We start from the raw sequence: 144179 nt of genomic DNA, 5'->3' as shown, positions 1-144179 counted from the left end.
CATGCATATGTTGTACGTTCCACATTTCTCTTACAAATACAGCACAATCAAACATGCATGCTGTCAAATTAGAAAAAGAGGGAAGGGGTGAGTATGGCTGCTTATCTGTGATGGTGTGTATTCGTTGAAGGAGCTTTGAGATGTGTCTACATGCGTGCGAGCTGTTGTTAAATTGCAGTGATGTAGTTGAGCCTTCTGCTTATGCACAGGATGCAAATGACAGCTGCAACCAAATTTGCAACATGCAACTTGCAAGATGAGATCATTCATCTTAAGATGTTTAACTAATCAAAAGAAGCACCATACTTTTAACCCATGCATGAGCGTGCAAGACTGTATGACTCAAAAATTTATATGCAGTTTGTCAGTGACAATATTTTGTGAAACAGGGAACTGGCACTATTTGTGATCTGCGTGTAAGCGGTGCTCGCAAATCGCTTTTGTAAAAATGGACCCAGGTACACAATAGCTGATTAATTACTGGCTGCACACTGCAATGGTGTCATTATAGGGGAGGAAGTGAAAGTTGTGCAGTTGCCGAAGACAGTGGTGTGAAATATTTCACTGTCTTACTGCATGATAAGGCAAACCCGAAAGCGCTCAGAGCAAAAGGTGTTTGCGAGCACACAGCAGGGACACTGAGAGAGGGCAAATGAGTAAAACTCACTATGCACTTAGATGGGTAATAACAAACATGTAAATTCATTCACTGAAAAAACGGATTATTGTGTGCTAAAATTAAATGTTTCTTTGTCTGATAATAATTTCTCTGCAAAATATAATTCATCTGCCAGCAAATTATCTTCAAAAAATGTTTCATCACATGCTCAGGAATGAGGCACAAATATAACTCCATAGATTTTCATATTCTGATACCAAATATGTATGTTGCCAGATTTGGAGGGGAAGTGTATTGGGTTGGGGAAGCCTAACACCCTTTTTAAAATGAACATACTTGAGTATATCCCAGCAGCACATTGAGTACTTCTTTTCATTTCAATTCAGATCTAATCCAGTCGACCTAAATGCCAAAGCATGGCAGAGTGGGTGAACACCACCCTTGACAGCTTACCTCAACCAGTTCACTCAAATAACTTTTTTATTTTCATCCCCAGTACTTTATCCAACACACACTGACTGCTGCAGTCATCAAACACATCTTCAAAGGACCCAAACTGTGTTTTTTCACAGTTGTGCCCATTTACTTCATATCACATATACCTTAAATAACTGTTTACTGTGCCCCAAAATATTATTGCATAATTTAAATAAAGCACAATTTAAAGTCTTCAGTAGTCTCTTTCGTTGTATCTGCTAGGTAGAGGAAAGCAAAACTCTCCCTCATTGAGAAACTTTGCACTAAAGTAATAGCGGCTATCATGTGACCTCTGTCATCTGTTTTAAACAAAACAACAAAAAGACTAAAAGAGCAACATTATGCAACTATTTCCCTTTAAAATAACAGCTTAAAAATCATTTTGATGGTAACCTGACTTGTAATAAGGAGAATGGCACCTCCTTGCCACTCCATGCCCCAAACACCTGTTCTTGCATTATGTAACCTGGATTGAGCAGGTACAATCACCCGGAAGGAATAGTAGTTACCTGGGTGAAACTCCAGTTCTATGAGTATGTGCACACGGGTCTTCAGCTAATAAGCAATGGCTGACTCGTCTGATGAGCCCCTCTGTGACTTACAATCACTTGTTATCTCAGCAATATGTAACTATATCGTTATCAACAGAACTAGGATACATACTAGCAGCCACTGGACTGTATTTTCTGTGTGTGTGAAGATGATGTGGATCACAATGTAAGTCAGTCAGTATAATGCTAACTGTTAGCAAGTACATAGTTACAGTACATCCCCCACTGGACCGAAAGCCCATAGTTCAATGGCCCGTTATCCAGAAAACAAAAGTCCACTTCTCCGAAATCCCATTGCTCCAAAAATACACACTCTGGAGGTGGAGTTCAGTGACTGTCGGCCTTACTACTTTCCAGACTTGGTTAACATATTGCTCAATTTAACAGACTTTGTATGACTCCTAAAGAAAGACCTTTCATTTCGGTTGATATTTATCTTTAACAGCTCTTCTGTGAACTGAGTTAAATAAGATGTGTAATGTTTGACATTCTGAAACACAGTCAGTCCATGTCCACACAGTTTTTATAACATGATTTCATTAAATCAGAGTTCTGCTTTGTGAAACATGACGTCAAATTTATCAGAACTGAGTGAATTGTGAACATCTGTAAACATCTACTCCTTCTAAAAGATAATTTATGATATCTTATGGCTCATAAACAGAAACTAACTCATTCAGTGAACATTTAACATGATTCAGTATTAATTTTAGGTCCATGTAAAGTGAATAAACATGATGTTTTCCAGATAATGCTCATCTGCCTTAACGACGCAGTTTACACATTTTTATAACTGCTGATTTATTAAATCAGGTTTCCACAGAGTGAAACATGATGCCAAATTTAGCAGAAGACCTCAGTAATATATAGAAAGTCTGTTTTGTCAGGTGATAAAGATTATAAGTGTCTGTTAACCAATAATGACACACTGCCATTATTTATGGTTAGGTGTTCCGATTAGGCACCTCTGTCGTCTTTTGCCCTTAATATCTTAGTGTATATGATGTGCTTGTTAAAACATAATTATGTTTCATGGTGTGACATAAAACATAATAAGGTCTGGTTAAGTTTAGGCACAAAAACCACTTGGTTAGGGTTTGGGAAAGATCATGTTTTGGGTTAAAATGATCACTTTCACATCAAGGGAAAATGTGTATTTTTTGGAGCAACAGGCCTTTGGAGCAGTGGGCTTTTGTTTTTGGGATAACGGCCATCGGACTATGGGCTTTCAGTCCAATGGGAAGTTTTTCAAGCTATTGAGGTTTCAGAATAATGGACAGTCGGACCATTGGCATGGCACCCACTGAAATAAGATCAGCCAGAAGCACAGCGAGGGATGTTGCAACAGTAACCCCATGTCTAGGCCGCAAGCGTAGTGTGAATAGCAGCAGCAACAGTGAGTGCTCCGTCTTTGTGTCTACACAGTTAGCATGTTTAGCAGAGCAGCAGCAACAGTGAGTGCTCCGTCTGTGTGTCTACACAGTTAGCATGTTTAGCAGAGCAGCAGCAACAGTGAGTGCTCCGTCTGTGTGTCTACACAGTTAGCATGTTTAGCAGAGCAGCAGCAATAGTGAGTGCTCTGCCTGTGTGTCTATACAGTTAACATGTTTAGCAGAGCAGCAGCAACAGTGAGTGCTCTTTCTGTGTGTCTGCACAGTTGGCATGTTTGGCAGAGCAGCAGCAGCAGTCAGTACTCCGTCTGTGTGTTCTACACAATTCGCCTCCTGTGTAGACACACAGATGGAGCACTGACCGTTGCTGCTGCTCTGCTAAACGTGCTGCTCACACACACTTGCGGTCTAGACACAGCATTAGTGTTGAAGTCTGTTCCCCTTCAAAGTGATCCCTCATGTTAGAACAATGCAGTACCCTGACTGCTCAGATATCAACAGAATTAAATGCACCAGTGTCTTGTAATTAGCACTTGTGGCAGCAGATGCCACTGTTGCCGCTGCTCAGCAGAAGTTACATAGTCTTGCTTTAAGACAGAGACTTCTCCCATCCACAGAGAGGAATTGTTTATAGATTACTATAGGCATCATTTAAGACCTGTAGAGTGATGATTCATAATATAACCTTGTACATGTAGGGATCATTTCTGTGTGACACAGTATCACACAGCCATTGTAGTACAGAACTAAAACTGAAAAAAACCCCATCACTTTAGAGTTTGGGGGCTGTATGTGTGTGTGTGTGTGTGTGTGTGTGTGTGTGTGTGTGTGCGCGCACATGTATTGTGATCAAGTCAGACGGTCTGATCCTAGTGGAAAAAACAGCTCACATGGTGTCTCCATGGAAACAGGCAAGAGGTGATGGAAGTGTGTGTGTGTGTGTGTGTATGTATGTAATATGTGAGCAAAAAAGAGACAGAGAGAATCCCCTATTCTATTCTATTCTATTCTATTCTATTCTATTCTATTCTATTCTATTCTTAAAAGCTCAAGTAAATAAGTACACAATAAGCACATCATAGGGAACATCTGCAATGTGTGTGCCATTATCATGATTAACATACATAGCTGTGTCAGTCCTGTGATGGACTGGAAGCATCTCCATGGTGTTTCTCTCTGCCTTCTGCACAATTCATGCTGGAAGAAGCCTCAATCCCTGTAACCGTGGAAAGAATTAAGCAGGTACCAAAGTGCATGAACAGTTTGATTGGTATCAGTGACCTCTTGCACTTGCACTCTTTGGTCCTTGGCATTTTAAACAAGCCCGAAGGGACTACATTGAACTCAGGTTGGAGACAGCAGCAAGACTACTGCCAGCACCTTTCACTTTATGTAATAAACCAAAACTAACTGTGACCTTGTGGGATCCAACACGTGTGTTTAGTCAAGTGGCGAAGGAGGTTTTCGAGGGCAGCTTCTTACACATAGAGGTCAAGGAGGCTGTTTGCTGGACATTGATGTGCCTTGTATTCAGTGTGTGTGTTTTTTTACACATGGATGCATGTGCACAAATATGCGCTCTATGTGTCAGTGCATCAATACTGACACACTCAGAAGTCACGGGTGCTTAATGATTGATGACACTGAATGTCAATTACATGCTTTTCAAGCTGGACATGATAAACACTGTAGCCTCTGGATGTACCTTAAAGGAAATAGCTAGAGATTTTCTATACTTTTCTTGTTGTCAACAAATCACACGTGGAGAATCAAATTAACAATGAATCGATCCTACTTACAAGTATTGTGTGTGTATCCAAAGCCTGATATATCTTGTTCCTCTGTGCCATAGACTGCTGTTGTTTATGAGCTATATCATTGCACTGGGTGACATGTTCTTTCACCCCAAAGATTACGATCATGTTAATTTGTTTAGAAACAGCTCCACAAGTCTACACCACTGCGCATGTGCCAGAACGCTGTCCTGTTTACAGAGCTTTGCTAACATGCTGTGCCTCTTGATTTTGTATTGATGTTCTTTGAGAAATTAACAATGTAGTACAAAGTCAAGAAGTTGTCATATGTAGCACAACATGCTAGCAAAGCACTGTAAAATGTACCATGCATGCGTAGCGGCGTCTGTTTTACATGGAACTACGCTCTGGAGACTGAAAAGGTGAACGCTGTTATTAGTCTTTGGAGCTGTTTCTACACAAACTAATATGACCGTAATCCTCGGGGCAAAGGAACATGTCACCTAGTACAATGTTGTGGCTCACTGATGTGTTTCTAATAGTTTTTGGACAACAGCAGAGGTCTACAGCACAGAGGAATAAGATATATCAAGCATTGGATATATGCGCAATACATCGATTCATTGTTGGTTTGGCTCTGCACATTGTTGACAATAAGAAAAATATAGAAAATCTTATCCTTTAGGAGAAAATCATACTAAAATTGGTAGAAATGCTAACAAATATTCATGTGAGAACATTTGGTTTAGTATAATGTGTCTATGGCTGTCCTGTGACTGTACAGTAGGTGCAGGACTGCCATCAGAATGGCTCAAGCTGCACTCTGTCTGACCCTGCCCTCCAAACGCCAACAGCATCTAAAGAAAAACATGGACTATGCATGAGACCCAAAGCAATCAATTCTCAAATTAAGATCCCATCAACTTGCCATCCAATCCAGTGGAGTGTCCCCCCAATGAATGAATAAATCAGTCACCCACTCAATCAATTCACCACCTCTTGATTGCTTCCTGTAAGTCTCCCGAAGCCTGAATCAATAGATCCTTACGTCAAACAGAGCAATCTTTTAACTCCCTGATGAACATACTGGAAAAAACAAAAACAGAATTCATGTGTCATTGCTGCCCTGCATGTCCTGTTTACTTCTTTTGATTTATCATAATGTCTTCCATGCCTGAAAACATCATGTCTTCCATAAGGAAAGTTTATACTCAAAGTCTGATAATACATTACCACAGTACTCAAATATACTGGACAGATCAATTCCTATTTCCATTTGTAGAAAAGAACACTGAATTAGATACAGTTCTACTTCTGTGACTTTATCTCTGGGATTTGTACATTCAAAAGTATTATGCATCCGAGACCAGAATGTACTATTAAATAAAATTTAGCCAGTTTTGAGAAAATCAATATGCTAGCTTTCTTTTCATTCTCCTTGTTACTGCTATAACTCCCTATTCTTGTATTCTTGAGTGTAGACAGTCATGCATCTTTGAATGGAGTTACCAGCAGCTTCTTTTTACTTCAGTGAGAAGCGTGCACAGGCTCACCCTTTCAGATCCTTACTCTGGCACTCTGACCAACCAGTAATAACAAGAACATGATCCTCACCAGCTTCCCACCAATGAAAACTGACATTTGTATTCATTGGAGCACCCAGCCAAGCCAGAAGTTCCGGTGCTGGGAATTGACCTGACCAGGGTGTCTGCAGTGGTCAACTGGCTTTAACTGTTGATTTTGTCAGGCGTATGTGATTGAAATTGTTTTCCCGGAAATACTGGCCAAACTTACAAAGAAAAAGAGAGACCATTTCAGTTAGTCACTGTATCTGTAGAGGTAAAGCGCACATCAACCCTCCTCTTTCTCACTTCAGTCAAATTATTTACATCTTACCCTCCCTCACACACACACACTCTCTCACACACCTTCACATTTCTAATGGTTACCGGTAATGGACAAGTACATCATAAATAGTCTTGCCAGTAATGTGGAAAATGAGTGTGTATTGTTTTTGTGAACATACTGTATACTTGCATTGGTGGGTATGTGTGTGCACGAATATTTACTACACTATGTGCTCACAAACAGCGTTTTTATTGCCAAGGTTTCCAGGAAACAGTTCTTTAAAGTGGCTTGATATTTTTCTAATAAAAATGTATCAAGAGACAATGTGTAATGTGAGAGGCGTTGCTCATACTGATGAACCTACAGAGAATTATCACCCTAATCCGCAGCTCCACTTGGCTTTATGGACCTTTATAGCTAGTATCGGCTCATTGTTTAGCCCTCTGGCTGCAACTTTATTGTTTTGGTTCACTCTCATTGCTCTCATAGTGTTGTTTTTGGCTGCAGAAGGCAGCTGTTTCCAGTGAAAAAGCTCTAAAAACGCACTGTACGCTACCTGCTCATCACCTAATGGCTAACAGACACAGTTAGCGACTAGCTAGTCGAGTATTTATCAGCTAAAGTAGATACTTCCTGCAAGAGTTGGTGGAGACCAAAAAACAGAGCTAAAAGAGAGTGAATCTTGGACTTACATTTGCCAGGTGGCCAGAAACATGGCTCCCTAATGAATGATAATGTTGACATGACATCATATGCTAACAAGTAGTAAGTGCATTTACTCAATTGCTGTACTTAACCACAATTTTGAGGTACTTGTACTTTACTCAAGTGTCTCCATTTTATGCTACTTCATACTTCCACTCGACTACATTTCAGAGGGAAATATTGTTCTTTCTGCCCCACTACATTTATTTCACAGCTATAGTTACAAGTTACTTTTCAGATGAAGATTTGACACAATAGATAATATAACAAGCTTTTAAAATACAACACATTGTTAAAGATGAAACCAGTGGTTTCCAACCTTTTTGATTTTTGACGTCTTACAAAAAGCAGTGTGTAGTCAGGGTCACATTTCAGATGTCTATGAGTTGTTAACAGCTCCACCATTTGTATATCAGAACTTTGTTTTTTCTTCTTTCCTCTTTAATCCCATTAATCATCTCACCACCCCTAAGATTTATCTGGTGACCCTTTGGAGGGACCCGACCCCTAGGTTGGGAACCACTAGACTATACTAACTAACTGTATATAAAGTAGTTGAAACTAGCTCCACCTCCAGCAGCTACAACAGTAACAATCTGCTCTAACACTGATACTTCAGTATTAATAATCTAATGAGGTCATATATAATAATATATCAATCAGAGGGACGAAATGAGTACCTTTACTTTAATACTTTAAGTACATTTTGCTGCTAATACTTATGTACTTTTACTTAAGTAGGATTTTTCATGTAGGACTTTTACTTGTAATGGAGTATTTTTACATTGCAGTATTGGTACTTTTAAAGGATCTGAATACTTCTTTCACCACTAGAAAGTTTGCCATATCAACATTAAGATGATGATACGTCAACGTTATGTTCACAACTTGTTCACTTATTTGCTGCTCACCAAAATTAAATAGTAGCCTACAGCATCTGCCTTAATCTATTCTCAATATGACCCTCTCTCTCTCCCTTTACCCTTTTGCTTTCAATCATTTTCCATTGTATGTACTTACACACACACACACCAAACACACACACACACACACTTTACTCTTGATTGATCAGATCCTTATCTGTCTCTTTGACCTCTGGCTAAAACAAAGGGGCCATTGTCATATTCTTTTTTTCTTGAACATATTCACTGGAAAGGCAAGAGCACAGAATTGTTAATGAATACGCTCTGTCAAGTGATTGCCTTTGATCTTTCAAAAAATGTGTGAAATTTGTGTTTTAACACGTGAAATGTGCCTGCATGTTTTTTTTTTTACATTTGAAGTGTCAGAAAACCTACAAAAGTGCAATGCATTCCTCGAAAAGAGAAAAAAGGAGATGTGGTTTTGTAGATATGACTGACTTCTGTATCTCGTAACTTTGACTCAGCATCTCATGACTGTATCTCACATTTAGTAGAAAAGAAAAAACTATCTCATAGTTATGAGAGCTCATCATTATGAGATCTTTATTTTGGGTGAAGAAATGTGCCTCTGTAAAAAAACGCATGTCCAAAAACTACATATGCCTATAATGTATGTGAATTCATGAACTGACATGTGGTATTACATGTGGGATTGTTGTTTTAACATGCAGTGCCTTACATTTCACACATATAAAAACCTGATATCCTTATATCAGGTGTGATCCTGATCTGAATATTTTACATTTGAACTGGTTTTCCATGTGTGATAAACATGTGTATTAAATGTGAGAAATTCACAATGCATAGACCTTTTTTACAGACATTTTGACATGTCACAGTAGGAAAAGCATTGGTGTAAGTAGTAAAATTAATGACAGCTGAATTCCATTTAGCTGCTTTGGTTTCAGATGTCTAGTTTTGCTGGCTCACTGACATGGCTTACTGGGACACTTGAATAGGACAGAGCATCGTTAAAGGACGGGTTTACAATGTTTTAAGTCTGTCTTAAAGCAATAGTCAGGTGTCCTGATGAACAGGGAAAGAGGTTTTTCTTCCCATAATTATTCTTCCTGTTCATACTGACCATTAGAAGATCCTTTCACAATGTACTTACAATATAAGCAATGGGGGCCAAAATCCACAGTCCTCCTCCTGTGCAAAAATGCATTTAAAAGTTTATCTGAAGCTAATATGAAGCTTCAGATAAACTTTTAAAATTAGTCCAAATTAGTCAAATCAAGTAGATATCTTTTAACGTTACAGTCTTTTTAGTGCCAAAGTCCCTCTTTTTGATACTATAGTTCCACTGCAGCCCAACAGGAAAACACTGTACGAGGGAATATGATGCTAAAAAAACTGTAAATGTGGCAGATATCCACTTGATATCACAGACTTGATATGACTCAGACTGCTAAAGCCTCATATAGGCTTCAGATAGTCTAGTCTTCTCACTCTGAACGGTCTTAGTGCATGCTTTATTTTAGTCATCGATCCCTATCTTTCATTTTAAAGCACGGTGTCAGTGAATGAAAATGGTTTCTTTGTGGAGGATCACTAAAGAGCCACCCGGAGAAAAAAAAAGAGGATATAACGGTGAATCAGAAAAGTGAATAGATCAGTGACCTCGACTCCAACCTGGCAACATGAATTAGGGCCCTGTGCTGAACAACCTCACTTCTTCACATCTTTCATAACCTTCACCTGTTGTTGCGTTACCTTGAGAATGTATGACTTGCAGGTATCTGGGTCATAAGCCTTGGTACTGACACACAGTTATTTATTGAGAGCTAATCAGGTGTGTTCATTGCACAAATGGCAAACAGGAGAGAAAACAACTGTAAAGCATAAAAAAAACAGCACTTTGTGTAGGCTATTGCTGATATAGACATATAAAAAACAATGTCAATTATTTAACTCACAAAAACAAACAAACATAGGCCACACACACAACGCAATTATTTTTTTTTTTTAAATAAATGATTTCGACTCCCCCTAAATTAGGAATTTGACAGGACTATCCCTTTAAAAAAAACTCCTTTACCATAAGGGAACAGTCCATTTCACCAAAAAGGGGAATTCTTCCACTGCTTCGTGAGATTTCAATATTTTAACACTAGAAAAACATTTTGAATAAAAACAAACATGTTACTTTTCATCTTCTTCTAAACCTCGATGGCATATCACACTGAAAAAACAACAATTTAATGGTTGAATGTTTTCACGAAAAACGGCGTTCACCCCTTTGGGGCTTTTCTATTTATAGCATCAGCTGTTGCAATACAAAGATTAGCTACTCAACGTATTGTTTCGCAGATGTGGAGAGCACACTCCCGTCTGTGGCGAAAGGGCGGCGGTGGCTTGAAGGAGAGAAGGAGAGAGATGAGGAGGAATATGTCGGTGTGAGGGCATTTTTCTTTGTGTTCACAGACAGCGGAGCTCATATCGGTAAGTAGCTTTCCCGCTGAGAAAGAAGAGGGTCGTGAATGCGGACGACTGTGTCCGCGGACAGTGCAGGCAACACCGACCGTTAACGTAGCTAGCGTTAAAATCCTTAACTACTTGGTGTGCAAACAACTTACTGTAGCCGAGCTAACTGTCACCTTTTTGACTAAATGACACCGTGATAAACAGTCAAGGGAGATTAGCTCCTTTAAATTGAGAATATGAGCGACTGAATCCCGTTTGCGGAAATTCCGTTTTGCTGCAAACTTCAAGAGAAAGATGAAGCAACCGAAATCCGTTATTCAGGGGCGGCTACTGTCGGTTTTCCATACGGCCGCTTATACACACACACACACACACACACACACACACACACACACACACACACACACACACATACACAGACACACGGAGACATACACATAGACACACACATACGGGCCTTGCCTGTGTGTCAAAAATTCTCCCATGGGGACGAAACAAAAACATTACTTGTCTTTCCTCGTCTGTCAAAAATGATCACTTCTACTACACACACACACACACATATACATATATACAATATATACACACACACACACACATATATATATCTATACATATATTATATAGCATGTATGTATGTATATATATTAGCACGGAGTACAGACACATCCACTGTGGTGTCCAAGTCTGAAGCAGAAATGGTGTGCAGATTGAACCGCTGGACAGAGAGAGAACAGAGAGATTCTTCATGTATCAAATCATAGGATGAGATCATTCAGAAGCACCAGTCAGTCTGCAGTAAGACAGATACACACACACACACACACACACCCAGACACACACACACACACACACACACACACACACACACACACACACACACACACACACACACGCTAATCACTATTAATAGCAAAGTGAAATCACCAGATAATTTAGCTGTCCAGGAACCGACCACCCTTATCCTTCCATCATAACCTCATGGAAATGTCAAACCCTGATGATGATGATGATGATGATGATGATGATGATGATGATGATGATGATGATGATAGTGGTGGTGGTGAAGTTGCTTGTGAGAGTAGTAATGAGCTGACTTTTGCATGTTGTTTCACATTTTCCCTAAAACTTATTGTGACCTTAGATTAAGGGAAATTACCCTTTGGGTGATAAGTTGATGCTGGGTTTAAAATGAGCCCTGGTATTACTCATTATTTAAGTACATGCGAGATTCAAATTGGAACATGCTCGCATGGAGTATCACCTAGGTCACATTTCCCATATTTGAAAGTACAACAGAAGGTTGACCTGAAGTTCGGTTTGCAGGTTCAGTCTAGGGCAGCAACTAACAACTATTTCATTATCGATTAAACTGTGGATTATTTTCTTGATTAGTTCACTGTTTCCCAAAGCCCAAGATGCAACCTAAAATGTTTTGTTTTATCCCGACTAACAGTCCACAACCCAAAAATATTCAGTTTACAATCAAAGAGCACTTAAGAAAGCAGAAAATATTTACATTTAAGAAGCTGGAATGAGAGAATTTTGGCTTTTTTTTTTTTCTTAAAAATTACTCAAAATGATTAATGAATGAACGAAAAATAGTTGCTAATAAATGTTCTGTCTATTGACCAATCGATTAATCGACTAATTGTTGCAGCTCTAGTTCAGTCATTTGACAGCCAGGACGAATCCAGGCAGGGAAATACATGTAATCATAGGAATGTTAATCAGGGCATGAATCTGACTGGATAAATAAAATTAATGTATTATCCTAAACCCAATATTATTCTCCTTTATAAGCAGAGACTAGAGCAGCCAAACCACAGCTGAAATAGTGTTTCACCGCTCTACAGCAGCGTATTCCTTGTCCTATGCTAAATTTCCCTTATTGATGTTTCTTGTAGTCTATGTTTCAAACTAAATGGATGATACTTCCTTTTAATAACAATAAATCAGAATAGAAGTTCTCCAGGTTTTTTTTTTTTTGCAAGGAAATTCAGATGAATAGTTGCTTTGTTGCTTTGGGTTTGAGGCCATACTTTCTGTCGCCAGACTGAGGACTTTCACTGAATTCTTTGCCCATTTAGTTTAGACCTCAGTATCATTCCAACTGATGTATGTAATCTGATGTACAGTATGTATGAAAAAAAACCCCAAAAAACCAGTAGTGTTGTTGCAGCTGTAACTTGACCAGTGGTGCTGGGATTCACTAACATCCAAAGTCACTGCAATAACCGCAATGTAAAGTTCATGAAGGTACAGTAGGAGGAAATGCCAATCTGACGAAAACAAAACTCCACCTTTTTTTTTCAGTAGAGCAAAGAACATGAGCAGCCATACTGAAATGTTGACATTGCGGCAATGTAGTTGATGAATAATGATGGTTGCACCGGATACAGCTGATCTTACTTAAGTTGGACACTTTCTGTAAAAAAATAATAGGACTTTGTGTAACAACCCCAAACAAATTTGATTGTTTTGATCCTTTAACTTTGACTAAAGTGATTGATGAGCAGGTTAATTTTGTACATCCCCAATCAAGATGTGTCAATATCATCTTTTTATATCTGGGCTAAGCATCATTATCCTTATGTTTTTAAGGGTATTTTCCAATATAGATCAACATCATGGCAAATACAAAATGATCAAATTGGTTTTCAAAGCAGTGAACTACAGTATGTTCCTTTAGTGATGCATAACATGAGACTAAACTCTTTTTACATTTCTTAGTTTTTAATCACGGCTTGCTCAGAGTTATTCATTTGGACGACAGAATTTTCTAGATTTCCTGGAAGCCGATAAACAGCAACACGTATTTATCACCCAGCCCTGACGACAGATTTATGGCAGGCTGCTCGACACTTTCCTTTCATGTTTTGCACTTGGAGAGTTTTGTTATGTCATGGACACTGTCATATTTTGTTTTGCGGTGTGATTGGGTAGTCTTACTAATGTCACCATGGTGATTGTAGTTTTCGCTCAACTTCCTGAGTGATATTTTGGTCTGTAACTTTAGAAAACGTCCTTGTTTAATTAATCCAGAGCGGGATGATGTAATGTAACTAAACAAGCTGGCTGGAGTCTGGTTACCATGGAGACAACTGAAACCTTACGCTGAAACATACATTTCATAAGACGTCGCGTGACTCTTTCATTTCTGTCAAGCGACCTATTATAAATCAGACTTAAGTGATAGCAGTGAAGTATCTTTATTGTCTGGCTGTACTATTGAGACAGTTTGCTCACTATTAGATTTAAATTACTGCTCTAATTTTTTCACTTTTGGCTGTTGACTGCTGTCTGCAATGACTAATGTACATTTTACTGAGAAATACCATAGATTACTGGGAAATGACGTGGTTTCCTTTGTTCCAAGATATCTGCATCATACCTCAAATAAATTATAGTACCTTATTTTATGTCCTTTGAATGATAGGTATCTAAAACCATACCATATAATTGGCTCAATGCACTTCTTTCTTTCTCCCAAAAGCAACTGCAAATGAGTTGTTCATACAGTATACTTAATCATTCACTGTCATTGATGCCTGGGAGGGGTTCGGTCATGACATCCTGTGCCTGGGTTCAAATTCCCAAACAGCCAGAAAAAAAATGTAAAATTTTCAGAATGAATGAATGGGAAGGTCAGAGTAGAAAATGCCCCCAGCAAGTCACAGTACATCAGTGAGACATTTGGCTTGTGTATGTGAACTTTTTTGTGAATAGCAGCCTTATCCGCAGAGAAATTCTCCAAATGGTGTAGTATAATGAAAAAGACATCAATGCAATTTATGGCTAAATGCTGCGAGACCGGAGACTGTGCTAAGTTAGTCACTGGCGATGATTCACAATCATGTGATCAGCTGCGCAGCCAAGTATTAGGCTATTTGCACTTTGTCCTCCCTGCCAGATGTCACACTGGGTGTCGAAGATCTTGGTATGAAGTCTGTCATCATTTTCTACCATGATTTTCTATTTATGTGTATCTGATTCAAATTGATTGTCAAAATGGTTTAAAGGATGCCAAGTTTAAAGACATCTGAACACACTGTATCTTTAGCATAACCTACTGCTGCTCAAATAATCTGTTTTGAAACACTGTCTCAGGATAATAATCTTATATATTATACTGTCTATAATAGAAGACATTGCAGTGTTTCCTCTAGGTTGACTGCTTTGGTGTGGGGGATGCTGAGCAAAACTCAAGAGGCTCAGGAGTCACATTTCTCCGTTCTGTTTAGGAGTGACTGAGATTGAAACTAAAATGAGAATGAGAGTCCACTTTAAGTGAGCCTTGTCAGTTTAGACTAACCCATTGTTGCTAACTTCAGAGCTAACTCCCTTCACTTTTCCAGCAGTTGGGGAAACAATAGACGAGACTTTTCTTTTCTTTAGAAGCTGCAGCATTTATTAACTGACACTCTGTATCCTGTACTGTTCATTCACTGCCAGATTGACAACTTACTGCTAACCTTTTTCCTCTGCTCCGCTCACATTCACTGTCACTTTTCTGCCGCTTGTCAAGCACACACTGGCTACGCTCACACATTATGCACTGTCCTATTCCTTACTACTCCTATAACAGTACCTTTCACATAGATATCCTTTGAACAATGAGGAGAGGGAGGATTCTGGGATTTGATGCACTAGTCAATGACGGGGAGTTCTCGTGGTCGCACAGTGTGTGTGAGTGAAAATCATTAGTAGCCCGTTGATATTGATGATCGTGTGAAATTTTAGAAGTGGCACTCATGAATTCATGAATATAAAGGAAACACTGCGGTGGCTCAGTCGGTCAGATTGCATCTTACTGCGCTCTGAATTTGTACTTGTGTGAAGAAGATGCTCGAGATGTTCATCTTAATCCAGAAATTATTTTGTACATAAAAACAAGTGAATGTGATACCATGATGGCAAACATGGTGAGCTGATTAACACTATAATCATATATTGATATGCATTAATTATTGTAGAATATTGCCAATATTCATGACTGTTTATGGCACTCTGCTTCTCTTGGGATGGCACTTGGCTGTTTCTTCCAAAATTCAACATTTTGGAGTAATATTTTCTGGTTTACAAATGAAATGATGCATCTCTTAAATGAGTTTCATAAGCTGAAAATAAACAACCTTCAAACAAAAGATAAGATCAGCTCTCAGTCAAAGAGAGAAAAAAGTTGAAGGTGGAGTTTGAAGTAGGTTTGAAAACATTTTGAACTCGGTGAACCGTGTCTTAACACCTGCTTTGAGTGATCGATGAGTGTTGATATCAACGCTACAGTACAGACCGGGGTGTGCACCGCTGTGTTCCTTCTTATTCTGTGAGTTATGTTGCTGCTTTGTTCCCATGTGAAGAGGGAAGTCCCTTTTATCCTTTCCCAAGGCAGCAACTAACCACTTCTTAAGAGGCCAGAGTGACTTAATGGAGTCCCGTTGAAGACAAAGTATTAAGCCCAAATCACACCAGCTGCCCCTGTTGTTATTTTAATATGTAAAACCACACACCTGTTGAGTCGTGTCATTGTAAGGGGGGGGTGTGCTGCAGATTGACAGAATATGTCACTGGTTTGACACTCTTCTTTGGTTTTGTAGCTGTCACACGATGATAAGAAACTTAGTATGTTTCCTGGTTAACCATAACGGTAGAGATAGGCTCTTAAGGTGACAAATCAAGTGAATCAACACACAAATTATTGCAGAGCAGCACTCCAAATGAATTTAAGATGCTTTATATAGCACTTCACATGTTGTCCAGTGAGTTCTACAAGCCGTAAAGTTACTGTGTATGTCTGCTGTGCTGATGGCAGTGTGTGTGTTGTAAATTTGTGGATTTGAAATGATAGTTTCTCTGATTTTAATGATTGCAAAATGAAAAGGAATTCAAAAATGAGGATATGTTTCTGTCTTCATTAGCATTTTCAGAAAAGCTTGCTGTCTGCATACACAGGCCAAAACAACAGGACAAAGGTTAAGTCTTTTCTTCCTGTTTTTGTTTGGCTTAAAACAAAAAAATGTGCTTTACAACCAGTAATCTAAGGAGTAGAGAACAGCTTGAACATTTTGACAGACATGGAAAGATACACCACTCGGTGTCAGCTGATTTATTCTCAGTTTGTTGCATCCCGCTTATATCTTATGATTCGTCGATCAACAGAATATTAATCACCGACTACGATTCATTTTTTCCAGCAAAAGTGCCACATTTCTCTGATTCCAGCGTGTCATTGTGGTCATTTGCTGTTTTTCTTTGTTATATAATAATAATAACTTGAATATCTTAAGGTTTTGGACGGTTAATTAGACAAAACACACTGAAGACATAGCCATGAGAAATTGTGAATAACATTTTTGTTTTTATCTTCTATTTATTTTATAAACTAAACGATTAATCAGGAAAATAATTGCAGATTAATTGATGAAGAAATTAACTGTTATAATTTCATCCCCTATATTCAATACGGGTGTTCTGTTTCATTCACATACTATAAAATAATGATTTGATGCATCTTAAAAATAACTATTAACCAGAGTTTATAGTAATTTGTGTGTTGCTGCATGTAGGCCCTTAATCCAATCACAGTTTTATGCTTGAATTTGTGTGCCATAAATAAACATAAATATGTAAATAACAGCACTTCTGTGAGTAACTGTATGTTGACATACAAAATGAGTGATTCCAGAGAGAGTTGTAGTCATCAGAAAGTTATTAATGTTGCTACTACATAACATCACTCAATTATTCCAGTGATTTGTTTTGAAAAGCTTCAATTTTTTCTGTCCACAACACATGATATTTTCCAATTTTTATCCCCTTTTGGAGAGTGTTGTTTTTGGAAAGCACCACTTTTAGCAATGGAAAATGTCAGCTTACAAATTTATTGCCATTATTGTGGACATTGACAAGTGTTGTTGTTACAGTAACTATGTTTTTTTTGCAGCATTCATTGGTCCTCTGTTTAAAACATCATGGTTTGTAAAGCCCTGTAGCCACACTGGCCAGATTGGGCCAATTTTGGTTGGACACAGTAAAATTTCCTCTACCAAGCTTGTCTGTGGATTATTTTTGTCTCACAGAACAGTTGTGTTTCAGAGGTTTGTGCACCGCACCGAATAGACTGTCAGTGGGAAATACTGACACACCCTACAAGGTTGTGACCTGACTGCTTCAGCTAGGCCACCCCTACGCATGACTGGTGTGAAAACCACAACTGGTTTTCCTGATATCAGATAGAAATGTCAAATCGTTCCAACTCGACTCGGTGGAGTGGGCAGATTCAAAGGTCTGGATGCAGACAGACAACTGGTGGCAGGAGCTGTATTGTGATTTCATGGTGCTTCTTAAGCTGTAGTGCTTTTGTTTTTTCTGTCCAGCACTGAAACTGTCCACAGTAGTAATTCAATGAAACGGTATAGTGTTATATACTCCTACTACTCCTATTTTGTGACTTTGTGACAGCCCGCCAACTAACCGACTGTCGGGAGCTTTTTCATATCAGGATTTTGGCTTAGAAATTCTTTGTCCAATGTGGCTGACTGACTGGTTCAGACTGACTGATTGGCTGTCCGGCTGGCTTTGGAAAGGAAGGAAACATCTTCCTTCCCTCCATTGTGTTGGGCAGGATAGGATGGACTGTAGCCAGCTGACAGCTGTTTCCTGGTGGATGAAGGAGGAATGGGTGCGTGGGTGGGTGGGTGGTGGGGGAGTTGTGCTAGTAGTGAGTGACTGTTTTTTTTAGTTTTTTTTTTTATTATCTGCTTTTGACTGGTTCTACAGTTTAATGAAAACTATAAATATGATGGTTTCACAGTAAGATGGGATAGATTAGTTTAATTTCAAATAAAAATTTAATTTGTATTAAGTGTTGATGCTTTGTCTTAAATGATTGTTTTAACCTATTCACTACAAATCAAATATACTCCCACATTTTTAGATTTCCTACCTTGCAGTCTCCTTCCTGCAGGGTTACTACCATAGACTGTAAAAAAAAATATGGACGTAGCCACCGTGACGTCACTCATTCATTTCTGAAGAGTGGTTTTGAAGCTCATGGTTGGCAGCTCCAGCCGTCGTTATCTTGGCAGTGGCTGACTCTGCCTAACTCCCGGCTAATCCAAAATGGACAAAGAGGTGAAGCTGAGGCAGACCGAACGAAGCCTAGTTGCTGAAACAAGCCACCTAGCGGCTAGTGACCTGTTACTCAAAGCGGCCACGTCCTTAATTATTCATAACTTTACGGCTTATTAAAATTGAAATGAGGTATAAAAAAATTCACCATCCTGTACAGTTGTCATGAAAGGGGAAATTAGCTACAGAGACCAAAACCATTTTTGGTACCAGGCTGTCAACATGTTTATTTCTGCTGTAAAGTTCAGCATTTTAACATGGGGGTCTACGAGGATTGACACGCTTTTAGACCCAGCCTCTAGTGGCCATTTGAGGAACTGCAGTTTTTGGCACCTACACATTGGCTTCATTTTTCAGCCTGGAGGTTGCCGCTTGGTTACTATATTTATCTGTGTGTTAACCCCACCAACTGTTGATCTTGGGATAGCATGAACCCTACAGCAGGATCTATTTCATCACCATCTCCTCCGTAACATTTTCTTAAAATGTAGTCTATCAGGAACAACACATCTGTAAGCTCAAGCCTGCAAAGGTGAAGGTTTATTTTAAGGTTAACTGGATCATAATTAGGCTAACTAAAGGTGGGATATGCTTTCTCATTTATTGGACGATTATGGTTATAATTTGGGTGCTACGACTGATTTGAACAAGTTGGACTGAGTCTGTCAACAGTCAAGTGATAAAATAACACAGTAGGTCGTGTTTACTGATTCTAATCATCTGCCTACTGATCAAGTCTTAAGTTGCTGCTCGTCACTCTCAGATTATGTTGAACATTTTATGTAGAAATAATGATAAAATAATCGGCCATAAACAGGCAGTAAAAGAGAGGTGTCTATGAACCCACTTGACACCATTTTTAAAACATTTCTTTCAACTTTGTCCTCATGTGCCCTTGCTTCCACCGTCTCACTCTTCTGTTTCCGATTTCTCTCACCCTCCTCTCCTGCTCTCGTATCTTGCTCCCCCCCCCCCTCATGTCTGGTTCTCTCTGTAGCTCTCTCCGTCTTTGTAGCCAGCTGTGGTGTGAGCTTTTTGCCATAACAGCACGAGATTGCATGATGCATATTAAAGCTCCTATGTCATTGCCCTTAGTGATTTGAACCATACAGTATTACTGTATTAATGTAAGTTTATATATGAGTATGTTGAGTACTGTACAAGCTGTTTCCCAGAGTATAGAATACATCTTTATTATTTGTAAATGTTTAAACAGGTTCTTTTTACACTGAGCCTCTACTTCACTTGTATAGAAAACATACTCATATGTTAAACTGTTCGTATTGTTGCAAGATAGATGTTATTTTCTAATGTTGTCTTATTTTAGATGTTGTTTTCTAAAAGCCATAATTACAAGCTGCAGTTATCCATCTGTGTCTCAGCCATCGTGTATCTCTGCTGGCTCTGTGGTTACAGTGGGAAAGGGAAAGTAGACAAACATCAGTCATTAGCCTGATTACTGCTACAAGGCTAAATGCACGCTCATTAAGCCTTGCTTAAGACAGTTTCCCATACAGTTGTGATTCCCCTTGCTGTGAGTGACTGACTGGAGCCAGCGGTGCAGGCAAAGCACATCTCATTTGACCAGGTTTACTGTCGCTGCTGCTTCTTTTACCATTCTGCCTTTATATTTAAAATGAGCTAACTCACAAAAATGTGAAAATGCTGATAATATCTCAGTAGACCAACTTTAAATCACCAAAGCAGTAAGGTGCTGACCTTGGTGACAAATTCCGCTGCACTTCCTGTAGCCGCTCCATAATAAAAGCCTTTTGTGGTTTGCCATTGGGAAGCTCGTGTTATGAAGCAGCAGCTGGAGGAAATATTCGGTTTTGCATTAACAATATCTTAAGACGGCACATACAGCTCCGATTCAACCACATCAATTGATGAGAGTGCATCAGTGAGGCCGATATGTGTTTGACAGTAAGAACAAGTAGTGAAACCAGAGAGACCAGAAGCAGAACATAGCACCTTTTTTAAAAACAACTCTTTCTTCAGAGACGCCTCCATAACCACAACCAGCCTGTTTTAATGCGATGATACAGATTGGTCGGGGATAGAGACCATCATGGTTTGACCTTTGCAGAACCATGATATCGTCAGTTTGGTTATCCTCCGCTTTGAGGCCCAAGTGAAAAGGCATATGATCACAGCTTGAAACGCTACATTCAGGCCAAAGCTCGCTGTACTGGAGCTGATGGAAAAAGGACAGCAGCAACAGCCCCATTTAAACCAGGAAAGAGGAAAGCGTCAACTCATTTCAGTTTTTTGTTCATGCTATAAGTGCATTTGTTGAATTTTGCCAAAATGTGAAGAAAGCCACGTACCCCTTTAGCACAGTGGCACAGGCTTTGTGTTGCTGATTGCCCAGTCACAGGACTGTGCAGGGATCTGTGGTTTCATTTTTGCCCATTTTGCATAACTTCTCAAGTCAATACGATAGTCCCTAGAGAGGCAGTTCCTGTAATGGTAGCTAGATATTCGCTCTAAAAAAAAAAAACTGTATTTAAGAGACTGGAAAACACCAGCTTCCCTCTAAAAATAGAAATTGTTTCACTGTTTTAACTTTTTTCACTTGAACATTTTCACTCTTAATTTCACAACTGTTGCTTCACTGAGAAAATATTACTCAGTTTAGTTCTCCTGCTTTTGCCCGAATTAGCATTTTCAGATAAAACCCAAATAGCAAATTAATCAAATGCATCCACACAAAAAAGATAAGTGGGTGAAATACGACTGGATTTATGATCTCATCAATTTTAAGTCCATTATGCCATATTACTGTATATAATAATGTACAGTTGTTATTTATGTTGTGGTCTGTCTTTGCTAGGTGTATCTAAAGTTTAAAAGTCTGTGCTGTAGGTGGGCTTGTAGTGTGCTGAACTTGGCCTCTTTCTTTATTTTTGTACTACATATATTTTTGCCATCTTTCTGCTTTCATCTACGAGTTGTAGCTGTGGTCTCCATGGTGATGAAAAAGCAGCCGCAACAAAAAACCTTAACACCTCACTCCCTTGTTCTCTCTCCCTCCCCCCCTTTTTTATTATCAATCCCCTTCCCCCCCCCCCTCCTCTCTTTCTCTCTGTCTGTCTCAGTCCTCCATTACAACCAGGTGTGTCTCATCCACCACCTACAAGCCTACTTCCCACCTTAACCACCACTGCCGAGGTAGCCATGGCGACCAGTGCTGTGCCAAGTGACAACCTGCCAACATACAAGCTGGTGGTGGTGGGGGATGGTGGCGTTGGGAAAAGTGCCCTCACCATCCAATTTTTCCAAAAGATCTTTGTGCCAGACTACGATCCCACGATAGAGGACTCGTATCTTAAACACACGGAGATCGATGGACAGTGGGCAATACTGGATGGTGAGTAAAAAAAAAGTTTGTGCATGTGAAATTAGCCAAGCAGCTGCTGAGAATGATCCTATCTCCCCATGCTGATCTTCTTAAAAGGGTTTATTTTTTTTACTTTTTACTCCTGGTTTCAATTATACATGTCCATCACTGACCAAAGACTGCACATTTGAAATCTTTTAAATCTTTTTAAAGTTTTAATAGCAGTTCTGTGAAAGAATTAAAGACATTTAGAAAAAGGCATCACAAATATTGTAATATGTGGGAGAAATGTTCTCATTCCATGGGTTCATCCCTTCCCTCCATTAAGTTTTCCAAATTATATTGGAAACATAAAGCTCTGGAAGGAATTAAGAAACCACACCAAAAAAAATATCTGTTTTACAGTTGACAATATGTGATTATGATTTTGAGCCAAATGAACTCTGTCATGGCTCTAAATCTTCCTAGTTTGGACAGAATAGTTACATAAAGGGAGTGTGGCCTGAAGGTGGCACTCAGGGAAAAGATCATTGGGTCACAAGGTCACCAAAATCTAAAAAAAAAAAAAAAAAAAAAGTTACTGTGTGCATAAGTGGAGGTAATCATACAACTTCCCACGACTTGGTGCAGGAAACAAGAATATCCTCATTGCAGACCATTTTGCTTTCAGAAAATTGGAACAGGTCACCATAACAATATTGAAATCTTATTGTGCAATGACTACTGCAAACTGGGTCATTGTATACTTGTTAGATCTAAGAGTTTGAAATTAGAAAGAAGCTAGGTTATAAGAAAAGTAAGAATAGTAGGAATACTATACAAACTTACAATAATTGCTCCAGAAAGCCAATGTCAAGTATATTATCTGTGTGTGTGTTTTGAATGAAAAGGTCAGTAAAATCCTGTGTATGATCATTTGTGTCCCTTCATCAAACCAGTGCTGGACACAGCCGGACAGGAGGAGTTCAGTGCGATGAGGGAGCAGTATATGAGGACAGGAGATGGCTTCCTCATCGTCTTCTCGGTGACAGACAAGGCCAGCTTTGAACACGTTGACCGATTCCATCAACTCATACTACGGGTCAAAGACAGGTAGGATACAACAGCTGAGCTCTGAACACATGCATAAAAACTCACAAAGGAATATTGAGATATGATATGGATATGGTTAGGAGTCAATTACCGTGAGTTTAGTGTATATAGGAATGTCTCAAAGGATGTTATATTACGATTTCATAGAAATTACTTATTTACACTGTGGCTGAATATCAAATAACAGAAATCCTGGTCAATCTTCACTAGTTTCCTTAGAGAGAAGAAACTTCCAACAATCAAGCACAGAGAAACAGTTTGCATAGGTGTGTGTGTGTGTGTGTGTGTGTGTGTGTGTGTGTGTGTGTGTGTGTGTGTGTGTGTGTGTGTGTGTGTGTGTGTGACATCACGCACCATAAACATTTTTCTGATGTGAGTAAGTGAGAAAGTGAGAAATCAATCGTACCTGAGCTAATGTGGTTCAGTGACCAGCAGTAGAGCATTGTGTGTTAGAGATTATGATGAGTAAACAGTCCGTGTACCCTCCATCCAAAGCTGTATTCAACTTGTTTGATAACAGCATAAACAAATATATTATGCGTTATTTTTGTTTTTCTGTTTTTTCGTGTGAATTTAAAAAAATAGAAATCCATATGCTTTTCCTGTTTGAGTTTAAATACCTGCAGCAATCCCCCACACAGAGAGACGTGTGCATTTACGTGTAACTTCATTGACTATTTAAATCTCCCAACATGCCGACAGGATCACTCAGGATCTAATGGTAGTTAGCGTTCTGTGTTCTTAAATCCTGAGCTGTCTAAAAAAAATTATTTCAAAAGCTAAAAGTTTAATTCTGTTTCCCCTGGAGAGTTTCCTTTGTCATTTTTTTAAGTTTATAACTACAGTTTTTAGTTTTGCTGCTTTTAAAGTTTTTATTCATGCTGCAGCATCCACGCCTCCAGTTGGCTGGCAACCTATAGGCCCATTTGTGGAGTTGCAATAACTTTTTGTGTGTGTGTGTGTGTGTCGTGTGTGAGCCGGTCTGGCAAAAATAGTCCCTGCACGTAAAGCTATGGGAGTGGGGGGGGAAGAACCGGGTGTGCCCGGCAGAGCTGCTTACTGTGGACATTTCACTCCTCCTCTACTGGTCCCTGTAAGCTATATTGCTTTTAAATCATGTCAAGCAGTGCAAGCTTTCCAGGTGATTTCTTTATTGTGTGTTGTATTGATGTATGAGTGTTTTCTTTAACGATTTACTTTATAGATTAGAGCAACTGCTTTCAGTAATTGTAAATGTTTCCATGGGTGCAGTAATGTCAATGCAGTAAATATTGTGGGATATTTAAGCAGCAAAACTAAAAACTGTAGTTATAAATTTGTCAGGACAGAAGAAACTCTCCAGGGGAAACACGATTAAACTCTTAGTGTCTGAAATAAATTTTTTAGACGGCTCTGATGGAGCTCGGGATTTATCAGGAATTTCACTGTATGAACCTGGACTGTGTGTGTGTGACCTTTTGGATGTGTAGAAGAACACACAGAGCATTAATTAACATTAGATCCTGACTGATCCTGTCGGTGTGTTGGGAGATTTAAATAATGCTGCTATGCTTTGTGCGTAAATGCGCACAATGTCTCTGTGCACGGGGGATCGCTGCAGGTATTTAATAAACTCAAAAACTTTTTGGGAGGTGTTTAATAGTCAGCATCCCTAACTGGAATCATGTAGAGATGCAGTAGGGACAGATAATAGAGATATAACAATGAAGCGAAAAACAAGTTGTTTTTCGGTTTTGGTTTAGTTTCCAATCGCCTGTTTGAAGATGGAAACGGAAAAGCATGTGAATTTCCATTTTTTGTTTTTAATTCACACGAAAAATGGAAAAACAAAATAATGCATCATATTTTTGTTTATCCTGTTATCAAACAAGTTGTATAATGGAAAAGTAACGCACACCAAGGGTTGTAGTGAGGCGCTGATCACTGGAAGTAGACTTGAGAGTAGGAAAAAGTGTCACACACTCTGGCTCCATATGCATTTCTGTTTTATTAAGATGACGTTTCGGCCTTCAGGCCTTCAAGATCAACAGTCATAGTAGAACACAGGCGCTGGTATGTTATATGAGCCGCACCCTAGTAACACATCTGATGGTGATTAAATAATCATGTTCCATTATAAGGTGAGAAAAAACAGTTAAGAGGCCTTCAGTGAATCCAAAACCTTTTAAATCAAACAAGTTGAACACAGCTTTGGACGGAGGCTACACGGACCATAAACATGTTCTAAATGGACCATCTGCTGAGCTTCCCCTTTCTGTTTAAGGACCATACAGTTGTTTTCTTACTTTCATTCCTTTGGTTATACTTTCTATTGGTTATAAAAACATTGTGCTCATCAGGGTAACAACTGAGATTTAGGAACACAGCAACATCACTATAGTGAGTTCATTTTCAGCATCAGCAGTCAGATAATCAGACTGATTGTAGCTTAATAACCAGTCAGTCAAATTTACCTTTTAACCAAATTATTTGGTTTTGAAAACAAAATGGAAAGCACCTAAAATGCCCAAAACAATCAACCATTGCATTGAAAACTGTGTGTGTGCATAACCGTGTTAAATATAGTAAGTCCCGGAAACCAAAGTTACCAAAAGAGGAAGTTGCTGTTTCACATGTAAAAGACATTTACAATATGTTAAAACTGTGGATTTGCTTACAGCCTGACTGATATTCTGGCTGCTAATGTTTTCAGCCCTTTATTAAGTTTGTGAGTAAAATGTTATAATGGGAACATTAATGACAAAACATCAAATCTTGCATGATATTATTACCTTTTTTTAAAGTCCAAATCAGCTCAGTCACATCATCTGATAAAGTCTGATTCCACAATGTGCATACCTTTTTAAGAAAATACACTAAAATTCAGAATATTACAGGTATTCAGAAAATGCCGCCTTGTTACTGTGGAGCTTTTGTCAGCCTCAGTCTGGTTGAGATTTGCAGGCTCAGCAGAAATCATTGGTGCGTAACATTGTCATATCTTACAGGGCAACAGTGCTTTGGGATCTCTTCTCCGCTTCACTTTCATGACACTGCAGAGGCCCAGCGTTTCATAGTCGCTTCCAAAATTCAAATCTGTCATGTTGCGAGTGTCCGTTGTGAGGGAAGAAAAGAGTCTGTCCGTGACAGTGACTGACAGTAGCTAATAAAACCGAGCTTGAGATGGAACAAAAATAGAAACTGGAACTGAGTGACTCGCTATCTGTCCATATTTAGTGGTATAACTGTAGCTCACTTTTCTACAAGAGTTAAGTGTTGCAGAAATATGACACTTCACAGACAGTTTGTGTAGCATGTGATGCTCCTACTAGGAGTTCATATAGCGTTTGTTGGCAGTATTGATGACATAATACATCCTGACCTGAGCTAAGCCTGTCAGGTCATAGCAATAGTCACTAATCACTATTCAGTTATACAGAAATACTTGATATTGTATATGTGTGTGTGTGTGTCCTTTTCCTCTCAGGGAGGCCTTCCCCATGGTGCTGGTGGCAAACAAAGTGGACTTGGTCCATCTGAGAAAGGTCACCTCTGACCAGGGCCAAGAGATGGCTGCAAAACATAATGTAAGTAGTGACCCTCTCCTTAAACACCTAAACTTATTGTTGGCTAACATGATTTCTTAACATGTCAATCTGAGAAATCATGTCAGCACAGCCAGATTTCTGCTGGAGAAACCTGATTTCTTGGCCATGTACATCTTAAACCAGGTTTCTGATAGGTTTGTGAGGTGTCCGTGTGCACTACCTCCATGTGTCCTATCTGAAATAATTAAATCCAAAACTGAGAAGCTGAAACTGAGATCTAGTTTAATTTGATTTCCACAACTGAACAGTAGACTGTCTGTAAATTCAGATACACAGTATTCACTCATAGGATGCACCTAATGTGACAATACCTGACTATTGAAACAGGCAAACATGACATTACAGAATACACCAATCATACTGATCTGAGAGAGCTCTTCTTTACACAAGGCGACACCAGAAATCACACATGGTTTAAGAAGTGAGGATTAATATTTTTGGAGAGATTACTGCTTAGTGAGTGAATGAAAAAACCTGTGATACCACTCTTTATTACCTAGGAGTATTAATTGTGGGCCATTACAGTTTTATGAAAATATCTGTCTGGTTATTCTGTAGGATATACAGTATATTTTGTTTTGATTATCGTTGCGTGTTTTCTTACAAAACGTACACATCGATTGTATTCAATGCTGTGTAATTTGGCAATAACGTAACCTCAGCTTCCTGGATGAAGAGAGGGCTGACTTTGCTCTCTGTCTGTGGTGTCGAATGAGTTCTGTCCAGAGGGATTCGGGGAAAATGACAGCTCACTGTGCCACACACATACTGTAACCTCTAATTCCAGGGATGTGACTTCATGGGACTGTTATGTCATGCTTTTTTTTTTCTTTTTCTATTTTGGATTCAAGGGGCCTTTTTAAATTTGGAAGTTTTTGAAGTGTTCATAAGCAGTCCGGCAAATAAGTGCGCTTAAGGATGTTTACACACTTACTAGCGTCAGATACGGCTGATTCATCACTGTCATTTCCCTGACTGGTAGACATATGTAACCCCTATTGTATTCATTGTATTAGGTCTCCCTGTTCTGTATTTTCCTATGATGAGTACAGTATTTTTATGTAGTTATTCAACTAAATTGATAATTCTATGCCAGTAATACAACTCATGTGCTTAAACTTGGAATATTTCTGCTTGTTTCTTCAGATAACTTATATTGAAACCAGTGCCAAGGATCCTCCGATGAATGTGGACAAAGCCTTTCATGAACTGGTCCGTGTTATAAGGTAACTTCAGGTTCAGTTTTGTTGTTTCACTTATTCTCAGTAGATAAAGACCTTTGAGATCTTTGCACGAAATGTAGCGTACGTAAGAAAGCTTCACCCATAGTAACCCCCACACTCCACCCCTTCCCCTTTTAAAAAAAAAAAACATACCAGTGTGTATTCCTCTTCTTTAGAAGTTTATGGTACAGAGTGTTACGCTGCTATGTGAGGCCAGTGAAAGTGTTTGTAGGGAGTGGAAAAGGAAAGAAAAATTCCAGAGCTATTTCCTGTCTTAACACATGTAATTTCAGAAGAATTTGGTTTGTGTCCATGTTTTGTATGTGGTCATATCCTGTTTTAGGGCCTTCTTTTATTGCTACGACCAAGTCAACAAGTAGTCATGTCTCTGTATTTTAGGATTTTTACCCAAATATCTAAATCCAGTGCAAACTCTCATCTCTCCATTCCTATGAGTCCAAAACTGAAGAGAGCAGACTGATGAATCAGCATTGCCCTCTTGTGGTCAGATTATAGAAAGCCAGTCAAATGGGGGGTTGGATGATGTTCTGGCAACAACTGTCTGTCCTCCTTATGCTTCTGTGATTGGCTGACTTGAACACTCACCTATGAAACACTTAAAGTAAAATCTCTAAGAGGTGACAAATAATATTTACTGGTTCTAAACTTAGTATGACTCACTTGTATAGTTGCCATTGTGATTTATAATAGGTGCTGCTGGAATAAGTGGTGCATGAATCACAGACTCTGTAAAAATAAGTATTGTGGAAAGAGGAAAAGTAGAGGTGGAAAAAAATGTTCACAAAACAAAGGGCGACTGGCACATGTTCACCCTTTTGAAGGAGGAGGACTGAACACAGACTTCTGCTTCATTCAAACAGCATCACGTTGACTCAGCCCAACGTTTTGTCTTCTGCCGTCATCAGGCGCCAAACTAATAATAGGTCGAAAACCACTTTATATACATTTTCAAACATCACACAAGGCATCCAATAGGAGAATTACATCATTCAGTAATCATGCCATCATCATCTGTGTCACCTGTCACATGTTCACCAAAACTGACTGAATGGGCATGTAATGGGATAGTTGCTTAAAGGAAATGGTTATAGACATGTAGGGGAAAAGATCAATACCACCGTCATGTCTGTATGCTACATTTGAAGCTACTGTCAGAAGCCTGTTAGCTTAGCTTAGCTTAGCTTAGCTTGCCTTGCCTTCACAGTGATAACAAGACACACTTTTTACACTTTGGTTTTGTACGGATTAAACAAACTAGACATAACATGTTATTGAGCTTTAGAGGTGCTGGTAGGTGGATCTTGTTACTGTTGGACAGACCCAGTCTTTATGCTAAGCTAAGCTATACTAACTATCTCCTGGCTGTAGCGTCATATTTACTGCCCAGACATAAGAGTGGTATCAGTCTCCTCATCTAACTCTTGCCAAAAAAGCAAATAAGCATGTCTGCCAGAAACTATTCCTTTAACAGTAGCTTTGACTTAAGAAATAACCACCGAGGTGAATAAACTTCCCTTAATCTCATTGTAAATTAAACATTATGAGTCAGTATGAAAGAAGCTAGTAAGTGAACCTTGAGTTAAGATTATTTTCTCAAGCTTTTTTTTCTTTTTCTACACCTGCAGACAACAGGTCCCAGAGCGAAACCAGAAGAAGAAAAAGAAGATGAAATGGAGAGCAGAACGTTCCACAGGTTCTCACAGGTTCCACTGCGCCATATTGTGACCTCCCTCATCCATCTTTTATCATTCTGAACATACACACACCCAACACGCACACCCACACACCTTCTGGATGTCAGGGAACTCCCCAGCAGTCGATAACTACTGGAGCACAAAAGGGAGAGGGGGGGATCGATGAATGAATGGCTGGACGGATCCAAGGAGGGAGAAGTGAATCTGAAATGTTCAACTGAAGTCCCCTCTGCCCTTCACAACGCCTTGGAACGAGTGTTATGTCCTCTTTCCTCAATTTATGGTCCCCCTTTTGAAGGTTTTTGATCTCTCCCATCCGTATTCAACCCAGAAGTACAGTAACTCTGAACAGTTTCTCAATCAAGTGTATTTTTGAATTCATTTATCAAACGTGGCACAAGATAACAGACTCTGAGGAACCATGAAAACGAGCCAATATCATCTTGATATTGTAAGTTTTGTCTTCATAAGAAAGGGAAGGAAAAGGGAGGAGTCGGCTCAAAACGGCGCCCCGTGTTTTATGGACTAACTCCAAAAAAAACCTGCTGGTCATCACCTTTCTATCCTCACACTTCCCCTCCTACAACTTCTGGAAAAAAAAAAGCACCTGTGTTATTTCTAGATTGGTCGTTGTTAGTTCCGTGTTCTCTCTCTCTGCAGAGTGGACATCATAAGGGCACAGTGGATAAATATGAGAGTGGTGACAGTGATTTTTTTTTTTTTTTTTTTTTTTTTTGGGAAACATATGAAAATAGATGTTGTGCGGTGTTGTCGATGAGTGAGCTGTGAGTTCTTGCGTGTACCTCGTGGTCATGTGACGCTCTGGTTTTTGGAATGTGAGTTCTGACAGGATGGAAGGACGTGTTGTAGCAAGCGAAAAGAAATGTGACATGATGCTGAGAAAATGTGTCATATCGGTTGACAAGTGAACGCTACGGTCATATCAGCTCGTTGAGTAACGTTTAAAAAAAAAAAAATTGTAATTGTGAAGGAGGAGGAGGAGGAAGATGGGTCGGTGTATGTGGTTACACTTGTAAACGTAACAGGGTTCATACCAACACTGACGTGTCAACGGCCATGTTTACAGACACTCTTATAAATTTATTATTTTCTCATCAAAAAGACAGACAGTATATCAAAGCCACTTTTCATGAAGTGTCTGAAATTAATTATGGTTAATTTAGGTTGCCTCTACAGTCACTGTCTACAGCATGACGAGTACAAACCTTGATCAGAGCTGTATGAACAGTAATCCTGATATTTTTTTATTTTATTCTCAGCAGAATCTTCAAAAACAAGTTACTTTCCATGTTTTGGTTTTTTTTGTATCTAAAAAGAAATATAGAACATTAAAGTATATTTGTGATATAAAAACCAGATTATAGGTGGCAATGTAAACAAATGTCATGCTGTTTAACAAAAGGATCTGTAGGAAACAGTAGATAAGGGATAACGAGAGCTACACGTTTCAGATCTGAAACAGGCTGGAGACGCTGTTTTGCACTGGCCACTAACCAAAATAATGTGATGTCACTTTAATACAAGTCTTGGGGCTTTTCAAACTGCACAGCTGAATTCAGGACTATGTTCGAAGATGAATCACGCTCAGTAAAGGACAATACTCCTTTTAGATTGGGGATATATATATATATATACTGTAGCCCTGGGAATACGTCAGAGATTGAAAGCCTTCCTGGATGAGGCAGTGTGATGCTCCCAGGGCTCAAAAAGCCATGTTAACCTAGCTACAGATGAAGTTTTAGTTGTTGGGGAAACCACACACTCAAAGCAACAAGACATTCAGTATATTCATGTTTGTAGTCGTGAGGTTGATAGGAATGTACAATTTAATAACCTATGAAATGGCTTGTACTGTTAACGCACTAAAGTTTTGGTGGACAACTTTTTTTGTCTGGACGAATACTGTCTCTTGAAGGAATACATTTTTGCACTTTTAATACGATTTCTGACTTTCCTATTGGCATGTCGTTTACTTTTCGGATCTGTAAGAGAAATGAAAGGCACGGTCAAAACGATTTGAATGTAAAAAAAAATCAAATAACTAAAAACAAGCAAAAGGGAGATTAGTGTTGTAGCCCTGTGTGCCTGTGTATGCCTGTTGCCTTGGTGATGATTGTAACGAGATTAAATAAGTTGGGATTTAATCAGTCGAAAGGAATTGACAGAAAATAATTCTATATCGCTCAGTTTTGAAATGAGATGGTTGAGTGTGGAAAAAAAACTTCATTTATTGAATGGCACACAAATTCACCTCAGCATGAAAGTGGAAAATCAACCTCAACAAATGAAGGAATACAGTATTAATCTACATCTACTGTTAAAGGGACTTCACAAAGAGTTTCCAGAGAAGGACTTAAAAACATTGAAGTACTGATCATTGAGCAATGAAGCAACAGACTCTGGATCGTGGGAGAGGAAAAAAAAAACAAAAAAAGGAAAAAAAAAAAACAAAAACTGAATGTGTTTGAAGAAAATGTTGCATCATGTATGTTTGATACCATTTTGTATTATTGATATGAATTATTGATATGATTCTTGCAAAGTGTTTTTTAAACAACGGAATAATTTATTACTGTCTATGTTACCTCAGCGTGTCCCAGACCTGGACAAAAAAAATCCCCCCTCCCTATTTTTTTTTTTTTTTTTTTCTTCTGGACTCTTGATGGTTCAAAGGCCTTTTTGCCTTTGAGCCCCCTTATGAAGAGACTTGTAATGTGTCGTGGACCAAGATGAAGAAACAGAATATGATCCTGAGCTTAAACAGTATAAGGACCTCTACTTTACTGGAGCTCATGTGGATCGCCTCTCTAGTGAAAATATAACCATACAAGGGTAAAAAAAAAAAAAGAGAGAGAGAGTTTGTTGTCCAACTTGTAATTTTAAATATGTTTCATTGTTCAATGTGAAATTCCGTCAAGGAATAGTTTGACATTTTGGGAAATACGCTTATTCGCTGTCTTACCTAGAGTTGGATGTCTGTTCGGTTAAGCTGGAGCCAGCAGCCGGTTAGCGTAGCTTAGCGTAAAGACTTGAAACAGAGGGAAACAGCTAGCCTGGCTGGTAGGAGGTAACACAAACCACCTACCAACAACTTTTAAAGCTCACTAATTAACACATTATATCCTGTTTGCCATGTAACCGTTTCCTCCTGTTTCCAGTCTTTATGCTAAGCTAAGCTAACTTAACCGTCTCCTGGCTACCTATTTACTGCACAGACATGAGAGTGGCATCAATGTTCCCATCTAACTCTGCGCAAGAAAGTGCAGAAGCGTATTTCCCAAAATGTACAACTATTCCTGTAAGCAGACCAAACTCATGTACCAGCCAGGTGTCTTCTAGTTGACTATTTGACAGTTTGACAAATTGGATTGTTAGATTTCTTGGATTAATCATCATGGCTGGTACAAAAAAAAAACAAAACAAAAAACCTGCTGATTTGTTGCGTCGTCTTCACATTTCAGGCAGACCAAATACAAATGCTGAAAGTGAATAAATTATACCGATTATCTGACCCTGGATCATATGTGAGCTAAATTGAGCACTTTTGTTTTCAATTATTTGAAAGGTAGCTTTCTTTGTCAAATAGACTCCAAGTATTGTTGAAGTTATGCAAATGATTTGAGTTGTGTATGTCCTGAAACATTGTTAGTATGTAAAGGGCCATGTAAACTTTTAAGTTTGTATTACAAAAAAAAAAACAAAAAAACAAACAAAAAAAATTTGGAGTTGTCACAGCAGTTGTGTAATGTGTGTTTTTTGGACAGGTCTATTGTGTTCTAACTGGCTGTGTCAGACTGAGGAGCTAGACGAGGCACAAACTGTGTGGCCTTTTTATCTAGCCTCAGGGGTCGATTATATTTCAATAAAGAAATAAAAAGTATTGTGACTTTAGACATATAATATTTGAGTCGTTTATTTTTGGTCAAGGGTGGGTGGACGTACATGGTACTAAAATGCATGCCAGCTCTTTGTCAGCTGAGCCCCACACTACGGTAACTCACCGCTGAATGGCCCGTGTTCAACAGACACGGTGAACATGGCTACACGTGTTTTGAGAGTCGTCCTGCTTGTTCAGCAGAAGTTTCCCTCATTAATCTCCAGAGCTGTCAAGGCCCATTGGGCTCAAAGATACGAGACTGCTGAAAGCTCCATTTTTGCCTCATTGATTTCAACCCCTCAGGGAACCGAGGCAGGCTGGCACACAGAACAGGTACTGCATCTCTTCTATTGATTTACATTCATGTTCCTTCTCGGAATAAAATTGGTAAGCAGAGGTGCTCAATATGAGACGAAGGAACCAGAGAGCTGCAAGATGTTGTCCAGGGTTATAAGGAAGGTGGATATAATTTCTATCTTAATCATGGACTTGCATGTAATCAGCTGAGAAGATTTGGAGCCAATATCAAAACAGCTTAAAAGATGAGACAGTGATTTTATTTAGCCTTCCATTAATCAGGAGAGTTACACACATTAGTATAATCAGCACTAATGTAGGGTATGCAAGAAAAAAAACTATACATTTTCCATCAGAAAATGCCTGAACCTCAAAGTTTCTGTACTATGTCTGAGTGCTATTTGCAGTTCTTACCATTGGGAGGCAGCACTGCCCTGATTACTCGTCCTCACTTGTTACTTTGGTTGTAGAAGCCAAACACAAATGTTTGCTTTTAGAGCAGCAAACCCATAAGAGATGTGTCAGAGATTACTGAACTAAAAACCTGCTGAAGATAATACATTTTCTGAAAAACAATGTCTTGAACACTCAATTTGCATATTAAATGAAAAAAAAAAAGTAAAACAAGGTCAGTAGATTTTCTGCTAGAGCTTTTTTTTTTTTAATTTTTTTTTATACATGGTTCATTTAAATGGAAATGGGGTGTCCATGGAGACAATTGATGACTGCTATTTCTTAAGTGTCACTGACTGGGTACGGCCACTTTGCTGCCACTACTGGTTACATCACCGTTTAGTCATGTTAAACCAGTGGGGAAAAGCTAATGTTTTCTGCACCTTCTGACTTTTGCCTTTCAATTGCATGGCTGCTCACTGTAATTACTTACAGATGCATTTAACTCATCTCGCATGCAGTGCACACCTCATGTTTTCTATTCTGTTTCTCCCATCAACACGCAGACACCTCCTCTTCTCTTTGTATATAACAACCTAGCACAGCTTCCTTACCAATCATGTATATTTCATGTCTTGTACAGTATATTTCCTGCAGTGAAATCTCATTTATCAGGAAGCTGGGCTCTGATCTGTATACCAGTTGGCTGGACTGATTACACTCATGCACAACATCTTTCAAACTGTCTGAATTCATTTGAGCAGCACTAATCAACAGCAGAACCTTTACACTGAGTGCAATTGTTGTTATTTTGGCTGCAACCAGTCTGGCATTAATTTTAATGGCATTTCAAAGGAGCTGTATTTTTTTTAGAAAGATGCAGCTCCTGTGTGATTACATAGCGTCCCTGTGAGATTGCATGAATTAAGCATGTATCGATGCTAAAATGTGCTGAGGGAAAGCAAGGCTGTTTTGAGGCTCAAATAAAAAAAAGAAAGACAAGCGCTATAAAGTGTAACTTCTACCTGAGTGAACTTAGGCTGATTTTATGTGCAGATTGATGCCTTAAAAGGTTTAAGTCTGATTCAACAATTATTCATTCAAAGCTTTTGTGTGTGAGTGTGTGCTAAAGCTCTTATGTGTGTCAAAATGCACAATATGATCGTAGCTGCTTTGGCATCAAGAAAATTAGAAATTTTTCACGACCAGCTGTTTCACTGTTTTAAATTGTCACATTTAATAATAGCTTCATCACATTGTAATTGCAAATGACAGATGTAACAGTTTTGTACTTAAAAAGAGGTGGTCAGGTTGTTGTGGTTTTTCAGGAGAGAAGTGGAAGACAGGTGAGAAAGCGACAGAGGGAAAGAGGAAGAGAGAGGTAATAAGGCGGAAAGACAAAGATCAAATCAAAGAGGAGAAACAAAGATGCAGGAAGATGCAGTGAAGCCAGACAGTAATTGTGCTAATTGTAATGTAGGCAGATGATTAAAAGAAAACAAGGGAATGAATGAAGGGATGAAAAGGGATTTAAAAAGGTCAGAATGAGAGAAAGACGTGCAGACAGGAGGGATCGTAGGAATGTGGAGTGAGATGGAGAAAGGCTGGCAGGATGGACAGAGGTGTGAAGGTATGACTGTCAAAAAATCCTTTGGAGAAATGGGTTTTGTAATTTTCTCCTGGCAAAGCTGGTAGAGCGCAGCAGAGAGGACAGACAGATGTCAACAAAAAGTGGAAAAGAAAGGAAATCAGCAACAAAGAAACGCAAGAGAGAGGGCAAAAAGATGGAAGTCAAGACCTCGTGTCGGTCTATTAGTCACTGAACAATTCAAATCTGAAATCACATTTGGGATTCTTAATCAAAGAGAAAGCGTGAAAGCATGAAATACAAATGTAATGAGGAAGAGAGAAGAATCGTGAAACTCAGGAAAAAGCCAGAGGAGAAAGATAGAAAATGAATTTGCTGCAGCAAGACACATTCTTTCTGGTCATTATCTGGAATTTGTCATTTTTTACAAATTCATAAACAAAATTTTGAGGGGTACTCCACTGATTTTACACATGCTGGTTAGGGTTTAATAAAAAAATGCTATCAAGTTGCATGGCAGGAAGTGTAATTCAGAGCTTAACCAAAGAGTAACTGTAGCTCGCTACGCACATACTGAAAACACAGAAGTTTGATTTATGTGGATTGAAAAGAGAATATTTATCTTTTCTCTGACAAAACAACCTTCATTTGTATGTAACATTTTGTAATTTGAAGGTTGTGCAAACTGCAGTTTCACAGGATTACATTTTTTCTGTCAGATTTGGTGGCATTTTGCTTTTCATATCCTCACTGTACATCACAGTCTGTTCATCTGGTTTAGAGCTCTCCTCCATCCGAGAGAGAGGTCTCCCCGGGGTGCAGGAAAGTATTCTCACAAATCTTCCATCACCTTGTCCGACCTCTGCTGCTCTCTTAACTGTAACTACCGCAACAGTTACGTAACACAACTACTCTGACTAAAATCCTGAAAAGCCTGTCACTGTCTATAATAATTAAGATCTTTAACGAGGTTCACATTGTTATCACTGCAGAAGAGCCTTTATATGTGGTCCTCGCTGCAGGATGGAAAAACAACAACGATCTTTCAGAGCACCACATGAATTACTGATTACATGTGTGCAATATATGATTATAATCCTTTAATCCTACCTCCAAATGACATTACTGTTTGAGTCAGAATTCTTTCAAGAGTTTGGTTTGAACAATTGAGACAGTGGAGCTGAATGAGACAGACTTTGCCCGACTCATTTTCAGGTATGGTGACCCGGCCTGAACCCGTCTGAGCCCAACAGAAGACTGAGCTGAGGCATTCAAACGAAATGCTAGACTGTGGAGAAAACACCACCTTCGTCACACAGTTTGAATCACCCATTAATACATTTAAATATTTTGCTTCTGCTCTACTAAACGCGCAGAAAAAGAATTTGGCTGACGTCTCCCAACTCCGTAATTTTAATCTGTTTTTGCATGTAATGTGGGGATGTTTACAATCCTAATAAAATATAATAATGTTGTGGAAAGCAGGCCATCAAACTGAATCACAGAAGAATAAAACTCTATGAGGCTTTGGTTACATTTGTTAGTAGGATGAATGCAGTGCTGGTTTTACTATTTTCATGATAGTGACAATGACAATATAGACAATAGTGTCTCAGAGAAATAAATAGTTACTACTGGATATATTGCAGCAGGAGGGAAGGATATTGGCATTTCAGCGGAAACCTAACACTCTCTGTCACTTTATTAGTGTTGTGTATAGATAGTGTCAACATCATGGTGGACCTATAAGTGACTGGGATCAATGGGTTAATTTAAGATGTGCTGAGGACCTGAGGAAGCATTTGAAGCAGCAATATATTTAACGCTGTTGCAGCAGTAACACATATCGATCTATTTTGAGACGTTTTGTTGTGAATGTTTACATTTACCTCAGAGTGTTTGTATTTTGTCCCTGGTATGCAGTGGTGGAAGAAGTATTCAGATCCTTTACTTAAGTAAAAATACCAATACAGCAATGTAAAAATACTCCATTTCAAGTAAAAGTCTTGCATGAAAAATCCTACTTAAGTAAAAGTACAATATTAGCAGTAAAATATTCTTAAACTATTAGTAAAAGGTACTAATTTCATCCCTCTGACTGATATATTATTATATATGACATTATTAGATTATTAATACTGAAGTATCAGTGTGTGTAAGCAGCTTGTTACTGTTGTAGCTGCTGCAGGTGGAGCTAGTTTCAACTACTTAGCTAGTTTGGTATAGTGGTTCCCAAACTAGGGGTCAGGCCCCTCCAAAGGGTCACCAGATAAATCTAAGGGATTGTGAGATGATTAATGGGAGAGGAAAGAAGAAAAAACAAAGTTCTGAAACACAAATCCGACTACACACCGCTTTTTATAAGACGTCAAAAGTCAAAAAGGTTGGAAACCACTGGTTTCATCTTTAACAATGTGTTGTATTTTAAAAGCTTGTTATATCATCCGTTGTGTCAAATCTTCATCTGAAAAGTAACTAAAGCTGTCAAATAAATGCAGTGGAGTAGAAAGTACAATATTTCCCTCTGAAATGTAGGGAAGTGGAAGTATACAGTAGCATAAAATGGAAATACTCAAGTAAAGTACCTCAAAATTTTACTTAATTCATCCTTTTTTTCAGAGTTTATGCAATGGTCAGTATCGCTGTGTACTGTGTTCTGAGTTTTTCCCTTTTCTTTTTACCTGCAGTCAGACAAACAGATGGATTCCTATGTTTGAAGGTATGTGGAAGTGTGAGTATGTGGAACTGAGCTTTAACTCAAGAAATTGATACCTATGAGATCAAAGTATACTTGAATGGCAAAGTATGGAATGTTGAATGACACTTATGACACATATCTCAAAATATATTCATGTTGATCCATATTGACATATTTTAAAATCAGGTGGATGACGTAGCTAAAAATTATTGCAGGATATATATATATATATATATATATATAAATATATAACGATAGTATGATGTACGATGGTGTAAGTGATGTTAATGGTCATGGTTACCATGATGGTGTTAATGATGATGAATAACTCCAACTTGTTGATTGTGCATTGTGTAGTCTGATATACAGTATATCCTTTTAAAGTGCATTTCCTCATACATGATCCTCTTTCTGTTTCACTTTAACTTTCTGTTTGTTAAATTTTATGTGACACTAGTGCACAATCCAGTATCGACAGTACAACATACAAAAGACAAGGTCACATTTATGCGACCTCTTCGGTTGTTTTAATCCCTTCAAGTAGTAATGTCTTAAAATATACTAATTCCTATTAAATGATTTGAAGGACGTTTAAATCTTTCTAGAGATGTATGTGTACGCTAACTTAGTGTTTTATCTTATGCGCATACTGTACATGGTAAATAACACTTATTTATGTATTTTCAAAGTGGGAGAGATGTGTTATTTAGTGTTTTGCTTTTTCTTATGACTTGAAAAATAAAAATGAATATTCAAACACCAAAACAAATAATCTGTTAGTCAGTGGTTACAAATCAAACTAACCACCATTAGAATTTAATTTATTTTTCGTGGTGCAAATCCAATTTATTCATTAAATATTACTGAAATGCATTAATGTGTGCTTGAGATAACATTCTGGCAGACAGTGGAGACACAGAGAAAGAAAGTGGTGTGTGAGTGTGAGTGCGGTTATTTATTACATAATAATTAGCTACAAAACTCAGTGGAGAAGGTTAGGAAGCAAGAGAAGAAAAACTGCCATGTCATATAATTTACAGTAGTCAGCAGTTGTATTCACAAGTAGTCATTTTTATTTAATCTCTAATTATTGACCTCATTTTCTTTAATTAAATTAGAGAACATTAGAGCTGTTCAAGGAGTTTAAATGATTGACGTATTTCAAAGCACAACCTTCATTTTTACATCACAATAGGGAGCCAGTAGCGGCACGATGCCCTTCAAACCTATTTCTATGCAATATAATGTGTTTCTCAAACAGGCTGATGAATTCTATCTAGATGATAGGAGGTCTGTCACACTTGTGGTTCTGCATGACGTCACAAAATTTATTTTTGGTGCCACAAGAAGTCACTTCTGCTCAGAGACGCAGACAGGTGTGTGTGTGATGAGAAATCTGGCTCCCGCACGCGTATGAGCACGAAGGTCCAAGATCTTAAATTCAGGTCCAAAGACAAGTCAAGCAAAAAACTACAAATTGAAATGGGTGAAAGTGATTCTTGGCTCGTTTGGACTCCCTGTTTAGAAGCTTTTGAGGGTGATTCATCTTCATTTTATTTCAGAAACAGAAAATCATGATCCATGCCAGAAAAATAACAAGCCTGAAGGCTAATGAAAGGGACCTTCTAATTGAAGACGCTTTACACGTTTTTTGTTTGGTCTATGATGGCCAATGGCAATTTCCTTTTTAATTTTTAAAATACTTAAGTGTATAAAGGTATCCTGATCAGTCCCTCCAGGATCTCAACATACTGGCTTATAAAAGTGGTTTGAATTTGATTATTTTTATGTGGAAACAAGAAATTGGTCAAAATAAAAACTTTTTCAGGGATTTATGGAAAATTAGCAGATTTTCTTGCTAATATTGTCTGACCTCAAATTTCTGAGACTACCAGAATGTATTTAGCATTTCTGGAAACGCTAACCTATAAAACAAATCAACAGTAACAGTATGGTGTGCATTTTAGGAAGTTTATACATGATTCTGGGGTCCAATTTTATGACACTGTACAGATCTGTGGCCTGGAGTCTTTTGATCAAAGGAATGACATTGTAGAGGATGTAGAGGTCTAAGGATGTCCTAAAATAGACACTATAGCAGACTGGAAAGACCGACACTTCTTTGTCAATGTCAAGTGATGTTAGAGATACTGAAAACCACCGGTTTCCACGGCAACCGGGCTAATATCTGACTCCTGATGAAAACCACATGTAAGAGCTCGATCTTTTCACATAAGAGAAAACTCAAAAACATATACTCCTCCCTAACTGCACAGTATGTATATCTGAATGTAAAAGTGCAGTAAACAGCCACTGACTGATAACGACAGCTTGAAAAGTTTGAGTGAAATGTGTATATTAGAGTGCAAGAACCCCATATCAATAAAAGAGAAAGAGACAGAGAGAAGGCGTCTAGGAGGACATAATTGACTGTTAGCTTCCATTAATTGCAGTTTTTAACCTGTCAAGCTTTCCAAGCTTTCTCGCATGGCACATGTGCAGTTTACAATAATAGCAGGGGCAGACTAGCCAATTATAACAACAACAACAACAATAATAAAGAAGATAATTCCAGGGAAAGTTATCGTTGAAGTTGCTGTGAGAGTTATGTGCTCTTCACTGTATTGAAAGGTGGACTGTTAAGAGATGACAGGAAAAAGAGGAGGAGGAAGGATGACATGCAAAGGTCTCCGACCACAATTGAACCTGGGACATTGATTATAGGCCACCATGACGCCCAGACCTCATGTTTTCTTATGTGCCATGATGTCTTTTTGTTTGGAAACGTACAGTAGATGTACTAAAGATGAATGTCATACCTAAATCTGATTATGTGATCCAATACCTTCTTACAAATACTCCAGATAATGAACATTTCATGCCAGTAATGTCAAGTTAATAATTAAACAGACATAATTTTTAAAGAGACCAACCCTGAGGAGGTGCATGACGAATAAGCCTCTCCATTCTCTTACATGTCACCTAAATTCTCATAAAGTCATGTCATTTTATATTTTAGTGTTTCTTTATTAAAATCCATGAATTAACTATGACTTAACTTCAATTTTCCTTTAGTGAAAGGTAATTTTAAAAGGAATGTTAAGTGTCTATATAGTGGTGCCATGAAGTCCTTCGATAGGTTACTTCAATACGTCTGCAACTATCTTAAATAATTAAAACTTGAGTAACTGCAGTCAATAATATGATTTGTTACCACACTCCCCCTGGTGTAAAAGATCTAGTTTCAGACCTCCAGACTATTTGAGGTGTGGGTTCAAAAGCTAACCGCACAAAAACCAAAACACGTCACCTTCGTCTTCATTGAAATTGACTCTCAAATTTCCTCCCACACAGCATTACACTGATGTAACTTCCACTCGTTATACTGAAATAACTTTCCCATAAGAAACTCACTCCCATGTTAATAAAATTGTTTGGTTTCAGTTGTGTTGAGGAGGTTCTCACTGATGTGTGTGTGGTTTTAAGAAGGCATGAAAGGGTTAAATTAGGAGCTCTATCCAGTACAGCCCCAGTTTGACTTCTTTTTCTTCACCACATCTAATTGAGCGACTTCAAAGAGGCCCAATGAAATCCCGTCTCTCGCTCTTCTCCCAAACTTGAAATGGTTCTGCTAACACCTAGATCTGAAGATATCTTGGTGCAGGTCTGCATTAAAAAAAATAAGCTGTTTATTAGGGATATTGTCTGAGCTAGATGTGTTCATTCTCTCGTTTCTGTGAGCAAAAGAATATCATTTATCATCATTCAATCATAGTAAGGGTGACTGCTTAGTCTTAAATGAAAAGGGTATTTGTGTGTGTGTGTCTGTGTGTGTGTGTTTGTAAGTACTGAAAGCTATGATTGCTTACCACACAGATTATCTGAAAAGTGAAAAAGTGTTTGACTGACTGTCAGTCAAGTTATTTGTTATTTAACAGTGCACAGACAGTAAAGCAGACACCCAGAATGGATCTCCAGTAAAGTGCAGAAGGATGGTAGGATTAATCTTTCAGGGGGCACTGGGGGCACAAATTACCTGTTGACCTTCTGCTGCTCCACTGGGGCTTTATGTAAGTACCTCGTCACCTCCATATACCCATCAAATACAGTGGACACAGCAGACACTGAAGGCAAGGCAGCTTCATTATATTTTGCTTAGATCTCCAGAAACCAACCAGTTAGTTTGTGGTAATCTGAATTTCTTTGGGAATGTGCACCATGTAAGCAAAGTATCAACTGAAACAAGTCGGCTCCTCACGAGTGGTTAATAATGCAGCACCTGATGTAAAGACCTAATCATATCAGCTCATATTCAGCTTTGTGCACATTCCCAATTAGCAACAAATCAAGTACCCACTAACCAATTGACACACAGTGAACCTATGACTTTAATGGCCCCCGGAGGCCCCAACCGCAGCGGTTGTCCTGTTTGCCTAGTTGGTAATCAAGCCTTGAAAAACATAAGTCAAGGGAAATTTATTGACATGCATGCTGTAATTGTCCTGCTGCTTCACAGCTATAAATAATCCAACTGACGTCACACATCCTGGCATGCCACCTGCTAAACACCAACCACTGACTAATACTGTAAACAGCAGTGTAGAAGAGTGGTTGTTAGATGTGCTATCTGGTAATAATCATAATCATCCACCAGATTAGACGCAAAGTGAATTTTCCTCTACTGACATTGTGAGACAGTGAAGTCAGATGCAGCAGCTCAGGGCTTCACTGTTTTCAGTGAAATGCTAATAGTTGCTCTAAATGTGTTTGTGGTTTACAGTAGAGACCAGCCAGTAAGCTCAAACTTAGCCTGGTTATAATATTTACTAAGTAAAGATTTATGTATCACTAAATTAAAACTGGTCACATCACACAAACTAGTACTTATGTGGAGATGAGTTGTTACTGAATGTGTACTATGGAATATTATTGATATATCTGACCTAACATTTTATTTTTCTCAGAAAAAAACACACTAAACCTCAAATTATAGAACTTTATGTACCAATAACATTAAACTTAATGACCAAATGATGACTGTTAGTTCAGCATAATCAGATATTTCTCCATTTAAGCAGATATAAATAAAACAAAGTCAGACCAACATTCACAAAGATTGGCAGTTAAGTTTATTTGATCTTTTGGCCTCTAAAACAGTTATTTTTGGAAGTTATGTTACAGCTTGTGATGATACAGTGACTTCCTGTTTACGTAGTTGGTTGCTTCTTCTTGGACAGCGCTACAGATGTTTCTTCTTTTACTAGAGGACACGTTTCTTAAGTTTTAATGGTGCCACCCAATTTAGTCAATCTACTAATTTGAGGATAACTACTAGTTGCAAAGAATTGTGTGACTTAGTGATTGCGCTGTTTTGGCAGCAACATACTATTAAACTTCATCAATCCTTGTGAGAATTTATCGGCTTATTTTTGTTTTTAAGTTTGTGTCCATTCACAACGCACTCAAAGATCTGCCAACTAATTAAAATTTTGGGTGTGTGCCAGGTGACAGGAGGAGGACACACATGCAGACATCAAAGCTAAATAGTAAAATGAAAGCAAACTTAATAAGTGAAAAAACAGGTGTGACAGCCCTCTCTTGTTGTCTCCCTCTCTTGCTTTCTTTCTCTCTTTCTTTATTTGCCCTTTATTTCTCTCCAGTTACTCTTGTTGTTTTTCTTCCAGGAGTGGGAGGGTAAGAGGTCTGTCAGTTGATCGGCTGCACCTGAGGAGGGAGTGGCCCAAAGGATATAAAAAAAAAACTCTTTCTTTTTCTGCTGAACACCGGTACCCCATCCACACGGCTTGCACATTAGATTAAGTTGTTTTGAACTTGTTTCTTTACTTTTGCACTCAACATTTCATGCATCCATACACCACTGATACAACAAGTCCCATATTTAAGTATGAGTTATGTTTAGTTAAATATATATCCTTTTTGCACCATTATTCAGTATGGACTCTCTCCTTTGTTACAAGCCGGAGCCAGATTTGTAACACAGGTTTACAGGGAGGCAATGAAAAAGCAGTCCAAACAGGCAAACGCATCCAGAGGGCAAGACAGGCAGCCAGGTCAAAAAACAAAGGATAAGGTGGGTAGAACACAATGGTATCAAGACAATCATGGCAGGGAACGGATGGCAGAGGACTGGTATACAAGCTTCTGAGGCTGATGAGGTAATAAGCAGCAGGTGAGGATAACTGGGGAGTGGCAACAGGTGAGGAGGTGGGTGAGGGAACCAGGCAAGAAAAACCAGGGGGCATCTGTCGGACAGGTAGAGAGCAGCAAAACCAAGGGAAGAGAAGAGTGTAGGGTAGAGGCAGAACTTATTTTTGCTGTTTTTTTCCATTGTAGATCGTGTTGTCCACCAATCGGATGATCAGCGGTGTGTGTGTGTGTGTGTGTGTGTGTGTGTGTGTGTGTGTGTGTGTGTGTGTGTGTGTGTGTGTGTGTGTGTGTGTGTGTGTGTGTGTGTGTGTGTGTGTGTGTGTGTGTGTGTGTGTGTGTGTGTGTGTGTGTGTGTGTGTGTGTGGATGATCAGAAACTCCTCCTGATGAGCAGGGACCTTACATGACAGGCTCTTCCATCAGCTTAAGAATGTATGTGTGTATGGGTGTATGTGATATGTAGTGTAAGAGCACTTTGAGTGTTCAGAAGACTGGAAAGGTGCTATATTAATACAGTCCATTTACTGTTTGCCTCTTGCTGTAAACATGGTTCGAGCTATTATGTAGCTGGGTGAGTGCATCCTGTATACTATCACTAGAGTACATACAGGAAGAGCTGCACTCTTACTCTCTTTTACTCTTATTCTCTTTGTGACCTGGGTTAATATGATATGGGGATCATCCACTTTTAATGTACACCGTCCATGTAATTGAACTGAGCGCTGACCATAAGTGCTGGTGAGGTTAAACATATATTGGAGTTAGATGCTGACTAACACAGTAACGTGTTCAGCGTACATCAGACTGGAAGTGGTTGTTGTCATGGAAACACTGAAGTACACTCGCCTGTATTCATTTACATAATTTTAACAGCGTCATTGTATTTAGTGAAATGTTCAGTGAGCTTGTCTGAGTATAAATCCATTCAGCTCGCTTATTAAATCCCACACTGAAAAGACAGTCAAGTGTTTTTCATGTTAAGATGGTTTTCAGGAGACTAGACTCTGGAGCTAAGGGAGCTAATCTTAGCTACATACTTTTGTGTAATTAAATCTAATGATAATGCATCACATTTTATAAGCTGATATGTTTTGCATGTAAAATCAGAAACGGCAAAGTGACTCGAATATATAAATGCCAAATAAATGTTTTTAAAACTATCATATATTCCTTTCAAATATAATAAATTATAAGTATTAAGTTGCATAAAAAGATCTTTCAATATTTTCAAAATTAGACACTGCGTTAAATCTTTTTCTAAACTTTCCCTCCTCGCCTTTGAGTCAACTGTGGGTGAGTTTCTGGGAGTTGCCTGGGAGCGTGAACTGGTGCTGGATCTGGAGGATAACTGGTGGGACGTTGCTCTTAACAACAATTCACACAAGCTCAACTTGCGCTTGTCTCACACTCATATCAGTGAGTGTCATACAGTTCAAGGTGCTGTTTAGGATTCATTTTTACAAAGCTCGATTCGAGTTCATCCTAATATCACCGACAGCTGTGACAAATGTAATTCTTCATCCTGCAACTCAACCCATATGTTCTATTCTTGTCCATTATTATTTTACTTCAATACTATATCAAAAATACTTTTGATAACTATAAATATCTCTCCCCATATTGCCATATTCTGGCTTCCAGAAGACTACAACCAATAGAAAGATATTGTTTTCAATTCCTTTCTGGCCAGACGCCATCTTCTCCTTCACTGGAAGTCTACTAAGCTCCAGTGCTCAGTGATATCATGTCCTTTCTAAAGCTGGAGATTAAATATTCAATGAGAGGTAACTGATTTTTTTGGTTTGTTTGTCTTAATTAATAAATTCACTTATTTATTACTTTTTTATACTCATCTCCCTTTCTGGAACATTTTCTTTTGTATTTTGTTTTTGTGGGCTTGAACTTTGAATAGTATAAAAACATCTTTAAAAGAGCAGAAAGTTTGGCTTGTTTCTCTTTTGATCCATTGAGATGAATAGTACTTTGATTATACTATTATTATTATTATGCTTCTGTTTTAACTGTGATCAACTCACACTGTTTTCTCTTCTCATGCGCCATATTTCTTGATTAATATATTAAACAGCAAAGTATTCAAGAAATATTCAAAGTGCCTCTCAAAGTAACTCAAGTCATTCATTGTTTGAATGTTATAAGAAAGCGGCTGATTCAATTAAAAAGGCTTCAACAACTGTAAGAATGACAGACAAGCCATTACAAAGAAAAAAACAACACTTTTAAAAGGCCATCTTGATGCTGTTTGCGTTCCATGACATTCTGCAAAAGGTTATTATCGCTGTGTGAAATGTAAAAGCATATAACATCCAACAAAGACTGCAAATTACATTCAAACGCATAATTGTGAATGTCATGTGGTGTTTCAACAAGGCCAGTGTATTTTGAGTACCTCTTGAATACAATGAAACATCTATTTTTTTCTTACTTCCTCCCTCATCCATACAGATGTTCCTCATTTTTAATAATCAGTGAAAGGTGACGTCCCTTTACTCCATTTCAACTGGTGAATGATTTATTGAGACACATGGGGGATGATTGGCAGGTAAAATGTTGTTTTTCATAATATTGCCATGTATTCCATAATGGAAAGTGCATTTGCGTTAACGGTGTTGTTGTCAGCCACAGCCGGTCCTAACGTGAATGCGACTAGTGCACATTCATAAGTTAAAGAGTGATACTCGAGTTAATCAGTCTGTAAATTGAAAAAGTTTGAAAACAAAACAGATGATAAATGATTTGTGTCAAAAGGAGATGTTGTCAGAAAATTATTCCTACAACATGTTTCACGTTTTCTCATTATAGAACAATCTGTCATTATCTCCCCAGTGATTCTACCTTTCAAATCAAAGTCATTACACTAGGTTTAATAGTCTGAACTGGTAATATAATGGCTTCACTTGTGCCTTCATACTGGGGACAATATTATGTAGTTGAAAGTCAGTGAGGAGGGTGGAAGGTATTCATTTTTTAAATGAAACTACAAAGAGTGGATACAATCTGGTAATAATTATTCAAGTATCCAACGGTGTTGAGTCCAATTTGATTCTCTCTGTGTGTCTGCCAGTTTAACACCCAGACCAGGAAGCAAGGATACATCTTTTGGTTTCTTTCTTTCTTTTGTTTTCTTTTGTTTTCTTTTCTTTTTTTTTTTTTTTTTACATTTTAGGCCACAAAAACCACTTGGTTGGCAGTATGTTAGGGAAAACTGTAGTCAGGCTTGTGTAAAAACATTAATAGTGATCACTAGTATGACATGGGGCATGAACTCTTTTTAAAAGCTGAAGCTCGTCTTTGTGCTCTATGAAATCTCCTACTACTTCCTGAATTGGCGCTGAATTTTTGCATCTTAGAGTTTGATCATTTGTAGAGTTTAATCATTTGTAGGAGGCTGATCTAGATGAGCCAACCCCAAAGCAAACTGCTTCACCCAGCTAGAATCTGCAAGGCTGAAGGGGAATTAAAGCTTGTTTGTCTTTGCTGTGTATTCATATTTAGGCAGCCTTCATTTCAACACAATGATATGAAAAATGTATACAGTGATGAAAGACAAGGATAATTGTTTAATAATCTCAAACTTCAATAATACTGGAATTCATCTTAAAATTGTGTCTTTGAAAAGATGTGGGAAAACCTTTTCCCCTGAACTTTTGTAACTTCTTTTTACACTGTTACATTGCCACTTGTCCTTGTGCCAATAAACCACATCATCTTGCTTTGCTTTTCTCAATGTTCCTTTCAGAGCTGAGTTTATGATGCAGCTCCCTGTTCTATGTCCTCGGAAAAACTGGCTTTTACATAAATTCATGCCTTCTATCTTTTTAGCAATCGATAGTGTTGTTGACAAATCCCCAGTGATGGAAGACAGATTCAGATCTTTTACTCACATAAGAGTAGCAATACCACAGTGTAGAAGTACTCTGTTACAAGTAATAATAATAATAATAATAATAATAATAATAATGATAACTTGATTTGTATTGCACCTTTCATACAAAAAAATGCAGCTCAAAGTGCTTTACAACAAAAGAAATTACATGTACCAAGTAAAAGTCTTGCATTAAAATTTTTACTTAAGTAAAAGTACATACGTATTAGCACCAAATTATACTTAAAGTACCAAAAGTAAAAGTATTCATTATGCGGAACTGTCCATTTCAGAATTGTTATATGTATTAATGTGTAGACATCACTAATGTCACAGCTGGTAAAAGTAGGGTTCATTTTAATAATTGTAAATACTGCTGTGGAGCTTAATGTATAAAAATACAATTATTAATCTGAATTTGAAAAGCAACTTATAACAAAAGCTGTCAGATAAATGTAGTGGAGTAAAAAGTTCAACATTGGCTTTCAAATGTAAAGGAATCAGAGTATGTTGTAAAGTAGCATAAAATTTAAATACTCAACTAAAGTACAAGTACCTCAAACCAGTACTTAAGTAGATGTATTTATTTACATTTCACCACTGCAAATCCCAAAAATTCACCAGTATATTTACTGTTATAACCACTTTAAACTTCACACTACACACTGCATGTGTAGTTTTACAATATGGGTGCAAACATTAACAATGTTTTGTTAGACTTTGAGTTCAAGGTATACTGATGAGTGAACTGTTCAGTTCGGAGGTTTTGGCAAAATTACTTTGATATCGTTCTTCAAGCCATTTAACGCATTTTGTGAGATGGAATGGTTAATTTGCCATTTTGTGAGCTTCAACCTCATTCTGGATAAATGTATTAGTGTTTTGAAGCATTTTTTCAGTGTGACACGGTGCCAAGGGATAAAAGGAAATCTACAAACAAATCTGAAACCTGTATTATAGTGGTGAGTGCATCAAAAGGTATTAAATGGACTGGTCATGGCATGTTTGAGTATTTTTTTTTCACACTTGTCTTTCATGTCCTTTTTTTATATCCATGTGTGTGATTACTGGCTTGTCACAGCCTGCTAGATGGCAAAGCATTGTAACAATAACAGTAAAATTGCAAACAAAGTGGTTGAAGTGTTGGAATAAAACCAGTGAGGCTTTCAGTAAGGTTTACAGAGTTCATACAACTGTGACAGAGAAAAATAAAAGCATTCTCTATCTTGGCAGATTGACGAGTGTTTAATTTATATCATCACAACACAAACTCGTGACATGCTGGGAAGTGGGCTGGCAGGACTTACTGCACTCTGCCTCAATCAGCCCCTCTATCATCTCAGGCACTCAGGAGGGAAACAGCAGAGCCTGGGCTGTCTTTGAGGTGTGATTACCAATTTACCAGCAAAACATGTGCTTACTTGCTTTTCTACAGTAGCTAGTGTACACCTTTGTTGGTTTTTAATTTGCAATACAAAGCAGTAATTGAATCATTTGTTCATTTTATCTTTGACATTTAATTGCACAGCGAGGACAATTAATTCTTATTTGCAGTATTCTGTAGTGTGTCCAAAATGTGTCCAAACTTTTGACTGGTACTGTACTTACCATATACTTCAATATATTGTATCACTAGACAGATGCTGTATAAACAGTTTTAAAAATATAACTTGCCACAAAAAACATTGTCTCTTGGCACCACATTCACCAGATGAAAGTCAAGTTGAGACGAAGCGGTAGCGACTCCTGGTGAAAAACAGGTAATATAATGACATACACTCACATTACAGGCAATAAAAGACCTTAATCTATGGTTTTATTGATATAAACTATAGCTGTACAGTTAAATGTCAATTAGCTATCAAACTGAGCTTCCTAGATATGAATGAATACCATTTTGTGATTCATTGATGAAGAAAATCAATATCTTTTATATGTTTTATTTAAAAAAAAAAGAAAGAAGAAGCGTGAATGGTATTGATTTCCCTCTATGTGTTTTGGGGATTTTACATATGCCAATAAATTCTTCTGACTAGAAATAAAACCTTTTAATTTGAGAAGAGCTATATGTGTCTTTCCTGTTCTGCTCTACTGAGCAAATTGTGAAGCACTGTACAATTACAATGACCTCTACAGGAATTGGAGCTGGGAAAGGACACGAAGCAAAAGGAGGAATCAGTGGGAGAGCACAACAAAAGATATCACTGGAAAATTCAAGAGGGCTGAAAGCCCCTGTGCAGAACAAAACGCTGCACCTTTTTTGAAGCCATTAGTTAACCATGTGAGCTCTATAAATTAGCCGGCATTCAAAACCACAGTGAGTTTCTCCCTGTTTATTACTGACTCACATGTCTGTCATTGTCCACAATTTGCAAAGTCAAACATCAGTATGGTGGAAGTCATATCTCCAGTATGACAGTGGGGTTCTAAAATTAGCATAAATGAAGTGACATCCTCTGAGACAAATGTGCTTCTGAGATGAATAACAATGAAAATACACTTGATTGAAGCAGCAGAGGGAGGTGGGGAGAGTGAGGGGACCTTAAATATATACCATCAAAGCCTGTATACAGTATAACATCACATTCAACACAATGAGAGTGATGCCACTAATGCAAGACACAACATTTAAATTGCTAGAACCTTTTGTATTGTCAGTGTTATGATACTGCAAGCAAGCAGCTAGAAGCAATACTAATTTGAGTCTGAACTAAATAAGGTTTAGAGAGAATTTAACATTTGACAACAGGTGGTTACATATGAGAACTTGTACTGATTTCACAGCTTCTTCAGGTTTCATCGGGGTGGATGGATCGAACTCACCGGCCATCGCTCCAGCAATGTGAAGAGGCCTTTGTGGGATGCTAAAGAGTACTCATGAAAATGCAATTGGATGACCTTTTCCATTAACTGAGCCAGGGAAAAATGAATGCTTGAATCTAAAATTATACAGAAATTATGCCTTTTGATTTCTGAAAAAATGCCTTTACTTACAAAAAGTTTATGACAAGGAAACATATCAGTTCTCCCTCTTGTCTCTTTTTTTCTGTATCTTCCTTTCCATTGTTACACTGCTAACATAAGGTTGTAAAATGGTTTATTTCACACATATTACACGCTGGGACACAAATGTCAATATGACAGCTGCATGCCATCAACAGTCACCATCTGAACATGACTCTCTACACAGTATGTGATGTCCTGGTGTATGCGCTAAATGCATTAGCTCATTAATGAGTCACCAGGCAGACTCTGCTCACATATGCATTGTGCTACAGGTTTTTCATTTTCTATCCAACATAATTAGAGATTTGTGCTCAAAGTGGCTTATAAACAGTTTAGACCTGTTAAAGAGGAAATGTACAGGGATAGTTTTTCACCCCAAATTACTGTTGGCAAGGCATGATAATAATTTGAGCTAATAAGTGACATACCATCCAGTCTCATGCCTTCTTGAAGCAAAACCTGTTTAGAGTACAACAAAATACCATGAAATAAAGTGGCAGGCTTGCCTTTGAATTGGGTTGCTGCCTTATCCTTATCATGCCTTGTCAGCACCGCTGACTCCTGCAGCGCTATGACCACTTCAAATACTGAAAAAGTAAAGAAAATGTTTAAAAAGTGGTTTTCAACCCACTATGGCACCTGATGAAGGCGTAAACTGAAATGGTGGGCTTTGATTCAGCACAATGCTGTGTGAATAAAGAAGTTGATGACATGAGCAATTCTGTGTGTAGTCCTCCTCCTTCAAGCAGTTAAGAGTTCCAAGGCTACCAACGCAAGCATAAATTCAATGGGGTTGAGGTGCTCCTTCATTACACACTTAAAATACTGAACCAAAAGGACATCCTGTAAAAAATATCACAATGACTCATATACTTCTCATGACTCATCATTTATGAGTTGGGCTGCCATGAAAATGTAAATGGATTGGGAGGTTGTGAATAGCTGGGTGAAAACATGTCAGTTTATTGATTGTAATAATTCTAATAATTATGTTAGTGCGGCTCCGTCTATTATTTTAAAATGCCATTAAACTAGTCCAAAGTACAAAGAATTTAGTTGAAGTGTATTTCATTAAAACTCTGTAGTTCATGTTCTTCTTTTCTGACATTTATTGAAGCGGTCTCAGAAATTTACAATAAAACACAGTTCCAGATTAACACATTGGAAGTACATTATACATGCAAAATGTGGTCAAAGATGGTCAAAATTTGTGCTCCTATAGGCTCAATGGCTTCACCTAAACTGACCACACAAGTTCTTGTTAACCACTCAGAAGAAGGAGCTGAATAAGCTCATTATTTGGTATTCCAAAATATTTCATTTAATTTCATTTCAACCTTTATTTAAGATTCTCTGAAAACCATTGTGGTTACAATAATGCCAACATTACACATGGAAAAACCAAAAAAAAAAAAAAAAAAACCCAAAACAAATGAACAACAAAGAAATATACATGGTCAACACAATCAGTTAAAACAGTAACAGACAGACAGTGAATGGTTATTAATTATATTCCTGAGGTGTCCAAGAAGGATGAGAGTATTCAGTTTTAGGTCACATTGCAAGAGTTTCTATGAGTTTGCTGCACTAACACTAAAAGCAGTCTTTCCAAGTTCAGTCCTGCCATGAGATATCTGAAGAGCCAGACAGTCACTGGAGCGGGTTAGAAGTGGACCAGAGTTTCAGTGCAACAGAGATGTGATGTATGATGGTAATTTTCCAGTCAGGGCCTTATAGATGTACAGATACCAGTGATTATTGCGTCTCTCAGTCAGAGAGGGCCAGCCGACCTTATCATAGAGGGTACAGTGGTTAGTATTGGAGCCATCACCGGTAATAAATCTCAGGGCTGAGTGGTAAACTGAGTTTAAAGGCCTGAGTGTGGAGGCAGCAGCATTTCTGTAACTTACATCCCCATAATCTAAGAATGATAAGAGAGTTGATTCAACAATCCTCTTCCTACAGATCGGCAGGAAGTCTGATTTGTCAACAAGGTTCTTGATATAGTGATTGAATGTGAATTTTTCGTTGAGCCAGATGCCAAGGTATTTTTATTCTGTAACCATTTCGATGTTTGAACCATTGATAGTAGAGATATGACATATGACTGCTGTAGTTTGAGTTTTTGGATCTTATTAAGTATCAGTCTGAGATTAATGAAGGGAAGTTGCCGTTTCTTGATGGCTAATTGAAAAGAATCAGCAATACAGTATAAAATAGTATCGTCTGCATATAGACTGGTTTGGCAGCCATGTAGAAAAGATACAATTTCATTAATATGAATGGTGAACAGGACAGGGCCCAGAATGGATCCCTGTGGCACGCCCTTAGTAACAGGCAAGAATCCAGACGGTGCTCCACCCATCCTCACACACTGACGTCTATCACACAAGTAATTCTGTAACCATCTGCGGGCATCCCTATCGAAGCCAGTGGTGAGCAATCTATCTATAAGTAGAGAATGGTCGACTGTGTCAAATGCTTTCGCTAAGTCTATGAATATAGCAGCACAATGTTTCTTGTTATCTAAACCAGTGATGAGATCATTTAATACAAGTGTGACAGCTCAGGTGGTGCTATGATTAGCTCTAAAATCAGACTGATGTGAATTTAGGATGGAGTATTCTGAGAGGAATGATTTCAGCTGGCTATTCACTAATGTTTCTAGGATTTCTGAGAGACAGGACAGTTTTGAAGTTGGACGATAATTATTAGGATCATTGCTATTTCTGCCTTTGTGCATAGGGACCATGAGGGCTGATTTCCAAACACTGAGGATTATACCTGATGAGACAGAAAGGTTGAAAATATGTGTGATGTGTTCCTTAGTAATAGGTGCAGACAGTCTTGTCTGCACCTATTATTAAGAAATGGGTCCAAATTAGCCTCACCGACTGACTTCTTGATGTTGAAGGCTTGCAGTGCTTCCAGAACATGATCAATGAGGGAAGGTTGAATAGAGAACTGAAACTCTGAGTTGGTCGTATGCACACAGTCTGTAATTGTGAAAGGAATCTTTGTAAGTCCGTCCCCAGATAAGTGGGGAGTAGCAGCAAAGTGATTATTAAAAGCTGAACAGACATCATTCGGTCCAGCCACAAAACAACTGTCAAACTTGAGATTTCGGGGAAGAGGAGTGGCGGCTTTGTTTTTTTTGACTGCTTTTCAGAATTTTGCCGGGTCTGAGTATGAGTTAATAATTAAGTCCAGATAGTTTGCTGACTTGGCAGCTCTAAACGCAGCTGTACATTTGTTTCAAAGATGCCTGAATGATGTCCAGTGGATTTGATCCCCTGTATGTCTGGTTAGTGACCAGGCTTAAAAAGAGCAGATAAGTCAGGGGATAACCAAGGGTTAGCCTGGTTTTTATTCTAAATTATTTAAATGGTGCATGTTTATTGGCGATGGAAAGGAAGGATTTTCTGGAGTTTTCTGGGTCAAGAGCCAGTTTGACATCAGGGATAAAAGAGGTGCAGTGAATATCACTGTGAAATATGTAATTTAAAAAGGATTATTCATTAAAAGCTTTAAAATTTATTTTAGAAACTACTTGTGATTGTGCTCTTTTCAGTTTTGTATTTCTAACACAAGCTGTCAAACAGTGATTGCTGATAACCAGGTCAAATACATCAGAGGCAATAATTTTGTAAGCAGTAATCTCTATTGGGGAGGATTAAATCTAATAGAGTTATGATCTTTTGGATTTGGCCTTGTAGGATCAGTGATTAATGTGTTAAATTAAGGTTACACATCTTTCTGATGGTCGGATGCAGTACTCAGCCAGTTCAGGTTAAGGTCACCCAGCATTAACAGCTCTGAGTTACAGAATTGAGAAATTAGATGGGCCAGTTTGTCAATGGCAGAATGATGTGCAGATAGGGGTCCATGCTCAACGCATTTTAGAATGGTGGCTGCATGTAGAACTGTGACTCAGAACCGGGATTTTACATAGATTGCCACCCCTCCTCCTCTTCCAGATCTGTCCATCCTGTACAAGTTAAAAGCATTCAGATACATCAGAGTCATTGATAGTCTTCTTTAGCCAAGATTCAGATAATATTAAAATATCAGGGTCTGCCTGCAGAACCAGTATACTCAGATGGTCTAGTGGCTGGAGTAAACTTCCAATATTTAGATGAAGGAGTCCTAACCCATCCCTGGATTTAAATGAATGGGGGGTATTAAGGCAGTTTGAGGTGGATACAGACTCAAGGGGCATAGAGACAGTGGAACAGAGGGGGATTGATGATAATTCTGATGGTAATACAGAGTGTTTAATATACAGTTTTGGAGTAATCCTGACAGGAATGTTAGAGGCTGTGGGTTTAAGTGTGTGCTTTAAAAGCCAGTGGGTAGAGCTATTGAGCTGAGATGCACAAGCAGAACTGGCCACCTAAAGAGTTGTTTTGATGGCGTCATTTACTGCTGGCAGCAGACACACGTGTGGTGAATACAGTACATGATGTTGTCTGTTAGCACATGGGACCCTCAGTCCGACCTGCAGTCCGTCTTTAGCAAAAATGGACCCAGTTGTAATCACCAAAATAAATAATAGAAAATGCACATATTTCTATTTTTTATACATGTGTTTGTCAAAAAATGTACAGTCATTTGGACAAATATCATAAGTTAAGTCTACCATTGTCTTTGTTTTAAATTATTGTATCACAGATATTTTCTTTCCTTAACACATAAGCTTGTGTGAATACATCTGTAATTGTAACTTTAGAAGTGGCAATTCTGGATAAAATGCATGCTTGGAAGTCTAAAATCAAGCTGCCAGAAAATGCATTTCGTGCGGAAAATATGTGTGAATGATAACAGCTGAAGTAAATTGCAAAGCATTGCTGAAAATCCGACAGACTTGTTCAGCGTCCCAATCTGTACAATTTTGCTAAATTTGGTTACCATGAAATGTTACATTTAAGAGATATGGCAGTTAATAAGCAGTATGGTGGACCTTCTATTATTGACCACAAGGTGGGGCTTATTGGTGCCATACTTGAACTTGTGTACCAAGTTTCATTTCATTTAAGACAACAGAATTGTAGAAATATCATGTTATAATATTACAGTAACACACCTTATGAGTAGAATTGTATCAAATGTTACCCACTTGTGTAGTGTGGCTGTATGTAGGCCTACAACATTCCCAAATTTGGCTGCAATCTAATTTAGCATTAAACAATTATGGCCCAATAAGTACACCTTCAAAATTTTGGTAACGAATTACAACAAAACGGTAAGTGATACCCAAAAACGAACTCATAAGTTTTATTCTTGTGGTATGTACCAAGTCTGGTGAAGATGAGATGAAAAATGTGCCAACAGAAGCAAAAAATGCGCAAATGGGCGTGGTCAATATCAGTCAATCAGCATTTTCCAAGGACCACACTGTGCAAATTTTGTTTTGCTACGCCTCAGGGTGCGTGAGTTATTAGCCAAAACCTAAAACATGTAATAACTGACCACATGGTGGCGCTAATGGTACGATGTTTAAATATGTCAAGCATTTCCACATTGGGCACCTGTTCATGAAGTATGAATACTTCAGCACTTTTAGTTATTAAAATGTCAAAATTCAAACATTCCTCCAGACTTTCCATTATAAATTTTAATATTTAAAAATAAATAAATAAATAAAATCACTGGAACATGTCAGGAAAAAAAGAAATGTCATAGGTTTTATATTTAGTGTGAATACTTTTCAGCGTACACACTAAATATTAATCTTTAATATTAGTCTTTAACCATTTATTGCCATATAAATGTCCCCTTAATGGCGATATCATAAGTTAAAATTCATAAACATATATTGGATATTACTGTTACAGGTGAGACAAAGCTGAACTTGAAGGTGTGTACTCGACACTCATCTCACCTTTACCGTGACAAAGAGAGATACTAATAACATGTTGAATTTTATGTTTATGTTAGAGTGTCTGAGCGTCATAAACAACAATAGCGCGTGCCATGAATTAATGAGCGAGCGAGGGGTGGCGATGGCATCTTAATCACAAATCACATGTGGTTACAAGGTAAGCAGAGACAGCGTTTACGCACCAGCTCCGTGGTAGCGAGCGCGCACTGACTGAGGGGATTTCAGTATGACACTTGAACACGAAGCTCTCCCAGAACACCTCCCACACCCCCTCCCATACCCTCCCTCCCTGCGCCCAGGTCGAGCTCTGCTTGTCGTTTTCATTGCGCGCCACATCACAGAAAGGAAATCTCCAGTGCCAATGTGCGTCCTGGACTCTTCTTGCGCAGCGGCAGATGACACTATACTCATTTCTGGGAACATTTCTGAGTCTACAACAAGAGGATCTGAACAGGGAAACCCCGGTGGGATTTGTAATCTGATGAAGTCCGGTGCCGCGTCCGTCACATTGCGCTGGGCACCTCAGTTTTGGATCATAACTTGCGATGAAACTTTCCATTTATGTGAACCAACGATGCGCCGACAACAGAGAGGATGTTTATCTCAAGCATGAGGACGTTGCTTTAATCTGAATGAAGTGTTATTTTTACACTGTTTGGAGATGCAGGCAGACAGACGAACTATGAACTTGTTCATGTGGATATTAAACTTTTTCCTGTGCAGGACTTACGTTGACGCACAGGTAAGGAAACATTATTTATCCACTTGTTTATTTTAAGCAGTTGTGACACCAGCACTTGCTGTTTTTTTGGTACTGGAGTTACAGTGTATGTTTACAACAATATTCCCATCTTCAGCTTCTTTAAAAAAGCCTGATATAAGAAGAAATTTCCCTTTGTCTAATATATTTTGAAAGAATATTCAGTGGAAAAGCTGAAATTTGCATATGAACATAAAACTCACTTTAACTCAGAGTATACAGAAAAAACAGTCGAGCTGTAAAGAACGACTATGTGTGGAATAATTCTCCATATTCTATATATCTTTCCTGTATATTACAGTGTTGCTGAGGTATTTGCCCTCTAGGATATGGTACAGCTGGGGGATGTATGAGTCATTTTGTGGTATAGTCTTCTCTGATAGCAGTAACAGCAGAATCGTTGACGCTCGTATAGTGTCCACAGCTCTGTAACACCTGGGGCCAGATGCATGAAACTCAGTCATGATGACAACTGTGTTCACTCACACAGCCAGAAATATCCATACACAGTCTTTTAGTCAGATTCACAGAGCTGTGTGTACGCATGGTTGTGTTTTATAAATCTGTCATTGTGGAACTGGGAGCACGTGCACGAGCCTCATTTCCACTCCCACAATTATCCATAAATGGATGAAGACCCACCCTTAACCAGCTGCTTTCATATCAACACGCTGTCTTCTCCACCAATCTGTACACCTGTCAATGAAACAAACAACAAATTAGACGTGCAGTTTCACAGATTGTGTTGCACCGACGAGGTTCTCCAACAGCAGAACAGCTGTCATTACGCGCGACCATTACGCGTGGCCATGCGGCGCTTTATAGCGTCCATATCATTAATTCATCACATGGACCTGTAAACCATCGACATCAGTGATATCTCAGAAATATAATTAATGATCAGCTTGTAGCGCTCATATCTAAACCGACTTTACAAGGTGTGACACAACTAAGGATAAAAAAAATAATATTAACAGCAAAATACAATGTTGACTCCAATGTAAATTAAAAACATGTTGAAATGAATCTAATAAAAATGATTAATCAACATTACGTTTGTAAATGCGTCTTTGGCATTTTACAGATCTCTGTGTAAACGCAAAAAATCACACAATCAGAGTAGCTGGTTGTCAACCTAAACAAATAATGTTTTACTAAAAGATTCCGTGTCTCACCTTATATTTCATCTCCACCTCCTCACATCAACCTCAGTATACTGGTCTGAAGCTTGCGTGAGTTGCGCACATTCTCACCGCACATTCTGTGTTTATAAATACCGGTTTATGTGTGGGAAATGGCGTATGCATGGGTTGTGGGTGTTTATACATCTGGCCCCTGACCTGTTGATATACGGCCCACATTTCAGTGTACTTTTTTCCACAGCTGACGTTTTATCCATCATCACAGAATCGATGCGACCCAGAGTGTTTCTCTACGTTTACTGCCCGACTTTTCAGGAGCGTTTTTTCCCTGATTTGACGATCGTCTCTGAATTTGTCTCACCCTCTGCCCTTACTGCATGCTTTACAGACCACAGGTCTCCTCAGCATCAGGTGGTACAGCCTACATGGTTTCCATTCATGCGTGTTACTGCCTTGGCATCTTCCCCGGAGTTTTGTGCTTTCCGACCTTCGGCCTGCTGTGCTCCCCTGTCTCTCTCAACACAACCGCTCAAAGCAGAGACGCCCACCTAGAGACCGGTTCAACTCGAAATTTCTTACCGTTAAAGGGGAACTTTTCCTTGTGCTTGCACATAGGGGAATGTTGGGTCTCTGTGAGTTAAAAAGCACGGTCTAGACCTGCTCTATGTTAAAAGTGCCCTGAGATAACTTCTGTTGTAATTTGGCCCTATTTAAAATAAAACTGACTTGATTTTACATTGTTTCCAATCAAAAATGAGTAAAACCGGGCAGCTCCTATGAGTTATGGGAATATATTATGGTACATTTTTTTAAAAATTTCAAATGATTTACCATGAATGTTGACAGTAATGAGGGACAAAAAAGTGCCTTGGCTGAGTAAAACCTGAGAAATGACTCACCAGACTTGCAGGGTTATTAGTCACTGACTCGTGATCGAGAACGGTTCAATACGGATTGCAACCTGTTAAGTTGTTGTTTCTGTATTATTTTTTTGAATTGGGTGCTAGGAAGGTCCTCCTGCATTATCAGCACTACGGACAGCGCCTTAAGCCACAGTACCACTAAAAATACATGAATGAATGAAAAAAAGAGGACTGGGAGTTTGAGGGTTCTGCGCAGTATCTTAGCTGTTCCTAGGACTGCGTTCTTCTGGGCAGAGACCTCAGATGTTGTACCTGGAATCTGCTGGAGCCACTCTCCCAGTTTGTGGGTCACAGCCCCCAGTGCTCCTATTACCACTGGCACCACTGTTGCCTTTACTCCCCACATCTTTTCTAGCTCCTCTTTCAGCCCTTGGTATTTTTCGATCTTCTCGTGTTCTTTCTTCATCATGTTGCTGTCGCTTGGGATTGCTACGTCTATCACCACTGCCTTCTTCTGTTGTTTGTCAATCAACACGATTTCCGGTTGGTTAGCCATCACCAGCTTGTAAGTCTGGATCTGGAAGTCCCACAGGATCTTGGCTTGGTCATTCTCAACCACCTTAGGAGGTGTCTTCCATTGTGACCTTGGGACCTCCAACCCATACTCAGTGCAGATGTTCCTGTACACTAGGCCAGCCACTTGTTTATGGCGTTCCATGTACGCTGTTCCTGCCTGCATCTTACATCCTGCTATTATGTGCTGAACTGTCTCAGGAGCATCTGTGCACAGCCTGCACCTGGGGTCCTGTCTGGTGTGGTAGATCCCTGCCTCTGTTGATCTTGTACTGAGTGCTTGTTCTTGTGCTGCAATGATCAGTGCTTCTGTGCTGTTCTTCAGTCCAGCCTTTTCCAGCTACTGGTAGGATTTCTTGATATCAGCCACTTCTTCTATCTGTCGGTGGTACATGCCGTGTAGGGGCTTGTCCCTTCATAATGGTACCTCTTCCTCCTCTGCATCATCGGAGGAGGGGGTACCATCATGGATATCAGCATATATATATATATATATATATATATTGCTGCCATTAAAATGCAAGCAAACATATCAGAAATGATGTAAATAATAATGTAGTTACTCCCTCTGGTGAAGGAGGATGAGTTAACTACCATGTCAGTTCACTTCATTCATTCAGCCTGACATCTTGATGACTTCTTGTGGGCTTATTTTGTTTTGTTTGTTCCCTAAATAGTCAGTAGCTATAGTGACAAATCTGCAGACATCATTTTCTGCAGATACAAAAGCTAACACAGCTGGCATAAACTGGAATTATGGTTCTTTGAAGATACATTTAAATGAAAATAAAAAAAAGTATTTCAGCGCACACCAGGATACTAGAATAGACACTATTTTAACAGGGGATTACATTAAAAAAACAAAGTAAGTGAACTATGTGTGACAGAGCAAATCTGATGAAGCAACATGCGAAACATGTAGTTCGCTCCTTTTGTTTAATGTAATCCCCTAATAAAATAGTGTCTATACTAGTATCCTGGTGTGCGCTGAAATACTTTTTTTGATTTTCTGTAATTTGCCCTGCATCAGCTGGCACCCAAGAGAGAGGTATTACTGTGCACAGGGTATCTTCATTTCTTTGAATATATTTAAGTGTCTCTGCGAATCTACGCAAGTTGTTTGCTGGATTCAGTTGCTTTCGGGAGGTTGTTTCAAAATGGAGATGAAAACAAACATTAACATGTTACGTGAAAGTATGAAAGAGTGACTGAGTGACCCCTGTGCACATTCGCCTACATGCAGCCCGGAGAACCATAATTACAGCTACAGAGTATTGGTTGCTAGAGGCAGTTACTGTAACTTAATGTTTTTCATGGAAATTGAAAAACATGCCATTTGAAAGTTTCAATATCTGTATTATTGTTCAGAACGGATCAAATTATGATAGTGAAATAAGTCATTTTGCGGGGGTTGTGACACTCAAAAAAATGTAACCACTGATTTACAGATGTCTCTTTCACAGTGTAAGTCTATGGGAAAAAGTCTTTTTGGGCCAGTGTGCATCACGTGACATAATTACATGGTTTGGCCGCTATGTCAAATTCGCTTCAAAGCCTGGCGCTCTTCCTGTTTCCAGTTCTCTTTATACATCCATTTTCCACACTCTTAATCCCACCTGCTAGGCTAAATTCAATGGGCACAACACCAGACCTTTTTGAATTGCTGAACAAATCGAAAGAGTCAAAGTAACTTGACAGATTGTGCAGTTTTAGGATTCTCTCCAGCGCAGGGAGCTTCTGTCTTCAATTTACAAAGTCAGAGTCTTGTGCTGAGACAGGATCATCAGGGTTTTATTAATGAAGTATGTAAGAAACTAATATCTCAAAAGTGAGCGTATATCATGCAAATAATTTCCAAAGTGGCTTTGTAGTGTTGGCGCTAGCATTACCAGTCATTGCTACTAGCTGAATACTGGCTGTGAAATGGGACAGTGTGTAGTGTAAGAATATTGCTACTTTTAAAATATAACCTTGTCTGAGCACCACTTCCTTAAGGGTGATCTTTAATGTCTGGAGGAAATATTAAACCCTGAATTAAATGCTCAATTTGGTCAATTAATCAGTCTTATACCCGTAAGTTCTTTTCATAGCAGTGACCTCTATCTTTAGATATCTCTATCTAAAGAAAAAGAATAATAAGGCACATAAATGATAACAAAATTAATTGTTTAGAAATGGTGGCTCGAAGTGTGTGACTCAAGGCTAATGTATTACAATGGGGAATGCTAAGGAAAAGCTAACTCAACTTCTCTAAAGAAATTGAGTTAGCATGGCTTTGTGATCAAGGGTTGATCACAAAGCCATGTTATGCCTTACTGGTGATGAGTTTTGTTGCTACAGAGATGTCATCTCGGCAGGTACGGCATTGTTTTGGCATAATCTGGAGTTATTCTGTAGTTGTACAGCTTGGGCGGTGCGGCCATATTGAGTTTTTGCAGTCCAGCAATGTTGAACCACCAGTGAAGAGGAGTCAAGCTGTGTTTCAGGCTGCGCTGTGAAAGTCTTTCTGTCGGCTTAACTCCCAGTTTGGCTGTACTGCTCTCAGCAGGTAGGGTGAGATCCAGTTTAAGTGTTGCTGTCTTCTTCAAAGCGACGTTGGGGATTCAGGCTTTGGCTGGCTTCTTGTAATGATAGTTGAGTGCTGAATAAACTTTCCTGACTACACTCAAATCTTTATTCAGTAGTGGTGTAAACTTCAAAAAATGAAATACTGTGGAAGCATAAGACTTAATGTTACAAATAAAATAAAAACAAACTGAACTTGATTCAATGAAAGATAAAAATACACATATACTTCGTCAAAAAACAAAGAAAAGAGAAGTCTTAACTGAGGAATTATGTCTTAGCTCAAACATTCAATATGACTTTTATGTCATGATACAAGAAAACAAATAATGTGTGAAATTCTTCACACATTATATTCTTACATTCCTGTAACTTCAGAAAACTTAATTCATTCAAAACAACTATACAATACAACTTAATTCATTCAATCTAATTTAACTATTAAAATATGATAATAATCTATAAGGTTAATAGAGGAAAAGTTAAAGACTTTGGTGATTTTAAAATACCATTGCATAGTTACAATATAAACAAGAACTCTTTAACATTTAAAATTCAATATGAAGTTCTAACCTGTCAACAGGGGGTAGTATTGTCACATGTAGTAAAAAATATAATAAAATCAAAAACATAATATCTCCCTAATAGATTGTAGCATAGTTATCAAAATTAAACAGTTCTTCATTAATTTTTATAACAAACAACATGATATGATTTACATAATAATTAGTTCACAAAAATTCAGATTTGGCTCAGATTTGCAGAGAAACTCAATGAATGTCTTTCAGGAATTAGAGTTTATGACTCTGGTTTATGTAGATAAGGAGCAGGGTTTTCTGTCCATGGGTGTTATTGGTCCTTTCTCCTGGTTTGAATGACCCCAAAGTTAATTTATGCTTTTAGCTCAGGTCATAATTTAGTTATTGGGCAGAAATGGTCTCTCAGGGGGTCTGTATAATTTCCATTTTGTCACAGTGTTTAACTTTGGTCAGTGTCATGTTGTCACACCCCCCTTGGCAAAGAGGTCAGTGTGGGGGTCCAGGGGCGAGGCAACTCTCCATGTCTCTGTGGAATTCACTCACCTCTTCAATATGAGATTAAAGAAGGGTTGTTTGATCCATGAAATCAAAGAAAAAAGGCTGCAATGTGTCCTACAGTAGCTCATGTGAAATAATGTCCTAGATGTTTGTCTCATCTGATTTAGAATCATTTTCTGATGTTAATCCTTTTAAACTAACTGCTAATAAACAATTCCTTGTTGACCGTGTAGACTACATGCACAAATGTTTGATTTAGCTTTTCTTATATGATGCAATGGCACAGGAGATGAGGTGACTTGGGAGGGTATGCTTCTAAAATTAGACATCCTCTCAGCTCATATCTGAAAGGACAGACATGGGTAAGATCAGCACCTTCACCACTTGAAATAATATCTGTGGTTTGTTTTGCTGCAGGAATCTTAATATTTACACATGAAAGATTGTAGAATTCTCAGTGAAAAAGGAGGATAAATAAATATTCTCTGTTGCTTTTGAAAAGAAGCTTTAACCCAAGTTGGGACTCTATATGCTTGCTCTAAAACAAATGCAAAATATTAATGCATATTTTCTATGAAAATATAAGGTATTGAAATATAACTGACAATACATTTTTAAATTGTACAAATTGAGCAAGGAGATATGCCATTTCCATGTCTTTGTTTGGATGGGAAAAAGAGGCACAACTTGGGAGAGAGGTTAAAACTATTTTTATTGTGAAGCAGATGGATATTATTTTTATCCAGATGGTTAGAAAAGTCTTTAAAGACTCCAGAAATAGACTCAGGACTTCTTGATCTCCTTGTCACTGAAGATAGTTCTTTATGACTCTGGTTGTATGTTTGGGGTCATTGTCATGCTGCAGAATAAATGTATACTGTATATACGTTGATATCGGACAGTGGGGTTTGTGCAATGTGTGGTAAGGTATAAGCATAAAGTGTGGTTAGGTATAAGTATGATTTATGGTATGGTATAGACGTAATGTGTTGTTAGATATAACCATAAGTTAGGAATAGGCTACAATAACAGTCAGGGAAAGATTGTTAGGTGAAGATTGTGAGTAACAGTAAAAGCTTTGCAGATATGTTTACTATGAATATTATTCAACTTTGCCGATTGGTTCATTGGAAATGTTTCCTCATTATGTTGATAAAAACACTTGCATTTCATTTCAAAGGATATTTCACTGGAAATCTTTTGACAGAGTCAATTTAATTTTAATATGTTCAGGCATAAATCCAATATTAGTCCAACGTTCATTGCCACAACAGTTCTGGTCCTCATGAAACTGGGAGATGCCATTGAAATTAATTTACCATAATTAACACATGAGAACCTTGGAAATGGCAGACTCTTCAGAAAACATCTTGCATTGTGTCTGCTGCACACCCACTCTTAAAAGCATCTCAACAATGGTAATACAATCCATCATAGACATTCATTATGCCTAATTGGCCTGTTTTGGTTCTATAAACGACTTGGTATTATAAATAAAATGTTCTCTTCAACAAGCCGTCAGGTTATGAGACAGAATGAATCCATATTAATGTATTTATTCAAATTTTCAGTGTGAGTAATATATTCTAAATACCCGGAATAATTGCCACTGCTACAGACAAGTAGAGGTGGTGAAAACTTAGAGCCAATGCCTACTAACAAATCTGGGGGTGGCACAGGCTCTCTCCTCTCACTTGTGGTAACAAGGGAGACTTGTGATGTTTGGTATTACAGTTTGAACTTTTGGCTTCAGGCACTGACAAAATGTTCTGTATTCTGGCATTTAAGTAAATCCTACCTCAGAATGGGTCTGAATAAAAACAAAACAAAAACCAATCTCTAACTTTCTTTGCATTTGTTAATAAGAAAAAGCAGTGTGGGTTTGTTGGTCTGCTATATAATTAACTACTACTTCTAATAATACATTTCTGTAGCACCTCTTATGCAAAGATTATTTATTTATTTATTTTTTGGGACCACATACAGTGTTAAACATAAATGTTACCATTTGATGTACTGCACCAGCTAATTTTCATCTGCAGTCCCTTTGGCAAGTCACAATTAAAACGTATAACAGTACAATAATATCACAGTACAAAGCAAAAAACACACGGGACACCTACCCATAGTTTTAGAGAAAAACACAACTTTTGTCTTAACATTTAAACTCAGACATGATTGATCAAGCCAATGTGTGATCCTTTCCAACACAATTATTACCTTAGCAGCTGCTAACTCATCTGTTTTTGCAAGTGTGCATACAACAGTGTCATCTGCATACATTTGCAGTTCACATCATGACACTGTTGAGGAGAATCATTTATATATAGGCTAAATAATAGGGGACCTAACACTGACCCTAGTGGAACACCCATTGTGCCTTTCTTCTAACCCACAGCCATTCACTGGGGCTGGCTTCAATATCTGCTATGTTTTTTACTGTCTGCTTTAGGCCCTGCTCTATTATACCAATTCAGCTAACAGCTAACAAAATTTATCTGCCAACAAAACCCCTACAGCCAACCTCCACTGGTTGGACATTAGGTTTCCAACCACACTCCTCTGCATCTGCTGCCAACTCTTTATACCTTTTTTCCTCCTATTTTCTGTAATTTCTATTCTGCAATTTCTACTGCATCCTCCCATGGTACTGCCAGCTCCAGAAGAACTATAGGCTGTTTTCCCTAAACCTCTCATTTTCCAGTCGCTCCCTGCCTCTAGCTGCCCTGCATCATACCTGTTCAAAATTACTTAATGTCTGACCTGTTCACCCTCACAAACAAACGAAATTCTTTTGTCCATTTTAAGTTTGATGAATTTAATTCTAAGTGCTTGCTCTCAATGGCTACTGCTTCAGCACTCAAGAACTTATTGATGTCACTTACTGATTATGTCGTCAGGTATATTGCTGACTGTACTGAAGTGGAGCTATACCTGAACACAAATTACATGTCAGGTCTTTGCCTATCCATTTACTAATATTTGGGGGGAGATGGAAGTCCATTATAAGTTGCTCCTAGCATGAATCTAATCAAACTTGCCTTCATGCCCCACACCTCCCTCAAGCTATGTTTTTTCTTTTCTACATTTTTACCAACTCACCTGCTGGCTCTGCTTTGCAGACAGTTTATCCACATTTTGCAGCCTCCTCTTGCCTCTGAATCTCCTCTACAACCAGTTTCCTCCTGCCTACAGCTGTTGCTGTCTTGCTGTACCTGCCCTACAACATCCCTATGTGTAAGTGCTGCCTGAAACTGTAAAACTGCCTCCCTTGGTTCCACTACCTCCCTGCTGAGATTGTTGGTGCTTCCCTAGACTCTGAAATCACGATCTCCGGTCTTGCCTTTGCACATTTAAATACTCCTCTGTTAAACTGGTCATAGGCAGCTCCAAAATCCCATTTCCATACAGGGTGACATGGCAATTTTGCAATTCCACTCTGACTAAGAGGAAAGAGACAAAGATCTCTTACAATATTGTAACACTTTACTAAAGCTCAGACCATCATGTGTGAAAACGGGCTCAGTGTCTGTGTTAGACAGAGAGCGAAGAGGCAGAGTGAATCATGCATGAAAGCTACAAATCATTTCATCATTCTCAGAAGTAATTAAAAACTAAAGCTAGTCCATTGTCTGTAACTTATCATGTTTCTCTTTCATGGGGAACTTCTTGCAGCTGCTGAGAGGCCTTGGATACATTTTGCATCCACTGAGAGCAGCATACTGGACACCTTCTCACATTTTCTTGCCTACTCCTTTAGCCTTGGATTTTCTGAATCAGTCATTCTTTGTTCACACTCTCAGTGGCTAAGGCATCTTTCCCAGCAGAAGCTCTCTCAGTTAAAGAGTATATGCCTAAGACTCAGAATAATCAAACATAGTGAAAATTAAACGTGATTACATAGTAAAAATTAACTGTATAAGCAGATGTGCAATTAAAAATATTCAAACTTGATTATATGTGTTGTATGTGCAATTACCCTCACAATCCCCCCTTTTGATTATTCTTAATCAACCATAAAATTGAACACTCAAAGGATAGGGGAACCCCACTCTGTCAGGGATCGGACCAAATAAAGTCACTTCAGCCGTGTACCAAAATCATCTTCATCATGGTATGAAGGGATCCAGTCTGGGATGGGGTGGAGGTCAAGAATGTATGCACGTCTGTCAATTTGTGTATCATTAATAATGGCTTTAGCGCATTGTTTGCAGATCAGACAGATACATAAAAACAGACAGAAAAATAGCAATGGGAGCAGGAGTATGATCATGATCAGTGGTTTAGGGTCTTGTCAGAGATGAAAACAGGGGAGAGCAGTTATACTGACATTGGCACTCTTTTTTTGTTTCAAGAATCAATACAACTGGGACAGGAATTGCAAGGACTAAGATCATAAGACAACATTTTGTTCCCCTGAGACCACAGCCTGTCATCCTGAAAGGATGCCAGAGTCTGTTGTCAGGCATTGTCCTCACAGTATTACGAGTCAGTGTTAAACCAAAATGTTCTTATCTGTTGCCCCTTCTATTTTAGCTGTGACTCTTATTTGTACAACCTAAAGGTTGTATCAATCTGTTTTTTAAATTTAGCAGTATCTAGTAACTCTGTTAATTCTGTGCAGGGATGTGTGGACCAAATAGTAAACCCCACTTTAAACTCAGTTATTGTAATAACACCTTTGAGTGAGTGTTCTTCAAAACAAGCAGGTGCTTGGGAGTTGTTGATGTTGCTCACTTTACCTAGACCACTGTATATCCAAGTGTGTACAATCACTTGGTGAGTCATATATTTCATTTGTATATGTCACATTCAAGTCTCTTATGAAAAAAATAGTCCTCTCAAATCGTTTAAAAACACAGTGTTTGAATGCTGTATTATCACTGTATTTCTGGACCACCAGACTCTTTCTCAGAGCCTGGGGCATTTATTATTGCTCAATTGTGGAGCACTGAGGTGCTCATTACTTCTTTTTTCTTTCTTCTCCCTTGTTTGTGGCAACTGTTGACTCTCTGTCTCAACACTTTTCCACACTGTATGAAAATATCACATATTCTGTTGTATAAAAAGGTCACATTATGTGTCTTGCTGGTTGCAGCACTTCATTGAAGCTACACCACACTGATAATGCTGTTTATATCAAACAATTTCCAGGTTACTCAGCTTAGATACCTCTTCAAGGAAAAATCTACTAACCGATGCTCCTACAATATTAGATTTTAATTTGTGATGTTCGCTGAACATGTGAATGTTCATAGTATAATGAAATATTCAAAGTCAAGATGCCATTGTTTTATGGATTCAGCATTACATCAAATAGAAAATCAGATTTCTTGTGCATCATTTTATATACTTTTCCCTGTAATTAATATATTCAGGACATATTTGGGAACTTGTGCAGTAATGATGAACCCATTGATGGTAGAGTCGGAGAGGTTACTCAGAAAGTGCCTTCAGCCACATAAAAACAGTCATTGCTACAGTATCCTGCAAGATCATTTTCAGAGTAGAATCCTTACAGTTTTCCTCTCTGCTTACATCCCCTGTAGCCTTCAAAGCCTTTGTAAAGAGAATTGCACTGAATGCAACAGGAGATTAGATACAGAGTTCTGTAGGTCCTTCTATACTCCCCTGAAATGCATTACAGTTCACCACATCTGATGTCAAAAGAACAGAAGGGGTCATGTGTAAAACGTAGGTTCAGATCTTACAGAATAGGCTTAAGATTTACCCTGTAAGTGCATTATGAAGGGATCTTCTAATTGTCAGTATGAACAGGGGGGACGATTATGGCAAGAAGAAGCTATTTCAATGTTAATTTGAGCACCTGACTATTGTTTTAAGACAGACTTAAAAAGTTGTGAACCTGTCCTTTTTAAGTATTTGTACTGTATATGCTTATATAAACTCACATCTTCAAGTACCAAAAGAGTCTTTTGACTCTCTCCAGCGCATCTTCGTAGCCTTTCTGCCTCAGCTCACTCAGGCTCTCATAGTACTCCTCAGCGTTGTTGCTTTAAGAGGAAAAAAAGGGAGAGGATCTTCCAGCCGCAGGTGTTCAGTAGGGATGTGCAGAGAGCCTAGTATTTGTATTTTTATCTGTATTTGTTGAGGCAGCAAAATTATTTATATTTGTATTTGTCTTTGAATAAAAGTGGAAATATTTTTTGTTTTTATTGCACTTTTCATTTTAGGAGTGTTAAAAGTGTTAAAATAAGCATTTATGAATAAACTATCTTACGAAGGAGATCCTCACCCTGGTTCTTGAACTCGAGTCTTCCAGATCATAGACTACTGCGTGGACTACTGAGCTAAATTGAATGCATCACCAATGTGTGAACAGACCTCTACTTATTTATACACCCATAACACAGAGTCAGCACAGCATGTAACGTGTAGGGAGGAACTACAAAGGCGATTCTTGCTTTGCACTTTTCATGTATTACCTATTTCTTACAACCTAACTTTGTGGAAAGGAGAATGGGAACGATTTAAATGGTTATCTTGGGGAAATATTCTCACCACTGTCTCTACATGATCTGCCATCTTACCGACAACATCTTTTGACATCTTTTTTTGTGTGGTTCTGTGTGACCTGGACAACTACAACTAATGCCCCTTGCTACAAATTACACTTCTCTCTTGCAGACAAACCCCCATCAGCTGATGGGGTGCCGTCCATCTAGGCTTCCTCCAGTTCTTCATTTTCACGTCCTTTATCAGCACCCAGTCTCCTTGTTTCAGATTATGCAGCTGGCCCTCTGTCAGCTACAGGATTGCTGCTTTCACCTGTGCATGAATGGAGCTGAACATTTTGGCTAAGTGCACACAGTAATTAAGCATTACATCTCCTAGGAGGTTTGATCAAATGATTTGCTTTTCTCAGGGGAGGGCCATTGCTGTGTTCATAGGTCTGCCAGTTAGAATTCAAATGGTGACAGACCAAAAATGTTTTGGCCCTTCCCTTCATGGCCATTAACACTAATGGCAGTGCTTTTATCTATATGAGTCCTGTCTCATCATTTCATCAAATTCAAATATCAGTCATCCTCATAAAAGCATTTTTGATCTTTTGACCTCCTTAATGAAGTAAATGGTCTCTTCAGCATAGATAACATTACCCCTTTTGACACATGAGCCACACCACATGTCAATTTAGCACAGAAGGAAAACATATTTAGGTAGGCATAGATTGCCATTAGGACCTATCCAGATGCCATCTTGGTTTTCTGCCAATTTCCATTGTTCTGCCCTGTAGATCTGTGAAATTTTCAGGTGTCGTTTCTATATCTGCAAAGACAATGTAGTTAGAGTTGCTGCGCGTTTGGCTGGTGCATCCTCTCGAACATTATCTAGTACAACAGGATCAATAATAAAAATGCAAACTCTGGTTAAAGCATATAGTGCAGCTGCTTGTGCAGTGTGTGTCTGGAAGCTATGGTGGAGTGCAGAGTAGCAGTATTTAGTGCTGTGTAACATTTGACCTTAAGCAAAGCAAAAAAAAAAATGTTACTGTATCTCAGCCAACATGCTGGAGACAAATAAGCTGTTTTGTTTTGCTCAAGCAGCGTAACTGTCTGATATCCCACAATATCACATGAAGCAATTATCGCTTTTCCTACTGCAGCTACTGCTCTCAAACAGAGAAGCAGACCTGATGATACACTGTCTAATTTTGAGGAAAAATATGCTACCTGTTACTATTTTCTGGCATGTTCTTGTAGCAATACAGGTGTCATAAAATCTCCTGTCTCTATGTAAATTAACTGTTTGGGTCTAATAGGCCCAGTGTAAGTGTGGCAGGTGGAGTCTGTTTTAGTAGAGTGAATACTGTGTCAGCGTCTTCTGTCCATGTCGCATTGTCAGTTGGTTTCAGTCAAGTGTAGCCTCCAGGGATACATAATCATAGATCCACTATCTACAGTAGCCTGTTATCCCTAAAAATTGAAATGTATTGTCTTTTGGTACATGGTTTAGGAATTTTGAGGATGGCTTTCACTTGTTTTGAGCTCAGTGTTTTACCACTTTTTTTTAAAAAAAATCTCTTGACCAAGGAAATTTACATTTTCCTGGACAACTGCGATTGAGACAGACTGGCCTTGTGGCCCTACTCTGCTAGTTGTTGCAATAAGGCTACTGTGTTGACTTTACAGGCCTTTTTTGTTGGAAAACAGATCATCAAATCGTCAATATACTGTACACATGCACTTCCTGCTTGTAAGTGCAATTCTCAAGGTTTACAAGTAATGCCTCAGAATAAAAATAGGGGGACTTGAACCCCTATCGACAACCAGGATCAAGTCCAAGTTTTACCCTTAAATGTGAAAGCAAACTGAAACTGAGAGCCTGGGTATACTAGGACACTGGATTGTCTAGCCTTCTCCTTTCTTTTTTTTTTTTTAAATAGGCTTTTAAATAGGCTCTGTGTCTGCTCCTTCACTAACTGTGGCTGTGTAGTGTAAATCCTACATGAACATGTGCTGTGTCTCAAGCAGTTTTTGAGGTCACTGACTTGGGCCCTGAGGGTAACAGGTCCCATCGGTACATGTACAGTGGTGACTTTAACTCCTTCCTCAGTACACTGTATGAATGTACGGTATCTACAACTGACATTTGGAGGATTTGGGGACCGCTGTGCCCTCTGCCTCTCCCTCTGTTCGGTCCTCGCAGAGATTGAAGCTGTGCCAGCTGAAGCTTGTCATTCTGTTAAGTTTTGCTCTGCTGTTCTTTTTTCTCTGGTATTCTCATGAAGCATGATCTTGTGTGAGTGATGGACATCGCCTGTCCCAGCCTACGCAATTTTGGTGTACCTGGTAGTTAATTTTCTCATCCCTGCCTTCCAGGAAACAGTTATTTAGTTGTTGTTCATGTGGGGAGTCATCCAGTGCATTATTCCCCCTAGACCCCATTAACTCCCCCAGTCCTCCCTGTTTAGCTCAAAAATATTAAGTATGATTGCTGTGTTCAGACCTGCCCATACAAATCACACCAGGGGGAAGAATGAACCAGAGTCCAATTTTACAGGAAAATGCCTCCTGTTTTGGATGAGCCCACCGATCTCCTGTTGCTGCTGAAACTTTACTTCTGCTAAAACTACCTTTTTCTTACTCTCACAAACTCCAAACCTTGGTACACCATATTAATATATGAACTCTCCCATCTTCTCTAACATCTTCTCAACTGTCCAGTTCAGCCTCTCCAGTGCACATATCTGATCCCATAAGTCCTTCTCACTAGCCCCAGATAAATTCACTTTGGGGGTTTCGGCCCATCACTCCTCTATCCTTCCTCCTTCCTCTCACCACTCTCCTGGAGCTGCTGTTCGGTGCTATCTTCTGCCTTCTCCTCAGTTGCAGGGATACTGATATCCTGCAAACTTCGGGATGTAGCCTGTCACTGGACTTTACCTGACAGATTTGATTGACTTCTTAGGAAGCACTGATCAATGCACTACTGTAAGGCTGTATTCAGACCAAATCAGGTGGTGCGGTGAAAACGCCAGTCTTCCTATTCATTTGAAGGTGGGTAGTGCGTTTCAGCTGCAGGCGTTTTGGCTGCAGCGGCGCCGCACCAGACTGTGGCTGGAAAGTTGAGCCAGAGTCAACTTTTGGAGAAATGCAACCCGACATCACAGCAGCTGAAGGCTGCGGTGGCTAATCACAGCTGGAGATCAGACTGATCAGAGCTCTAAATCCCTGCCAGGAGGGAGTAAAAGATGTTACTAGGATAACATTAAAAATTAAGGTGGACTTTGCTGTCTGCTTCCCGACTCATTATAAAAAAGACAAGAGAAAAAGAGAGAGAGAGCTAGGAGCACCAGCGGTGGGAGAGAGAGAGCAGCTGTGGTCGAGCAAGCTGGAGAGTGAATGCAGAGAGGGAGCGCTTTTAGTGAGAAAGTCTGCGAATCAGATCAATTAAACGTTATTTTCTTATTTTCTGTTTCACAGAGGTTACTTTCAAGAGCACAAATAAATACGCCCACACCCCTCCGTTCAACCCTGCGGCGGTGGGCCACACCGTCTGATTTGGTCTGAAAATGGCCTAAGGCACCTTCTTCCTGCCACAAGGGCATATCTGCAGTTGTCTTTCCTCTACCTTTGATATCGTGGCGTCCACTGAAGTGCTCTCCCTGCTCATTGTCAGTTCCACTCCAGGCCTGGTTTCCTGCCTGTGAGTCATCTTGCACCGCTGCTCTTGCCGACACTCAGGGTACACTCTAAATAAAGTGCCAAGGTATTCCACAATTGAAGGGCTTAATAACAAAAAGAAGCTTCACAAAGTAGTCTCGTGTGAAAATGAAAGTGATTGAAAGATGAGAAAGGCAGCAGTGGATCTTACTGTTGCTTGGACTTATAATGAAACATATTCTTCTATATATGGAGGTCAATTACAACGTAGATAACAGAAAAGATTAGAAAGGAATGATTACTGTCAGTGATGATGAGAAGCAAGGCATAGAAAACCAGAAAAAAACCCTGGTAAAATATGGATTTAACAGGCAGTCCTAATCAGGTTAATATCCTGAAAAAGTGAATTGCCATGTTGTTGTAGATGTGATTGGTCTTGATTGGTTATCTTACAGAGTCTTCTCACATCAGAAGTGGATTTCACTAATTTTACAAATCAAAGGGAGTATTACTCACAGTTGTTTAATGTCTTTTATGGCTCTGAAAGCATTTGTTCAAGTCTGAGAAAATAAGTCTAATGATGTCATCAAGCTGTCTTGGTTTGTGCTGTGAGACGATGGGTGCTTTTCATTATGCTATGTCTATGCTTCCTTGTGTCTTCTTTCCTCCCTCCTCCAACCGTGACCCGTAAATCGATCTCCTTCCACCCTCATGGAGGGTTTAAGGGATCTTCTAGTCCCTTAAATGCACCTAGAGGAGACGAGGAGCAAGGAACTACAGGTGTTTACTAATTGGTCAACTGATCTGATGGGACAGTAAACAGTCGGGCTATTGTTGTATTACAGCGGATCGGGGGAACTACCTGTGGAACAGGAATGACGGCTCCAAGAGCAGCTGATCATCTTTATTCATAAAATAAAAATTACAGAATTATGACTCAATCACAAAAAACACTCTTTGTTCTTCATAAGCCGAGAGGCTTCTCCTTTCTTTTCTGTTTCAGTACGTCTCAGCTCCTTCAGGAAAATATGATGCTGCACAGCTGCGTGTCTCCCATAAAATCATCCTGAGCCCGAAAGGGATGTCAGACTTTCCCAAACTAAATAAGCAGCATTTTATTTAGACATATTCTGCAGGCTACAGCTGTTTATAGCTGCTTTCAGTAATTAACAGATTTAAATTGTGTATTTGTATCTTTCTCTGTGACAGACAGACAATGATGTAGATCTATAATCAATTGATAATAATTGGCGCAGTTATCAGGTGTTTTCCTTCCAGCTATCACTATGTAGAAATGATTAAGTAACAGTTTCAAGTGTTAATTAATTGTACATGAATTTTAAGTTTAAACTTTTATTTAATAATTTATACATATTGATTGGTGATTTCTACATATTTGGCAGTTGAGGTGCTGTGCATCATGAGTAGTTGCTGTGAATTAAATTCCTTCACCCTTGCGTCTCTTCCTCACATCTCTCTCTCACATCCTGGCTGGGAAGAGCTAAGACGTGAGGAAGAGATGTGAGTGAGAGAAGTGAGGAGACACGTTAGCCATTCCTCGCTGTTCGATCTTGGCTTGACTTTGAAATCATTCTAGTCCGCCACCATGAAGGCCGAGGATCGAAGTGCAAGGAGAGATCCCCCCGAGGAGTCATGAGCGAGGATATATGAGGCCGACAGGAAGTCTTTTACTGGCAAACACATCTTTATTGGAATTCTGTTAGTGATTGGATGCTGCAGCTGATCAGACTGACATCACAGCTGTTTTATACCGCAGTGGAGAGACAAATAACAGATACAATGCAAGTGCAATACTCGAAAAAAATGATGTGTTTTTTCATTCACTGTCTAATTAAAAATGGTTGATCTGTGTTAATTATGATGAATAAAAAAAACAAAAACAATTTTCTTCATTGATTAGAAGGATTTTTCTTTTCGTGATCTGTCGTCTCCCCCATTAACCTTTATCATGGATACAATTATAGACAGGGAGAGGATGAGAGTCTGTCAGCAAGAAACACATTTTAATTGTTCATCATCATTTTCATTCAGTCACTTGTGAGACTGAAAATCCTAACTATAGTTTGATTTGAGATGTGTTTATATAATTTCTACTTTCCCTAAAACTCATAAATACTTTCTACAGTTTAAAAGACATACTAATCATAACGTGGGTTATTATATAATTAATTTACAATCAGAATATCAACAAATTAATAAATAAAATGTTCAGCAGCAGTTTGTTCAGCATCTGAGCAGGACTGATCTGAACATAGTATTTATGCAGAATGCAGGTTTTTATTAATATTTACCAGTTTAAGAGAACATACAGAGGGAAAACACTGCCTTTATTATTATTTAGACAGTGCATATACATGCAGATACTCAGCAGAAGTCACTACAGGCCTGTTAAAGCCAACTGACAGCTGAACTACCTGTGCCACCGTTATCAGAAACTAAGATGCAGGGAATTGGCAATGCCTAAAGCCATGCTAGCAGCATGGCTTTAGGCATTGCCAGGTCTCTTGTTTGGTCCATCTCTTTGGTCCAGACTCCAATATTAAAAACTATCAAAAACCTTCAATGGATGAACCTTAATGACTTTGGTGATTCCCTGACTTTTCCTTTAGAGCCACCAGCTGGTCCAAATCAGACTTTTTCCAATAATTTGGTTTATGACCAAATGGCCTACTGGTAAAACTCAGCTGTACTTTGTGTTTAGTGCTAATTAGGAAACGTTACTATGCTTACATGCTAAACTAAGATGGGGATCATGGTAAAAATGATACCTGCACTGTCATTGTGAGCATATTAGCATTTAGCTGCTATGGCTAAATAAAGCCTCACAGAGCCACTAGCGTGACTGTATACTCTTGTTTAAGTATAATTTAAGAAAGTCTTCTTTAAGTATAATTCAAAACACTTGCTGCAACATTCTTGCCTGTGATGACAAAGTGGGTAGTTGGGATGTAAAGATACACAAAATTCTTGGTTCAGCAGGCTTATATACCTCGGTTTTGGGGTCACCGTTTGGTATGTTACTTCACTCCAGCCATTCAGAACAACTATAAACACAACTCGTCATAAGAACCAACTCTGAGCGATCATAAGTCGAACTTCACAGGGAAACCATAATGCTCCCATACAGTGGTTCTCAATGTCATGGGAGGATCTTCATGCTCGGGTCTCTAATTTGTGTTTGTCATTCCGACGGCAGCGACAATGCATGAGCTTGGCTAACCAGGCTAACTTGGCTAAGCTGGCTAGCATACATCCATGAGCATGCTACAGCTAAGTGGTGCACTGCCAAAACGTTCCGGGTGGAACTTGTGCTCTAAAATTATAGTTCTGCACGTCAGAGTAAATAAATTATAAAACTATTTTGACAGTTATTGTTTGGGTCATGAAGCTTACCGAACCTAGGAGGTTGTTTACCGAATGAATACACGTACCGTTACACCCCTAGTAGATACTATTAAAGAATGTTTCAAATGTTCAAACATGTTTTTGATTTAGAATAGCTCTAACTTCAGGCATGTTCCTGAGATGCAAAACAAGATGTTTCATTAAAGATGAGTTTTTAAAATTAATGATTAATTAATGATGAAACCATTGAAATGTTTATCTTCGATGTGATACAACATCTGCAACAGTTGCACAAGTAGCAAAGAATCATAAAGTCAGTGAACTACCTAAGTATCTATGCTACTGGTCATACCAAACCAAGTAAGACTCACAAAATGCCTGAGAGCAGCTGTTGAATAGAGCAAGGGTTCATTTTGTTATTTATGAATTCAGCACTTGATTTTGAAGGGGAAAACTGTTTCATTTTTTCTTTCAAATGGTACATAGTCTTGCTTTAAGGGCTAACATCAGGGCTATGACAGGACTTCTTAAGAATAGGTTTTTACTTCGCAGTAGCAATTGTAAGTTTTGGGGAAGATGCCTGAATTTAGAGTAGAGTTTATTATGTTCATTGTTGCCTTTGTGAGATACTGGAAGCTGGGTTTCTATGGTTCAGTCAGAATGTGGACAAGAACACGACTGACATCATCTCCCAAATGGGGGCTGCTGATTGCATCTTGTGTCCTCATATTAAAACAAACTTAGATGGAGGATCATGGACATGGAAATCCCAGGAAGTCGTATAATCAAAGCTAGCTTTACTGACTCTGTCTATTTAATAAATACATTTAAAAAACGACAGGACAGTTCTTCACACTTTTTCAACTTAAATTGAGGCTTAGTTGTTTAGACTGAAAAACGAATGGATTTAGAAGACTGTCAATAGTGATAGTGAAAAAACTTTCCATAAAGAAGCCCCTCTGTTCTTCTCTCCACTTTAAACTACGGTTTGACAGATGGGGTTGGCACAGACACAGATGGTCTTTTGAATTTCACAACAAATCACACCTTATATCCTTTGACTCTAACTGACTGCACAGTGACTCTCATTTGAATTCACACAGTGAGCAATCAACCAAAAAAAAAAAAAAATGAATAGCAAAAAATGTTTTGAAGACAAAAATGGCATCCCCATAGAAAACGTTTCCAAACCAGGAAACCAAATTTGGGCAAAACAGTATTGCCTAAATGATGCTTGATTGATGAAACTTCATCAATCACACACATAAATTGTTTGTGAAGTATAAAAATCTTTGATTAGCAAAGGCATTAAAGTGATTCCTTTCATGCATAGGGAAGAATTAATCAACTTTTTTTAGAAGAAGTGAAAACTGTTGAGACGACTAATTAGAAATATCTCAGAAATATCTCAAAAAATTGTTGATCAATATATGGAATGATAGAAAAGTTAAAATCCACAAAGTGACTTTGGCTTGATGGTAGAGGGGAAAGTAATGTTGGTACAATAAGGGCTTATGGAGCAGTTTTGGCAACAGACCTTTTTTAAAGGGGGCTTTAGCATCCAACAATTTACCTATTTACCAATAATTTATTTATTTTTCTGATTTGTTATTCAACAAGTTTAAATTCTATAGCCACACAAGCAGCTTTGTGAGACAGAAAACAAAATCGTTGCATACAGAAGGTTAGGACATTGGCAGTAAAGCTTTTGTGCAGTGCTTTGAATTTTACAAGTAGAATTTAAAGTAAGTGGATAGGTAGCCAAATAGGATTAGCTGAGCAACAAATAAATGAAGGCATGAACATAAAGAATTGTCTCTGTAAGTGTTTAATTCAGTACAGAGTTTTAAATCCTAAACTACAAAACCACAAATATTAAATGAGTGCAGACATGAGAAATGTGTAATAAAAGATTGTTTCTCAATGCTTTGTGTCATTGTTTTTGTTGTGACTTTCTAGTACTTGATAGCCATAAATGTTGGCCTGGCCTATAGCAGATGGTATATGGAAAAGTGCCCCCACTGTTTCTGAAAAGCTAATCTTAGGCAAATAGGTGATTTAGACATGTGGATTCAGGGTCATAGATCTGATCTTGTTTGTTATGCTCCACAGATGGGGTTTGATGGTCCTCTCTCTGCACAGGAGCAGATGTACATCCTTTATGAAATCAAACTGCAGTGCTACCAGAACCTCTCCAACATCGACCCAGGGACCTCAGGTACAAAATGAAGTGATACAGTGTTACATTATGCAAAAGGCTAAAAATGCTGCTATGGCTGTTTACTATGATGTAGGATACATTATGTGACCTTTAATATAAAGACTGAATGGAAAGACCATTGTTTTTTATAATGGCATTTTACAATGTTTTCTGTACACAAGTACAGCCATTTTGTGGGTAGAGCAGAGAGGAGATGAGTCAGCAGAGTTGCATATTTTGGTTAGTTGTTCATAAGCTAATTTCTAAATAGGCTAACATTTTCTGAATTTGATCTTTTTATATTTTATAGTTTTTTTATTAGCTTTTTTTTGGCAAAAGGTGAAGGAATGAGTGCTTGAAAAAAACAATGTAGGGCATGAAATATGTTCTTAAGATATTAAAGTGTGTGCTAGTATACTGTATAGCAGAATCATTTGCAAAGAACAAAACAGTGACTAATGATGCGTAATGCATGGCTTAATTTACTTTCATGTAAAAGATAATCAGAAAGAAGAACGTTTTAAAATGTCATCAATTTACAAACATGTTTTTTTATGCCTGGGTGATTTAAAACCAACCAAATCAACCCAAAACTGTCTCACAGCTGATGAAGGGACAAGTCCAGTGAGCATGCATCATAAGTTTATAGAGGTAATTTCAGAAAGACATTTAGACATCTCGGTTAATGACTCTGTGTCTATTTCTGTTGGTTTTAGTGACCACAATATAATAGCTATAGCAAGAAAAGCTAAACTACTGAAGGTTGAGCCAAGGACTGTGCTGCAATGATCTTATGAAGCCTTTTGTGAAGAAAAATTTATTGTACAGACACAGATATTGCACTACACTTGTTCTTGGAGATCTTACAGACTATTGCTGACAAGCATGCACCAACAAAAAGATTCACTGTGACAAATACTTTGGCCCTGTGGCTCAGTGAGGAATTTAAAACTTGAATGGCTCAATGGGGTGAAATGAAATGCACTGCAATATTCAATGGAAAAAATATCATGAACACAGAAACAAGGTCACAAAAATGAATAGACTCAAAAAAGATCTCATTACCAGAACAAAATTCATGAAATAAAGCATGATGGGAAGAAATTATGGAATACTTTTATTAGGTAGGTTTAAAGCAAATAACCCTTCCTTCATAGAGTCAAGTGGCAAATTCATTTCAAAGCACCTTGAAATTGCTAATAATTTTAACAACTTCTGAATAATTCAAATGGTGAACTATTTGTAGAATTAATTCATGAATTCATTGTGGAAAAACAAATATGGTAGGTTTAACTTCAAACCAGTACAACTAGAGGAGGTAAAAAAAAAACAAAAAAAAACACTTCTAATCTCAGTAAAAAATGATAAACAATCTGGACTGGATAACCTCGATGGTTAATTAATAAGAATTATTTATTGGAATTTTTAACTTGCGCCTGAAGGAAAGTGTTTTCCCTCAAACATGGTAAATTGCTAAAATAATTCCAATATCTAAGAACAGCAGGATTAATATTCCTCCTACTCTTAGTAAACTTACGGAAAGACTAGTCTTCTCTCAAAACTATTAAACTATTTCTCAGTCAATGGCTGAGTTTCAGCATACCTATAAAGATGGCCACTCAACCTGTACTGCCTTAACATAGATGACTGATGACTGGCAAATAGATGATAAAAAAAAAAAAATGTTGGTGCTGTCTTACTTGACTTCAGAGGTGCTTTTGATGTAATTGACCATGAACTATTACTGATTACTGGTTTCAGTGCAAATGCTGTCAGCTGGGTGAAAAGTCAGTAGTTTGTGTACTTTGATGGGAGTTTTTCAGCTACAAGAAAGCTTGAGTGTGGGAATTCCCAAGGTAGCTGCCTTGGTCCTCTCCTCTTCTCAATTTTTACCATCTATGATGATGTAAGCTGATGATTCTACATTGTATAAGTCCGCTAACAGTCTAAATGAACTAGATGATGTTCTGCAAAGTGAACTTAAATGTGTGTCAAATTGGGTAGAAAAAAATGAGCTTTTGCTAAATGTATCTAAAACAAAGTCTATTGTCTTTTGTTCGAATCATACATTGAGGAGTTAGTTGCTTCTCTGCCTCTAAATGAAGGGTCTAGCTTTGGAGCAGTTGAATGAAGCGAAGCTTTCAGATGTCACCCTGGATGAACAACTTATCTGGTCTTGTCATATTGATAGGATTGTAGCCAAAACGGGTATTGCAGTGTCTGTCATCAGGAGGTGTGCCTATTTCCTGACTGATCACTCAATCAGACAGATTATACAATCGCTGGTTCTGTCTCCAACTTGTGCAGAACAAAGCTGCACGTCTAGCTCTTCACTGTTCATCCAGGACGAGTGTAGAGGGCATGCATTATGCTCTCTGCTGGCTAAAAGTTGAGTTTTTTTTCCCCATTACATTTGTACTATGGCCAAGCCTAAAAGTTTACACTCAAAGATTTCATATATCAATGACAGAAACACTACCAGACAGATAACACAAGGTTATGTAGTAGTCCCTGCACCTAGAACTTGTGCAATGCAGAAATTGTACAAGGTTTTTCTTTTACAGAGCTACCACTCGATGGAATGTGCTATCATTTTCCCTAAAAAACTAGCAAGGTGTCTTTTAAGAAAACAACTAAAAAAATTGATTCTTTCTAGATAAGTGAAGAAATAGTTTTTGTCAGTTTGAGAATGACCTGTCAACTGTAGTCTGGTGTATGACTGTATGTCTCTTGGTCTTATTGTTGCCTCCCAGTTCTGTTCTATGTGTTTCATTTTGCGACTAAATGCTTTCCCTCCTGGTGGAAACAGAGTTTTGTTTCATTCTATTTTATTTTATTTTGTTTTCTCTGTTTATTGTTAGACTTCTTATCATTGTCATTGTTGGAGATATGTTTGTCTTTTGTATATGGCTGGGAAATGTGTCATTTGAATATACCGATTAAGAGGGCTCTGTGAGGGACCAATCTGGGGGGTGCTGGGTGGGTGTGAGGACTTTGGGTTTTGGGTATTGTTGTTAAGTGTTTATACATGTTGTATGTTGAAGAATAGTTGCTACCCTGGTGGCAACTAATGGGGATCTAATTGAACAAATAACAAATTATGATCAAACCAGAGTGAAGTTAAAGTTAATTTACTGCCACAAAGAATAATTTGCAGTGCAATGTGAATTAATATGCTCAAACTAAAATATTACAATATTGGTCCTCAAAAAACAAAAGACTGACAAGATCACTGTGTGTTTGTGTGTGTTGGTTTCATCTCCTACTTGCTGCAGACGAGGTGTGCCCTCCAGACTGGGACGGTCTTATTTGTTGGCCCCATGGCTCCCCTGGGCTGGTTACCAAGGTTCCCTGCCCCTCTTACATCTATGACTTCAATCACAAAGGTTAATATTTTTTTTCTCACTATTTTGTTTTGGGAGTTTTGTTTGGAAGTTTTAAATTATTTGACATTTATGGAGAGGCTTATATTCCAGCCAAACTGAAAGGAACTTATCTTAATTGAATGTCATCCATGTTTATGATTTGACTGTTGCACAGATTACACTACTGTTATTACATCTGCACTTGCTTGGCAGTTTTAGACCTCAACATTGTTCACACTGGAGTTGGATACACGTTACTTACAAACATGAACGTGAACCATCTACACAAAAACTTGGCCTGTAATGTGAATGTAGCTTTAGGCAGGCTTGTGGGCAAGTGCCCATGAGATCCACCCATACTCCAGAACAGAACAAAACAACAGTCTAACGTTAGACATGTTCGCCTCTTGTGAGTAGTTTTCCATCTGTATGAAATGTTTAAGTCATGACCAAAACCGTAATTGAAATAAAAATATGTTGTAAATGTCCGAAATTATGTAAAAATATGTGTTTACAGGATATGCTTACAGGAAGTGTGATGGCAATGGTTCCTGGGTGTTTGTGGAGCTCTGGAACAAGACATGGACCAACTATTCAGAGTGTCTGCGTTTCCTTCAGCCCACTGATGAGGAAGGGAGAGTAAGTACGGCTGTGAAATATGTAAGCAGCAGCTGATTTGATTAACTAATCCAATTTTTACTCATACAAATGCATGGAGGCATGTGTTAAACATGTAGATTGTTAGCATACTGTATGCCGCCATAAGAGCTAAAAATCCCACAGGATCTCTCGGGGAAGCTAATGTGGGGGCTGACTGTGAATATTCTTTGATGTCCTTTGAGAAATGAAATCAGATGAATATGCTGGGTTGCTGTACGTGCTTTATGTTATGTAAGGACACAATGTGCAAATTTGGCTGTTTGTTGACATTCACATCCTACCACAACAAATGAAAAGCTCCCAGGAGCTCCCAACGTTACCCCTTAATATGTAGAATGTCAACTTTTCACCCGTTACCACATGAGTATTTAGCAGTTCATCTGGAGTGGTTTTCATTCTCAGGCTGTTTCATCCGTTTCATCATCTGAATAATTTTGACAGGTCTCAGGAGGAAAAAACTATATTATTTCATCAGAAAAAAAAGCACTGAAGTGTTTTTTTCTTAACTCCTACGTCTGCAATCGAAATACCAAAAGATTTATCTTCTGTCCTCATGGACGAAAAGAAGCTTCCCCAGGTTGGGAAGCTAAATTGATAAAGATGTAATAGTAACTACTCTTGGAAATTAAATCTGCACTTGTTAGGATAGGGGCACCACCCTTATTGAACAGAATAAATAAAGAAACAAATTAATCAGTCTTATACCCAAGATTTGGAATTCTTTCCAATACATCGTGTTCTTGGGAAGCAGAAGACAGAGGTCAAACAGACAAAATCTTGCTGATAACTTATTCATAGCTAAATGTATAAAGACGACATGATGAAGAAAGTAATGAAGCAAATGGATAAAAGATATTTAAACGGTGAGATAAATTGGTCACCGAGTCGAGGTACGTGATTTAAGTAGGCAATCAGCTTCTCTTAGGGGATTAATTTCTTATTCGACATCAGCTCTTAATCACAAGAGGGCCTTGATTGGCCTGCTTGTTGCATTGTTGCAGAAATGAGTCCGTTTCAGCTAGTTCTGGACTGGAGTTATGAAAACGAACATGCAACTCGACATGGACTTGTCTGCTGTAACATGTCACTTAATTGAGAGTTGATTGCCTGACTTTACTTCTCTTGAGACTCTTAAAAGTATGGAGGAGGGCTGAAGTGGATCCCCATCTTGGTTTGCATTCTTTAAATTTTGACGAGGAGTAAACTATGTGACTCCTGTGAGACACATGCATAAAATGACACATAAGCCTCCATCAAATAACTTTCTTGTGTTTGGTGTGATTTTCAACATTGTTTAATTGTAATTGGCACGCTCGGCATTGATAAAGTGGAATGATTGGCTTGTCAACACAGCTTTGTTGTGTAGGCATAGTTGATAAATGCCGCTGCTCACAAAAAAATGTATTAATGTTTTTTTTTTTCCTTTTAATTTGATTCAAATGTTTTCTTAACATCACTCCAGGAAATCATATTTTTTATTTTCACAGAACAGATGACAAGTACTTCCTCAACCAAAATCCAAAACTTAATGGGTTGAATACAAAATGATGTAACAGTTATGCTTCTGGTAGTGTTGCAGTGCAGACGTGTTTTTCTCTCCTTTAATTTCCTAAATATTCTTCCAAGGGAGCTATTACTGGTTACACTGGTTCTAATGAAAGCATCTATAGTGGAAACACGGAACGGAGCAAAAGTTTACGTTCAGGACATGGGAAAGTTTCAGAGCTCCGTCACAGACTTAGCTGCTAGCCTAGCCTACCACAGCATACAAGCTCCACCCACCATCAAAAGACAACATAAAAGCTATGTCTCCAAACCCAACAAAGTTGGTAAACTGCATGGACTGTGAGCAAATGAGTGAGAGGATAACGCAGCTTGAAAAGAAGATGAGAGTGAGCAATTCATTAACTCTGTAGCAGCTAATATACGAGGTACAGAGCTACCAAATGCTAACAGACAGACACAAACATAGAGCATCCCAACACAGACTTAGCTGACACGGTCCCCTGGATTTGTTCTTACACCACTGGATTAGCTGCTGAGGCTCCCAGGACTTGGTCTAATGCCATATACAGCTCCGGACTAGCTGCTGAGGCTCCCACACCAGCCTTCCCTAATGACGCTGGCACTCACAGGAGATAGCCCGAAAACATTAACTCCAGTCCGGACTTGGTCTGATGTTGTCTGCCGCAGAGGTAAATCCAGCAGAAAATCAAATAGGAGAGCGCCAATACTCACTCCACCACCTGAACTCTCATAACACTGAATGAAAAGTGTGAGAATTCTAACTGTGTTGAACCCAGGGAAGCTATTCACATCATTCACATGAAGGCTAATCAAAGCCCAAAAAACAGCCCCAAAACCACTGAGCACAGAGAAGCTAATCCGAGGGCCAGAAAAAACACTGCTAATTCCCCACCTAAGTCAGGTACTATTTTTGTGGAGACTCTATAACCAAGCATGTAAAAATGGCAAAGACTGAGAATCTAACCATGGATGAAACATCTGTCAAGAAGCTAACAGGGCTATTGCCAGTTATCCTCACTACATGTCCAAGTAATATGAAAGTTATTATCCACACTGGGTCTTTCAACATTCTGTGAAAGAAAACTGACTCTGAAATCCTGAAAAAAAGACTTTTCACTGCAACTAGAAAAACTGAGTGACTATAAATCACAAGATGTACTCATTTCTGGACCAATTCCAACTTTTAAAAAGGAATCGAATACACGGCTGACATTGACATGCTTTACCCATGGGATAAAGTTTACTGACAACTTCAGTATTTTTTGGAACTGTAAAGCATACTCACCAATCAAGGAGTTAGTTAAAACTCTTCAAATTGATTAACTATTAAACAGCATGAACCACAGATGATGAGATAGACCCCTGCCACTCCCTTTAATATACCAGTGATATTAAATAGCTGGTGGCTGGGTCAAACACATTGTAGCAATCACAGACCATCTGGTACCTGTTTCAGTAATCTTAAATTTGTCAATGTCCAGCCACAGCCAGTCTCCTATCACAGAGTCTCTATGGCTGAAATTAGCTCTTTTCAATGTCAGATCATTGGCTAACAAATCCTTTAATTATTTGATAACTTAAAAGAGCTTGCATTGTATGTTTTTAATTGAGACCTGGCTAAACAGCACTACTGGTGTAGCAACACTGATAGAGGCTTGTCCTCCAAACTATACCTTTTATCAATCAGTCAGACAAAGGAGGAGGGATTATAGCCATTTTCTCTACACAGTTTGTGTGTGATGACATAGACTTGGGTGAGTTTACATCCTTTGAATATTTTGCTCTATCAGTGCCCATCATTACATTATATCAGCCACCAAAATATTCATCATTATTTCTACAGGAAATTTAAGAGCTGATCTCACATGACCGGTTAATCCTGAACGGAGACCTGACTGTACATATTAATAAAAAGAATGGCTCCAAAGCTATGGAGCTTATGAATTTATTGGACAGCTTTGAACCCACCCAACATGTAAATGAAGCCACTCATCAGCATAGTAACACTCTAGACTTGGTAATATCAAAAAGGGTTAAACATTGATAATGTTTCAGTATTTGAATCACCTATTTTTGACCATCATTGTGTGTTTTTTGATGCCAACCTAACCGAACAAAGAATAAAAGGGAATTTTTGGTTTAAAAGAGATTCCTAGATGACAAGGCTGAAACAATGTTTTTTTTTCTTTGTGCCTAGTTTATAAAATTTTAAATGGTTTGGCCCCTCCTCCACTATGTGACTTAGATCCTCCAGAATATTCTCTATACAAAATTGTACCATACCATTTCGTTGCACTGCATTTGGGCAGTCAGCTTTCTCTGTGAAAGCCACAAAAATCTAAAAAAATCTACGAAAGACCAATCAGCTGTGTGACCACTGAGTCTAGTTTATATTATTAATTTTTAATTGACATTGTGGGTGTATGTGATGTGCTGTCGTGTGTAGCTTTGTATTTTGTATGGTGTGTTCTGTTTGGGTTTTTTTTGTTTGTTTTGCTTTGTTTTGTTTGTCAGGTTGGGGAAGCAGGAGTGGACCCAAACGCGGAGGCCGGAACGCAGATTTGATGAAAATCTCCTTTAATTGTGGATGGTCAAGAACAGGCAAACAGAGCTGAACAGAACAAAACAAAACAAATGATCCAACAAAAACTCAAAACCAGACCTTAAATAAAGACTAAACTAATCAGGGAATGGGGAACAAAGGGCAGGCTGGGAGTGATTGGCTGAGGAAACACAGGAAGCAGAGCACGGCTGACGAGACTGATACAGGGCAGGTGTGGGGAAGATACAGAGCAGAGCAGGGCTAACGAGGGTGATGCAGGGCAGGTGAGGAAGAGCACATGAACTCACAAGGGAAACACATCAACAAAACCAAAACCCAAAAAACACAAAACTCCAAATACAACCCACACCAACCCGTCCAAGAACCACCATGAACCCAAACCCAAGTACACAACATGCCAGGCCAATCAACAAAAGGCAGTCCAAACCCACCACCCAAATACAACAAGAAAACCCACATGACCAGAAGGACTAAACGGAAGTGCAAACCAGGAAACCCCAAAGAACACAAAAACACAAAAAGACCAAAAAACACACAAAGTCCAGGCAGGGTGTGACATTGTTTTTTTTTTTTTGCTTTGTACTGTTTGTTGTTGTGCTATTGTATGTTTTGATTGTGGGGGACTACGGATGCAAATTAGCTTTGAGCTAACTCCAGTGCAGTGCATCTTTAATGTTTAAAACTGCACACTGTCCCAATCAATAAATCAAATCAAATATTAAAAAAAATATATATTATGAGATCATTTTAGTCATACAGCTGTGACTGCCCTTAAAATGACATGGTTGAAAATTTCAACAATGCATTATCATCTGCTTTAGATACTTTTGCTCCACTAATGGTTAAAAAGCAGACAGAATCTCCCTATGGTTACACAATAATAGTGTTAATGATATCAAGAGAATCTGTCAGGCAGCTGAAAGACAATGGAGGAAAACTAGGCTCACAGTTCACTGTAATATATACAAAGAAGCCACCAATACATCTGGCAAAAAAAGATTATTACAGAGAATACTGTATTATTATTATTATTATTATTATTATTATTATTATTATTATTATTATTATTATTATTATTATTATTATTACACTTTAGGAAAGGCAAGGCAAGTCTATTTGTATAGTACCTTTCAACAACAAGCCAATTCAAAGTGTGTTACTGAAGAATAAAAGGCATTAAGAGAAGAAATGCAATATAAAAAGACCACTTATTGTATAAATAGGATTTTAAAGGAGTAATATAAAATAGAATATAAAATGAGGTAAAGTAATATAAATAATAACAGATACGTGGTGCACTGTGGACTTTAAGTAAAGTGTTACCACCTTTTTCTATTCAACCCATTCATTGTTTGATATCATCTGAGAGAGTCTTATCATCTGCTCTGTGAAAATATAAAATAAAAGGGTTGCTCTCAGAAAATAGAGCTGAATGCATCTTTTGTTTGTGCTATCAACTGATTCTTCTGGCTCCTCTGAGCCTGACCAAGCGTCGCTGAGATAAAGATGAAGTTATCTCAGGTTTAAGCTTAAGTTATTGTAGATTTCAAACAAATAGGTTCTTTTTTAAAACTCTCGATGCTCTCTCCAGTTTACAAGCGTTTGTAAAGCCCTTCATCTGTCAGAGATTAAGGATTTAAAGCTGCTATATTCTGACTTTATAACTTTAACCTTTTTCTGTTTTAATTAACTTCAGAGAAAACACACACTGACATGGTTACAGATCTGAGAGCAGGTTACTGATCCATTCTTTGATTTGTCAATGGCGGCATTTGCTTCAGTAAGCTTCAACTGTAATATTCTTGGCACCTTCATCCTGTCAAAAACACAAATACAAAATAATTAGATCCATAAAACATGAATGGTGAACATTGTCTTGCTCTCATAGAAGCATCCTGTTCAACCAGGCAGCTGTGATTCATGGCTGTGTATCTGACTGAACGGCTCTTAAACTGTATTGATATTACTTCTCTTTGTGTTCACAGCAAGACTTCTTTGAGCGGCTCTATGTCATGTATACCATCGGCTATGCTGTTTCCTTCAGCTCTCTGCTAGTGGCCATCTTCATCATCGGATACTTCAGGTAAGAGGAGAGGAGTTTCTAATACGTAAGTGACAGACTGCAGAGTAAACACAACATCATCATATAATATCAGAGATGCACACATCAGTGGAATAACTATAGGAAGGGGTCCTCTGCTGTGTCTTGCATCTTCAAATCCTGCCTTGTATCTTTAAAAAAAGGTTATCTAGTGGGTTTTGAAAAGTCTTGAGACACCTGGGAAATGTAATTTTCACTGTAACACCAAGGACAACTTTACAAAACTAAGTATATGTAAAAATGACATCATACAAATGATTTGATTGTTGAGTGAGGTGCTGTCCTCCACTACTGCATGCAAAATTAAAGATTTACTCACAGTGCTGCAGCTGGTCAATACATATTTTCAAAAACAATTCAATAACAATAAAATACTAAGAGCTTAGATAACAAAAAAACATTTTCTCTTGCCAGTTGTTAAGTTTTCAACTAGAAATGTGGCAGTAGCATTAAAAACTGATTTGATTGCTCATGCTTTGTGAGCTCTGGCAAAATTTCATACTTATGTTTTGTTCCAGTTTTTCTCTGATTTCTTTTTCTTTCGTTCTTTCTGTTTCTTCTTTGTTCTGCATCTCTTCGTCTGTGCAGACGTTCAATTAACGTTTGCCTTTTTATTAATTGTTACCAAGATCTTTCCCTAACCCTAACCAATTATTTAGTTGCCTAAACTTAAATAATACTAAATAATACTGTAAACATTGTTTTTGTCACTGAATGTACTGTAGTTCAAGGTTTTGCAAATCTGTCCAATTTTGATATTCTTGTCTGGAAATGCACAGGGGTATTTAAACTGTTTTAAACTGTTTATACTGTTTCTGTTGCAGAGAAGCTGAACACCTCAACTTACTTACTGAAGTGTGATTGAATGCATGTTAGATATGGGACCAGCTTAATGGCACATGTGGTAAATTAATCCAGCACAACAATAATAAATGAAGGGGGCAATCAATGAATAAATAATCATGTCTTGCACTGAGATTACCTTGTTAGCAAAGCAATATAGCACTGTAATCCTGACTTTTGTTAGCAGAGGAGGCTTGGAACTTGTTTGGTTACTATTTCCTGTCACTGCTGATGGACAGGCATCTGGCATCCAGCAGAACAAAATATTCCTCTCATTTCACGCTCAGTACTACAATACAGGATGTTTCCAACTTAATGCTAATCATATTGAAAATGGAAACAGTGTTCAATTCGAGCATTTCCAGTTAATTAAGTCATAAGCAGGGAGTCTCGGGTGCACAGCAAGTCAGATGAACATGCAAAATTGTGCAATTTGTCTGCAGGGAAGCATACAATACATTATATACGGATGATAAAGTTTCAACTAATAACTGAATATTGAATTAATATTCATGTAGGTTTAAATTGCACCTTTCTTCTAAGGAAATTCCTATTTCCTACAATTAGTACCAAGTCATATAGCTCATTTTAGGAATTATGGGAATTATTATGAAATCACAAACCCATGAAATAAAGTATTACCGAATAGCCAGTTAGCTATCCATGCACAAGAGAACACTGCTTTCATTTTCAGAGTAGTCAGTGAGGATAGAAACTGGAGGCAGAACAACAAAACTTTTATGTATATTACTGGATTCAAATGTATTACTGGTAGATCAGTTTATATCCATTTTGTGAAAGAAGAGTATAGATGATATGCATTTTTAAATTAAAGTAGTTTACCTCCCTCAATTTTCACCTATTAACTTAAGAGATGCAAGTAAACAGGAAACCATCTCTCTTCATGCACCACACACAGCCTCCTTATTGAGAAGGTTGATCATTTTCAAAAACACTTCACCGTACCTTTAATCAAGAAATTGCACTGGCGAGGCTGTACAGGTTTATTTTGGAATTTTACAGTGGGTGTAATCATCCCATCAGCAATTCAAAAACCTTTTTTGGAAATCCCACCTCACTTGAAACAGTAGGTAATAGAGGAGCACACTTAGCTGAAGTGGCCCTGCCTTGAAGCTCAGAGCCTGAGATGAATAGACGGCAGGCAGGGAGAGAAGGACTGAGAGGAAGACAGCCAAATCAGAACAATTATGGTTTACAGCGAAAACTGTTGGCTGGTACGAAGAACTGGTGAGAGTTCAACAACTCAATGTCCATCTATGAAAAGGCTAATGACTAATATTTGACATCACAAGAAAGATATTTCTCAGATATGTATAACTTTGCAGGATTGACCATTTTCTACTAGACTAAGTGTACTATTAGGTTTTGACTTTTGAATGCTTTCCATGTCGGGTAAAACCATCATAGTAATGGCTGTGTCACTGCTAATCGCTACTCAGTGTAAAAAGAAATTGCCTGCTGTCTTGCTCCATCATTTTCACAACAAGACTGGGGTGCAGAATTTGATTAGGAGAGACTGAAGAAGAAACTTGAGTCAGCAAAATGAGTGTCTAACTTTCCAGGCAGGAAACTCTCCTTGGTGAGCAGAGCTGCATGTTTAAATAGGAAAACAGAGCAGAAAGTAAAATTTCAAAGATCCATCAAGATGACTTTTGAGAAAAACAGGTCTTATCTTCACTATGTGTTTGACTTCATAAAGCAGCTTCTAAATCTTTGATGAAAGCTCTTCCTCAGCCTCCCTCAGCCTCCCTCTGCTCTCTCCGCCTCACTGAAAACAATGTGCAACAACTAATGTGGAGCCAGATTTATCAAGCTACAATACATTAACCTTTTCAAACAGTCAACAGTTAAATGGCTGCATTTACTGACAAATCCAGGTCGTAAGTGAAAGTAGACAAGCCACCATTACTGCGGTGCTGTCTCATGTGTAAACCCATATGTAACACTGTAGTGTACAGTATGTAAAAAGTTCTCATTTTATGGACATTTTTATCAAAAAAAATGTACTGGAGATCCTGTAAAAGTGGTTATATGTGGAAATTATAGCTATCATATGCCATGAAATGAAGGTTAAAATAAAGGTTATAATCTAAAAATCTTTTCACCGACATTTAGTTCATTTTAACTCTTTTCTGGGCAGTTGTGGATTTTTAATTTTGAAAAAGACATAAAATAAAAACCACAAGCCTCTGTTTTATGAAATATATTTTTTATATTTTTATAATATAATTGTTTGCAGTTTTTATGAAATTGTGCTTTTCTCATGATTACAATCCAAGAAATCATAGAGTTTAATGATTTAAATCATAATCTAGCAAGTTTCTGCTACTACACATGGCACATTCATATATTCATAAACACTTAAAGCTCAATCGCCAGTTTTTGATTACACTTTGGGGATTTGAAGGAAACAACTGTCCTGTGAGCTGAGAAATCTGCTTGGTTGATAAACTGGGAACATGTCAGATATAGCCTGGAGCCAGAATAAGAGCAAAGCCTTAAACTAAATCCTGTAATGAGCAGGTAGCCAGTGGAGTTGTTTTGAGAATTGGGCTGATATGATTAAATATTTGGTGCATTTTGAATGAGCTGAAAGCCTTTGAATGGTAGGGAGACCAGTGAAAAGGGCATTACAATAATCTATTCTACTGGTGACAAAAGCATGGATGTGTGAAGTGTTTCCATGTCTGACTGAGATAAAAAGTGATTGTTCCATGGCCAGATGAGAGTTTTGAAGGCAATGCATCAATTGAAAAAATAGTTTGAACCACCGACAGCTTCATGAGGGGAGAGAGGGAGAAAGGCTTAATTAGGGTATTGCCGTGTCTAATACTTACACAGAAAAATAAAAAAAAATGAACTCATTTGGTGGTGGTGGTGTACTGGAGCTCATTATATTTAAAGGTGTTTCTAATATTTTCCATTAATATACATGAGGGGGGCAAAATAATAGGAAAAATTTACGGCAGAGCTGATGTATTGGATTGCATTAGATTACACAGGTTTACATAATGGAGTGGCCGGTGAGTGTATATTGTTATGTATATAGGGGAGACCGGGGATGGTTGTAACATGGGTTAGTTGTAACACTGTAGCACCCTGTGGCAGACACAGCCCATTTTAGGAAGAAAAAACTTATTTTGGGGTAAGAAAGTTGTTTTTTTTTTACTTCATTTATTTTTGTGATAGCATTGCCTGCTTTGTAGATAAACTCATCAAACTTAAATCATGTTAATTATGTGTCTGTGTAGATATCTTTCATGCAAGTTGTTAGTGCTAATGTTTTAGTTGTTAACTGTAAGTTAAGCTAGTTCATGGTTACAAGAGTCTGGGTTAGTTGTAAAAACATGTGAAAAAATGTTGCAACCTACCCCAAGCAAAACATTTCATTATATTTAAATGTTTATCTTGAATTGCCTAAGTCCTGAGAGAGAAAGACTGACAGGGGGGTGCCTATCAACATTTAGAAGAGAGCATCAAATGATGTAAAAGAGCAGGGGAAGCTCAGATTGGGTTTGGTGTATGACCTGTAGTCTGTGGGCCCGTGAAGCCTGCACTCCAGGAGTGCCATACATTTGTCACCACTGTGACTCCGATGGTGACTAACATACTTGACACACACAGACACACTCACACAGAAACGCACTAATGTTCAACTGATGAAGCGGGTGCACATTTGTTTTCAGTTTTATTATTATGTTCAAATGTTAGTGTGACACACACACATACATACACACACACACACACATGCAAACACATCCCAATTGTGTTAAAAAGTCACTCAAGTGTTGAGTGTTGAGTTTTCAATATCTTAAGTTTTTGTCCCAATCCTTATTTCATAATGTTACATTTCACCTCAGGGTATGTTACAGCTAACCCAGACTATGGGGTCAGTTGTAACATTTCATTCCTTGTGCATTTTCTGTTTGTGTTGTAGAGATAAAAGCTACACCATTTAATAGCAGACACATGTCACTAGTTTGCATCACATTTTGAATGCATTGGTTTAAAAGAGCTCCATGCTACAGACAGAAATGTCAAAAATGTTACAACCGTCCCCGGTCTCCCCTACAGTATGTGTTTCCAGAGCACTTCAGCTGTAGAACAATTCAGTCCACCAACAACTGAAAACCAACACTACACCTGCTACTTACCTCTTCAGTCAGTGAGAACAACAAAACACATTTTATACAGTACCTCAGAAGAAGGGGGATGCATGGAGAAGTGCAGCGCTGGTTTCTGTTATAAAATTCTGCGAAGACAACAATGTGTCACTGCTAGTACGCAGTGATGTGCGAGGTGAGGGTCTTTACACAATTGGGTTACAAAGTCCTTGAAAGCTTCTTGGTCACTAGGAATGAGAGTCAGTTTGCAGTTTTAACAAAAAAGTTTTAACAAAACCTCTACAGCATGTCATGGTACCATATGAGATGAAAATCTGAAGGACAGGCTTTTGCTGCACTGAAAGTTTTTAATGTCTTACAGCAACAGGCAGGGTCACTGAGGATTCACCTGGCTCTTGTTGGAGCAGAGGTGGACCTTCAGTAAAGTATGTTTGTGCCGAACATTTCACTCCAAACCCTTCAGAATGTGGTGAAGATGGATTGTGTTGTCTCACTTGTATTTAATTGTGTTTGGCCCTGATAAAGACTAATTTTACAAAACTGGTTGGCTGTATTTTCTCTAAGATGTCACAGTTTTTTTTCATCAAACTCTGTAGTTGACAGTAGAGAGTAAACACGAGGAGAAAGGTGTTTGGCTGGAATTGAAGCAGATGTCATCTCAGCAAGATGCCCCAACTTGGATTAAAGGACAGATTCACAATTTTTCAAGTCTGTCTTAAAACAGTCAGGTGCCCAAATGAACATTGAAACAGGTTTTGCTCACTGTAATCATCCCTCCTGTTCATACTGACTGTTAGAGGATCAAGACAATCTAAGTAATGGGGGACAAAATCCACAGTCCTCATTTTGAGCAAAAATGTAAAAGTTTTAATGAAAAGTTTGTCTGAAGGTAATATGAGGCTTCAGCTGTCTGAGTTAGTTAAATAAAGTGAATATCCTCCAGAGTCTTTTTAGTAAAAAGTTCTCTCTTTGTGTCTCGACAGTGTTTCCCTGTTCAGCTGCAGTGGAAGTACATTAACAAAGAGGGAATTTAGCACCAAAAAGACTAACTTTGAGAGGTGTTGACTTGGTTTGACTAATTTGGACGGCTGAAGCTTTATATTAGCTTCAAATAAACGTTTAAATACATTTTTGAAGAGATATCTGAATGGCCAGTATGAACAGAAGGAATGATTACAGCAAGAGACACTTGTAAATATTCATTTGGGCACCTGTCTATTATTTCAGGAAAGACTTGAAAAGTATTCTTTGATGTTTTATTTCTTCCGTCTCTACTCTGCCTGACTGAATTTGAACTTGTTCCCCAGTCTAGACGTTTTTATTCCCTTACAGCATAAACAACATTCTTTAACCTCCAGATGAACCTGCTGTGCTTAAATAAATGTGTCTTAGTGGTTGGATTGCATTTAATTGTGCGTGAAATTACGAATTTTAACAGTAATTATTTGTTGTCATGGCAGGCGTCTTCACTGCACCAGAAACTACATCCACATGCACCTGTTTGTTTCCTTCATGTTACGGGCAGTCAGCATTTTCGTGAAGGACAAAGTCGTCCATTCCAGCGCCGGCTTGCAGGACTTTGACTCTGCCCTGCTGGACAACTTAAAAACAGTTACCATGGCACCGCTGGACAATTCTCAATATGTAAGTACCCGGCTTACTTGTTTCTATAGAATAAAGTGCTTTGAGTGCTTTGAGTGTTTTGGCCATAGAAACCTGCTTTAGAACCATATTTTAGAGTGACTGACTGAGCTGTAAGCCCCCCAAATTAGTTAACAGACTCTGATCACTATGTCCCTTGATATAATCACAAATTTTTGTCTTCTGAACCCTTGTAGAAAGTATGTGATGTGAGATGTATGTTTTTAAAAAAGTAAATACTGCAAGTGCTGTTATTTTGTGAGTCTTTTTCTTATGCATTTTTCCCTGAAGAATAAGAATAAGAAGAACAACATAATGAAAGACAAAATCCATAAAGTACATTGTCAACAAATCTGGTAAAATAGTTTTAAATCTTCAAACCCAGTACTCACCAAAAAAAATTATAGTTTTACATACATCACCTAAAACAAATGGTGTGGTTTCTTTCGCCAATTTTGTGGCCCATTTTTAATTTTTTCTATAAAAAACTTTTTTTGCATTTTCTCTTGCAAATAGTTTGCCATGTTAATGGTAAATATGTCCAAATAATAAGCATTTACAACTCGGCTTTCTCCAGTAAGATGATTTCTTAAATGTTTGTTTCAAGACATATAAAAATCTGTGCCTGACATAGTTTTTTTTTAAATAAAAAAGTTAAATTCTTTAAATTACAAACTATTCGTGATGTCACAAATCATGCTGGTTGCAGGTGAGGAACTTTCCACTGTCTGCAGTATAATATGAAAATAGCTTTCTAGTATCGAACTCTGCTCATTCTGCACAGTGAAGCTCAAATACTTTAAATTCACACACTTGAGTGCTGTGAGGAAGTCACTCTGTCTGTCTGCTTGACCTGTCTGCTCCGATTAAAGAAAAAATAATGTGAGAAAGCAGTGTCTTCTTTTCTTTAATACAGTTAAAAAGGAGTAGGGAAGAATTCTGGTTACTGATCTGCTGCATGTATATGTGAATTAACAGTTACCAGGTTACTTAAGTGCGTATAAACACGCTGAGCGACTGATCATGTGGCAGACGCTTTTGGCTAAAGCGACATACAAATGAGGCACCATCCGAGCTACAGTAGATCAAGGAGAAGCCTTTAAGAATAAGGAGGAATAAGAGCCTCAACACTCCATGTTCTGCCTGACACAAGTGTCACAAAGCCTGCAGGTGCTTGAAGTAACAACTAAGTGCCTGGAAGATCTTTCTTCTTATTTTTTTTTTGAGAAAAAGAGCTAGAGAAGGATTGTTTGATGGGGTGAGTAAGTACTCTTGGAGAGATAGGTCTTCAAGTGATTTTTGAAGAAGACAGGGATTCTACCAGAGCACATTCATATACTGGAAACTTTACTGATCAATCAAACTTTATCTGTGTAGCACCTTTCGTACAGGTTTTGTGCAAAAGTGCTTTATAGATGACTGAGAAGCTTATAAGAAGACAGTACAAATGTAAACAGTAAAATAACTACAGTGGTTACAGTAATGCACACACAAAATAAAAATGATGAAAATGTAATAATAAAACCAATAAAACTGATTTAATAAAACAATCAGTAAAATAGATACAAGACAATAAGAAATAAAAATAGATACAGTAAGGGGGAATAAAACATTTTAAAACAAGAATACAATAAAATAAATGATTAAATAAATGAAATAATGGACATAAAACATTCTAATCAAATGCCAGCTAAAATAAGTAGGTTTGAAGATATCAACACTCAACTGGCTCATACAATGCGAGCATGTCAGACAGATAGGCTGGTACAAGACCATGAAGTCCTTTAAAGACAAGTAAAAGATTTTAAAAACAACACAGAGACTGACAGGCATCCAAATGTCAGTTCTGTCCTTCTGATCCTTGTCAGCACTCGGGCAGCAGAGTCCTGAATCTATTCTAACTAATATATATTTTTAGGTGGACCAGGAGAGCATTACAATAGTCCAGCCTGGTGGATATAAAAGCACACAATAGTCTCTCTGTGTGGCTCAGAGAGAGAAAAAATATTGCACTTCAGCGATAATTTTAAGATGATAAAAAGCAGATTTGGTGACATGACCCACAGTTTTGAGTCAAAGACAACAACACCAAGGTCAAGTCCTACAGAATCTAATTTTGTGGACAGTTTCTCTGACCCGTAGAAAATTTTAACTAAAATGTCCTTTTCAACTGTAGCATGATGTCATTTTACTTCACTTCACTTGTGATCAGAGTCAGTGGAATTTGTTTCGGGTGCAACATGGAAAAAACGCTAAATACCCAGAAAGACATGTAACATATAATATACGGTAACATGACCAATAAGTCCAAATTAAGTGACTAAATAGGTCGTTTGACAATGTACTCCAAACAAACCTAACAAACATGTTGCTATTGGGGTTTAAAAGTAAAATATTATTTCTATTTTGCAATTCATACATGGGCTTGGATTGGACTTTGCAAGCTTACCCATTGACTCCTCTCACTTGTTGATCATCCATATTTAAATGTAGCCCACTTTTATCTAAGTGCGTCCTTAGTGCTGTAACCATTAGTGGCAATTACCTGGCCTTATATACTCTCAATTACAATCATTAAACCCTGCCAATACCTGATGATGTGGAATTTCAAAGCAATTACACCTAATAGTGATATAATTACAACTGTAAATGCACAGCTTTGATAAATGTGCTGATAATATGAAAGAGACTCCAATTAAATAGATTTATAGTGTCTCAGTTAAAAACAGCTGTTTAAATTCACTGCTGATTATCAATTGCACTCTCATGAAATTTCTTTCAAGGCTAAAAAATGAGTCTGGCCTTCAGTTTGCTGTCGTGGATGCGTATTTACCAAAAGGAACTGATAGGTATGCCTGATAAACAGACACCCTGAGGCAATATCTAAGGGATCTACCCTTCATCTTTTTGTGTCTGACCCACCCACACATCATCTTCATAGACTGAAGTAACCAACAGTTTTGTTGGGAAAAGACAAAAAGAAGCAGGAGACATTTGTTTTGATTCTCAACCGTGTGATTAAACACAGTATAGTCCTTTTTTTTGTTTGTGCTGCAGGCATCCCCCTAATTTCTGACGCTGTTGTCTGCACTGTGACATTCAATGCATGTTTTTTTATGTTCTTTTTCTGTGCAACAGAATAAGCATTGCCAAAATGCCTCAAGATAATACAAATGTTTGTTGTTTTTTTTTTTATTCTTGTTTGTAGCTTTTTTACCAACTGATGAAAGGAATATGCCTCTTGTCATCATGCCATGTCATCTGACAGATAAAGATTTGAAGATGCCTTTAATGAAGTACAAACTGGCATGGCATCTGCAGGGTTGCTTAAGGAGAATAAAAAACATCAGTTATCTTAATACTGTGCCTGCTTTATAACAAAAAGGCTTTCATCATTCAAAACTCTGCAGGTTGTTTTTTTTTGATACTGCACCTCCACACAAATGTTCTACTGAGACTTTTATGATTGAACTTAACAGACCTGCTTATTTTTCAGTATGTCATTTGACATTGTCATTTTCTTTCATTTCAGTGACTCAGCTGCAGCCATGATCCCACCTTGAATTTTAGCTTTTAACTTGACTTTATTTCATTGTTTATGAATGAATTAAGGCGTCAGAATGTTGTTTTTTGAATGATCATGATATCGTTACATTTAGTTGAGTTGTGAAAGATGCACATTTGGAAATCTAGGGATCTCTAATTAGCATCAAAGGTTGCTTGTTTGATTTTGATCAGAAATAATTGTATTAGGTTACCAGTAAGTTTACACACCTGAAAGAGTAAAAGCAATTATTCTAATTTCCACTGAGCCATATAGTTTAATCCTTGCCCTCGGAAATATTTCCTGAGATGGCAGTGAAAAGAAGTGAAAGACTTATATAACCTGAGCTGAGTATGTGCTCGCTTAGACTAAATAAAACCTATTTTTGTCTTTTGTCATTTGTTTTTCAAGCTTTGAACTACAGCACCATGTTTACAGGATTTGTGTTTTTATACTACAGTAGTGAAAAGGTCAGCGCAGTGAACATGTGTGATCATACATGTTACTCCAAGTGTTTGTCATCTTGCTAATGAATTCATCATGTTTGTGCAGACATGAATTATTAAAATATTTGAGTTCTCACATGTGTACATATATACCCACATGTAGTCCGAATATTCATAACATTCCCACTTATAGATTCTGTTACCTGGAGCTAAACACATACCGCTGAGGCGCTATCAGCTGCAAGTTTACCCTCTAAAAACCTGAGAACTGAGAGTGAATCTAGCAGGCACAGTACCTGGTTTAATACTCTGCCCAAAACTCAGTAAAATGTGTGAGGCCAAGTGGATAGTCAAGAGGCACAGTACATTAGATGTGATGGCTTTTACTAATGTGCATTTAGTATTGACAGTTATTTTGTGCTGTGTATTTTTTCTCATTGTTGTGCAAATTTATACAGTGAAGTATAATTGGATGATCTGCTCTCTCATGGCCCAAAGCGATAATTGACGCACCTCATTTGACGTGCGTCATTTGATGCTTCTATGGCTCACTGCAGGCATCAGATTTGAAATGCCAACAACCACAGATCCAACACAGATTTGTCCTGTTGTTCTTTGTATTTACTGCTACATGATTTGGATTGAATGAATGGAGAAAATGCAGAGGAGAACAACAAAACTGAGAGCATCTGTTCCCACATTAAATCATCTGTTGAGTGTTTGATGGTTATTAATTTGTGCTTTAGAACGTAACCACAATGAAACAATCAGAGAATAACGTTTTTATTTCTCTCATTCACTCTACCGCCGCTCGCTGGACCACGACCACCCTGTGTCTGTCTCCCTCTCTCACTCACTAATACTCTCAGCTCGCTCTCATTCTCTCTCTTTTCCAGCTGCAGAAAAAACAGCTTTGGTTGCTGGGTCCTCATTTGACGCTCCAAACTCGCAACAAGATCGGAGTAGCGGCGTCAAGGCAGTTTGACATGCCTCATAATTAGGGGTGTGCCCAAATACAAAGACGTTATTTGGCAAAGCACAAATATTAGGTTTTTACAAATATTTATTTTGTACAAATATTTTAAAAAAAAATTGTTTTTGGGATGAAAAAAGAACCATGTCAAATACCAGCGCGCAGGTTGGTTACATCACTATCTCAGTCTCTCTCCTCTGCTCCACTGTCACGCCTATCAGCCGGTCTCAACAAGGGGAGTCTCATCCACCTGCCACATGACGCACATTTCCTAATTTGGACATCACTCCCGGAGTTGGGGGTGTTCAAGTGAAGTGCTCCCAAGGGACTCTCTATAACCTGTTGTTCCCCTTCTCCTTTCCACAAAGTTAGGTGTAAAAAAAAAAAGGCAGTAAATGAAAAGTGCAAAGCAAGAATCGCCTTTGAAGTTCTTTTCTATATGTTACATGCTGTGCTCTCTGTGTTATGGGTGTATAAATAAGTAGAGGTCTGTCTGCACAATGGCAATGCCCTCGGTTTAGCTCAGTAGTCAGTGCAGTTGTCGAAGTCGAGTTTGAGAAGATAGTTTATTCATAAACACTTTAATATCCCAAAATTAAAAGCATAATAAAAACAAAAAACAGATTTTTATGCCTGTTTCCACTTTTATTTGAATATGAATACAAATATAAATAATTTTGCTGCCTCAACAAATACAGATACAAATAAAAACCGGGCTCTCTGCACATCCCTACTCATAATGTCTTTGGTGCGAGTTTGGCCATTTAAAACAACAGGGGTACTTCAAAACACGCATGTCAGATGCTTTCAGTGCATTTGGGCCATTACCCCATGTCTAGACAGCAAGTGTTTCAGATGCGTTTTTTTGCACCTCACAAGCAACAAATATACTCTCATTTTAATCTATGCAGCTGTCTGCACCAGCTCCATGCAGGCTCCCGACTTAGCTGTGTCTCATGGGCTTAACCACGACCTTTATGCTTCAAGTCTATTTTCCTCTGTTTTACACGCATCACTACAGTCATGTGTATTGGGCTCTGAACGCTTCCAACATGTGGGTGACCTACGCTCAACACTGCACATTCAGTGTAGACACACAGACAGAGCACTCGCTGCTGCCACCACTCTGCTGACGTGTTGCTCACACTACGCTTGCTGTCTAGACACAGAGTTAGGGGCACCTGTGCTGTAAGAATAGTTTGTGTGGTCACAAAATGTGTCAACACACAGGCAGACAGGTATGAGCTGGATGTGATAAAAGTGTTAATGTTTTGTTGTCAGATTGGCTGCAAGGTGACAGTGCTGCTCTTCATCTATTTTCTGGCCACCAACTATTACTGGATCCTGGTAGAAGGCCTCTACCTCCACAGTCTCATCTTCATGGCCTTCCGATCAGACTCTAAATACCTCTGGGGCTTCACACTCATCGGATGGGGTAAGCAGTCAATATATACACGTCTCATATCACACATATAGACATGGTGCAGTATGACTAAAGAATCCAGTCTAAACAATCCTCCATCTACTTTAGAATAAATCTAACTGATGCTGAAAGCTATGTAAGGCACAGCTTGAACTTGTTATACACCCAACATCGGCATGTTAGTTCATGATTAAATATACAGATAATACAATGCATTAGTGTATACAACAGAAAACCTAATCTATCTCTCCACCAACTCACGTTTTAGGGAAAATGCATAACACAGCATTGACATAAACAACTACTGCATGTTGCCCTCATATATGATTGTCCTGTGGTCATTAATATCAATATCATCTGGTGCACAAGAGAAATTGAAGACATATAGTGGTCACAAATCTCTACGCTTGCATTTTGCAAAACAAACTAATATAAGACTTCAGCAGTCTTGGACAAATCAAGTGTATATCTCTCATAGTAACAGACACAGTATCTGTGAAGACTATCAATCATCCAGGTCAAGGTATATCCTGAAGGGCTAAGTCAAGGGCAACTGGACTGGACAAAAGGCTTCTTCAGTTCTTTTGGATGAAAGGCCAAACATCTTACTTAGCCCTTCCCTGGACGTTGTTTCCTTGCTGACCTTCAGGGGAGGGATAATAACACAAAGAGAGATTTTCAAAAAAAGACTAACTTTGGAAATGGTTTGACTTAATCAGACTGCTGAAGGTTTGGTAAATTTTAGACTGTGGATTTTGTACCTGATTTCTTTCACTGGAATTGCATCAGGAAGGGATCACATCACAGGAAGTATGGGCAGGAGGAACAAGTACCGCAACCAAAAAGCGGTTTCAGTGTACCCATGGGTATGTGAGTGTTGTTTTACGATAGACTTGAAATGTGGACCTATCCTTTAACTACTTTTGTTGTGTTTTGGGTAGTTATTGAAAATAGGTAGATTGAAATAGGTGCAGAACAACTTGTTTTATATCACTGTTTTCTTATTTGCAAAAGACACTCATAAGATGCGATGCATTTCTTGACAGGTCCAAAATAAGTTCTGCCAAATGGTGCATCCACCTCTTAATCTTCTATCAGGAGACCTGAGAACTAAATTATTCTTGCAGCCTGCATGTTGTACTATTTTGGCATGATAGTGTGAATACAGATGGAGGGGAGGCGTTTACTAGTGGATGAAAAAAAAAAACCTTGCAGAAAAGCATACTGATAGTATTAATGTAGATATTTTGGTGTAGATGTGTTGAGTGGCTGGTCTGTTTCCAACATAATTGTTTTTCAATGATTCCAACATCTTGCCTTAATTAGCTATTTGTTATTTTGAGTTGGTATGGATAAGAGAGGCTGTGCTATAATCCCCCTGACAAGCTGGTAAATTAATGAAAATGTGTTTTCCTTCCATCAGTAGGTACCATTAAGTGCTCATAAACCATTAGATATAAACCACCCTAGCTGTTCCAGTGCAGGAACTCAGTGACTACCATAAGAATTTGGTTACATTCCTGCATTTCCTCCATTCACACTCTCATAATGCTCTCTCAGCCTCTTATACTCAGTTTCTCTTTATTTTCTACATTTTTCCGTCTCTTCCTTTTTAGCTACAGATAAGATACAGCATTCATTTAAAATGTGTGTCTAGTTAGCTAAATATATACTAAAAGATAGGGGAACACTTATCACAAAATTAAAGTTTCATTAATTAATCAGATTGACTGTAATGACGCTACCATATGTAGATGAGGTGCTTAGAGGGGATGAAGGAGGGAAATTGCATTTTCTATTTCTTCTGAAAGAAGTCGAGCTTTCACAACCACACTTACAGTGTTATGCAATCACTACTGCTTAAGAAACTGTGTATTCAGGAGGCCACATCAATCATTTCAGATGTATTATCTATGACAAAATTCAATTTTCATTCCCTGTTAGTTTCTCTGTTAGTTTACCTAAATTTTGCAACAGCTACATGACATTTACAATTCAAAAAGAAAATAATGGAAAACCAAACGTGTTTGTATTGTTCATGTTAGAGGGGATGATTGTGGATAAAAAATTAATGTCTGGCTCTCTTAATTTCTGGATTGTAATACATGAAGTCTCTCTCAATAGATGTCATAGTAGATTACACTATCTTCTTGGCTCTCGCAGATACAGCATTTCTTCATGAGGCCTTTTTTTTTCCACCCAGAGATGAGAGAGGTTTAATTTTGCTCTGGTACAATTTTATCCATAATACCATTTGGAAGCTTATTTCTAAAATTGCCCAAGGGTACCATATGCTGTGGATTTTAAAAGTGTGTAGTAGATTGTTCCAAGACCTAAATGCAGCCTCAACAATTTCAAAATTGATCCAAAGAACATGCAGTGCAGACTTTGTCTGGTAGCAGGTTTGCTATATGTGCACACCAGTACATAAAGACTGATTAAATCTATGCTGGTGAAAAATTCTTTTATAAATATTAATATTAATGGAATCAAAGAGGAATCAACAGTTGCTCACTAAATTTAAAGAAATTAATGGTGCAGTAGAAAGTTTCTTGAGAAGGTTTTGTTTCTTGACTTCATAATAGCTTTAGAAAGCACAGCAGCTCTTTTGTATGGTTATTCTTTGTGTGGTATGGCAGTAAGTGTGAATGCTTCATAATGGCTTTAGAAAGCATAGCAGCTCTTTTATATGGTTAGTCTTTGTGTGATATGGTAGTAATTGTGAATGCTGGTTTTGTTCATATGCTGGCAGAGCAGGTGTGACAGAAGAAATATACAGTAAAGGTGGAATGTGCTGATCTTGGGAGCAGGTGTGGAGAATTGATGTGTGTCAATGCTAGGGAATAGGACATTGGCGTATCTGGATGATTAATGCGTTAACCTGTGATGTGGATTACGGTTAGGGTTAGAGTTAGGATTGGTGTGTGGGCTCACAAATAAAACAATGATTTTGGTTGTTTTTACATGTGTCATATGCCATGTCATATGGTCAGACATCATGCATCATGAGTGATAAAAATATGCAGAGGATACAATAACAATCGTTTCTCTGTGTCAGGTCTTAATTTTCCTATCACAATCAACTAAAGTTCACTAGATCAACTAACCAGTAGTATTTATGTTGATTTATGTGTTCTGACCAGTTGTGTTCTCACTTGTTTGAGTCTTTTGGTTGAGTGCGATGTTTCACTTTGTCTCACTTGATAACAACAGACAGGCATGACATTCTGTCACACTTTTATGTGGATGACACAGATGTGTAAACCAGTGAAGTCTGACAATTCCACTTTTAGAAACAGTTTAGCAGATATAGAAGATTAGATGTCAGTGAACTTTCTTCAATTAAATTCTGATTAAATAGGAATTCTTATCTTTGGCTCTGACCTTCTGCATCCACAAATCCAGTCATCACTTGGTCCACTCTGCAAACATCTTCTTGGACCTCGGTCTGATGTTTGACTCTAGCTTCAACTTTGAAATACATATCAATAAAGTAGTCCAATCTACCATCTCAGGAACATCACAAGAATTAATTAAATTTTGAGCATCATAAATTTCCTCTTGCCTGCTGCAATGGTCTCTTAACTGGTGTAAATCATGAATCAATTCACATACTCCAAATTGTACAAAATGCAGCAACCAGACGAATCAACACAGACCAAGAAAAATCATATTGTTCCCCTTTTAGTATCCTACACTGGCTGGCTGTTCATTTTAGAATTGATTTTAAGGTCCTTCTCATTATGTTTGTACCACTTCATTGCCTGGCCCCAGATTACATCTCTGAGTTACTTTCCCCCTATTGACCTGTCTGCGGTCCTCAGGCGGGAACTTCTTGGCTGTTCCTAAGGGAGGACTGAAGGCAAGATGTTTTTTGGCTAAATTGTTTTTTAATGCTGTGTGGGAATGTATGTTTAAATACTGTATATATGTGTATTAGTCTTTTTTTTCTTTTCATGCTTTCCCTTTTAAGTCACCGATCTTTAGCAGTGTTATATAAATAAACTTTATTGTTAATATAAATGCTTGAATTGTGGTATGTCATCAATTATTTACTCTTTGCCTCTTTTAGTTATTAATGTTTGATTAATGTTAAATCAATACTGTCATATTATTTTGAGATGTACTGGGAGGGAGGGTGTCACAGCCTTTTTCTAAGTCAAGGATCCAAAGACTGTTTCGTCATTTTAAAAAGTAAAACAAAAGTTTTATCCCCTCTGCCCACTCCAGTAATTCTTGTACAGTCCTTAAGGGAGTTAAATAATGTGTCCAAAGAAAGTCTGGTTCTTTGAAAGATGCTGCCCATGAAAACGGTTCATGTGTCTTTACTTTCTTAATATGATGTGGGAATAGGGGAATGTGAATATGACCTGCACCATATATCAGGTAAACAACACAAAGAGTGTTACAACATCATCGGGACAGCTAAGCTCATTGTTTGTTTTGTGCACTTTCAGGTGTTCCGGCTCTTTTTGTGGCAGTGTGGGGGATCGTCAGGGCAACGCTAGCAGATGCAAGGTGAGAGTGCAAGTCACAGTATGTTTATTTACTGGTCTTCTTTTACATCAATAAAGTTAAAAGAAACCACGATTTAAAAGGGAACCAATATTAAAAAAGATGAACAAGTATAAATGAGCTCGAAAATAAGCATGAAAAGGGAGACAAAAGAAGAATTTCAAGAAGTTAATCAGTGCTTAATTGCAGTGACATTTCAATCCTTTGTGAAATCCAATTAAATATGCATGCATCTCTTGTGCAAGAAAAATCTGAATAAATGTTTATGTATGTATGTATGTATATATATACACACAACCACCATTCATCTGTGAAAATTTTGTAATCTAGATGCAGAGATTTCCTCCCTTTCAGCCACCACTGATTCTGGGTGATAATATATTTAGTTTCATACAATTCATCCCAAAGGTGTTGGGTAGGGTTGAGGTCAGGGCTCTTAACCACCAAACTCAGAAGAAGAAGAAGACCATTTCTTTATGCTGGCTTTGTTTGAGACCGTTCAAGAAAAATTACAGGATCAGTTGTTTATGCAAGTCCCCCGAAAAAACATATACACTAACTGGCCACTTTATTAGGTACACGTGTTCAAGTACTCGTTAACACAAATATCAAATCAGCCAATCATATGGCAGCAATTTAGGCATGTAGACATGGTCAAGATGATTTGCTGAGGTTCAAACCAAGCATCAGACTGGGGAAGAAAGGTGATTTAAGTGACTTTGAATGTGGCATGGTTGTTGATGCCAGACAGGCTGATCTGAGTATTTCAGAAACTGCTGATCTACTGGTCTACTGATTCGAGCTGATAGAAAGTCAACAGTAACTCAAATAACCACTTGTTACAACTGAGGTATGTAGAGGAGCATCTCTGAATGCACAACATGTCAAACCTTGAAGCAGATGGGCTACAGCAGCAGAAGACTGCACCGGGTGCCAATCCTGTTAGCTAAGAACAGGAAACTATGGCTACAATTTGCACACCAAAATTGGACAATAGAAGATTGGAAAAATGTTGCCTGGTCTGATGAGTCTCCATTTCTGCTGCAACATTTAGATGGTAGGGTCATCACAGCCTACAGCTTACCAGAGTATTGTTGCTGACCATGTCCATCCCTTTATGACCACAGTGTACCCATCTTCTAATGGCGAATTCCAGCAGGATAACGCACCATGTCATAAAGCTCAAATCATCTCAAACTGGTTTCTTGAACATGACAATGAGTTCACTGTATTCAGATGGCCTCCACAGTCACCAGATCTCAATCCAATAGAGCACCTTTGGGATGTGGTAGAACAGGAGATTCACATCATGGATGTGTAGCAAACAAATCTGCAGCAACTGCGTGATGCTATAATGTCAATATGGATCAAATCTCTGAGGAATGTTTCCAGCACCTTGTTGAATCTATGCCACAAAGAATAAAGGCAGTTCTGAAGGCAAGAGGGTGTCCAAACCAGTGCTACCAAGGTGTACCTAATAAAATGGCCAGCGAGTGTGTTTACCTTCTGGGAGGAGGTTGGGGTGGATGAATGGGTAAACAAATCATCACACTTTAATACAAGAGATTGCTGTGCCATTTCACATTTCCAACCACAAGTCAATTCTGTTTTTTAAAAACCGTGGCCACAATCGTCCTCTAACCTTAACCTTGTGGTTATTATTGTAACCATGTAAACAAGGGTATCCTAACCTTAAGGAAGTAGTCATTTTAACCCAAACCATGATGCAGTGCTTTTAAGTTCTTATTTGTTGAAAACGTTTGTATTGTGTTGGTCCTGGAGCAAATGGACTAACAACATATTTTGTCATACAATTTGGAGGACTTGCTGCATTGTCATGTTGAAACAGAAAATGGCCTTCCCCATACTATTGCTACAAATCTGGAAGCACAGTATTGTCTGAGGTATCATCGTGTGCTGTAGCATTAAGATTTCCCTCAAGTGGAAGTAATGAGCCTTGCCTAAACTATGACAAACAGTCCCAGACCCAAAGTACACATACTTTAGGCTACACTGTGTATTTCAGAAACATAAAAGGTAATGTTATAGATGCAGTTCAGGATTTCTACTGGACAATAGCAATCTACTATGTTGTATGTTATACTACTATATTATATTTGTACCATTGAAAAGGTCCGACTCCATTTGCATGAAAATCATCAGAGGTCTTCACCCCTGCGTTGAGTGGTGATTTTCATAAATTCAGATATAATGGTATTCCCTGCCACATATGACCTCCCTCTGCCTCTCAGTAACTGTTAATAACATTTATTGTTTGGTTCAAAGACTGAACAAAACCCGCTGTGCTGACTCTCCACAAAGGTCACAATACAAACAACAAAAGAGTTGCAAAATCTGGGGCAGCTGAAGTGATATGCTAAATTATCTTAAGCCTTGAGAACTGTATTTGGGTTGGACTTCTGAACAGATTACTTTGGACTAAATAGCAAAATGTTCATCAAGGGCTGACAAAGACGTACTGCTTCCGCTTCAAAAAGTAGTTGCCTATTTGTTGGGCTTCAAATTTTGGGAGGCCTCATTATGCATCTGCAGAAATGTACTGCAACACACTTGTTAATGCGTAAGACAATGCTCATCTCTGCATTCAATCTCTTACTCTAAAAAGAAAAGTCCCTCCGGAGCCAGAGCCATCAGCAAAATGACAACTAAATTCTAAATTATATTTTTCATCTGTGTGAACAGTTGATTGCTTCATTCAATTTCCATTTATGCTAAATCGTTGTGCCCCAGGACTCTGATGTCCACCACAAGCACTGGTGCTCTTGTGGGGAAGAAAAGATCATTTTAAAGAGGTAAAAATATGCCCTCATCCATGGGTGGGGTGTCACATAAAAAATCCAATTCCAGGCACTCAAGTGGAGGGTTAAAAATAAAAAGTCTAATAAATATGGGCTAATACATTAACAACACACCAATGCGTATTGGCATACTTGCCTTTCCACAAAAGTTGGTCCTAATACATATTTGTGCAAATCACATTACGCTTGGGTTAGTACACTGTGTTGAGTTAAATTTATTGGCATTACTATAAAAGTTGTTTCAAACTTAGCTCACAGTGCAAACAGAACATACAGTGCAACTTTCAACACAGCATACACTATCATGTAAACAGACATATTCAAAATAAATACCATAAATAAATGTTGAAAGGACCATAAGTGCCACTAAAAACAACATAAAGTGTCAAAGGTTTACCATTCAACAGTCAAATAGTATCAGGGAATGTATTCTAAAAGCCGCTCTGATTTAAAACAAAGTTGTCTACATACCCTCCCGAGAGGCCTTTCCTCAAAAAGCAAAGATATTCTGAGCCTTTTGTAAAGTGTAATTTAATAAATTGAATAAGGAGATAACAGGGGATGGCCAGTAATTTTCAGCAGTATTTAGGCTACCACTATAAATGAACACACATGTCCATAACTAATGTATAAAACTGAACCATACTGTAGCTTTCCTTGAAACTCCCAAATTCACTGTAAGTCAATGCTGTTGCCTTACAGCAAAAAGTTCTGGGTAGGCGGTGACCCTTTGACCTGTTCAGAGGTGTTTCCCCACCTCCTGACTGTCGGTTTAGACCCACCAGCAAACATGACCAGAATACTCAGGTATAGAAATGAGCTTTTCCAATAGTTTTGGAGATAAATTTAATGAATTTGTATCCTGTTAGGTCTTTCCATGTACTTGTGGTGAAAGGAAGTGGTGACATCAGCAATATAATCTAACAGGATTATTTTCTACATCTCTTTTTTATATACAGTACATGTGGTAGTAGTTATATTTTACCCAGCACAGCCTGCGTCAATGACAAGGCATATTATTTATTTGATACTCAGGACCATGCCCTGGTGTATGAAGACCTGTTTGTACACAAAACACACCATCACAGGGCTTAGGTGAATTAAGGTATTTGTTCTGTAAACAACCGTAAAAGCCCTGAATATGGGAAACAGTGTACTGCTGCTATTCTCCTGGCAGTACAGCAGAATTCAATTTACTCAGTGACCTAAAAAATGGAAAATCTGTGTGCAGTGAACAACAAAGGCAGTGCTGTTGACAAAGTACAACAGCGCTGCAATAACAAGTACATTTATAAAACTTGTGTTCAGTTTTATTGTAGTTGCTACTATGAACTCTGTGGTAGTTATTAAGGCTGTGGTTAGAGGTGATACTCTTGACTTTCATGCCACTTCCCCCACATGAACGCATACATAACATGCAAAGTGCACATGTCGCCAGGTTTGAAGTCTGCTCAATTTGTGATAAAACTGCATAATCCTATTCGCATAATTGCCGAAACCCTGAAACAACTGCTCTGTGGAAAGCTATATGTTTGTGTAGTGATGTAAGGTTTTCTTTGAAGTTTTCTGTGTTAAAAAAAAAATCCTTCATATTTTTACAGTAACACAGACAAAATGAACCCATGTATGTTAGTTTCACCTTTATCTACAGGAAGATTAACATTTTCCACCTGTTTCATTTTTTGAAGGTATGGAGGGCAATCCACGTACAAGAGTAGAAAAAAAAGGAAGTGAAGTAATTTTGCTGTACTACAAGGAAAATGCAAGCCATTAAAAGACTAGGAAATAGAAAAGACAGTTTTTGAGTTGCAGTTATGTCACAAAATAGTAGTTTGGAAAAAGAAAATTAACTGAACACTAAGAAAAATGTTATATTTAGAATATAATTCCATAGGAAATGGATGAAACATCTATAATGAAAAAAACAGAAAATGACCTGAAGAGAAAAAACAACTTCAAAAGACTGAAAATAAGCTGCAAAACATATACTGTATAGATTTTTTTGGCTCTTTTTAGGCTTTTTTTTTTGTTTTCCTTCTTCCCTTTTGCATTTGCTATGTATCTTTCGGCTTCAGAATGTAAATGAGGAGGAATGGCCAGAGGAGTGGAGCAGAGAAGGGACATACACAGACATTTAGAGGGGCAGTGGCTCGATATTTTGCAAAAAAAAAAAAAGGGCACTCCCACACTGTATTGCCCCCATGCCTCATGCCCCATGCCAGAGATATGGAGACATACCATATTCGGTGGATGTTAGATACTTCAGTAATGATTCATCTGTTGTCTGGCTGCTGCTTTGAAACCAGGTTTTCAAAGAGCTACTTCCCTTTGCTGTCTCCCTCAGCTCTTATTCATTTCTCGTCTGTCACCCCTTTTGTCACTGTAAAAAATACAACCCTGCCTCCAAGTAAATGTCAAATAACATAGCAAGCATACATTGGAAAGATCATAAAACTCCACATTAGAAGGTAAGCAACTAAGCAAAAGGATGCTATTTTCATGTAATTTATTGCCATGGTTTTCTTCATTACTAATATTACATCATAATTTCCACTGACGCCACAAGACCACAAATCAGACTGCAAAAGAGTAAAGAAACTTCCCAGCTGGTTAACAAATTCACTGATACACTTACACATTCTCTGTAGTGTGACAAGCACACACCCGACGAGGCTGTTGAACTCTTTATGAATCACTTACTTTGGCCTGTCTGTCAAACACACAAGGAGACAGACGGCTCCTTTAATGTCAAATGTTTACCAGCAGAAACACGAATCAGCACAACATCACTCAGACATGAACTAGAAGTAGAAATCCAGCAATCACTCAAAAGTGGGCATATGCGACTACATGTCAGACAAATATTCTTTGTCTCTCGCACACACAGCAGAGCATATTCACCAGCAGTGTGTGACATAGGTGTTTACTTGTCCTCTGGCTTTAATTTCTCTTTATCTCTGTCTCTCTTTGTCTGTTTTCCAATTAAGATTCTGTCTCTGTTGCTTGTGGTATCCTCTCTGAAATCATTACTTTGATTTGTATCACAAATCTTACATTAATTAATCATTTCTAACAAAAATGCAATTTCTAACTATTTCTTTTTCACACTGAACTTAATCATTTATTTGGTGCCTACTCAGTCTGTCTGTGCCCTTCCAGTTAATATCACCCAGCTACTTCTTCCTTCTGTCTTCCATTATATCTTGCTTTCTTAACATCATCTTTTTGTCTCCTCTGCTTTAAATTCTTGTCTCAACTGCAGGTGTTGGGAGTTAAGTGCTGGTAACATTAAGTGGATCTATCAGGTTCCCATCCTGACAGCCATCGGGGTAAGAGTGTGAGACTGTGAGTGAGTTTGATATTAACTATCGATTAGTGTTGATGTAGCTTGAGGAGCTGCTAAGAGCAGGGACAGACATCCCAATTTGGGGGCCTTTTGTGTGTGTGTGTGTGTGTGTGTGTGTCTGTCTGTGCATGCGAGTTATGGTATAAAACCTTTTTTTAAAAAGTCCTCCACCAGGTAAAAATGTGTTTTGCTATATTATTACTTCACTTGAATGTTTGAGCTTCACTGTGCAAAATGATGTATGTGGAAAGTTTCTCTTTGCTCACCTTGTATCTGAGTTTAAGGTGTGCACCTGTGAACATGTTTTGTGATGATTGTGGTTCTGTATGCAACTTACACAAGAGTGATGTGGAAACTTGAACTTTACAGTGAAGTAGGAGACATCTTGTGTCCAGCAGTTGAATCTTTGAAGTATAAAATATTTCATAGATTCTGGATTTTTCAATGAGCAAGAAGGATTTGATGTAATTTAAAGGATTTTAACAAGGTAATAATATATTTTTTGTGGAAAAATTACATATAAATTATTATTGAAGCAGAATATTTTTATCTATCATAAAACATGTCTGGAGGGGATCTTTGACCTTGTGAAAAAATCAATACATGTACCTTGCATATCCTTATATGCTTCTAAGAGGTAATATTTTTTAAAAAAGAGCCTAAATCAGTCTTGCCATCCATGATTTATGTTTGCTGACAAGTTATTTGTCAGCAAACATAAGTTATTCTTTCTCATTATTTGTCATTTAATTTTTTATTAAATTTCTTTTCAGTCAGTCATTCTACATGCAGTACATATGACTCATATGACTCAAAAATCTTATGTTATCAGTATTACACAAATCAACTTTTGCAAACATACACAAGAGAGGCAAAACAAAACCGAGCAATATGAAAAAGAAAAAGAAAACACACACATACATACAAAAAAAGAAAAACACACACCTACAGACACACACAAAACCAAAACAAAACAGAAGAACAGTCAATTACAGCACCTAAAACATTTTACATTTTACACATTGATTTTCTCACATCCCAGCTACTGTGTATTCAAAGGAAGCAGTTTCAGTCATAAATTTAACCCATTCAATGAGCTCTGGTGTTCCGCAAAACAAGTCTTGCTGCAATAATGAAACCTGTCAGTATTAATCCAAACTATACTTTGGTGACACCCTGTGGTAAAAGTGTTTTATCACCAAGAACATAAACAGTAACTGAGGACAGTCTGATAAGGGCTGTTCTATCCATACTTTAAGTTTCGCCAGCACTGCCTTCCAAAAAGGGAAGAACAACAGAGCATTCCCATATAACACATAACAATGTGCCAATTGCCTCTTTACAGTTACAACACTTTCTATCTTGTATCAGGCTCATCCTAAATAACTTCAGAGGAGTTTAATAGTATCTATGTAGAACTTTGTAATGAGTAAATTTGCTTCTAATATCTCTAGTGGCCAAACTCCCCAAGTCCCTTTGCCAAATTAACCTTAGATTCTTACACTTCTCACCATGCGTATTTATGATTTTTTGTACACTGAGGTACTGTGTATATTAGATTCCTCTAAACTCCTGTTAAGTTTGAACACAGTCCCTATACTGCTCCATAATTAGAGGCATTTCCAGAAAGTTAAACCGGTCAACTAGCTCCTGGTATGTTTTAAATGTTGCATCTCTATATAAATCATTAATCACACATATACCACTCCCCTGCCAATTATCTCAACTAAATGAACGTTTCCCCATCCAGATTTGAGAGTTATTACATATGGAAGATAAACTTGTCTGTATTGACATTTCCACATCATTTATGCACCTCCACACCACACCCGCTGGGAATGCCTTAATATGGGGTTTCTTTCTCCATCTATATGTCTTATCCGTGAAAGGGCCTGTCTAGGTTTGAAAGGAGCCGTCATAGACTTCTCTATTTTTATCCAATCCAAGTGGGAATCCAATCCTGCCCGCTGCATAGCTAACTTCAAAAGACAGAGTATATATTTTCACATTTGGGATTGCCCCTTTCCCTAAGAGTACATGGCTTCTTAAAGCTGATCCTCTGCCTTTTCCCATTCAATATGTAATATTTGAACCATATAAAGTTAACCATAACCTGGTATCTTGTATACTCTACTCTACTCTACTAGAATATGAGAAAATTAGCCCAGACAACCCATTTATTAGTAAGCTTCTCAGGGTGGTATCCGACTGCCAAACCAAACAAAAATATTATGGATGGAACATTCTGCACAAACCTTAACAGTAATTCCAAACAAACAAACAAACAAACAATAAATCCTACTCACTCCTCGAAGCAGAACGGGAAAACAGAGGCTTGTCTGCCAGAGTCCCTGTCTGTCAATTTCAGTACAAATGAGAGATGTGGTCCATGTCAATTTTCTTTCTAAATGAATTATTATAAAGCAAATCAGTTCTCTCAACAAAAATAATAGTGCAGCTCCTCTGTGTCCTTTTGTGGATCCATTTCTCACAAATAAAAGAAAGCAGAAAGAAAAACTAAATCCAGTTCATGGTTAATCTCTACCATTAGTTCAGTATTTCAAATGTCCACATTTACTGAGCATGTTTTCCATACTAGTTCAGTTTATTCGCCGGGGATTCAGTGGTCTCTTTGTTCAGAAACCACTTTACATTGGCCATTATGTGAAGTGAAGCACAATTCTTCTGGGTATGCCATGGTGAAGCATATATCCAGGGCATGCAACTTCTTCCTCACCTCCGTAAACTTATTCCTCTTCTCTGCCAATTATCTCGTCTTATCTGGGAAGAAAGACGGTATGCAACGTCCCCATGCGACATCCTGTCCACTTCTATGTTTTCTCCTCGTGGCTAGCAGCACTCTTTTCCCGCTCCAAGTTGCTCAAGAAGCTGATGATGATAGGCCTGGGAGGGCGGCTTTCATCAGGCATTGGTTCGGGGCTCTGGTGCACTCGTTGTAGCTCCTCATATTTTCTAGTTTTCTTATCAGCTTTTTGACGAAGGCTGACATTTTCATATTCTAGCTGTTAGATCCGACTTTCAGCTTCTAGCCTTTTATGCCGTCTACATCTTTTTGGAGCCCTGCATTAACGTCCTTGATTTGTTCGATATTGGCCTGCAGAACTGTTAGTAGTTTTCTAACCTGGACAATTTCTTTTCCAAAAGAAGCTTGCATGGCAGACATAACTTTTGTCTCGCTTTTCTCATTCTCCATCAACGGGGTGACTGTGGGATCTGTTTGTTTGGCATGCTGTATTTCACTTGCCATGCTAGTGTAGCTCAGCGCTTACTTGACAGCTCTAGTCTTGGAGTTACTCGCTGTTGACATTGAATATCATTGGTGTTTAATTAAGATTAAGTTAAACTAAAACAGAAACCCCACAAGTAATTTTGACCATATAAAAAGTATTCTATCAATCGAATTTCGAGGTAAACTGGTTATCCCTTTAGGAGCTTCGGTTTAGTTTGCCATGTTCTTCAGTGAGGGAAAAGGAGCTGAGGGTGCCTGCCGCGATAATAAAGTTCAGAATTTGTAGAACTGTACTCAAGCATGTATAATGAAGGGAATTGAGACATGTGATTCTCTTTCCCATTATTAAGCAGTCAGCTTTTAATGTCTTGAAGTGATTTATACTGGTGCCAAACAGTTTTTACAGAATGGCTGCATGGTTACAAACTACTTCCTGCCTGTTGACCTCACTGTTTGCACTTGACCTACTATAGAGCAACAACCTTTTTTTTTTTGCTCCTTTCATTGTAGACAGGAGATTTTATGTCTGCTCTGACACCGACTCCAACTATTAAAGCCACTTGGGGGAGTGGTAAAACGTTCTCAAAACTAAAAGATCAAATAGTGTATCTTTGAGTCAGTGATTCTTGATATCCTATGACCTGGATGACTGAAGATCTGCATGTCGTGCTTCCTTCTTCCTGTACTGGCACAATACGAATACAGTGTGCCAGCGCTATGGGCCAAACCTCAGGTCATTGTCCTCAAGTATCTGCCTTTTATATGCATCCTTTGGTTATGGTCATCACCGTATTACTGGTGGAATAAGAGATTTTCAACTGGCAGGGGGGTTTAACTCAGGCCTGGTGGGCCGCCAGGCTTGCAATGCACTGGCAAAAAACCCTGTATTATACACATATAGGGAGGGAAGTTGCAGCATTCTTAACTATTATCTTAGACAAAACTATTACATGCTCAAAGTCAGTTTATTACTTGGCAACTTAATTTATCAGTCAGTGAAAAACCTATACTACTTGTGTGTACAAGAGCAGTTAAAATAATGATTGTCTGCAGATGGAAAGCCCCTCTTTCCATTTCTAAACAGAATTGGGTTGAAGCGTTTAGAATTAGCAGCGGCAAGCACACATGTCGCTGTCATATCCAATATCAAAGTAATACACCAGATAAATCAGAAAATACAAACTCTATCGTGAAAGGATGATTAGCTAGACTAAAGGATAGGTTGGTCTTCTATGTGGCTGAAATGGGATTAGTTTCTTCTTCTCCTTTTTAATTTATTTTTCTCTCCCACTGGTTTCTTATTTTCCTTTGCTGCTTATTTCCTTTCATTGTGTTGGATTTTTTTCTTTGTCCTTTCTCCACTCTTATTTAGGTGATGATAAAGACTAAAGGCACAGTTGATCATTACTTTCTTTTTATGTTCATTTCCCTATCACCTACAAAATACTTTTGAGCATTTACTTTTACTGTATACCATTGGAGACTCATTGGTTGTATTTCTATTCGTTGGGACTATGGGACTATGTATTCAAATCGCTTATTGTGTTCTATAATGTTATATGTCAAAACAAAACAAACACACACACAAAAATCTCTCTCTCTCTCTCTCTCTCTCTCTCTCTCTCTCTCTCTATATATATATATATATATATATATACAAATACATACATGAATCCTACCCTAATTGCAAACTAGGTGCCATTTGTGAAATGGGATGGTGGCGTCATTTCCAGTCTGCATGTATGCAATGCTTTTTTGTGAAACGCAACCCAATTTGTTATTTTCATGTTTACATTTACAATCCCTTAGTTACTACTCTGACTCTGTGGTCTTTGTCATCGTGTCTGCATGGTTACCTATACTGCTGAAGCTGGGTGTATTTCCCTGGGTAGCTGGGTATCCAGTGTTCTGATTACCACCCAAAATGTGACTGCAGCATAAATAATTTGAATAAAACAAGTTTAAGCATGTTAATTTTCCCTAAATAAGGTATTTAGGTTCTGAGTCATTTTGTTTGCACTGACATAGAGATTTTTTAAATGATTTCCAATCCTGCCCTGGAGCGTAGTAAAATTTATGTTACACCACTTAAGCAGCAAAAGCAGCATGTTAACAGCAGCAGCTGCAGTCTTCTGTCAGTTTTATACATTATTCTGGTACTCACAGAGTGTAAGTGGATAAAAGAAAAGACTTGAGGCTTTGGATTTCGATTGCAGTTGAAGACATACAGTGCAAGTGAAGCGCGAGCCATTGGGTTGGAGTTAGACACACATACATACTGTATAATTTTATCACCTGACAGATTATCTATACTGGATGATTTAGCACCTGTTCACTGGCAAAGTTTAAACATTTAATGATGATATTTATTTATTTCTACATGTGCAATGCAGATTTAAGGTTTTAGCGGCAAAACCTTTGATTAAGGTTAGGAAAATATTGTAGTCATGTTTAAAAAAAAAAGCCATCATAAGCCTCTGACTAGAATCAAAGTCAGACGTGTTAAATGCCAATCCACCACGCTGACCGCCACATTCCTTGGGAAATGCTTTTTGGGCTGCAGAGGGATTTTTTACTGCAATACCGTGAGTGGCCACTGGGAAAAAATGGCTGCAAGGCTAAGCATCGGCACCATATCCAGCTATTATAATACATCCATGGTCACAAACTTTCTTATATTACAGCTAAACAGTACACTAAAATATGTTTCTGAAAACATTTGAGGCGAGAAATAGGCAATACAGTAACATAATCTTGATTCATATTTGATCAGCACTGCCCAGTTTTACTCCTCCTTGGTTCGGGCACACAGACTGACAATAGCTTGACAACAGTGCCCTTGGCGTTGATTGGCTAATTGTTAGTCCCTCTGTGGTGCTCATTGAATTGATTCAACCAAGACACCGCTGTTTCATGTCATGATGGGTGGATTCAAAGATCTTAACCCAGGCAATACAGATTATCTTATTGTGGGGGTTAAGAATATCTAAAACCCTCAGTTTTTTAGATTACATGCTTTCTGCAAAGGTGATTTAGGTAGCCACTGCTACTCTTCATCATAGCAACCAGCCATGAGTCTCTGTGTCTCAAATACTATTCTGTCATTTTACAACTGTTGCACAGTATAGAACAAACATAATAGCCGAGTAAACAAATCCACAGATTTGAAAGACATAATGAACAAATGTCCTCCATGGAGACTTACTGACATAGGTTATCAAGTGGTGGCAAGCTGAAAAAGATTTATAGTTGTGTGAGTGTGTGTATGAACCAATTATTGTACTGGTTAAACAACTGCACCAGACCAGAGCATAACCAAAACAGCAAATAACTGAGCAGAATCTGAGCACAATTAACCCAAAGGCAGTACTGTAAGTAACCTCAGAGTTGGCTGAACATGTTTTTTAATGATCTCTGGTTTATTCCAAAAAAGGAAGGAACGGCACAAATAAGTACCGAGAGACATGAACAAAGAAACTGAGAGTCGCAGAAAGGAGAGATCATTAAAAAGGCTGCATCCAACTTTAATTGTTTGTTTCTCAGAGAAATGGCTGTACGCAGACATGGCAACTAAAAAACAATGAGTTGATGAGTTGAGACATGGAACTAAAAATATTCTTTCACTTCTTACTTAGAAGGGAAAGAAGAAAATATACACTGAACCTGAATACTGGGAATGAAGATATGTATTCATTAATATCAAGAAAATGAGTCTTTATTATGACTCCCTTTCATTCAAATTCAAATGAGCATTATAGCTTAAAACCACAGTATTTGTTGCCAATGCAAATGATGAGAATCAAACAGGATTAACACCAGTCTCTTTCTGTCTTTTATCCATACTATACATACTACCTCTAAATGCTGAGGATTCTTTTAGTGTCTGCTGTTATATATATAGAGAGAAATGCAGTGTCTTGCTGTAAGAACCACTTTCATAAAAACTATGAAATTATGACCAAACTCTTGAAATGTGATACACTTGTAGAAAGACATGTTCTGACATCAGTCATCTGTCCCTGTCTGCTGAAGTTGCCACCAAGCTGTGACTGGAAATGCAGACTGATGCACTGCTGGCTGCAACAGATGATCCCCTGAAGATACAAAAAGAGTTTGAACTTGCAGAAATAGTTGCACATGCTCTAATTCAACTCTTACAATCCTCATACACATGTGCTGTAAATTACTTCCAATGACTCTGGCTGTGTGAAAAGACTTTCAGAACACTTCATCTCAGCAAAGCATGTCTGTGTGCTGATGAAGTCCTTGGTGAGAAATTAGATTTTTATATCCAATAGGAATGTAACAGCTGATTACTGATAGCTGATAACTCAGAGATTAAGTGGACCAAACAGAACAATCTCAGCCAGTGGCATGGCTCTGTAGATGGAGATGTCTGCTGATCAGTCGGCCCACCAAACTGAAATATCTTGACAACTATCTGATTATTTACCATGAAATTTTGTACAGACATTCATGATCCCCAGAGGATTAATCCTACTGGCTTTGATCATCCCCTAACACCACCATGAGGTTGTAATTTGTGGTTTTGAGTGAAGTATCTTGACAACTATTGGCTGGGTTACTGTTGAAAGTGGTTCAGATATTCATGTCATGATTTGTAATAACTTTGCTAATCCTCTAACGCTCTATTTAGCAGCATTAGCAGGCTTTTTTTTCAGAAACTTTTGTTTATGACCAAATACCTGCAAAACTTCCTTATCTGAATCGATGATCTAAGGACAGAGGATGTTGCATTGCTGTGCATCTGTCAGTAAAGCTCACTGAGGCAAATTTGTTATTTGTAGATAATAGGCTATACAAATAACATTGCTTTGACTTTGTATGATATCGCTCAGTGTTTTTAAACCATAACATATTTGGTCATTGAATCTATACTGATTATTTCTCCACATTAAAAGACGACATTTGATTTTAGCAGTATTGTAAAGCCCATTGTGTTGTCCTGCAACCATTTGAAAAAATGTTGTTGTTGGTGAATCTTTCAGCACCATGTAAACAAAGCTAGTAGAGATGTTTTTACCAGTTTTTACATTACTAACATGTTGCCCATCCTTTTTATTTGCTGAGAGTTAGAAGAGTTATATATTTTGTACACTGCTTTGGACAAAAGCATCTGCCATATGAATAAATGTATGAAGGAGTTTATTTTATACAATAGTTTTTTTTCTTCCAAAATTCATTACAATATTAACCTTCTATTGTGTTCACTGTTTTCTGAGAGTTTATAGTTACATACAAAGTAGTTTGTTTGATATAAATGTTGCTTGTGCATCAATAACTGATGTCAGAGTACCTTTGTGAGTAGCCTTCAAATAGATGTGGAGAAAAATTCAGCTCTGTGTGTGTGTGTCAGACAATTGTTGATGTTTTTGCAGTGCAGTCTGTATATCAAGCTCTTCAAGATAAGATGATCTATGGAAAATGTTGAATGGTCAATTACTGAACCTCAAGATGTTTACATCTCTTGTTCAGTCACTGCTCAAAATAAACTTGCACAGGCTCGCATACACAGGTGATTTAAAATGGATTAATATTGCTGTAAAAACATGCAAAACACCTGTCATATTGTGTTACATTTATAGATACTGGAAGTGACGCCTCATAAATTCTGCATGTCAAGAGTAGGCTTTGATTCCATTTACCACAATGTGACCAGTCATGAATGATATTATTAATAGTCATCACAGTCCTTGATAAGCATTATTTCTGGATGGTGCTGTAAGTAGGTTCATAGTCTAAATGCCACTTTTCCTTCTCATCACACAGAGTCACATATTTTCTGGGTTTTTCAGGGTCAGATGGCACTTTCTCATTATCATGTATTCCAATTACAGGTGCAAAATTTCAATCTTGATACTGTCAAGCAAGTCCCAAAAGTCAATTCTTATTTCCGTCTGTGATAATCAAGGAACAATGCGACTGTAGGGTAGCTCTGGGTTTGAGTTAAAATCTTAAAAATAAAGCCATGTTTGGAATACGTACACTGCATCTGTTACTATACCCTCATTCAGGCTCATCCAAGTGGCCTACAGGATTGAAAGGATTATATAGCTTCAGCGGTCCAAGTCTTTATCCATGTTAAGAAAATGGCTGCAGAAACACAAGCCACAATTTACATGTTTCTAATTACTTTACTCAGCCTCACTGGAGGTCTCTCAGAATAAATCCCCGGACTTGGCAAGACTTTTTTTTAGCTGTTTTTCAACTGCTGAAAAATAAATTGACTTTACAGAACACTACAATAAGTCAATAAGTTTTTTACTATTGTTGTTGCAGCTTTTAAACTGCAAGCATTCAATACTTATTTAATCCTATCTTGTGATAAATTGACTTGAAAATGATGTAAAGAATGTACAGATTATGGTTTCTTACAGAATTAGATACAGTATTTTAGTATTTTTGTTGCAATTTAAAGATGGAACCAGTACCATTTTCCTTAATATGTCATTTGGGTTTATGGTGGACGATAGCAAAACACTAAAATTGGCCTGTGATTTGAACACAGTCCATATTTTTCTTGTGAATAATGTTTTGTGTTACTCTGATATATACACTATTGAGATTGAGATTAATATTAAGATTAACTTTATTATCCCACATAGTGGGAAATTTGTTCTGGGCTCTTCACCAATGCTGCAGCCATTAAAAAAACAACATTTCAAAAAAATACAAATGAGTTAATAACCAACAAATAAGGTACTAAAACCTTGTTTGTAGCTCCAAACTAGATGTTATGCTATCTTAGTCATGGGTCAACAACATGTGGAAATCTACAGATTTCAGCTGAAACCACAATATTTTTTCTTTGATTTAATTTCTCTGATTTAATTTGATAAAACTGTGGTAATAATTTGCCTTTTGTGAATATTGATGAATGACAAGTATACATATTTAGATCCACTCTTGAAAAAAACAGATGTTGTAAAATCCATCCACAGTATAAAAGCAAGTCATAACAAGTTAGTGATCTGATTGATGAGAGTTTTTCCACCTCTCTCCTTCTGTTTCAGCTCAACTTTATCTTATTTGTGAACATCGTTCGAGTGTTGGCCACTAAAATTCGAGAGACAAATGCAGGGAGATACGACACCAGGAAACAGTACAGGTTTGTACTGAGCTGACTGTATTTATAACTCTTTTGCTCTTTATTTCATATCCAAGGTGGGAGTTTGACGTAACCTGCGTACTGCAGAATTGTCCGATCTCTGTCTGTAATTGCTCATATTCACATTTTCTTAATGTTTTCTTGTTTCAGTGTTTTTTCACTTTTGTAAAAGTTCTGGAAGCATGTCGTTTTCAACCTTAAAGGATAAGGCTGCTGTTGTTCTGTACTGTATCTCAGTAATTTTTGACAAATTGCATGAAAACACCAAAATCAACACTGCATTAGTCAGCCTCTCAATACTCCTTAACCTGTCTGTTGTGCATGGCCCCAAGCCCAATTGTTACTACTGAAGATATAAACTCAAAAAACAGGTCACATATATATACTGTATATATGTTTTTTTTTAAAAAACTCTTTGCTTTTGATTTGAAGCATTTTAGTCCTTCTTTCCACAGTCCTCTCCTACTCAACCCTCCAGGGCTCAATAGGTCACCTGTGATACACTGTCTGACAAAAGAGTTTAAGATGTAAAGAAAACACTGAAGAAAGAACGAGTGAAAGAAAAAAATAAACCCAGGAGAGCAAGATACATACAAGAATCTCAAATATGACTATGTACAAGTAGATATAGCAAGTGTACATGCACATATCACAAAACAACACAGGTATTGTTTAGGCACATAGTGTTATAGTCAAAGCAATCTGTAGTTTATATGTATCACTGTTTACCTTGGAGATGGCTTATATCACAGCTCACGTAGGGGATTCATTCGATGCCACTGATATCTGCTGACAACACACGGCTAAGAACTTTCCTAAACCACAGGAGACAGAGAAAAAAGGAGAAAATATTGTATTTGCTGAACTATTTTCAAGTGTGGATTGGTAAGATAATGACTGGGACTGACTCAATAAACACTGTTAATCACAAGGAAGAAACATGTCATCCACTGCAGCAGAGCAATCAGTGGCTATACAGACACTAATTGTTAGCAGAGGATCAACTCATTGTTTTTTTTGTCTTCATCAGACTTATCCTTTAGACTTAAAATAAACTTTGTCAGATGTATCTCGCTTGGTGTGAACCAAGTCTTTGATTTGTGCTTATGCACTTGTTTTTTTGCTAATCCCTTTGTCAAATTTAAATTAATTCAAATTTATACACCATGATATCCAATAGATTTTATTCCCAGACGCCTTTCATATCTTCACTGACTCTCAATTATACATAAACATGCAGAGCTCATGCAAATGAGTAAACACACACACAAACAGACTTGCCCTCCGTAATGCATAATCACTAGATGCTAGCCCTTAAATCAAGACTTAACTTAAAATTTATATTGTGGGGACTTGCATTTTGTCCTGAAAAGGGAGGCGAGTCCCCACAACATAAGTAGGCTAATATGTACAGACACACACACACACATTTTCACATCTGCAATTATCAGTATTATTCTCCCCTGCTGGTGCTGGCATCCATGTGTCAGATAAAAACATCATAATTACAGAGTATTTTCTAAGAAGAGCTTGTGTTTTGAATGCAGCAAGCGAGGCTGTTTTGTATAGATGAGCGGACTATTAGACAGAAAAGATGATAGTAATCAGGTGCACTAAACTGGAACCAATGCTGAGAGATGAATGCCAAGCCAATAAAGCCCATCTCATACATATATGTGAAAGAGTATCAATAAATAAATAAAGAAAGAAAAAAAATAAAGAAAATAGACAGAGAGCACTGAGGAAAATCAACATTCTCTCAAAAGAATACATCTTGCAAAGACTGAGAATGATTTAAGCAATATTCATTAAATCTATGACAGATGTACCATCACAGTCTACAGACCTACTGAACTTAGTGTTGTTTTGTGCTAACACAGTTCCCCTGTGCAAATGAGGGATTGTTAGCAGCATTAAGGGAGCACTCTGATTTAACTCCAAGTAAAGTGGGTTATATAAAGTCGCTAAACTTTTTCTTTGTTAAGTAAAAAAAAAAGGGGTTTTGTAGGGAGTTTTTCCTTATTTGAATCAAGGGTCTAAGGACAGAGGTGTTAAGAGTAACGGAGCAGGTAGACCCAAACGCAGAGACTGCAGGCTGATCGAGGCTGGAGAAACTTCTTTATTTTGAGATGGTGCAAGCAAAAACAAGGCTGGCTGAGCTGAGCAGAACGAGACCGAACAGACCAGAGCAAACAGAGGGTCCAACAAAACTGAACTGAAAAAAAGGACTAAAATACAAACTAATGAGGAAATGGGGAACAGGTGACTGGACATGGGAGCAGGCAAGGAACTGATTGGCTAGGGGAAGCACAGGGAGCAGGGCAGGGCTGATGAGCTTGATGCAGGGAAGGTGTGGAGGGAAAAACAGGCTGAGGAGGAGTGCAGGAACACAGAAGGGAAATACAGAGCAAAAAGAAAACACAATATAATTGTGCATAAACCTCTTAATAGATAACCCGTCATAAATCAAACTGTCTCAGAATTACATAAACTTAAAGTGCACAAGTCATATTGAGCAAATGCAGCAAACAACTTGAGCAAATAACTTTCAGTACACAACACTATAAGGTAAATAATCATGCAAGACAGCCCTTTAAAGATACAAATCACTCAAATCATATGAATGAGCAAAACCATATGACCAAAAGGACTGGACAACAGAAGTGTAACACAGGAAACCAAGAGAACAAAAACGCAGAGTCCAAAAACCATGAGTCCATGACAAGGGGATGTTGTATTGCTGTACAGACTGTAAAGCCTCCTGAGGAAAATATGTGATATTGGGCTATACAAATAAAATTGACTTGACTGTTAACTATATGATGCCATAGGATGTAAACAATGCAGGATTTAGAATAAGTTTCATGGGGAACAAAATGCATTCCACATGTATAGTCCTCAAGGATACACACAATGCGTTTTGTTGTGTAAAACTGAATCAAAATGTTTGTTTACAAGGAAACTCCACAGGGCCCCTTTAAAATGAATGATTGCATGTGAATTCAGATTTTTTTTTTTAATCATAAGCCTCCTAAACGTTTACCACAGATGCTGTGGAACCGAGAGAGACCAAAGGAGGAAAAAACATGAGCCAAAACGAATGGATTGAATTTTAAATCGAAGTCATGCAGTTATGTTGCATATTTCAGGGTAAAAAATATAAAATTGCCTCTTGGATTGCATTAAATTACCCCTGTTTTCTTGGCCGTATGTTGTTTATACTTCATTTTCACACTAGCAGTTAAACTAGAAATGCTACAAGGACAGAAACAGGAAAGAACATCACTGTTACTTATTTTTGTTTGGGCAACAGATCTTGATTTGAGACTATTATGATTGATTTTTCTTTGCAATGTGCAGGCATTTAGCACTGTTGCCAAGTCAGCATTAACTATGACATAGCTAAATTGAAATTCACATACACAGTAGAGCTGCCACAGAGTATTACCATCACAGCTGAAGAGAGCAGCAGACAGATCAGTTTCCCTTCCCAAACGGAGGATTTCTTCAAACATAGCGACCTGCTAAGAAGTGCTGCAATTCTGCTGCGATATCTGCTTCAGTCAGTTACTGGAAACAGATATGTTGAATGAATGTATATGCTCTCCTTTCAGCTAGTTTTGAGTTCATCATGCGGACGCAGTTTGCTATTGTCGTCCAAATTGCTCTTTCAATACAGGAATTTCTGTTTTTCTCTGTGTGGCCATTTTCTGGGACCTTTTACATTCCCAGCAGAGTTTGAATAGCTACATCTGACTTGTTTTCTTTACAAAGTACTCTTCATCTCTTTTCCGGATGGATCATTACATGAAGATATTGAGCTAAAGTCCTCACTTGAACTTGTGGTGAATGTTGATAATTCAATGCTTTGTACAAACAAACTCCAACAAAAACACTATTTTCCAATCGGGAATCTTCACCTCTGTCAGTTTGCATGTCGTGAGCTGCTGCTACGTACGTTCCAGATGGTCACCATAAATTAAAAATGTTTTTTCAATAGGGCTGTCTGGGTCCTAACTGTGATTACTTGATGGCTGTGTGGCACTGGGTCTGAGATTTGTATATAAAGATGAGAGAGATGTATGTAGATGCATGTAAATCAGCCAGCTAGGTAAAGATAGTGTGGTCTGGATGTTGGATTGCCATGAGCTAAAATCTGTAGTGATCTGCAGGATTATGTTGTACTTCTAACACTGCTAGTCAAAGCACTGAAGACACCTTAACTAAAAATATATATATCCACCAGGAAATCCCCAGAGAAAAAAGTTTACAGAACAAATTCAAGCATAGAGTATGTCACTTCTTGATTTAGACGTGCGGGTTAGCTGACTGGATTCTAAGGTGGGTGCATTACCTTAACATTAATGTTTTTTTTAGGAAAGTCAGCAGAATATCAAAATAATATCTGTCATATGCTTTGGGAAATAGAAACCCAGAGGTGGTTTGCAGGATTTATAATGCAATTTTCCCTAACAGTAAGCCTAAACAAAAAGTGCACTTCAGTGTTGCAGTCTAGTATCAACAGAGACAGCTGCGCTTCTGTATCTAAGATAAGAGACTCAATCTGTGGAAGGAATGTGACCTTGGCAAGAAAAAAATCATTAATAATCTCACTATTTGGATTGTTAGAAGCCATAAGCGCAGAAACCATAAAACTAATTTGCTGTTGATTTGTGCCTCTACGTTAAATTTTGCTGCTTTGATTTAATTTGATGTGAAACTCAGATTACTTATCATAGTGTTTACAAACATATACACATGCATTTCACACATTTTTGTTTTGCATTCACACATGAGGCTTACACTTTTTTTAACTTATGCTATGACATGCCATGTCTGCAGGTTGTTCTCTGATAAATAATCACCAATTCCTTATCAAACAATTTTGAAAATTTCCTTCAGGAATATGTATGATAGTATGATCAATCAATACACAGATACACAGGTATGTTGATACTGGTGTATTATGTTGGCAGATAATATGCAAAAAGAAGAGCAAATTGCAGCAATACATGTTTTCAGTGGGCTGCATTTTATTTCATATTAAACCATTTTTATTAACTAAAGGTAATTATGTTTTTGTGTGTGCCATTTGTGTTCATAATAATTTACTGACATGTTCAATAATAAATAATTTTTAACATAACAAATCGATAGGAAATCTTGAAAAAAATTAATGTTTCTGTAAAAGAATAAAAATAATAAAAATTGGCCTTAATACCATTATCAGATTTTTCTTTTTCTCTAATACTGATATCAGTATTGATTGCAAACATTGCAATCAGTTGGTGTCATTTGTAGCGGAGCAGGTGGACCCAAATGCAGAGACTGTGAGCAAAGCAGACGAAGAAAAACTTCTTTATTCTGAAACTGGGCAGGCAAAAAATAAAAAGCTGGCTAAGCTGAGCAAAACTGAACACAGGACAAGACTGAAGAAACTGAACAGATGATCCAACAAAACTGAACTGAATACCAGGACTAAAATACAAACTGAACTAATCAAACAACAAGGAACAGGTGGCAAGACACAAGGGCAGGCTGGGACCTGAGAGGCTGAGGGAAACACTGAGAGCAGAGCAGAGCTATCGAGCTTGATGCAGGGCAGGTGTGGAGGGAAAAATGGGCTGGAGAGGAGTGCAGGAGCACAGGAGGGAAACAGAAAACCAAAACCCAGAAAACACGATACAAATAATTAATACAACCCAGCATACATTAACCCATCCAAGAATACACATGAATATAAACCCAAGTAAACAACATCATAAGCTAACTAATAATAATAATAATAATAATAATAATAATAATATCTTTTTTTATATAGCACCTTTAAAAAAAAAAAAGTTTACAAAGTGCTTTGACAGACAAAGCAAAAGCACTACAATGCAAAGCAAAGACATGACACAGAAAACAATAGCAGGTCTGACCTTAAGAAGACGGCAGCAGATGACAAAGAGATGATAAAAAGATTAAAAGACAATAGAAAGATGATCAAAAGAGAACATTACGTAAAAGCAAGTCTGTAGAAATGGGTTTTAAGAAGTGATTTAAAAGAAGTTACTGATTCTGCGAGCCTTATCTCCTCAGGCAGGTCGTTCCAAAGTCGAGGGGCCCTGTTGGCAAAAGCACAGCCACCTTTAGATTTAAGCCTTGACTTTGGGACAGCCAGAAGGATCTGAGGATCTAAGGCTGCTGGCTGGCTCGTATGGGGTCAACATATCTGTTATGTAGCTTGGAGCCAGACCCAGACGTGCTTTAAAAGTGATCAGTAAAACCTTAAAATCAATTCTAAAACGAACAGGGAGCCAATGAAGAGAAGCCAGAATCAGGGTGATGTGATGTCGTCTGTTAAAACCAGTTAGAAACCTAGCTGCTGCGTTCTGAACTAGTTGGAGGCGAGAGAGGGATTTTTGTGTTATGCTGGAAAGGAGGGAGTTACAGTAATCTAATCAGAGTGGGAGAGCATTGGCTTAATTCTAGAAATGGTTCTTATTTGGAGGAAACAGGACTGGACAAGTTTTTTAATGTGCGGTTTGAAACTTAAATCTAAATCAAACAGTACTCCTAGATTTCTGACAGTGGGCTTCATGTAGGTGGACAGGGGACCAAGACTGATGGCGTTTTTCGGATTAGGGGCACTGAACAGTATGATTTTCTGTTTTTGAGTTGTTGAGTTGAAGGAAATTTTGTGCCATCCAACAGTTGACACTGCTGAGACAATCTACAGCAGCAGCTAGGCTTCTAGGATCACCGGGTCTCAGGGGAAGGTATATCTGTGTGTCGTCTGCATAGCAATGAAAAAAAACGTTGTGTTGTTGAATGATTTGGCCAAGTGGAAGCATGTAGATGGAAAATAAAACCTAAAATCGAACCTTGCGGTACACCACTGGTAATGTGGGCTGTTGAAGAAGTGAAGTTACCAGTGGTGACCGAGAAGGTTCTTTCTAAAAGGTAAGAATAAAACCAATCAAGGGCAGTTTACTTGATACTCACCCAGGTCTTAAGACGGTCAACTTAAATAGTGTGGTCTACTGTGTTAAAAGCTGCACTTGGATCTAAAAGAATTAAAATTGCGCTCCCCTCCCTGTCAGCTGCTAAAAGGAGGTCATTAGTTACCTGCAGGAGGGCAGTTTCTGTGCTATGTAAAGCTCTAAAACCTGACTGAATTTTCTCAAAGATATTGTTTTGACACATAAAAGCTAAAAGTTGGGTTGAAACAACCTTTTCTAAAACTTTGCTTAAAAAGGGAAGTTTAGAAATTGGTCTAAAATTATTGAAAAAACAGAGGGATCGAGGTTAGGTTTCTTTAAAAGAGGTTGCACAACAGCATGTTTAAAAATAGAAGGAAAAAGTAAATTCTCTAGGGAACTGTTGATAATCAATAAAATACTGGGGCCAACTATGTGAATAACTATAATGCAAGACAACTCAATTCATAAACGAGCAAAACCATATGACCAAAAGGAACAACAAAAACAAAAAACAGTCCAAAAACCAAAAACCACGAGTCCATGACAGTTGGGGTCTATACATATTTACATGTGTGTGTCTCCATAGGAAACTGGCGAAGTCCACCCTTGTGTTGGTGCTGGTGTTTGGCATCCACTACATCATCTTTGTTGGACTGCCTCATACATTTGAGGGACCGAGCTGGGAGGTCCGCATGTACTGTGAGCTGTTTTTCAACTCCTTCCAGGTACTCTTTTTCAATTGGTAATGGGATGTATTCACATATCAGACAGCTCAGTGATTTTATGATTGTTCACTAAAAGCACTTTTGTGTCCACACATCGTCTCAAAGTCAGCGTGATGACTCTCAGTAACACAGAGACACACACATACAACACATTTAGAGTCCATTAGATGACAGATTTCAGTTTGTGCTGCCCCATAGATGGTCTCTCACTGTGGGCAAAGTGCTGACTTATTGTAACTTATAACATTTTAATTTCACAGTGTGGGGCTAAACCACAATTATCTGCGATAAATTACTCACTGTCAGTGTCAGAGTGAAACTCTGTTCATTATTCAGTGAAGCAGCTTGTTAATGAGATTGATCCAGTGTCATAATGTGACTCTGCCAAAGTTTAAATAAGCAATTTAAAACTATGTGTAAGTAAGGGCGTGATTTCCTACATATTCATAAAATCACATTTCATACTTAATTAGAATTTATTTCTGCCCTTAATTTATGAGCTATTGTAATTAAATGATTCTCAGTTCTACGTTAAATTGCTTGGATGACAAACGGGAAATGAACCCTTCCATGTAAAAATGATGATGGATGGAGAAAATCAAATTACACTACAGGGGCTCAGCCAAAAGCAGCTAAACATACTCTAATGATTACTCATTTTATGCAAAATTCAATATGGAAAAAACATGTCTATCTTGCATATACAGTAGATACTTTTTAGATCACAAGAAAAGTTTGCTGAGTAAAGTATAACTTGCATAGTATTCTTATGCAAGATAGTAAAAAGTCTTGCCTCATTATATTGAATATCAAGAAGACCCAGAGTCAGACCAATATGTAACAGATTTTACAGCACCGGGTCAGGCAGATGGCTTGCATACTTATAAACTTGGAGTAAATGTAATACTAAAAGCATATAAGTGAAAACCATGAACTTCAAGGGCACACAGACAAATTAGGATAAAATGAAAGTACATGATGACATTGCTAAAATCTGGTAGCTTCTAACCTCCAGTACACTTTTCCCCATCAAAGTGCTGTGCATCTCCTAGAAATCACACCCATTTGCAAGTAATTTGCAATAGGAAATACATTTTGTAGGGAACTTAATGCTGCCCGGATTAAATTTTTTTATGAATTTAATAATTAGCGGTGTCTGCAAACTGTTCCTGCAGCATGATCATCACTCACGTATCATCAAACACTATACTGACAGACAGCATCAGTGCCCATGATAAAAGTTCACTGTTTTGTTCACTGAACAAAAATAGAAAGACATTAATAATCCTGTTGCAGTTCCTTGTGAAGATTTTCCATCATCTTAAAGGTTCCCTGTGGAGTTTGTGACCTCTAGCAGGCTATGGCCCCAACTACTAGGGGCCCCAAACAACTATAGGTTTATTATGATGATGTTTAGATATAAAACATACAAAATTATGTTAGGGCCTATTATTCTAACTCATTATACCCTCCAAAATTACTTACAAAGACCCCCAAAGCACGTAAAAACTATACTCAATGTAGGATCCTCCCCAAGCACTACAGATTAATGGACTAATCCATCACTGTAGGAGCAGCTGCAACCGCTGCACACCTCTCGATTCACATGTGGCTAAGGTCACAGAAACCCCTTGAGGTAACATGCAATTCAACACAACATCAAACAGTGAAACAGAACACATTTCAAAGGGGAAAAAATGAGAAAAAGTCAAACAATCATTGTGCAACTCCAGAAGGTAATCCACTTTTCTGTTGCTCCCTGTGAAACAACTAGCAGGACCACAGTTACTGATGTTTTCTTGTTGCATCGCTTCACTTGTTAGGTGATGGGAGCACCTTCATGAAAACAGGCAAAGAGAAAGATGATGATAAACGAAAAAAAATACATTTAAGGTGGAGGGAGAGTCAACTAGTAGCTTATAAAAAAAGAAAAAAGCTTTCAGGGAGAGAGGAAGACAACATGCCGGTCCCAGTGAGGAAAATTCAGACTTTAAGTCACAATACTGCAGTATAGAAATACTCTATTACACATCAGAGTCCTGCATTTAAAGTTTTACTTGTGTTATATTATGTTACATGCTACATGTATTATTTTTACAGATGTATTGCCTAACATTTGAATGTTAATTTTAATATAATTTTAACTACCTTATATACTGCTGGGTAGTTTAATCTATATTGATACATCATATTTTATCACTTCATATATTTTGTATCAATAATCTTAATCTGCAAATGTAGTGGAATATAAATATAAAGTAGCATAAAATGAAAATATTCAAGTAAAATAAAAGGACTGGTAAAGTAAAGTGGCTGGTTCAGTGGGCAGTTCATGTCAGAGAAGAAGAGGAAAAAAAAACGAATGCCATTGCCTAGTAACTCGAATGTAGAAACATAAACCACATGGAAATAACTGCATTTCATAGGGTTAATATAGGGTGGCGGTTATAGGTATAAATGCCTACGTTTTTAATCTAGATTCATCCTCACTATTTATAACAATAGGGAGTGCTTCACAACATTATTTTAGGAAAAGACAAAGACTGAGGGACATGAATATTTTATTAAAACATAGTGACACAGAATTGAAAAACCGCCATGGGTAAATTTTACCCATCTGTAGCAGCTTTAGTGTTAAATTATAGGCTGCCAATGGAGCGAACATAATTCTTGCTGCAGTGTGATGGTTAGTGGTATTTAGTCAACCAAAAGGGATGGGACCTATTCATTCCTCAAGCAATTATATCAATTTAATTTTTGATGTGAATTTAAATGTGTACTTGTTGAAATAATTTCTATTAAAGTGAAAGTGGAAACATTTACCGTCATGAAAGGGCTTTTTGTGGTTTTAGAGAGGTCTGTTTTTGTGCCTCTGCCACCTAAAGCCAAAAAATGACTCTGGTTTGCATTTGTGATGGTGGTCTGAATGGCCAGAGATACAACAAAAGCACCATTTCATGCCAAAACAAGTACAAAAAAAAACCAAGAAGAAAAACAAACAAACCCTCAGCTGCATCACTCCATCACCCCAGCATGAGCAGATTTGTTTTGAAGCAGATTAAACATTTGAGATGTTAAATATGGATAATAAGGTCTATGGTATATAATAACTCCACACGCTTTATATATTATGTTATAATTATTAATAACATTATTATTATGTTTTTTATAAATCAATCTGGATCATGGTGAGTGTATGTTTTGACACAGGCCAATTGTTTCTACAACAAATTGAACCAAAAAATAATCAACAATAACTGAATCATGGAAATTCCAATAGTGGATTCACTTTGTGGAGAATCAAATCCTGGTTAATCAAGTAACTTTATTGGACAAGTGATTATAAATACTTTTATGAATCATCTAACTTTCATGACCTCCCTCTTGTACTTGAACTTGAATACAATATGGGATCCTAAATCAAGTGCAAGTCTTTGTAATTTGGGAGGCTGGTGCCTCTTTAACTTTACATGCTTATGCCGACAGAGAAAGATAATCTATGCTCTGAAGAAAAATAAGTCACAATGTATAAAAAGCCACATACATGACCAAACTGTGACAAAACAAGATTTATTTAACTGAAATGGTTGTTTGCCATTGTGAAGCTGTGTTTAGCAAAGTCTCTTCCTGCAAGGTGGATACAACACTTCAACCAAATTTAGAAACTATGATAAATCCGGACCTAAGAAAACAGCCTTCTCTGCTGCCTGAAGTATTTGGTTATTTATCTGATGCAACTAAGGATGAGTTCCACATGTGCCTTAATGAAAAGATTATGTAGTGTGATGGCTGCGACTAGCATTTAAATTTGTACTCGTTGATAATTGGGGCACTGCCTCCAATTGAAGGAAAATAAACAAACCAAATCAACCAATCTTATAATTGGAAGTTGCGAACGCTCGGTACAGTGATCTCTGTCTGCTGCTTCAAGGAATACACACAGACAACGACTTGGCGATAGATGCAGACATTTATTTATCGCTAAATGTCTATCTACAACTGAATAAATGAGGCATTAGTAATGAGTACATAACAGAAGATCAGAATCAAACAGATGAATAAAATAGATCTTTTAAATGGCAAAACATAACTTATCAGTTTAGCAATAGTGAAAGGGAGTATGTGGTTCAGTTACTATGAAACAGCAGAACGCTAGAGGAATAATTAAAACTTCTCTATGAGGATCAAAAATAAGAATTCAGAGCAATATCCAACATCAACTCTTATCACAGGCAGCAGATGTAAAGTTTGTCTACTTGTTGGATCGTCGTTGTAGAGATAAACTCTTCTCAGCGGATTGTGAGGCTGTTGTGTAGTGCTGGTTGTACTCGCGGCCTCCCAGCGAGGTGACACTCACCAGAATGCAGTTGGACACTGAGCTGCGAGCGTCTGGCTGCAGAGATGCTCAGCTGATCCTTAGCAATCCCGCTACCATGGGGGTGGAGAAGGTCTTTGAGGCAGATACTGTCGTAACGGTGTTCTTGAAAGCAGGCAGATGTTGGTAGGTGATACAGTCACTGCTGATTCTTGGTCCATTGTAGTTGAAGTCAAATAGAGCTCTACTACACTCACTTTCCTTAACTTAATTTGTTGGCCGGACACTGCTAGGCTTACTGTGGTACAAAAATATATAGAAAAAAAGTTCATTCAGTTTGATACTGAGGTGCAATCTGAGGCTTGTTTCTATCTAAAGGTTAAAATGCTTGCATACTTAAGGCGAGCACAAAAGATGAACAGATTAGACGTCTATAGAAAAAACTAAGATAAACTGGAGCAAAGCCTTGTTGAGCTTAGGAGGACCAGCCTGCTGATAAAAATCAGTCAGGTCTTATTATCAACTAGCAAAGATAGGCAGGGATTTTGGGCAAGGAGAAGATTGTTATCCGTCTCTAATGAATGTTTATTCCTTTGTGTCAAGGAATGAAAAAAAAATTGATCTGAAACTTTCTCCGCTCTAGGGAGATTAATTCACTTGAGGTTTTACATGCAAAAGTCACATACTTCAGCTTATCACTATTGTCAACAACAGTGATTGTAAGCATATATTGCATGTTTCAGTGTATTATATAGAATATCCAATACATAGCATAACAATAGTCATAGTACAGCACATCAGGTAATTATTCAAAATGATGTTCATGACTAATTAATTGGCAAAGTGATTTCCTATACTTCTAATAGATGAACAGAAAGTTAAACAACAACTAATTGGATCATACAATATACTAAAATACAGTATTACACAAACAATAACTTTATACTTAGTATTACAGAGAAATAACTGTCTATGGTCAATAGATTGCAGTGTGGCTACACAGCAATGCATTAAATCTGAATTTGAGTAATTCAAGTCATTTTATATCATACAGATATGGGAGTTGAATTATTTTTCATGAAAACATTTGCTTAGTAATATTAACTGGATTACTACATAGTTGGACAGCTACTTCACATTAATTCAGACGTGTGCTTCACAAGGTGAAATACAGTGTGGAGTCACTGCAGGAATGTCTCTACAACTTAGGACGGTCTGGCAGATATCTCAGGCTCTACAGGGTGTGACAGGGAGAGGGTATGTGTGTGTTTAAGACAGAGATAATGGGGAAAGAATGAGACTGAAGGTTGTTATTTGTTTAATCCTGGTGATTTTTCTTTTGTTCCGATGTGAAATGTATTTCAGTCTCTTAAGTGAAACTCATTTCTCTATTCCATGGGGAGATGGGATCCCTTCTGTCCTCTCATTTGATTCACAGCTAAAATAACCCCAGAAGGTCATTAAGTGTTTCCACGTCTTGCTGTTAATTTCGTTATCTTGTTAAATCATCGGTCTCTCAGGGGTTGAGAGCACCGGTGCCCTGTCTGGCCAGTGTCAATACTGACACCCCCACTACGAGAGATGAAAAGCCAGTTCTGCACATCCAGAGGGCTGGAAAAACACCCACCTTTAACTCTTAGCGGATTTCTAAAGGGTTGCTGCCCTCACTACAGTTATAATGAATGTACCCATACACATATGTACACAGGTGCTTAGAATTCAAAGAAACATCAGCTATTCCTAGATGGCAGTATCTAATTAATGTTAAACAAAGTTTTTTTTTGTTTTCTCCAAAAAAGTACAGACAACTTTTATAAAAGGTTAAATTCAATGAAATGAAGGATTACAAAATACAGAGTATGGTAGGTTCAGTGCTCTGCTACAGGGCTCTTGAGCTAAAAATCATCTGATTTCACTAATTAACTCCCCTTCTCTTTACAATACTAGAGAACTACCTGACCTGTTTGCTGTGTTATAATTAATTAAAAACATTTATAGAAATATGCATTTAAGTACAATACTCAAATAATGAAGTAGATTTTGATACAGAGATCGTCTTCAGTAGGAAATTAAGCAGGACCCACCTTAAGGCCTTTATGATGTCAGTTGATGCATATTTCCAAAGATTAAAGATTAAATCAGCACAAAAACCAGTTGATAAAAGTGAATTTGAAACCTCGGGGCCTCTGGGGATAGCTGCAATCCAGCCTTGGCAACGCATATTTGTGCTTTGAATCTTTATTATGTGTTGCTCAGCAGTTTGAGTCACAATTTTTGTTTATCTACAGTTTATCTTCATATAGACATGCACATCACTTCCGTATTTAATCATGAACTTGTTTAAGGGCATAAATAATGAAAGCAACTTTAAAAAAGACAAAAATTCACATGTTATGTGCTCTGATTACATGCCACTAATAACACATAATATATGATTTTCTGGTACAATTCACTAAAATCAGCCTGTGCACAATTATATTTTTTATACAGGTACTTTTGTAATCTGATCAGATTCTTTAGTAATATAAATAGCTACCTTTTCATTTTGCTACAGTCTATATATACCTAATAATTTTGCTTTTTTAAGAATGATCAAGAATCTCGTATACCATAACTCCTTTGGTTGTTTTGTACATTTCAAACTCTACTAGAACTTCAAATTCACAGTTTAAAAAAGGAAAAAACAAAACCTCTAGGTCTTAAAAGGGGCGTTGAATTGTAATAAAGAAGTTATTAGTGTTGCTGGTTTTCAGTGTTAAGTAAATACGTTCTTATTAGATGACTGTTAGGATAAATGTCTCTTGAGACTGTTCTTCATTACAGAGTGCAGTGTTGATTTAGGCTTATCAGAAATTGTCTCTGCCAGGTTGTCTCACTAGCAAAGATATGCAAGAAGGCACACACACCCATGCACACACTGATGGTCACGTAATCTACCACTTTCACAAAGACTGTGTGTCCTTCAACTTCTTATCATAGCGTGAAGAAAGAACACGAGATGAAGCAGAGATTAATGTTTCTGTCTTTCTTTTTTTCATTAGAATAAGCAAAGGGATGACAGTTGGTGACCTGGAAAATCATTATCATATTCATTTGATAATAAATATTGTTAGTGTTGTACTGAGACAAGAATGACATTTGAAAAATGATTTGGATCATCCTATATCTACTGTATATTAGTTTTTTTCTCACTTGACTTGCCACCCACTGTAATCTACACAATTTATATGTCAATCTCCTCTCTTTTCAGGGTTTCTTTGTGTCCATTATTTATTGCTTCTGCAATGGGGAGGTGAGTGTATATACTGTATTTTTCTTCCAAAGGACATTAATCATAGCACAAACACTCCAAAACTGAAGCACATTAAAAAAATATGTACACAATGTATTTAAAAAAAGTTTGTGTTAGTATTATTCTGGTGACACACATAACTGGGGGAAGTATGTCAAGTATGTTTTCTGTTCATCTGCTTCTTGCCCTCTCTAATGAAATGTGATTTTTTTAAAAAAAGTATTCTAAGCCATTATATCGGTCTCTGAATCCCTCGATCTCATACACTCTGTACTCAGCACTCAGTTGCAATCAGAATTGGCAGTTCTGCCAGTTTTGTCTTCACAAATGCCTCCATGTTCTTTTTGCATTTTCTCTGCTTGCTTTTTGTGTTCTTTATTGTCTCCTGGGGAACACTCTTTTCATCCTCCAAGACCTTTCGGAGCGACTGCAATTCATACAACTCAAAATTATCAGAAAACAGAGGATGTCTGTTTTCTGTTGAGTCAGAGCTAAATCAAAGCCCCATAAAGCATAATTTTGTTATTGACATTATTATTCATGTAGTGTGAAGGGGTCTCAATTGGCCCTGAGCATTAACACCCAACTCTGTAGCTCTAGATAGCTTTATGCTGCATTGTTTTTGTTGTTTGGCGCAGACATAAATGGTATACTTGAACCTTACCATTTAATTAACTGGACAATAGAAAACTGTAGGCAGCTGTGTCGCCACAGCATTAAGTGGCAGGTTGAAAATAAAGATGCTAGTGAAGGCAAACATCTAGCAAGTTAAGACTGATGTTTTTTCAGTTGGAAGAGACCAAACACAGATAGTGACATGGCCAAAAACATGACTCCAAATGCTTTTGTTGCTTTGTGTTTGCTAGAAGGAAGTTGTTTACTGATATATTCAAAATTAGTCTGTTTAATCCCACCAGTCACAATTGTGACAGAATGTATTTTTAATTTCTGGAAGCTCTAAAAGTGTTGTTGTTGGCTTTGGGCAAGAAATTCAACTTTTAAATGATAAAATAGACGGATTGTCTTGATTAACATTTATCAGTCATTTATTAGTCATGTGACTAATGTGAAAGGTCACATAACCAGATCAGTTTACGATTGTGACCGATAGTATAACACAGTTTTCAATTGAAAACACAGGTATTGGCTGTTAATCCTAGTGACCATTTGTTGTTTTTTTACAGTTTAAAACTATTAGATGTGTTGGACTTCGTAGACATACGGTTACCCCCCAAGTGCTGTGTGCAGCATCACCGTCATTCCTACACTTGAAAAAGAGGCATATCTCGCTATTGAAGGGTGTTCTGACTTTTGTTGCAGTTCATTCAAAAATATGGACCTTTCATTATAGTTCAATCATAATGTTTTTTTTTTTTTTTTTTTTAATGAATTGGCTTCATTTTTCTCAGGTTTCTTCTAAAAACAAATAAAACTGTATGAAATGGACAGGATTTGTAATTATTTAACATTTTAGTGATTTTGACAAGGGATGTACTCACTTTTGTTATATGCTGTGTTTTTACCATGTTCACCATCTTAGTTTAGCATGTTAGCATTGCTAACATCTGCCAATTAGCAATAAACACAAAGTAAAGCTGAGGAAATGTGATTCGTTCTGCAGGTATTTTGTCATAACCACAGTAGCTATAGGACAAAATAAAAATTTGACCAGATGATATTATTTGATAAGATAAGAGATCATCAAAGTTATTACATCCTGATGGGGAATTTCTGACCCAGACTCAACTCAATTTAAAACCTCATGGTGGTGCTAGAAAAAAATTCGGGGGATCCCTAGAGGAGACAATGAATCTGTTCAAAATTGGGTGCCAATCTATCTCATAAATTTTGAGATATTTCACAGGATAAGTGAAAATTTTGACCTGCTTGTGGTGCTAGAGGAAAAGTCATCAATGAATCAATGAATGTGCATAATTTCATGGCACCCTTACAGCTATTGAAATATTTCAGTCTGGACCAAAGTGGTGGCCATGCTGTTAGCGTGGCTAAAAACAAATTAGGATGAAACCAACTTTTGCAAAAAACCCCAAAATGATTGATTTAGATATTTGCAAAACAATGACGACTTCTTTTCTGCACTTGATGTTTATTGCTTCCTTTTTTCACATTCCCACAGGTCCAGACAGAGATAAAGAAAACATGGACCCGCTGGAATCTGACCTTTGAGTGGGAAGGACCTGTGGTCTGCGGCCGCTACCGTTATGGCTCAGTTGTTGTCGGCCTCAATAACAACAGCACCAGCAGCCAGTCCCACCTGGCAGGGGGTGGCCCCTCCACACGCTCCACAACGCTTGTTTCAAGCCGTGTTTATCGCAGCACAGGTCCCCCCATGATCAGCATGCACGCCACCCTCCCAGGATATGTGATCAGTAACTCAGACCCATCCATACCAGAAGAACCTGAGGACAGCGGCCCCAAGCAGGTGGATGATATCTCGCTGAAGGAGAATCTTCCTGTTTTCAATACCAGTGCTGCAGCCGAGGATGAGGAGGAAACACTGTAGCAGTCAACAACCATCACAAGGGAGAGACTGATGAATTTTTTTTTAGCTAAACTTAAAAAAGAAAGTAACAAACACAATTACAGAGTTATGGAGCTGAATGCCAGTTTACTGCATTGGTGCCATTCCGCAGTGTCTCTTGATAGTACCACTTGAAGTCGCCAAAATCAGAAATATTTAAATCATATACACAAGCTCTTTAACAAAGAATGTTGATCTTGGCTGAAACTTATCAATGAGTACTACCTGCCTTGGCACTAAATGTTGATCACTGATGCGGATTATTGTGTAAGGTCCAACCTAGTGCCCTAAAGGCTAAATGCAACTCATTCAACTGAAAAACTGCAGATGTCTTTAGATTTAAAAAAAGGGCAAACATTTTTGTTTGAACACAATAAACAGAAGACCCCATGTTTTTCTCAGGGAGGGCAACACCATAGTGCCCTCTATTGTCCAGCAGCCACTGGAGGCCACTTGGTTTGGTTGGTGGACAAATGGAAAATACAGTATGCTGTTGAACAGCATTTGCATTAAAGTGCACTTTTCCTGCTGTCACCTGAAGATAATGATAAACCACAGTGGGGAAAAAGCACACAGAACCCTTGAGAAATTTACATTAAAATATGTTTACCATAAGCTGGGAGAAAAGGGAGGTAAGAAACAGGTGCATACTTTTCTAAAAAAAATAAATAAATAAAATGAAAACACCAGCAGCATGATAGCTGTAGAATAAAAACTGGAATGGTGACATGATGAATCTTTGTTCTTGCCAACAAGTGTTCACTTAATCTTTATAGCAGATACTGTATGTCATTTTCTCTGCATAGCTCCAAGCTCCACAGAAAATGTAATTTTCAGCCATTGATAGGAGTGTGCATCCCTCCTGTTGGCTTAATTACAATTACAGTATCTGTCATGCAAGAGGAGTCAGTCAGTGTCATGGTGAAATGATGTGCTTGCTTGTACAGTCAGCCCACTTTGTGAAAAGTCATGCATTTTGTGAAGAGCAACATGCTACCTGCGGCTCCCAGTGGAACTAAACTGAATGTTTCCAGAATATTTTTTATGTAACTTTAAAATCAAACTGAAATGAACTTCAGATGTTGCTCACCTTTTGGGAGATGTATTGATATATTTGTGTGCACACACAATTTTGACTTTTATTGCCGTGAAGTGCTCACATTGGTGGATTCACTTGCTATGTTTAAGCTGTAAGCAAGGGCACAAAAAAACAGTCCCAGTCAGTAGCACATAGAGTTGTAATGGCACATCAAATGTGACAGCATTAAAAGCACCATTTTTCTATTTTGACAATCAACTATTGTGCTGACAGTGAAGGCCTGCATTTGGTGGCTGCTTAAGGATTTTTTTGTCTGCTTTGTGCGTGCATGTCTGTTAGTGCATTATAATGCTTGTCACACCAATAGTATATTTATTGTATGGCTCTCCTGCAGAAGCTTTAAAAAATGACTCGAAGAGATCCTTCTTAATCTCGTCTTTCCATGTGCTAAATGAATTTGGCTGTTTTTCTCTGTGATATTTGTTTGTGTCTTTCCTCCATTCTCTCCTCTCCCATATATTTTCACTCTCCCCCTGTTAACTACTGATAAATGTTTAATGTTTTCAACAACTACCTGTTGAGCTGCTCTTTGATATTTCAGCTATCAATGGATGTGTGATACTGTTATGGCCACAGATAAGAAAAGACATTTGACTCAAGAGAGTGCCAGAGCCATGGTTTAGTTGTACCACAAATTATTTTATTTACAAAGAATATTAATTAAAATAAGCTGCTGAGAATTTAACCAAAGCTATGAGTCAGGAGGTCAGGCCAAACAA

At 38.0% G+C, this 144179-nt stretch overlaps 2 protein-coding genes across 2 annotated transcripts; both read left to right on the top strand.

The window, feature by feature from the left end:
* Positions 1 to 10538: 10538 nt before the first annotated feature.
* Positions 10539 to 33697, top strand: mrasa (muscle RAS oncogene homolog a). The gene is made up of 6 exons (XM_067603139.1): positions 10539 to 10713; positions 21927 to 22198; positions 23107 to 23260; positions 26727 to 26826; positions 27994 to 28073; positions 29717 to 33697. Exons 2-6 carry the CDS (start codon positions 22006 to 22008, stop codon positions 29814 to 29816), a joined length of 627 nt encoding a protein of 208 aa, XP_067459240.1. The 5' UTR covers positions 10539 to 10713; positions 21927 to 22005; the 3' UTR covers positions 29817 to 33697.
* A 46444-nt stretch (positions 33698 to 80141) lies between these two features.
* pth2ra (parathyroid hormone 2 receptor a) lies at positions 80142 to 143066 on the top strand. Its single transcript, XM_067603138.1, has 12 exons — positions 80142 to 80247; positions 83505 to 83615; positions 84112 to 84233; positions 90330 to 90427; positions 96894 to 97077; positions 103319 to 103472; positions 107918 to 107978; positions 114057 to 114123; positions 124425 to 124519; positions 132074 to 132212; positions 139778 to 139819; positions 141957 to 143066. Exons 1-12 carry the CDS (start codon positions 80142 to 80144, stop codon positions 142341 to 142343), a joined length of 1566 nt encoding a protein of 521 aa, XP_067459239.1. The 3' UTR covers positions 142344 to 143066.
* The last annotated feature ends 1113 nt before the right edge of the window (positions 143067 to 144179 follow it).

The sequence above is a fragment of the Thunnus thynnus genome, chromosome 11 (assembly GCF_963924715.1).
Source record: "Thunnus thynnus chromosome 11, fThuThy2.1, whole genome shotgun sequence".
In the NCBI taxonomy this organism is placed as follows: Eukaryota; Metazoa; Chordata; class Actinopteri; order Scombriformes; family Scombridae; genus Thunnus; species Thunnus thynnus.
Note: the sequence above shows the minus strand (reverse complement) of the source record. Positions and strands in the feature narration are given on the sequence as shown.

What these genes read in the sequence shown, in the direction of transcription:
- mrasa (XM_067603139.1), top strand. Translation starts at nt 22,006, where the DNA reads ATGGCGACCAGTGCTGTGCCAAGTGACAACCTGCCAACATACAAGCTG. An exon ending in ACAGTGGGCAATACTGGATG is followed by an intron (nt 22,199 to 23,106) that starts GTGAGTAAAAAA and finishes TCATCAAACCAG; the next exon opens with TGCTGGACACAGCCGGACAG. An exon ending in ATACTACGGGTCAAAGACAG is followed by an intron (nt 23,261 to 26,726) that starts GTAGGATACAAC and finishes TTTTCCTCTCAG; the next exon opens with GGAGGCCTTCCCCATGGTGC.
- pth2ra (XM_067603138.1), top strand. Translation starts at nt 80,142, where the DNA reads ATGGGGTTTGATGGTCCTCTCTCTGCACAGGAGCAGATGTACATCCTT. An exon ending in CTATGACTTCAATCACAAAG is followed by an intron (nt 83,616 to 84,111) that starts GTTAATATTTTT and finishes ATGTGTTTACAG; the next exon opens with GATATGCTTACAGGAAGTGT. An exon ending in CGCTGGACAATTCTCAATAT is followed by an intron (nt 97,078 to 103,318) that starts GTAAGTACCCGG and finishes TTTTGTTGTCAG; the next exon opens with ATTGGCTGCAAGGTGACAGT.